The sequence below is a fragment of the Styela clava genome, chromosome 14 (assembly GCF_964204865.1).
Source record: "Styela clava chromosome 14, kaStyClav1.hap1.2, whole genome shotgun sequence".
Lineage (NCBI taxonomy): Eukaryota > Metazoa > Chordata > Ascidiacea > Stolidobranchia > Styelidae > Styela > Styela clava.
This window is the reverse complement of record NC_135263.1, coordinates 5,286,396-5,400,330: the sequence shown is the minus strand read 5'-3', so window position 1 is coordinate 5,400,330 and position 113,935 is coordinate 5,286,396. Positions and strand designations below refer to the sequence as shown.

At 33.5% G+C, this 113,935-nt stretch overlaps 3 protein-coding genes across 9 annotated transcripts; 2 read left to right on the top strand and 1 right to left on the bottom strand.

Annotated features, from left to right (window-relative positions):
- Positions 1-15,061: 15,061 nt before the first annotated feature.
- LOC120340428 (BAR/IMD domain-containing adapter protein 2-like) lies at positions 15,062-41,738 on the bottom strand. Of its 7 annotated transcripts, XR_013480286.1 has the most exons (19): positions 41,469-41,736; positions 39,274-39,349; positions 38,055-38,141; positions 36,260-36,321; positions 34,765-34,881; positions 34,245-34,337; positions 29,982-30,134; positions 29,134-29,295; positions 28,530-28,596; positions 28,244-28,313; positions 25,745-25,811; positions 24,659-24,732; positions 24,009-24,077; positions 22,623-22,683; positions 21,399-21,436; positions 20,338-20,382; positions 18,942-19,013; positions 18,506-18,567; positions 15,062-17,973 (listed from the first exon to the last, which is right to left on the bottom strand). XR_013480286.1 is itself a non-coding variant. In XM_078119760.1 (18 exons), the coding sequence occupies exons 1-17, from the start codon at positions 41,517-41,519 to the stop codon at positions 18,956-18,958; spliced, it is 1,350 nt and encodes a 449-aa protein (XP_077975886.1). In that variant the 5' UTR covers positions 41,520-41,735; the 3' UTR covers positions 15,062-17,973; positions 18,942-18,955. The 7 variants fall into 7 exon arrangements, 5 of the variants coding, with proteins under 5 accessions (XP_077975886.1, XP_077975885.1, XP_077975888.1 ...); XR_013480287.1 differs by lacking the exon at positions 20,338-20,382 and having other exon boundaries at positions 41,469-41,735; XM_078119760.1 differs by lacking the exon at positions 18,506-18,567 and having other exon boundaries at positions 41,469-41,735.
- Positions 41,739-50,199: 8,461 nt separating this feature from the next.
- LOC120326069 (E3 ubiquitin-protein ligase rnf213-alpha-like) lies at positions 50,200-101,362 on the top strand. Its single transcript, XM_078119945.1, has 55 exons — positions 50,200-50,415; positions 50,635-50,775; positions 59,047-59,215; positions 59,464-59,581; positions 59,954-60,038; positions 60,421-60,517; positions 60,832-60,946; positions 61,538-61,656; positions 62,339-62,450; positions 63,049-63,136; positions 63,238-63,378; positions 63,550-63,658; positions 64,893-64,983; positions 65,138-65,193; positions 66,182-66,228; positions 66,677-66,773; positions 67,403-67,542; positions 67,754-67,962; positions 68,224-68,468; positions 69,569-69,787; positions 70,074-70,242; positions 70,590-70,713; positions 71,131-71,306; positions 71,651-71,768; positions 72,649-72,800; positions 72,948-73,119; positions 73,899-73,991; positions 74,260-74,402; positions 74,659-74,800; positions 75,331-75,548; positions 75,872-76,052; positions 76,220-76,412; positions 76,769-76,915; positions 77,541-77,785; positions 78,026-78,229; positions 80,206-80,375; positions 80,458-80,761; positions 80,858-81,024; positions 81,165-81,300; positions 81,626-81,819; positions 82,005-82,133; positions 82,407-89,629; positions 89,937-90,096; positions 90,179-90,336; positions 90,399-90,532; positions 91,598-91,688; positions 91,945-92,068; positions 92,835-92,992; positions 93,503-93,674; positions 93,890-93,934; positions 94,412-94,489; positions 96,881-96,997; positions 97,265-97,454; positions 97,850-97,979; positions 99,016-101,362. The coding sequence occupies exons 1-55, from the start codon at positions 50,286-50,288 to the stop codon at positions 99,170-99,172; spliced, it is 15,042 nt and encodes a 5,013-aa protein (XP_077976071.1). The 5' UTR covers positions 50,200-50,285; the 3' UTR covers positions 99,173-101,362.
- Positions 101,363-106,986: 5,624 nt separating this feature from the next.
- On the top strand, positions 106,987-108,753 carry LOC144411681 (uncharacterized). Its single transcript, XM_078120071.1, has 2 exons — positions 106,987-107,765; positions 107,833-108,753. The coding sequence occupies exons 1-2, from the start codon at positions 107,042-107,044 to the stop codon at positions 107,892-107,894; spliced, it is 786 nt and encodes a 261-aa protein (XP_077976197.1). The 5' UTR covers positions 106,987-107,041; the 3' UTR covers positions 107,895-108,753.
- Positions 108,754-113,935: the final 5,182 nt, after the last annotated feature.

Below are 113,935 nucleotides of genomic sequence, written 5' to 3'. Positions count from 1 at the left end.
GGCTAGTCCCCGAACTCGTAATAGAACTAAAATGAGGGGGAATTGGAATCAAATTTAAGACTAACCCTAACCTGGTACACATACTACGTTCCGGTGTCCGCCATCTTGGTTCACATACTTCGAGAGTACCCTTTATCGGCGAATCGGCTCTTGGGTGAAGATTTTTATTATTTTCGCTATAATATTGACATGGAAATTCGAAGTTAATCTTCGCTTCTTTAACATGTATTTATAATTAAAATTTGACAACTATTTATGATGAATATTCGGCGCTCCAGAAGTATGTGTACTAAAATAAAAACAGCCCCTGAACTCGTAATAGAACTAAAATAATGAAAATTGGAATAAAATTATGGCCTAACCCTAACCTGGAACACATACTACGGGAGTACCGAATATTCATTATTCATTTAATATTAGAGTGACTACTCAGTATTTTTTGTATTAGTTGCTGTCGAATTTCAGGTTAACTCTTTCCAACATTACAACACAAACCACAAAAAAAAATTGTCTAATATTTCAGACCATATATGTCTCCTCTTAACACAGTTTTGGTGTCAATAAGTGAATTTTATAGATGCTAAAATTAAAGAAGGCGCAACCAAACAAATAAGGACGATGGGCAGTAAATTCTGTTGCGACAATTACATATCAGTTAATCGCATAAAAAGTATTGTCGCATTAACTCAACCTAGGTGAGCAAGAATAGCTCATTGACTGATTAATAACTGGTATTCAGTGTTGGGATTCAAAATTTGAAGAACGGGTTCGTTTTGCGTCGAAATCATCAATAACAGGTTCCCCCATTTCAGAAAATATACGCATGTCACTACGTAACATTGTTACGTCACATTATACCGTTTCCATAAATCTAATACATAACTTTTGGTTGCTCCTGAAATATGCAAACCAAAATGGCGAACACCGGAACGTAGTATGTGTACCAGGTTAGCTCATAATTAGGTACAAATACTACGGGAGTCACCGAACACGTAATAGAACTAAAATAAGGCAAATTGGAATAAAATTATGGACTAACCCTAACTTGGTACACATACTACGTTCCTGTGCCCGCCATCTTTGTACGCATACTTTCGGAGGACCAACTTTTGTATATAACGCTAGTTGTCAACTACCATTCGCACGAATTCCCCGAATCCCGTCACGACTGGCATTAAAATCTTATTAATTGGGTTTGTATTTGTGAAAGACAAAGCAATTAATATATAATACGATACTCATATCGTGTTGCTGCTGTAAAAACCAGCTGTCCGTATATGGCAGCCCAATAACATCGTCAGAGGGGGATATCCAAATGGCGATTGTGGCCATACATATGTCCCTATTCCTATTTCCTATCACTCTCGCAATAAATATACCTTGGAAGTTTTCGAAATAATCAAGTCTTCCTAGAAATATCCAATTAGATACTCCTAAGTTGTAAATTAATATAATGGTGTCTTGCTTCTTCTCAAATGAGAATATTAGTTTTCTTGAACTGCGAATATATTCTACCTGATTTAACAGAGAACAAGTATAGATTTATTCTTACGCATTTTGAGCACGAACTTGTCCCTCATCTGCATGTTTTCTACGGAATAGGGTAAAATACTGAAAAATATGATTCAAATTACATATATTTTTACCATTGTAATGATTTTAGTCAAGAAATTTTCATTGAGATCGAAATTGGGCAATAATAATTACATTAGGATATTTAGAAAATCACCGATATTTCGGACACAAAGCATTCTGCCGTACTACATTGATGACATTCTTCTACGTTTTCAGGTGTGATCTCATAATATGAAATATCTTACTGTTAAGGTCCAGAGTTACATCGCTTTACTTTTTCTTGTTAAACTTAGCTGAATAGATTATTTCAGCTTTTGAGACTAACTCAACTGCTTCCATAAATGCCTAGTGATTTATATTTGCGAATCCGTTTTATCACAGATAAAACCCACTTGCCAATCTGTGTTTTATAACTCAGTCTGGTTTGCAATTCTACCTCGTTATCGACACGAATGCTGTCATCTCACGAATATACATTGACGCGGGCTGCCAGTTAAGAGAGCAAACAATGACTTTACGAATCTGCCGTATGGCGAACCGATGCTATACTAAGTATATGGAATATCCAGGAGCGTTGCGTTTTATACCTCGCCAACAAGTAAATATTAACTCTCTCGTAATATTAACCCTCGCATCATTCGCTGTTCGATTGAGTTATATCCTGTTTTGTCTGAGGAAGTTGGACTATGATCTAACGAAATCTTGCTAATATGTATACTTGGTATTTCGTGGAAAAAGATCAGACTAATCTCATTTATCTTCATAATACTATCTCGTCCAAGCATCATTATGACAAAGGATACATATGGATCCGAAGTATGAAGTAAACAAAGAAAAATGACTTGCAGCCTTGCAGGTAATACTCTTGTAACATCTCATATCTAGGGCTGGGAATGATTAACCGGTTAATAGATTATCCGATTTTGGATGGTTACCGGTTACAATCTATATGCGGGTGCTAAAACCCATGGGTAGGGAGGGTTAGTATGAGTTCAAATATCCGTAAAACACATTTCCATAGGTTCAATGGACCTTTCCCCGACCTTTAACCCCCAGAAATTTCTTTCTATACTTTACCATTACAAAATTTTCGGGGCTATTTTAAGAGTGCTTTTGCATGTTGGCGTCTGTAAAATGGGGTATATGTTTCAAACCATCATTGTGATTTATTGCATACAACAATCTGTTTTTTAAAGGTACCGGTAAAGAATTTCAGGCTAGTCTATCACAGCTATTTCTACACTAATTTTTCTTATTGCAATTAAATTAAAACTCCTAGGAAGACAGAGTGATCATTGAATTATCTGATTTATATTTAAGTTTCCAAAACACAACTGAAAACTAACGAATAGAGTTCAAAAACGCGAAAACGAAGTAATGTTTACAACCACGCTTGAAAATCTGTCTGGGTGAAAAAAGTGTCTGAGCGGATGCGAAAAGGGGGCATTGTTACGTCACTTTTTGCATTTTGCTGATTGGCCAATGTCACGAATTAAACAAGGAAGTCGATGCTCGGGGAAAGGTCCATAGTATGCAGGTGCAATTGTCGTGGGTTCAAATGTAATGAAACCATAAATTCAGAATCAGTTTTCGGTCGAAATATATTGTTCACGATTTTATTGCTAAATCGTATATTCAATGTCATCCAACAAGTGCGCAGTTGATGTCGTTTTTTAGGATATCTCCAAGTAGAATTTGCACACTGAAATTTTGTCACATAAATGACATTTAATAACCAGATCGGGTTTTACTGAAATACTCCCGTATGTCCGAACCGCGCTGCATATCTCTTGCAGCAGAGTGATCATGAAACTAGTCTCGTTTAGTGCTATCAAGCGAAATGACTTTGTAACCACTGACACGTAACAAGCTAAAATTGTAAATAATTACGTGAAACGTCACGCCTGGTTAGCCGGTTAATTTGACCCGGTTAACGGTTAAAATGTTTTCCCTAAAATTCCCAGCTCTACTCATATCACATCTCGCATTCGGTTGCGCTGCATAACGTTAGGTTTGTTTTATAATTGCAGTATAAAAGTTAAGTATATGACACATGTCATGGTTGAGGGTTAAACAACGTTATTATCAGCGTCAACTCTTGCTCAACTTTTGTTATACCCCACTACCATGCTCGTCCTTGCTTTCCAAAATCTACAACAAAAACTAATTGAGTTCTTAGTTAATTCCCTTCAAAACATTGGGAATTATTCTTTTTAATGTTTGATGACCAGTACGGTAAGTAGGTAAAGCTCACCTTTAACACAGGGTTGTCTCGAAATTAAAAGATCACTATTTTTGAAAACTGCAGGATTAAATATTGGCAGGATTAAACAAACGGTTGGCATTTTCAGACATACCGGTAAGTGCTCGTAGCTACATTGAACATGTAAATACAAAACTAAGAAATGAACGCGGTATAATGATTCGTCTGAACTTCTGGCGCGATAACCCTTTGGTGTTATGCTGGGGGTGTTAGTTAGAGGTCAAAGATCATGTTGAAAACCTTCTCTCTCGTTCATTTCAAGTTCAATTCTTCTTTTCCAATATATTAAAGATAACGAAGTTTACACGTAGTTTACACACACTGCTTCTGAGTCCTATTTTGATTTACATGATTTCTAAAAATATTCAACGCCAACATCGTTCGTCGTTGGAGTTTACCACTGTCTGACCCTATATTGTCAATATTGATTCATGTTTATCTCGGTTTTCCCTGTCTTGTATATATTATGAATCGAAACCCCTGCAAGATAGTCATGCTGATATAAAACCTCAAAAACTAACTTCAAATAGCTTTCAATCGAATTTTGTAATCCGGTTCTTAAAACTCTCTGAATCTTGTTTTCAATTATTAACCCATTATAATCATAAATTATGATGGCATGATGCAAACATTAACGGCATCGATCAGTAGAGGTTACGAGAGACACTCCCGATTTTTACATGATGCCTTTGATTTTGGTCAGACGAAAGATTACAGAAATACATTTGAGTTAGTGCGCAGCAGGACTCTTGAATTGCATGTCAACGACATCTTTTGATTTTTGGTAAGAAATCTACAACAACAAAAAATGAAATATTTTAAGGCAGCCCAAGTAGTTCGAGTTATAAATTTTATGCAAAAAGTCAAACTGTTTGTAGCAATCGTAAATTGACCAATTTTTGACATTCCCATTACATAATACTAAATTTGAACCCTACATTATATTTCTGTCCTTCATATTATATTTGAGTGCCAAATGGTGCAATGATTATGCCAGCATGCAAAAAGCCATATTTTGCAAAAATTTCTGTTTATATTTGAATAGAGTTTTTCTGGCAATACTTAAAGTCCCGGTACATCAAAATGGGAGATCTTGTAGTATGTGCACCAAGATGTCGCACAACCTGAACATAGTATGTGTATCAGGTCAAGGTTGTGCGCCATTTTGGTGCACATACGCCTCAAAATGTATAATAGATCCATGCGTTCATAAATCACCTGTTCAGAGCGATTCAGTGAAATGGCGCGAAAAATATTCAACTGACATTGCACAACGTGAGGATTTACTTTTCCAAGGCAGAATACATATAATCTCTATTAATTATCAGAGAAAAATCGTTTCAGATTATCTCCAGAGCAAACACTTGTTAATAAATTGCCCTATAGTTTCGAACAAACACTGTCGCGACAACTTATCCAGCAGCTCATATCTAAACTACTTCTTCCAAAGAATAAGTTAATACTCATCACCTAACAAACTGCAGTGTGTAATATGCAATAAGTACTGTACATAGCTTCCTCATTGTGTTACCCGCCTACGTATTTGCGATCACACTTTTTCAAGCTTGACCAAGTTTGGGATTCATATAACAAGATATATATAGATATAATGCAAAAATAAAATGTTTATCACGATTCTTGTATGGGCGATCAATATTATATTCGTACTATTCCAAATTTGAATTGTGTATTGAACAATGAACGGAAATTACTAAATTAGCATCACCTGGAACTGGTTTTGTTTATAATCTTTATGTACAATCAGCTATGGTCGAGTCTGAATATTTTGCATGTGTGAGCGCGACTAAAAGTTGACTCATTATTGGTAAATATCAAACTACTTTGTTATACAAATCGTAGAAATTATCGTTGTATCGCACAATTCAGGCGCTCCGGAAGTGTGTGTACGAATATGGAGGTAACTAATTTTGTTCGCTTACTTTACATTAAGTTAGGTACAGTCTCCGAACTCGTAAAAGAACTAAAAAAAGATAAATCGGAATAAAATTATGGCTCTAACCTGGTACACACACTACGGTAGTAATCGCAATTTGGTGTTGGATGTAATGCCTCATTTCGTTATACAATTCGTCCGTGCGCAGAACTTCGCTCTCAAAATGCAAAAACAATTCTAACATACACATTGGACCTAACAGTCATTGCGATTGGCCGTTGCTGCACAGGGAAATGTTCCGTATTCAAATTCCAATGTCCAACTACAGAATATATAAATTAAGTATACTCTGCTGAACCAGAAAAATCGGCTTCTTCAATAAACATAGTATCGTCAGTTGATCTTGACGAGAGTAACTGTTCGGAACAACAAATACAGATATTGTATTGCTAAAGAGAAAGTACATTGGTTATTGTTACTAGCTACCGTCGGATTTTAGTTTTCTTGGTAATAATCTGGATCGATTCATAACAATTTATGCAATTGATATTCAGTCCATACAATGCATGGATTAGATTAATAGTTTGATAGACGTAGAACACCATTATCCAAGTTTTGTTTCTCTTAAAGACATGATGATTGATAGGAAATGGACACTAATTTTGCTCAAGTTGAATCTCACTTCATGTCGTTATGTAGTCTACTGGTTCTGTACTTTTATTCTTTTGTGGCCCATTTCCAGCATGAAATGAAATAATATGGCCCACAAAACGTTTCAAAAGAGTTCTAAGTATCATAAAAAATGTTTTTATGACTAAAATATTCTTAGTGAATATGTATCAGCCTGTCGAGTCGAACTTTTTAACCTTGGTTCGCCTTCAGCCATTCATTTTTCTTTGGACGCACTGTGTATACCCCAGGCCAACTTCGAAAATTACCATCTTGAGAAAAACTGATATAGTCCACCTACCTTGTTTTTAAACCACTGATGCAATTTCATATATTTACCCAAGTTTTTTTATAATAACTACATTTTTTTAGAAATAAATTTTTCGTGGAAAGTATTTATTTCCCGTCGGGAATTTTAATCTTTATTAAAATACAAAAATATTTCACAGATTAATCTTACTTTGTCTATTAGTTTCGCCAACCTAAATCTTTGACGTCACAAAGACGCATGTGTTTTGATGAGTCAATAACATATGGATAACTATTTATGGCTAATAATTTTGTATGTTCGCGTTTGAAATCCTCAGTCAAGAAAGCTTACACCTTGCCGAAGACAAAATCAGCGTTTCTTTCCACATTTTTATTTGCAATCCCTGTTTCGAACATACCCTTTACATAATTTTAGAAGATTGTAATGAATCGGCCGGTTAGCAAGTTCATAGATACACGTTCTAACTATACTTTCTTATAGGTGAAGGAACATCCATAAATTTATTGAATTCCAGAGAAATGAACCGAGGTCAAGATGACTGAAGATGCGATTTCGTTAGGTTGTCAGTCCGATTAGAGCACGGGAAGACTTATTGAAGACTGAATATCTCGATTTCCTCACTAAAATAGCAGCTCAAAAGATTACATTGAAATAACCTGAGCATGCCTGAGAGTACTCGAAATGGGCGCTACAGAAGTGTGTGTACCAATATGGAGGTAACTAATGCTGTTCGCCTATTTTACATCAAGTTGTGTATAGGGCAGGGATATTCACTTGGCTAACACAGACAGTTTCCGAACTAATAATAGAACTAAAATAAGGCAAATTGGAATAAAATTATGGTCTAACTCTAACCTGGTACACACACTAGGGGAGTTACCCTCGAAATGCATCTAATCCTAGCTGCAGTAACATAATTATACTATTTAATAGATTAATTTAGAACGGCAGTGAAAAGTAAGCATTTCTTCGCTGAACAGATTCTGAATCTGTATTTCAACCGCGCATGCCCTTTCCTTTGTCGTTACTTTGGATTTTGGCGTTACGTTTCCTGATGTATTCGTTAACTGTTGCGTCCGTCAATTTCCAAAGTGACAGGTCGTCTATTTCCCAAATACAGTGCGCATTATGTGCCATCCATAAAGAAGCATCCAAAGAAGAAAAAATATTTCGCAATGTTGATATTTTTTCAGATATGTCAAGTATATTTATGCGATATAAATTTAGCGACATACAAAATGCCAATGCACAGAACGATAATGGTGACATTAAAGCTAATCTCATTAAATATTCATGTGCTTTGAAGAAAGAAACAACTCACTTGCATTTCGATGTAATTAATAAAGCTATCATATAATATACGGCTACGCAAAGGCGATAATAAATGGAGGGTTTTATGTTTCTATAAACCAGTTTCCGGTTCGTCAGAGGGCTGTCCATAGCAGGGGCGTATAGCCAGGAATTTTCAAAGAGGTGGATCTGATATTTATAATTGCCAAGTTAGATCGTAACAGCTAGCGGGCCCAGGCTGGTTTCCAGGAGTCACGAGGGTTTGAAAAAAGTTTCAAGTCACGAAAAATTGCTAGTGTGATACAGAAAAATGTCATTTTTTCACATTTAAAATGTGAGGTTCTGACCCTTTTAACATTCTCATTGTTACTCCTTTGATCCGTAGTTCCTATTTGCCGACCCTCGCTATAGATGATGCAAAAGATTTGCGCCAATTTTCGTCTAATAAAGAAAAATACGTGCTCCTGAAGTATGCGCACCAAGATGGCGCACAACCTGAACTCAGGGTGTGTATCAGGTTAGGACTTAGGTTGTGCGCCATCTTGGTGCGCATACTTCAGGAGGTCCGAAAAATATAGTCTTAACAATAACCTGTAAATTCTTCCTGACATGGACGTTCAAAAAACTAGGGCGAAATATTACTTTAATGTCTGGCCCACATTTGTGAATATGAGTCTCTTTAACAATTCGAGGGCTTCAAGTAGAAGGGCCATTCTTTAAAAAGCTCTATTGAGAAAATGAGTGAAAAGTCTTTGAAAACAGCTGTCACTTTTAATTATAATACCTTGGATGAATATTGATTTAAAATATTATCTTAAAAAGCACCTTTATCTTTGTAGTATATATTTTGGAATAAAAATTTGGCAAAATTTTAGCTTTCGTTCTTTTGTCTTGAAACTATCGAATTACTACTACTTTGGTATTATGAAATAAATAGGACACTGACAAAACAAAAACAAGACGGAAAAATATTCAAAATCATGTCTGTGGCTAAATATGCATGATGTATGCTTGATTAAATACATAAAAAAAAAAATTTAATTTCCGATTAGTCTAAATACAGATGCACACAATTCTCGTAGCCATCTCAAGGGAAACGTCGCACGCGCATAATTAAAATTTGGGTTTATAAAAACTTCCTTGTCGGCATATTGAAGGAAGTAGGCCATAATGTTACTAGTAAAAACATGACAAAATATTTATTTTGAATAGCGCCAAAAGGGCACATTCTGGGTTATTCCTGGAGTATATATACCAGGGCACTTACGGATTAGGGTTAGGCCATAATTTTATTCCGATTTTTCTTAAGCTTTCCGATTGAACTTGAAAACTTATTTCTATTACGAAATCGGGGACTGTCTGTGTTAGCCAAGTGAATATAACACCTGGCCATAGGTTACATTATCTTTACACAACTTGATGTGAGGTAGGCGAACAAAATAAGTAACCTCCATATTGGTACACACACTTCTGGAGCGCCGATTCTGGTTCATAATTACAAATCGATAGTTTTTCCCGTCATCGACTATCCTCCTGAATTAAACTAGTATTCCAAATAAATATTCAAGCTATGTCTACTTTCACTGGATATGTAGTTTGTCCGGCGTTTCAGAAGTATGTGTACCAATATGGAGGTAACTAATTTTGTTCGGCTACTTTACATCAAGTTGTGTAAAGGGACTGACACCTTCACTTTCAGACAGTCCCGAACTCGTAATAGAACTAAAATACAGTAAGGAAAATCGGAATAAAATTATGGCCTAACCTTAACCTGGTACACACACTACAGGAAGTACCGAACGTTTGTTCACGTCAACTCGTTAATACTATTCTGTTGTTGAATTCGTGGATGTCTTTTCCACCATACGACTTAGAAATGTAAGCAATTCTATAGGACTAAGTAATCACTTCGTCTGGTCCTTCGCTTTAAAATATTTCATAATATAAGTCAAAATTGACGAATGCGTCAACTATTCTATTCAATAAAATTCCTGTTATTTCACTTTAACGGATTATTGAAGATTTAACAATGCATTCTATGAGTAACATGCACTCTTGCTATCAGATATATCGCTGACAAGCAATTCGACATTTGTTGCCGGTTTAGCCTTTGCACTCTGAAACCACCTGACGTCATCATGATGGAACGACATTCCCTTCCGGCGAAATGCTCCATCGTTGGTCCTGGTTTGTCCTGGCTGATACACATGGCTTATTGGGTGATTGCAACCTGTGCGACCGTAGTGAGTCACGCACGCGAGGCTCGCGCTAATTCTGGATGTTAATTATTAAATTTAATCATTATAAATTATAATCATTCATTTTATTTTTTCAGTTTTTTTAATCATTTAGTTTTATACTATATTTACGAAGCTTGTGAACAAAGTTACTTTAATCGTGATTTTGTCCTTAGTTAAAAGGTGGTAAAATGTATACACAAATTAATTTTATATTAAACAATTGTAATGTTAATGTCCTCATCTTTATCGAGAATGGATCCAGGAATAGTTGATGCCAACTCCTAGGGTAGTTATCTCGAATTTTTAATGTTATATTTTCTACGCAACGATGACCACGCAGATGTAACGCTTGGATGGTTGATGATATTAAATTGACATAATCTAATCATCAGAGCGTGATGGTAAAATTATTTTACTATTTACAAAATTTCACAAAATATTGTTGCTCTGTGGAGCGTATTTATAATTAATGCCTATTCTTAGATTGCGGGAGTTTTTATTACATTTCATGGCGCTCCAGAAGTGTGTGTACCAATATGGTGGTTACTAATTTTGTTCGCCTACTTTACATCAAGTTGTGTAAAGGGACTGTAACCTATGAGCAGAAGGTATATTCACTTGGCTAACACAGACAGTCCCCGAACTCGAAATAGAACTAAAATAAAGAAAATCGGAATAAAATTATGGCCTAACCCTAACCTGGTACACACACAACGGGAGTACCCATTTCAAGGCCGAGGATAGTTTATCAAGTTCATCAGTATGTCTACTTTAAGTTGATATGGCTTTACGGAAATCCTGTATTCAAATTTCGACAACCACACTTTAATTTACATTTTAATTAAGAAAGAAAGTATTATAATATGATTAGAAATTCATCCAATTCAATTGTATAAACTATAAAGTATCACACGAAATGTCAGTACATTACCAAGTCGCAGAAATTTAAAGCCAATCCAATTATGGCCAATATCTTAATTTACCTTATTTTACAGACCATAAGGTGCGCTTTAAATAAATTGCTTAGATGGAGTTTTATTCATACATTATGCGCATCGGACTAAAAGACGCAGCGGTTTTTGAAGCAAAACCGTACTAGTTTTGAATGTAGGCAGGGTTGTCCATCTTTTATGTCCGAAGAACCACAGGTAGTTAACGAATGATCGCGCGGGCTACTCGACAGGGTAGATTTTATTTTAATGAAAACTTCACATTTATATATACTCAATATCACAAATACAATTGCACTTTAAATAAACGAGATTATCATAGTTTTCCACTTCTTCTTATGGATTGACAGTTTACTATTTTTAGTTGCTTGAAATGATTTGGTAGTTTCGAAAAATGAAAAAACAAACAAATCCCTCACACCAAAATTATAAGAACAATGAAAATATGAAGATATAGTAAAGTCAAAAGTTTTTACCACATTCAGATATTTCAATGTGAAGTATGCCACTGCCTTTATCCAACAAGTTTATCAATATTCGGTGCGAGGGATGATGTAGCGATGGGAAGCGAATTTTTCATATTACTGTCGGAAATTAGTGATCTCACGCGGGATTCGACATGATTCATCCGTACATAAACATGCTCGTACAAGTAAGAGCTGTTAAATATTGAGGTCATGAGAACTGCCTTTTCCAGCTTCACAGAAAAAAAGACAGGAAAACAGATTAAAATATATGGCACACGATAAAAATAAATTTAAATATCTCTTAAAATTCAAATATGTCTTTCATGTGACATTTGACCTCATGTCATATATTTGAGCAATGCTTACTGCAGGGTCGGCAACCTACGGAAGCTTTACTGAATTATAGTAACAAAAATAACTAGCTGTTTTGAGGATTATATTCTATACGTAACAAAATTTATTTTGAGACACGTGTAGACTAAATTATATTATAACCTAACAAGTATATATATAATTCAGAATTACTCGCTTAATGAGCCTATAATTTAATTGTAATTAGACAAATGGCAACAAAACGCAGAAAAGTTGATGCTAAGTGCAAATGATTCAACGGCGCAGAAAAAAATATTCAGATGGTCAGTCTTTGCGCACTGCTTAACAACTTCTGATCTGTGAAAAATTTGATTCATCGGCCATCCGTTCGGTTTTTATTTTTCTAAAAATATATGCGGCCCGCCGATGACGTTTCATTTTGGCCCGCGAGCGACAAAAGGTTGCCGACCCCTTTACGGTTATTAAAATGAGGGCAATGGTTTAAGATAAGCATCAAATTGTATTATAGGTTTCATTTTAATTATATCTATAGCCATGTATTTTGATTTACGTAATATACAAACAAGGTGCAAGCAGGGTTCAAACAATATTACCCTTCGAATACGTCATTTAGGTCATTAGCATCAGATTCTCTGATTCCATTACCAAATAAGCAATGAGTAACTAAGGATGGATTATTTGAATTCAATTTATATCACTCATATTTATATAACGTTCTACGAGTACTGCGAAATGCAGGCAAAACGCTACCTACATACTTACGAATTAATCAAATACAAAACGTTTACTCAGCTAACTGGGATTAACGTCACTGCTTTTATGGTAAATAGTATTTTTAGAACACTCGTAGACTATTTCCGGATCAGGGTGTGCTGGGGAGAGTTTGCATAAGGCTTTAGTGCGCAAAAAAGCGTTAATTATTTGCTAGAATAGCAATGAAAAGAAATTGCCCGTTTAAAGCGAATCATGTCATGGGATCGTTCGCTTTATTAATGACTCCCCTCGTCGAGCCTACGTTGAATAATAACTGTGAAGCCTTGAAGTCAATAAATCTAATTTACTTTGAACTTTATGCAACAAACAAGTCAAGCTGAAAATATGAAATTGCACCTAGGATAGTATTTTCATATTAACCCGGTGGAGAGTAAAGTCGATAGGACAGTTTAATTATATGGCGTACCCCCGCTTCTTGTCCGAGAACCAGTCCAAGTCGAGTTATTTGTTTCAGATGCATAGACTTGATGGTACAGGAGGACCGATCATTGGTTACGTGAACCATCCTATGATAGCTGGAGTACAGTAATCAATCCTCCCGCATATAATTTCCCCTGACGTGATTGGAATATGCGAATCCACACAGGATGATCAGAGGTGCGATGGGAAGCGTATTTCTAACGCTTAGCAATAACAAAGCTTTCAGTGGAAACTAAAAATCACTTCGTAGTTCGTTCACGATCGTGGGTTTGTACCATTCAAATCAAAGTCAATCCGATAGCTCCCGGACGCCCTCTTACCGTCATTACAACATTTCGATTTCTGCAGGTGCGGCTACCACAGTGACACTCTCATACCAGAAGCACGAAATATGTACGAAAGTCAATGGACCTTTTTTGGAATTGATATGCAATTATTTTGCTTGTATTAGCCAAGCAAAACAGTTCACTCGATATATGGGAACACTACACTTACAGGAATTTCTTAAGTATGGGAAAAGAGCTACTGAGCTTTGTTAACTCTGGTAACAGAAAAATCGTAGATGATATCAATTAATTTTATTGAAACAATAGCTACCTGTATGCTGTATCATTCTTATCCCATGCTGGATAGGACGGGTCTATTGAAAAGCATATAGACGCCTTTGTTCGGACTCTTAGGACGGAAAATAATGGCTAGTTAATGGAAATTTCCGCTGCTCCTTGTCCTATTAATCCGTGTGAAAATAGTCAGTTTATCGTTTCAGCTGAAATCGACCAGCGGTCACGCGTACCATCAAGTAATAAGAATCATGTCGCTAACGGTTAGCAGAATGCCGAGCAATTAACAAAGTGAACATACTAAGCTAAGAGCTCCCACACCAATTATCGTACCCTGGCTACTCTGATTATAAATCAGAGAAAAAAATCAGTGAAAAACAGATGGACATTCTTTTCCCAAACCGCATCTCCAATTAAAATGCTGGTCGACATGGAGAACTTTTAAAACTAGTGAGAATCGCTAATCACATATGCACGAAGCTGTTGCCCATCTTTTATGTATATACTTAAAATTCATTCCACATCCTGTTCAATATTGTATAAATCTTCACCTGATATCACTGGGATATGATTTTTATATTTATCGTGGGAAAGGGATAAACGACCTAATCATATGGCGAGCCACGACCCTCCGCCCACTTACCAGATCATGCCGGGCATGTGAATAGATGACCTTTTATTTGTTTTAGATCCACGGACTTGATGGTGGACGAAGCCACAACCGACCAACGGTTACGTGAAACCCCCACTGCAGCCAGAAGTCATCTTGCATATGCTCACCGCCAGAGGTGCGATAATAAGCGTATTTTCTATGTTTAGCACACCGGATCTCTAACCAGTGGGCCATGTCCAACAGCAACACTTTCAGGTGGGCCACAAACCTATTAAAAATGGCTGGAGTTATTAGTAATTCAGTTTCATCTGCGTCACTGAAGTTAAATTTTGATTGTAGTACCAATGAATGATGATACTTTTTTAATACAGAGGGGTAATTTTCATTCTAATCATTAAAGTGAAAGTGCCTATTTTTGCGTAAATAGTTTTGCTTTTCTTGTTGTTTATCTCTTGCATGAACAAGTCAATGAGCCACAGAATTTTTCCTCAACGAAAATGTGCCACGAGAGAGAGTTAAGAACAACTGGCTTAGCACGACGCGCCACGTCGTCGAACGTTATATTTTCATAGCAAAATATTTTGTAAGGATAATCTGGCAATATTAAATTCTTAGAACAAGAATTATGCTCCTGTAAGTATGAACACTTATGCTCCTGCAGTGATAGCCCCTATCTACTGTTAAGCGAAGTCGCGCCATATTCTGCAAAGCTTCTAACCTTAAAATCGATAATATTACTACGTTGAGGAGAATAATACCATTTTTGATTAGAATTTAAAGTATTTACAAATGAAGAAAACAATTGCAATCAAATATTATAGACTTAAAGCAAATAATAAAACCAGCAAACCAGTATAAATCCGTCAGGATTGAGGGATTTCATAATTACTCTTGGCGAGGGGAGTAACGGATGCTATAGTGATAGCAAATCATACAGGGTGACCTATAAACCAGTCCCAGGTCATTTGGAACATAATTTTTCCAATGCCTCCTGGATTGCCGAAACTTTTGGGAACAATCACACACAAACAGAAGTTCAAATGATGAATAAATTTTTCTTATCAGTATCATAAATTTTTCTCAAAAGTAGCAATTCGGTTTTTTGAGTAAATTTATTCTTCAGTTTTTTTTAGCTACCCTGTTGCCAAGTTACAATTTTCACCCAACAACCATGAATAAACAATTCTCAGGTATTGATATAAAAGTCAGAGTGTTGTAACCATCAACCACAAATATAAACATAACCAAAAAAACATTGTCAGACCTTGTAAATAAATGTACGTAGAATCCATTGATAATATACATTATCCAACTGAAACTCTATCATTCCTTCATGTTACATCGTTAATAAGTCCATACATTTGTTTTGAAGACTTAAAAGATAGATAAGTACAACTGAGATGCAGACACAATGCAAGTGTTTAGATAAATCACATAATATCTAAACCAGAATTCACAAAACTGTTTTTCCCATTAGATTGTTTGAATACAGAAACTACAAAAAACGTATCGTTTAAAGTAAGCTAAAACAAAATAGGATTAAAATCGAAGTAGTTGAATTGTCAAAAAAAAGCAGAATTGCTACAATATTTACAATAACACAAAAAAATATTTTTCATAGTAAAAATAAAGTAAGATTTTTATGAATGGAAATTCTTAACTGTTGACATATTGGACAAGTTTTGAAGTTAAAATCAATGGTTTTCAAACCAGCACCCATAGTCAGAACAAACTACGGTTTAATGATATCAAAAAAAGCTCTGAAAGAGCAATAGGAATACACTTGAACCAGCTCTGCAACTATTCAAATAGAGCTATATGGATAGAGAGAGATAGATAGCTATATAGTCTATTCTTATAGTTTATTTCAAAAGATTTTATTGTGCAATGAAGTTGTGAAAAATATCTGCCTAATTGCACCACTTGAATAGGATCCAGCACAAATCTTTATTACGAAAAAAGGAAATAAGAGCTGGTCACAGATTAAAAAAATGAATCACCACCAATCAGAAAACACAGTTAAAACTAAGTCATGTTCATTCAGATAGTACGTTATTCCGGAACATTCTCAAGTACGATAGAGATAGAAAAAAAAAAAAAACGATAAAAGATATTCGGCACATAATTTTAATTTGGGAAAATATGTATTAATCAAATACATCATCCGTAGATTTCATAACGGATTGCTAACCTAGAATATTCAGGTAAATACTTGATACCCAAATCTAATGCTCTTAGCCTTCACAAGAAGTGATTAACAGTAATACGTCAGGAAATTTGCTCAATGGTGATATCATGTACCTTATACCGAATCTAACAGAATATATACATATATAAATACAGTGAATTAATTGGTAAATTAATGCTTTATGGAGGCATATTTTGTACATATATGAGACATAGCCTGGCCATCATTAGTACTAATATTTTTTTAAAACAATAAAAATGAAACATAAATAAAAGTGAATAAGCATGTAGGTGTAGCGCATGTGAATATTTCAAACTTGGTTTAAAAAACAAGCTTTCTTAAATCAACTTTCAAGCCCACAAAAGGTTGAGAACTGCTATAACTCAACGCAACTGAATTTATTAATATTGTGCAAGAGAGATGTCACAACTTCCAAATACTCTGTTTTACTGAGTGATGTCACAATTTATGTAACTGCCTTAATAAAACCAACCATCATATTTTGTTGGGAGGCTTCCACCATCATTTGTACTACTATATTCCACAATTCAAAAAAATAATATATAAATAAAAGTCAATAAGCATGTGGTGCATGTCAACATTTCAAACTTAGTTTAACATTTCATTATGATGAATTTAAAATGATCAATACTTGCAACTACACAGATGTGTCTATTAATGTCGATCAGTAGAATGTGACTTTCAGATACAACGTTTTACAACTTGTTTTACTACTGATAAATGTACAAGTTATTTGATTTGACCTGTAGCAACATCCTGTCTTATTCAAACAAATATTTTCAATATATTTACAAATTTTGCGGAGAAAATCTGAACTGACAAATTGCATTTAATGTTTAAAGAAGCTTCTGTACATAGAAGTGATGTAGTTGCGGTTTTTTGTTTCTTTATGACGTCACCAAGGCACAACTTAACAAGCGGGATGGAAGTTCGAGCCATATAAACCAAATCATGTATGAGTACATTGGTCTGGTGTTGTATTTGATATTATTTCTGCGCAGAGAAAAATGATAGCAATGACCTTGTTCAGAAGTGTGTGTACCGATATGAGGGTAACTAATTTCGTTCGCCCACTCTACATCAAGTTGTGTAAAGGGACTGAAACTTCACTTGGCTAATATAGACAGTCACTGAATTTGTGATTGAACTAAAATAAGTAAAATCGGAATAAACTTATGGCCTAACCCTAACCTGGTACACAAGCTACGGGAGTACCGAAAATATAGTATCATACAAAGACATAAACATAAGCAATTGTGGCGGTAGATGATAAAGTTTTGTATCGTTGATATTGGGATAATAAATATTGAAAGGCACAATAATTCGGATGCAACAAATAATACATGTTTAGACATGTTAGTCTTCATCTGAAAGTTGAAAAATCATTCGCATTTTCATCCTGATCATTCTCTGTTTTTCGAAGTTGTACATTCGCAAAAGGATTCCTAAATTGAAAATTTTCAAAAACAGTTTTAAAAAAAAGAAACGTGACAAACAAACGTTTAAAATCTTTTTTTGAAGATTAAAATCCAGTCAAATATTGTTATTAGGTGCATCAAATCATAACATTTTTCCAATGACAATATTTGACAGGTAGCAACCAATCATGCAAAATGAAATTTAAGCTCTAGAGTGAATGCCTACTAATACGGACTGAGAAACTACATCTACAAATAGCATTCTATATTACACAATTATGTTTCCATCTACTTGTCTACAATCTAAAAAATATACAACCAATCACAACCTACTTCAAACAAATAAAAGCCAAAATATTTAAAATCTGAACACCGCAAAAATGTGCACATCAAGCAATATTCAGAAAAAGGAATAAAACAAGGTGTCCATAAAGTATTATTAAATTCTCCTTGCAATTTTGAAAATTTTTAATTGACACCATTTACTACGCAACCAAAAATCACACCACTACAGAACAAAGTATAAAAACAACCATTCAACCAAATTCTATCATCTCACAGAAGAACTTCAGAAATTCATATTTTCAGAATTTGAGAGGCAGATACATTAGAAAGCACCACCTGAACAAGAATTGAAAACATGGACAATGAAGCGTGCAGCAGATTCCGGCTGAGAGAGTGACCTCTAAATTTTAAGTGGAGTTGGAAATGAGAATTGATTAACATACCTCCATAAAATAAAGATACGATATTAAAATATAACCAAATCTGAGAGACATTTAAAGTCCTTAGTGAGAAGTTAAAGAAAAGAATATTCCTTCGAGAGGATACTTCTTTGAAAATGCATGAATATGACAACAATATCAAAAGATATATATAACTTAGATGAAAGATCTCACTACATGAGCAGACGTTTGACAACAAGCATTCTATCACCTCCTCACAGAGTCACCACTACTTAAGTATCAAGAGTTACTTTATTAAAATGTACCAACATGCAATATAACAGTTAGTATGAGTATCCAGTGTTGTTGTTGTATCCTCTTTGCCTGCCTGCTGGTGGACGACTGAGAGATAGAAACGAAGAATTAATTATTCTGAAAACTTCAAACAACCAGGAATCAAACTACTCAATTTGTAACCAACAAACAATTCAGAATTATCACCCCACGGTGGGTTATGAAAAGGGTGATTTGACTGCTTTTATTTAACGCTTCCCAACGAGGCCCTACACAGAGAACCACTGATATCTAACACGCTAGTATTTTTGAAAAATCCTGTATATTTCCCGTACAGCATTGCCCACCTGATTGATTCGCCCTGGGTGAGGGGGGGGGGGGGGGGGGTTGGTTACCCAAGATGTGTAATCTGCAGTGTAGTTATGTCTAGCGCTTTAACCCCCCAGGTCTCCTATTGCAAATGATCAGTTTGGTTTGTTGGTATTCAAGCTGTGTTGCTGGACTCTATTTGCCTTGAGAATTTCAATTGTTGCTGTGGCAATTAGTCCTTAAACTGAAGGAAGTCATTAGATTAAAATTTGGATCATTTGAATAATTAATCGACAAAAATGATTAAACATCCATGAAGATGCACCAAGAATTAGTTTTCAAATTATTGAGAATTACGAAATGAAATTTTACAAACAAAATTATTCACACTGCACAGTAAATTATAAAAAACTGGATTACGGAATATGTTCAATTAGTCCCTGATTTCTATATTTGTATAGAATTAATACTTGTGATTATAATTACATTCACTTCAAACCTTAATGAATAACTCAAAACTAAGTATCAAAAAACATCGGCTATTATAAATGTAAAGATTAATTTATTTAAAAACATGAATTAGCCATATTAGTGGATTTTATAAATTTTGAAATTTGATTATTTCTTGATTAACATGCAAGGTTATTGTACTAAATTAGGCACCTACTACCCAATGAAAAATGTTACGATTAAAATGAACACCGAAACACAGTCAAAAGCGTATTTTAGAATAAGTGTCATTTTGACAGCAAGCCAACTTTTTTGTCACCCTTTTTGCACACCAAACCAAAGTTTCAAATCAAAAACGTTTTCAAGTAAAGCGTAACTTGATGAAAAAAAAAATATGATTTTAAAACTAAATTAACCAGAGAATATTAATATAATGACCATTTGAAAATATAATCCAATAAATAGCCTTAAGAGAGTTTAAATGGACAAAGTCACAATCACTGTTTCAACAAGTGATGAGCGAGTTCTTTTAGGCCATTATGAAATTTTTTTTTTAGAAATTAAAATTGAGAGAGAAATTTCTAGAATATCCGTCATTCCAATACAGATATTCCCACCAAATTCAAAGCTACCAATCACCACCCTACGCCGCAATACTACATGAATAATTCACCCGGATAGCATTTGATCCTTCATCTGTCGATAGGAGTCCGGAGCACTTTTATTTAAAAAATGAAAAATTTAGTTTTGAATAATATTCATGCATAATTATAAGCGTACTGCAACAAGGAAAGAACAGCTTTTGATTTTCATAATTTTCAAAATGAATTAACTTCTCATTTGTTTTCCGTCGTTTAAATATTTTCAAATCAAAAGGACTGAGGTAACAGCGCAAGGGTAAATTTTTTCCAATGGAGAATCTATTTTCTTTCAATTAGCAGTTTATATGAGGAACATTCTTTATTTTCTGCTGTAATTCGAATTTGAAAGTATAGAACTTTAAATTTTGAAGCATAGGGATGGAATATATAAAAAAAATTTAATATAGTTTTAAAATGTATAAAAGATTTCAAAGTTCCGGAAAGCTACAGACCCCGTTAAAATATCTAACTAATCTAGCTGTTAAGTTGAAACCCAAACAGCCATATTTGAAATAAACTGATATCACAAGCGAAGAAACCAACCAATCACTATTATTCCCTCTGTTGCAGTACCCTAGTATTTTATAACTTCATTTCATCATTTTAATTTTAATGACGTAACTCAATTTTATGAATTGGAAAATCTTCATTTTTAAGATGACATGAAAAATCATATGTTCAAAAATAATTTATTAATAACATTAATTATAATTAACATTATATGGAAGTACATACAATTAATAGACATTTACATAGTAGTTGGGAATTATAAAAAAAAAAAATTTTTTATTCGAAGTTGTGAGTTGTCAGTAAAATACTGATTGCAAAAGTTACTTGAATTGGTTTTAAAACATCGGGAATTTGTGGAGCTAAATAAAGTTCCATGCCAAATTTTATGACAAAGCATATAACATTACTTCCTTGACTTTTATTTTTTCAAAATTTTTTATCAATAATAAACATTGACCAAATATAATCTCTACATACCGAGATAAATATTTGAACACTTAAATTAAATAATGAAATTGGTAATTGACAAATGGAGTATCTCAAATTTCCATTTTTCTTGAAATATGATTGATATTAATCTTACCCATGATCTTGAGGAGGGGCAGGCCATCCATTTCCATTCTAAAAAATAAATTTAAAATATTTCGGATATTTCAGATGATTATCTATTTTAAGTTTATCTATCAAGCTTTTCGAATAATTAAAGAAATCTAAACGAGTACACCAAATTTGATCTGAACTGAACATATTACATCGTCTTTTAATATCAGTAAAAATGCAAACTAAAATGCAAGTGTGAGCTTTGATATCAAATCAAAATCATGTTGTCGAATGTCAATCATGTTCTCTAACTCGAGCCCACTCAAGCACCCCCATTTTAGATTATTGTCAAGTCTCACACTCACACCCCATCTCAAAATTAACTAGCTAACAATAAACTGCAAATAACAGATAGTAAGGAGAAGTATGTTGTATTCAAAAGACATGTTGAAAATACTTGGACGGAACATAAATATACAAAATAAGGCAGGCAAGATCAAATCTAAAAAAATATTTTTATTTTCAATTAGCTTCAAGCCCCCTCCCCCACCCCTTTTGTGGAATGCCCCACTGAGTGAGAACCACTGGTCTATTAAATTTGTGTCCTTGCATGAATTGTGACCCAAGCCACACAGGAATGAAAAGAGAAAAATGTCACATATTCTTCCCAAGTCATTTCACTAGACTAGGGGTTCTCAATGTGGGGTTCGCGAACCTCCAGGGGTTCACGAGAAGATTTCCAGGGGTCCTGGGACGGCAGTCGAGTTTTTGTGTGTTGCTGTTTTTGAATATCCATTATTAGTACCAGGGGAAAATGCGTGTCGATTGAACTAGATGCCAATTGAAACATAGATTTTCCCTGATGTTGCGTTTTTATGATTGTGATGCAACAATGTGAAATTCAAGGCTTTGCGTACAAACTGTGAAATATCAAAAGACAGCGAGCTGCGGGCATAGGAGAAAGTGATTATGCCTACTAAAACTTGGGAGAGATTTCAAGAATTCATTAGTTAGGCAAGGGCAATAATATCAACACTAAGAATTAATTTAGTTACATCTGGTCAATAAATTGTTGTTTCAACAAATCGTTATCAATAACAATATATCACAACTTTGTTCGGCGTCTAATTACCGAAGGTTCGGGTTGATTGTTTCGTGACTCGGGGGGGTACTTGACAGAAAAAGAGGTTGAGAACCCCTGTTCTAGACAAACAGGATCAGGTATCAAAAGTTTTTTTTAACATTGTATGAGAATTTGAGTGCTAACCTGTTGAACTGAAGGCTCATTATAATCAGCTGGTGGAAGAGGCATGTGTCCGACAACTGGCCTGTAAAAGAATTAGGACGTACATTGAATATCGTTATCACAATACTCAATATATATTATTGTATTAAACAAATTGTTTAAATCAGATAATTTCATTGAAGCAAACAAGTTAGAAGACAGGATTTACTATTTAAAAGTAATATGCAGAAATGCTGAACTCATACCAGGCGCAAAAGTTAACTGCATCAATTGAAATATTGCAAAAGTTTTTCTACTATTAATTAAACACCGTCACTAACTTAGGGCATAAATTCCTACAAATCGAAGTAGTTGAACATACCAGGGTCTGGGAAATGTAATGTAATTTAAAAATTTAAAAAACAAATAGAACAAGTGTATCAAGTATGATATGAGATAATTGTTCCGTTGGGAACTGTTTAAAACCAGGGTCTGGGAAATGTGATGTAATTTAAAAATTTAAAACCTCAAATAGAACAAGCGTATCAAGTATGATAAGAGATAATTGTTCCGTTTGGAACTGTATAAATCCTACATTTCATTAACACCCTAACAAAACATTAACACAATGGGATATTATTAAAAATATTCAATTCATGAACCAGAGAATGTAGCACAAATAGAACCCACACTTTATCACACTTGGCCAATATCTGGACAAATAAAAACTGGGTTAATTAAACCAGATTCTGTTTCAGTCTACTATTGGCCAAACCTGGTAGACTCTATAATTGGGAATCAATACTCATAAGAGACAATGTACCACTAAGTAAGCAAATATTCTATAAAAAGGAGAAAAGAGATTAAATTACAAAACAAATAATCCAGACTACCTGGGGAAAGCTATATAAAGCAGAGCACAGAAATAGATAGGTACAGTTGTGGTGAGACAGCGTTGAAAGAAAGTGCTGTGTGCATTTTTGGATAAAAAGCTGTATCAAATTTGATTAAGTAATAGCAAGGCTGAAAACATTTACACTAGTAATGATTAAAATATGATTGAATTCCATAAAAGTTTGGAATTTAGTCGGTCGATTGAATGTCTGCTAATATATGGATAAATATGAATTCATATTTAAAATTTGACAAATTTAATATTTTTATTTGTGCTAATCTTCTAAACTTGGATTTTGAATTTTAATATATTTTGAGGAGATAAATCAGTCCTATAACAAGACAATGTTCAAAATCTATAAAGCAATGACATGAGCGATGAAATTGGTCTACAATACAATTTCATTGAACCATTTTATTTCGGAATCTGCACCATTTGCCAACACTGTCCATTATGTACACATTTATGTCCATGTTATACATAGACCCTGGAATGTATTTTGCAAAAGGTTTGAATCTAAATATTGTACTCACTCCTGAGGTTTCTCCAATGCACTGGGTTGTTCTTTCAACCTTGTGTAGGAGAAAGGAAACCATCCACGTCTGTAGGAAAAAAAGTAAGAAAGTTGCTGAACCGTGGCTCAAATTTATGGCTAGGACAGTAGTATGGTGGTCAGGACTCACATTGGGTTATGTCAATTTTCAGAAAAAAAAAAATTTTTTTTCGAATTTTATTATTTAAAAACAAAAACAAAAAATTCTTTTGAAGTCCGGGATTTTTCTGATATTTCAGTGGCTATTTTTGGTAATTCATGTCTTAATATGATATATAGGAGCATTTCTCTCAACTTTGAATGTGTGATCTACAAAGATATGTCTTTTACTTGGTTTTTCATGGGCAATCTCCTGGTTAAGCCTAAAATGTCCCATCCTACCACACCCAGTAATAACATACGGTTGATTAGTTTTTCAATGAAAAATTGTTTTTCAAAATAATTTCCTCAAAGTAAAGTCACACAAACCCACTTATCCCCGAGAAAAGTTGTGGAATTTCATAAGCTACTGAAAGTTTATACATAATGAAACAATCCAAATACTGAATGTATGCGATGCACCAAAATTTTTTCAATCATCGTAGAATGAGTTGTATGATATAAAACAATACAAGACGAGGTAATACTTACTGTTTAGTTCTATCATTTTCCCCATAATGCCATCCGTCTCTGGGCATCGGTATCATCAATATAATTTCATCACCCTGTCAAAGAATATGGGAATAAGGTCTATGCACTTAATATGACTACCGGTACATCCCGGTAGATCTGAAGAGAGGTATGCTTACAATAATACATCTTGATAAAATAGGAAATCACAACCAGATATCCGTTCAAGTTGGGTATGTAAATGGCGAACAATATTCTTCCACATTCAATACCTTGGTGGTCGGGGAAGACATGGCCGGCCGTATCTTACCATGGTCGGTATGAAAAAATAAAATATTCTACATAACAAATTACGGTACTTTATATGTAAGCAAACTGACAGAATAAAGGATAGGCTAATAAAATTTTATCAATAAAATATAAGTTCATTGTTGGCAAGATTTAATTATATTACAACAAGTGCATAGGAATCTTACAATAAGAGTCGTGGTGCACTGCAACAGAATCATATATAATATTCGAATGTGAAGCAACTTTCGATAGAAACAAAATATACCATGAATGAGATTCGAACAAAGCATTCAAAATCTGAGCTACAGACATATTTATTTCAAAAAGTGAGAGATTCCGGTTAAAAATGATAAATGAGTGATTCCATAATGTTTTATTTGAGAATTCAATTATATTATCATATTATTTGTAGTCATAACAAGGTACAATGAAACTAATAATTTCATTTAGAATAACAAAAGGTTATTCAGTGGCTACTATATTTGGAGGGACGGTTGTGCTCAATCTGTATTCAAAATATCAATATTGAAAAATTGACTTTCAGTGCTGTACACACTGTAACAAAACAATTAATATCAGGTTTTGACATTAAATTTAATTGATAACAATAAGATATATCTATACATAATAGCTGAACAAAATGATAAAATACTAAAATATTCCTAAAAGATTAAAAATGGCAAATTTCTATGCTCCGATTTGAAAACTGAATATAAATTTGTTTGAAAAAACACTAGTGAGAATTGACAAAGCGCAGCACTTGTGTCCGTCCTGTATTAATAATATTATATAATAAATCCAATATATTAATCTCACCTTTTCAAAACCTAGTTGGGTGGGATTTCCAGGAACTGAATGACTGAAAACAGCAACAACTCTTTTCCTGAAGATAAAAAGAAGACAGTGATAATATTGAAGTATAGCTCATAGTGAGTTGATAGAAAAATATAGCTTAAAATCAAGACGAAAATTAGTTCCGGTGATGACAGTAAAAGATTTGATAGTAAAATCACTAAAGTAAACACTATTTATTAATATATTTCACAAACTGGCATAGGCCACTGAAATTAATCTCAATTAAATTATCCATAAATTTAATTAGCTTGAAGCAATTTCGTAAGATATGACTTGTCAGCGTGATTAGACGACAAATATTTAAAACCAAGCAGGACATTTTGAGAAGTTCGGTCATATACTATAATATATATATAAAATAATTGTGATATTAGTGTGTAAATAGATTGTTGTGATCTACTATGAAAGGAGTGAAATTTTTCTGGCCACTCAATTTATGACATATAAATTAAAGAGGAAGAAATATCATACTACAAAGTGTTAAAAAATGAATGCAAAATTTAATCTTTAAAAGTTGTGTTACTTTTTTAACACTCTACATTGAAGCGATGGCAACACAAAGTTATATAATAACTAGGTGCCTAATATGGATATACAGCATAATAAAAACACCCAAGTACATAATTCTTTATTGCTATCGAAAAACTTGTCAAACTTGACATTCAAGAAGACGATACCAAATTAAAACTTAACCCTAGGAAACCACAATACTATTCCAGGAGTTATATATGGATAAACCATTCCACACAAATACCACAAAACGTTTGAACTCAGCAGGAGATAATTAACACCACGAAATGAAAAATTTAACTTGTGGTAAGATGATATGTACCGATAAGTATTATATTCTTTAATAAGTGATTTATTAATAGTTAATAGTTCGTGAACTTGCCGTTTCATGTAAGATTAATTGCCTAACTTAATGACATAATCAATTTAAGATTTTTACTTATCACGAAACATGAGATATATTGATTGTGAAACGTTTATACCAAGCAATACAAATGGTAGACAAAAAATTGCTCGCAAAAATTCTGATTTCAAGCATTAGATAAAATTGTTATACAGTCAAAATATCAATAATGGATGCCAGTTTTATTTCAATTCCCTTAATTAATAAATCAACTGGTTTTCAAAAGTATGTAGGGTAGTTTTCATGCATATTGAGGGAGATATTAGAGTTTCAAATTAGGCAGGAGGAATTTAAGGTTCCACACTCCCACCTATGTTAAACTCAAGAGTCTACTATCATAATCATGATTGATCATCTGTCCCTATTTCTATGTCATCATTGTGCACTCGGTCAAAGCATGATTTTAAATGTTCCAAATTTGATCAAGTTTTAACAAGGTTCAACATTCAATATAAATGATTGTATACTTTTTAAAGATTGAAAGATTGAAATGCAGAAATGCTTGAACATTGTTTTGCCTAAATACTTGAATTCTATAGTTGACAAGAGTTCGTTAGGTATTCCATAAGTATATTGACCAACATATCTCAAATGCTTGAAAGGCGACTTTACAACGAAACGAAAAAAATAACATATAGCTCAACCATGAAATGAAGAATCTAGTATATCAAATATATATACTATATCATTGTGAATACATAGAAATTGAATCTGGTGCTGCAGGAATAACTCCGATGAAGGTTGTTTTGTTTGATTTTTCATTTTCCAATCTCAGTAGTGTTATAACGACTATTTTGCCTGTACTAAGTGTAACCAATTTTGAATGCATCTGAGCAAACCATTATTTTTATCCGTAACCCTAGCAACGATTCATTTTCATAATTTAATGCATTAATTAATTACTACTTAAAATCTGGCATCTATAAAACTCTTGAACCCTCATTATAATAAGTTCAAGCACAATTTAGCGCCCTTAGGGCTTTAATAATGTGTGGCTCTTACCTGCACCGAACATCATAATTTAATTTGAAATCCCACGTAATAGCCTTGTAATTTACCACAATAAAGATGTCGCGGCAAGATAAAGTTACCGAGCGTAACTTGATATCGTTTTTACGTCATTAAATGGAGCGATAATATTAGTTCAGCATTGAAGCATTGGTTTTGACTAGAACAAATCAAAACAACTCCGACAAAAGTGCATTTTTTTCAGAATTGACAGCATAGGTGCTTGGGTAATGAATAAAACCATTAGGTTAAGTAAATTTTCATATGAAAAAAACAAATTGTTGACAAGGATAAAGTATTTTGGAAAAAAATTTAATATATATGAGAATACGAATTTTTTATAAAATTTAACCATTAGATTTGCATTACTATTATCTAAAATGATTGATTTTGTTTTTGAGCTTCCCGCTCCCATATTTGGTGTTTAACCAGCTATTGTTATATTTTTCTATCAATCAAACAACAAAAACTAATCATTTGACTGCAAAAAGACAGGCACACCACAAGAACAAAAAGTAAATTCAAAAATTCATCTTTACCTGTTTTCCCTTGGAATTACATTATGACCGGTAGAGTTGACGGGTTGTGGCAAAGGTGCATTGTAACCATCTGTGTAAGATGCAAAATAAAACAAATAGTCCTGCCATGTACAATAAATCAGAAATATACAAAGTTAGCTAAAATTAAAATTAAATTAAAAACTAAATGAATAGAATTATTTGGAAAAACGTGCCTGCACCCCAAGAGTCTCTCAATAGCAGGCTCAAAAAAACGAATGCAATTCAAAAACGAACAAAAATTTATTAATCAGCAAAATTTCTTTACCTTGCAAATGACTGTTCATTGTTGGATTCATTCTTCCCGGCATTACATTTCCATATCCACCATTATACTAGAAAAAAAAAACCTCAACGCTCAAATATATGAAAATGAAACTAATTAAACCTAATAAAAGTGTTCCTATATGTCACACTAAAATGTTCCCATAAATTAAAATAAAACAGCTAAATTTGAGTGAAATTCAGGGTTACCACAAGATTATGAAAGTTAAAATAAGCAATAGCTTTCTAGCAGCATCAACCATCTTTAAATACCGAAAATTCAAGATCGATTAGGCCTTGATTGCAGAAAAAGGCAGTTTTTTTTTCCAAAAACTAACTAAGCAAAACGAAAGTTAAAACAAAATGATTTTGATTAGTTTTATATTTTTGAGTTTCCAGGAATTAAATAAAGGTTATTTCAGTCCCACTATTAAACTTTATTTGCTGAAAATGATAATTTTTTGAATGAAACTATTTCTCAATTATTTCCAAATGATAATAAATTTGGTTCGAAAAAAATTCAATTGACAAACAGTTGAATTCACAAAGTACATTCTATTCGAACTATTTCCATTTCATAACAAAAATGCAAGTGCTGATTCTCTCACCTGAGCAGCGGGCTCACTCGGTGGTTCAGGAATAGAATAAATAGAATTATTATCGTCAGATTTAATGTTGCCTAGCAACAAATCTGCTTGATCTGGAAGAATTTTAGCATCCGCGCATGACTCCACCCACTTTGGTAATAGACTTGTTAACGACTCCAAGGCCTTAAAATAAAAATATATATAAGGATAATGGAGTTGAAACATTTATATAGAATGATCGAAAAGACAAGAATAAATGGAAAATAAAAATTGAGAAGAATAAGCAATAAATTTGCCCAAGGTGAACAGAGTGTCAAAAAGTCTTATTCCGCAAAGTTAATCTAGAGATGATCAAGTGTAAAAGCATCACACACAACAATCATGTCATCAAACTATTTAGATATCAATGTTTTAGTTTGAAAAAAGAATACAAAATAATGTGCAATATGTTTAAAAGTCACATATTTTCAAAACCAACAGAGATTGGTGAATACGGTATATAGCTATAGAAATAAATGAACCAGACAAAATTATGCCCTTACAAATATTTACATAACCACAAGCTTAGCCCAAATTTCCTATTTTCACAAATTTGCCTTGTCGAATAATGAAGCACACAACCAGGTCGATAACAAAAAATTGTTAATCTGCATTTTCACCTTTCCCTGATCAGACAATAACGATGAGATAAAATTAATACCGCGGTTTTCATTATTATGGTCTTTCCTGAAGAATCATTTCAGGAGAATTTTTAGACAAGCAATTTATATACTAATTTGCTCAATTATTATAGTACAGTACACAATCTGTTGAGTAAATTATCAACTGATTAGTGACTACAAGAGTTTTTCAAGCTAGCCACCACCTACTTTTCGATGATACATGATTTTCTTTTTAGTAAGTTCACAATTTTGTTCAACGAAGAAACAATATCTTCTTCTTTCTTCGATAAAAGCATTCTTCAAATGATCATGTTGGAATTGTTCAAACGACCTCTGTTTATGTGCAACCGTTTCTGCCAACTGAAAAAATATATTTGGTCAAAAAGGGCACATTGGAAAAAATTACCTGTACCAGTATAGTAGAGCGAAAAGAATTGAGCTTGTCTATAATTGATTCAGAGATGTCCAAAAAGAATCTAATATTCGAATCTATTCCAAGGTAAATATATTTATACAATATTTGGCGCTTCAGCTGTGTGTATCAATATGGAGGTAATTAATTTTGTTTGCCTACTTTACATCAAGTTGTGTAAAGGGAATAAAACCTATGGGCAGGGGGTATATTCACTTGGTTAACCCAGACAGTTCCCAAACTCGTGATAGAACTAAAATAAGGAAAATCTGAATAAAATTATTCCCTCACCTGGTACATGCATACACTACAGGAGTACCCAATATTTTATTTGAAGGAGCGATGAAAAAATATTTGTATTTGCCCTAAAATTTGTTTTGTCCTCTATGGAGGTGGCAATTTACAGGGTGATTTTTACCATATAACCCTAAAGCACTACTCGAAAGTTATTAAACTAAGATAAGTTTATAACATTGCACGGCAAAGTTATTCACTTATAGAATCATGTCTAATTTTACCAATAAAAACAAACTATAAAACAGAATTAAAAATAGAACTCATAGATCTCAGACACCAACAGATAATTTGAGACCTAACTCATCAATAATGCAGAGTAAAATACTATAAGAACATGGTGAAATTCTATTCAAGATTTTCCGGTGCCTATTAAATTGAATAAATTATAAATTGTTAATTTCTTTCTAGACAAAATTTTTTTTTATACTTTATACTTTTATACTCAAGTCAAACTATTTTTTGAGGGCCGGTATCTTTCCCGTCTGGTAATGCCTAACCAAGTTATTCCACCTTGGAAGAGATCATGGGCATGAGATCTGAAATATGCGATGCCAACGCAATTATACAGTGTTCTATGAACTTCTATCCACAGTGTTTACATTTTGAAATCGGCGCTCCAGAAGTATGTGTACCAATATGGAGGTAACTAATTTTGTTCGCCTACTTTACATTAAGTTGTATAAAGGGACTGAACCTATGGGCAGGGAGTATATTCACTTGGCTAACACAGACAGTACTTGAACTTGTGATAGAATTAAAATAAGAAAAATCGGAATGGAATTATTGCCTAACCCTAACCTGGTACACACACTACAGGAGTATGCAATATTGTTTAAAAAGAAATTATCCACAAAATACCAATCCCATTTGTCTGTTTACATTATTATAAAAAACTGATATTCACAAAATTTTATTCAAAAGCATTTGATTTCGAATTAATGAGCCAATTCACATTCTCATCAATTATTTAGATAGAAATTACCTTGGCAAAATCTTCCATTATCTGTCAGACATTAGACAAGTAAAGAGATTTTAAAATGAGCTTAAATGAAAGGCGCTAATCGATGGTACTTGTTTATCAGAAAAACGCTGTCTAAACTTCAAGTTACAACCAGATATTTCTATAACGATAATTTATTATTCATGTGGAGTGAAAAATCTATAAGATGTTGAAATCAGAAGCCGAAGCATGGCCTTGGTTGTCGTTTTGTTTATCATTTAATAACTGAGATGGATACCTGGCCTATATCTCCTTTACAAGTATGAGAAAACACAATTTTACAATGACAATTATCGCATGAGCAATCCGATTTACAAAATTCAGAATACTGTATGAAAACTAATATTGATAACATATTGTACGCATTGCTAGATAACTCAGCAGAGTTTCATATATTCAGGTCTTATTTATCTTTGATACTTAGAAATTCAAAAAAACGATTTTTAAATTAACCAAAAAAAATTTCGTTCAAATGGAATAACAATCTACATTTTTTGAAAATTTGTATTTTAGAGATTTACATATTAAACCTATTACAATAATCGTATACATAGAAGTTTAAAAAAATTAACATCCTGGATTTAAATTATTATCCGACCCCGTAATCCAGTATAAAATCTGTCAAGAGGGTATAACCAGTTTTGACTTGAACATTAAAGTACTCTCGAAATGTTGAGAGCCCTTGTCACTGAATCATGATATGATATATTTATGGATATCACAGATCTGAATGACAGGCTCTGGAGTATATATAAATAAAATTAAAATATTTGGGAGTATTTCAGTAAAGAATAACAATAACACAAATGCCATTGTTTTTAATGTGATGCTTCCATAACATCAATTGGTATTCACTAACACACAAATCCGTAAATACTTTTAGTAAAAAAAAAGAAAAAAATACAGCTTTATTGAATCTGTTTCATTATTTCTGAAAAAAAAAAAAAATGATAAAAGATGAATCCATGATTAGAAAACCTTTCTTGTGTAATAAAACCATAACCTATGTACTCAAAAAGAGAGATTTATGAACAATTTAAGGAAAAATCTAGAAAGAATCTAAGCAATAGCAAGTCTAGGTTAGGTGCTTGCTGATTTATGCTTAAATTTAAAATATGTATATTCACTTCACAATACTTTTAAATACAATAAAACTAAAATGCTTTGCAAATAAAGATTCTATGGCGCAAATAAGTGATCTATTTATCCATAATAAACAGCACATGCGTAATGTAACTGTCACAGATATCCACCAAGCCTGTCATAAACGAACAGTGTTTAAAATAAACTTTGTTGAAATGATTTGCCTGCATATTTGTGTTAAATGGGTGTGGTGGTGAATACACAAAGGTGCAGTAGAATGCTCATCGTAAATATTAATATCTGGACATCAAATGTGACCGGTATGTAATATAATTTAGTATTAAGCAAAGGGTGTCCATAAAAATCGTTACAAGTATTGAGCATTGTTATTATGGCAATATATATTATTCATATTACCATATCCATCATATTTTTATTTTAAAATAGAACTTATTTAACATTGAGGAGTTGAGTGAATTCGATTTTTACAAACACTAGGAGATTGGCATCTGAGTGCTAATGAGGTGCGTTGCAAGCCAATGATCAATCATATACATACACCATGGAATTTGATTGGATTTCATATTATGTGCACTTCATAGGTATACCGTATAAATCAGTAATTTGGATGCTAAATTTTTGAAACACCAAATGTAACAATACTCAAATCTTTTATTAAAATTTGCTTATGTCGGTCAAAAAATATCTTTGATTGGATGAATCAAATATTTGAATCCAAGTTTTATATATTTTTTTTGTATTCAGTATTTTGAATCCCTCATTCTAGTAATAATTAGAACAGTTACACTTGGAAGTTTGCATATCCTGGTTTTTTCAAATTTACACCAATTAAATTTAAGTCATCTTTTGTGTTATCTTTGTTGAACCGGCCTGATTAGGAATATATCCAATATTCCATGTAAAAAAAAAAATTTCAGGATGTATTTGAAATAGTAGATTTTGTCCAACCCTAGGTACAATTATGGGCGGTCCAGAAGTATGTGTACCAATATGAAGGTAACTAATTATGTTCGCATACTTTACATCAAGTTGTGTAAAGGGACTGAAGCCTATGAACAGGGGGTATATTCACTTGGTTCAGTTAAACTTTAAAACACAATATCTACAGCAAGATAGGAAGACAAAACACCCATAAATCTATAAGAACAGATTATTCCAAAGTCAAACTAAGTAAACTCTTTAACACTTAACCGACTATTGAATTCGTTCAATTGTTTGGTAACAATGGTTGAACAAAAGATAGAAAACAGAGAACCTTGAACAAACACTACAGAAAGACTTTATTGCGATGTAAAATAGGGCAGTTTACAAGTTTTCGACTCAACGAGTAAAAATCAGTTCTGAATAGTTTGCATAATCGCAAGACTGTTTTTAATAGACAATGTCTCGCAACCTTGTCCATAACAAAGACATAAGATTTTTAAATTATATCATGATTGACTATATCGAGTAAATTACAAAAACAAAAATAATTCAAAAGCCTGATATAGACAATAAAACATCAATTAGAATCATAATACATTTGCTATAGAAGACTCCCTCATAAAGAACCTTTCTATGAGGCAATAATTTGAGGAATTAGAAAAGAAGGCAGCATTTGAAAATGAGAATATTGTATTGTGTAACTTTTCAATTTACAGAAATTTTGGCACAATACCTCTTTCTCTTTTTCGTCATATTTGTAAGATTTTTTTCCGTTAAAACTTTTTTGCTTCATTTTCCTGTGGGTTTGTGTTATCCTTTGAAGATCCTAGAAAATATTATCAGAAATATACTAAAATCGCCATTTTTCATCGTAAAATAGCAATCTCCGGTTAGGGTTATTTAAAAATATTATTGTTCAGAAATTAAGAATTCAGATAATACAAAATTACAGCAACAAAATAAGAGCACCAATTTGGGCGCTCCAGAAAAGTGTGTACCAATATGGAGGTAGCTAAATTTGTTGGCCTACTTTACATCGAGTTGTGTGAAGGGACTGAAACCTATGGGCAGGGTGTAAATTCAATTGGCTAACACAGACAATCTGCGAACTCGTAATAGAACTAAATTAAGAAAATCGGAAGAAAATTATGGCCTAACCCTAACCTGGTACACACCCTACAGGAGTACCCCAATTGATTTGACAAGATCTTTCTACAAACTATGGCGGCTTTGATCCCAGTAATATAACGTACCTCTGTCCTTAACCTATAGTCGTTAAGATATTTCTTCTGTAGGTTTTGCATATACTTCATGTCATTTTCCAACTTGTTTTCCAATGGATATATAACTTCCGAACCCAAAAATTTCACCTAGAAGAAATAAAAACAATATTTTATTAGAATAGAATATTGGAGAAATATTGGAAATATTAGAACAAGCCCTCAGATGTGTGGCCAGATAGGGGGGGTCTGAAATTAACAAGCGGGTCTGGCTGGAGGACTGAAAAAGTCTTGATGGTCTAAAAAGTGTTCAAGCTATGACAAATTCCTTTGTATGAATGTATGATACAGTAAAATGTTTGTTTATTTTAATTTTGAAAAAAAAATTCAATTTTGAAAATTTAATTTTGAAAAAAAAAAATTTAAAATTAATTTTGACCATAAAACCCTGTAGGCTTTGTTCAGAGCGAAAGGCATATTATGTCGTAATAAAAACTTTCCATGCTCCGATTATGAAAACCATTGTTCAATCATTCTATCAATGATACTGGATGACCTTGTCAAGGTCAAGTTCAACCAACAGCTGTTAAACCTGATTAGGTATGTGTCCTCAGGCATTTATCAATTATAAACTAAAAGTATGACTGAACTAAAAATAAACAACCAATAATTTTTTTTAATAAGGCCACGTGTCTGGTATTTGTCAAAATATGGCACAAAACCATAACTAAAAGAAAAATTTTCAGAGATTATATATTCCCAAACACATTTAGAATTGAAATATTTGATAGGATATTCCAAATCAAAATAATGTGATGAATGAGCCTTCCAAGGACAATCGAATCCAGATTATTTAGATTATAGTGAAGTGCGGATATGAATTAATATTAGGATTTTTAGATTACCTGTTTGCCATACCTGTTCTGTACTTTAATTAGGTTGGAATCAACAGAAGTTAATCCAGGAAAAACCAGAATACAGAGTTATACTAAACTTGAAACCTCATAGACTAGCCTATTATATACAAACACAATTTTATTAAAAAATACCCCGATACATGTACACGTAAGATATTGCCACGAAACCAATTTTGCTTAATCAGATAAGGGGTTGATTTACACCTCAAGTTCATGGATTATAGTAGATTAATGCGTTGTATGAATATTTTATGGTCTCTAAAATGCTTCAAAATCAAGATTAAAAGAACTCAACGGTCGATAAAAAATTTCTGGCATGTTTCTGGCAAGTTACTGGCATGTAACATATTTTTTCAAAAAATTTACTCAAAGCGGGGTGATTTATACTCTCTCTGAGGCAATGAGACAGAAGTTGACGGAATGTTACAGATATACCAAGAGATACTCAGACTAATAAAATTATATAGGGGCACAGACACTCGCGTAACGACGTTTGGCACATTAAATTAAATCAAGCCAAGACCACAAAGGATTTTAAATTGACATAAAATTATCCAGCAACAGTAATCTAGTTTATTAGGTAGGTTAGGTATTAGATAACGCTAACTTACCGTTTCATCAAAATTAAGTTGCGTTTGCCTCAGAGTATCAGAAATTTGTCTTGTACTTTCACCTGTATTGAAAAAATTAAATGATATTATTCTGTACTTATATACTTCCATAGAAGGCAATTAAATTCCTGATTGTGAGGACAAGTATACAAGTAAAAATCTCAATCCTATACTCTTTGAGACTTCTTATATAAATCCTATGAATATAGAATATGTGTCATCACTACAAAACTAATCAGCATGTCCAAAAATTCGAATCAATTTATTAAATTCTAGGATTTGATATTTGGGAAAGATAATCAAAAATTTTGGTCATTCCTGTATAATTGGCCAATTTTTGAGAAATCGCTCTTCAAAAATTGTCAAAAAAGTATATAGAATGCAAAACATAATATAGGAATATCAGATGAAGATAAAATTTATTGCAATAACGATTTCCCAGATATAGAGATTAAAACAGACAAGGGAACAAAGTCAACAAAGTATCTAAAAGTACAAAATATAATAAGAATATCGGATGAAGATGGAATTTGTTGCAATAAAGATTAAAACATACATGGGATCTAAAATACTAACATAATTTAATCAAATACACCTAATTCATTTATCAAACCCCCATTTTGACTATACACACATCAAGTGATAATACGTAATACCATCATTTACAGAAATCACTTTTAATTAGTATTGGTGTGAAATCTTTCAGTTTTAAAATTTACCCTTTTGGTAGTTTCAATTTTCTAATCTCATATACAAATACCAATGACCCAATGATAAATATTGAAAACTGACAATAACCATGAGAGATAATATTTATTTATTGATAATAAAGTGAAAGTGCCCATCTATAATGCATTCGTTTTTTCTTTCCCAAAATAAATGAGATCATGTGTGATTTTCTGTTGATGATTTGCCAGAACTGTGGAATGTAGGATGTTTTCAATACATTTATGTTAATCATTTACAGAAGTTGCCTAACATAAGGTAAACATTACAAGGTCTTTATGATGCATCAGACAACATGTACCATACTCAATTTCTGCAGATGCACCAATTTTCAAACCTTGTGTTCCAATGAACCAGTCTATCATAAGTATGGTCAATTTCAACTTCCAAACTTGGTGCACCAATTTTCAAACTTGGCGTTCCAAAGAATCAATTTTAATTCACATTATACCACCAAACTATCATAAATATGATCAATTTCAGCTTCCGAAAATAATTTACTATTTCATGTAGGCTACATTCTGAAATATATTTAAAATGAGGAATAATGATTACATTCTAAAATAGGCCAAATTTGAAAATGAAGAATGTTTGAGATGAATATAGTTTTGATTAATATTCATTTTTTCTCAATGTAGTTGCCTGTCAAATGCTCATTATAATAAAGTTTCAAATAAAAATATTCAAAATTATTCCTAGAATTAAGAATTAACATTTTTGACAACATCAAATTTAACCAATTTCAAAAGTATCCGAAAATTTAATATTTTACAATCAGAAGTTGATCAGATAGTGTAGCTGGCACGTTAAAAAATTTAAAAGGGTTATTTTTGAGCAAGAATTCAAAAAAGTTTCAGCTTAAAAAATGCAAAATTTAGATAAAATTGTCAAAAGAAAATCTATATTTTTGAATTTCATTTTTAAAAACAGAATTTTTTTACATCACTGAATTTAACCGATAACTGTTCAATTTTTACCTGCAGTGTATCAAAACATAGATTAGTGTCGATCGCAAGTTCAGGATTATAAATGAGTGAAAATCTAATTCAATACAAGAAAATATGCTTACATAGATCTTTAGAACTTTCATTGTCAGAGGCCACTGAACCCAACTTTGCCATTGTATCAAAGTATTGCCTTGATGCAATGGATACATCTAAAGCATGAAACATGTAAAAATTAAAAATGAGTTCCTTGGAACAAAAATGAGCAAAATAGGAGTTACATGAAAAATATCTAATGCAATGCAGTGCAACGAAGAATTTGAAAAAAAAAAAATACTAGATAAGTATTTTATCGCAATGCGACTTTACTGATCTGAAAATGTATCGAATATTTTGGCTCATTTTTCTTTCTTTCCATTTTTAGGAGAATTGCTCAAGGCGAGGTCACTCCCCCTCACTCATGAATGAATGAGACGCATCTCTGAGCAACCAACCACTGAATCACCATAAGCTACTGAAACCAAGTAGAAATAACCTATTGCACTTGGTACTTCTTATGTCATTATGGACATCATCTTTTGGTCTGGGTTTAAAGCTGTACCAGTTTTAGGTTCTATTTTAGATAGTGCCGAATGTCTATTCTTAGGTTTGGATAATAGAACAAAACTATTATTAAAATGCGATTTTCTCAAATTGTTAAAATATGACATGTTAATTTTGTTCAACTGAGGCGATATAGTGTTAATAATTGAATATCATTGTGTAATTGAAACTAAACTACATTGTTCATTAGCCATATACAATTAGATCTAAGAATTAGCCGTCCGGTTTGACAATAATTAGGTTGCCCTACAGTTTACAGGTGCCTATCAACCACTTCAAGTACTTGACATCTGGTAAACACTGATGGTAAATAGATAAGTCTGTAAAATCTGACATCATACAGCTTACATCACAAAATGACGAGACTCACTATTAGACTTTTGGAAATATGTAATACAATTTTACAGAAATTTTAATTAGGGATTGCATTTTCAAATTTATTATTTCGCTAATTTGCCAACCTGGATATACTTTTTAAAACATGATAGCATTGTCCAAATATAGGGACATAATAGGTAAAAATGTCATATAAAAGTTTTCTATATGAATTGAAATATAGAAATAAAAGCAAAATTTTAGTATAAATATTAGGCCATGTACGCCACAGACAAAATTTAAAAATGAAAATAATAGCCAATAATTCGAGCAATCTCAAATACAAGAACAACGGTTTATTACAATGGTCCCTATGTACACTGGTGTCTAAAAATGTATGAATAAATAAATTGTATATATACGTACTTGATAATGCTTTTTCATATTGTCTTCCAGCTAATAGAAAATTCTTTAAGGTTGGATTGTATTGCTCGGAGATTGTCTAAAAACAGAACAAAATAAAAATATTCAAGTCAACACCTTGCTTCAGATACTGAAATTGGCATAAAAGGCAGAAGCCAGAAGTCGATCTTATTTTATCTTTCCTCAACTGAAATAGTAAAATAATTACTGAGCTGAATTTTAGAAAGCAATCTATTATGATTTTGTTGTCTAGCTAGCCCATTTATAAGGGTTTGAACCGAAACATACAATAAATAAAATGAATTGCATCAAAAAGAATACTTTTTGCTATATTCCTCTGACATCCTTACAACAGAGTCAAAGAACAGTTAACATAAGGTCCATTGGCAATAGCACATTTCAACTAAGAGTTAGTTTGAGTATTTTCAACTACTATAAGTTACTACAAACACATAATAAAGAAAGCCGAAAATTATTTCAAATTGTGTCAACTAATTTTGTTTGAATCCCAGTTTATTCAGATAGACCTTTTGGTAGCGACAGCCAATGGTTGAAGCGTTCGACTCATGTTGCGATCACAGATTAAAAATTTCAGGTTCAAATACCTCGTCACCAAAAGGATAATGCACTGGGTAGGCAATGATAGTCTTTCCAAAATATAGTAGCTTGCAGCCTAGCAATAGATGCTTGTACAAGGCCTTGTTCGGATTGAAAGTGTATAAAACGTTGTATGACTTAAAGACAAATGAACGATTTCAAATCGACGATGTGGCGCATCGTGCTAAGCGCTAGGAATAGGTTCATGTGACCGATGGTCGGTCGGTCACGCCTTCTTCCACCACCAAGTCCATGCTTCCGATAACAAATAACTGGCTAAGTTATACCCGACATGGACTTGTCACCGGACAAAAGGTCGTGGTGCCATATTATGATTAAACCGTCTTATCGGCTTTTTTCTCCCCCAGAATAAATATGAAAATCCTATCCAAACTCAAAAGAATATTTGACAACACCATAAATATTTATTGTTCTACAGCAATTGGCTATGTAAAACTATCTAATCTATAATGCATTATTTAACGGATCTTCATGGGAATCAAAATCGAATAGATGAATTATGTATAACAGGAAGAATAACTAGAAAAACAATATTACTAGTGTTTGTTTCCGTTTTATGTTTCTATATTTTTTTTAGTAGTTTCCGAAATATGGTGTAATATATAAACTTTCAAGAAAGAGAAAAAAAAAAAATTTTCATTTTGAAATTATAGAATTATTTAAAGCAATAATTCTGCATATGGATGCAAGCTATCTACTTTTAACAATGTTGTGTAAGCCTAACTGGTAATGCCAATAATCAAAATATTATAAATACCAATTGAATTTTTCATTTCACTCATGATAAATCTCACACTGTTCAATTTTGATATTCCAAAGATAATATAATATATATTTTATAGAAGATAAAGATTCTTGATCAAGATATAGTCTAATAAGCAATATTTTTTTCAAATTTTAAAATTGAGTAATATTTTAGCTAATGCAAAAATTAATCATATAATAAAATTATAGACTGACATCACATTTAGGGTCTCGTGTAGTTTCGTACCTAACGTACTTCTAGTGGGCGTAGCATAACATTTTTTTGATATGTCAATCCTAACCCCCATCTGACTACGCCAACCAAAAATTACGTCACTACGACATCACAATCACGTCATAGAGCTTGCCAAATATACGTACGATCGCCCGAAATGGCATCGGCGCCGACGATGAAGAACTGACTGACGTTATCGATCTCTCTCCTATTGGAATCGTTGCGACGAGAAAAATAACTGTTCGATTTCGGGTGCTCGTTTGCGCGTCTTGGATGGCAGTTCATATAGGTTGAAGGGTTCTATTACGTCACTGTGACGTCGTAATGATGTAATTTTTGAATGGTGTAGTCAGGTGGGGGTTAGGATTGATACGTGAAAAAATTGTCATGTTACGCCCACTAGAAGTATGTTAGGTACGAAACTACATGAGACCCCACATTTACAGGTAAAGGAATTTTTTAACACACATAGGAATCTGAATGTCCCATTATATGGGTGGGAAAGTAAAATTCTAGCTTGTTTTATTGTATATCTTACAATGTCTTAATATACATATATATGTATTTCCAGATTTCATACAAAAATAAAATAAAAAAACACCTTATGGATATTCTCAGTCTTTTTGTGGATTTCTTCAGGTGAAAAGGACATTTTGCTTCCTTGAAGATTTTATCATAATAAGAGAAATATATTTTCCTGTATTCCAGTATTCCGTTTGGTCACCTTTCTCCTGAATACTTAACGTAATTCAATGCGAAATTCCGGTTTGAGTCTTCAGGTCTTGGACCAATATTTGAATATATTGTAACACTGGACAGTTTCATTCATTCAATGTACACGAAAAGTCAATTCAACTTGACTAATACTGTAATATAATACAATATACGTACTTTACGACTGAAACGAAAAATATTTGTGGAAAAATCGGAAAAACAAATGCTGAAATGGCCTAGATCGATTTGACTCAACGCTTGAACGCGACCGAGCGCACACGGCAAGCAGCCAGAGACGACTGAAAAATATATCAACAATTCATTTTGACCCCTGCACCTATGCGGAATGAAAAATCATAGTTAACTGAATACTGTATAGTTCGATTTCCTTTTTTTGTTTTCGTTCAGTCATGTTACACTGTTCTCTAGACACGCTTGAGTGGGACTGCACGGTATTCCCTCAGCGCGATTTTGTGCTGCGTGTAGTCCTCAGCTGTAACCATTGAATAATGGATACGGTACCTGTACCTATCACACGAAGCAGTTTTCGAATAAAGCTTGTTATCAATTAGAAACGAAATACGGTATCTGCATGGTTGACATGCAATGAATGGAAGTTTGATGGGGGCACATATGGTACAGATATGAGCTAAATACGGTATAGTTCGTGTGCACAAAAAGCAAATTCTAGAGTTATCGCATTTCTGCATTTTGGCAGACATAATGATCTACTGACAGACTGAAGCAGTGGTTCTCAAACTTTTTTAGTCCCAGAGCCGCATTTCAAACCTCAAAGTTATGAAGAGCCGCACACAAACAACGCAAGGTAAAATAACAACAAACCTTAAGCGCGTATTTAAAATACTTAGTCATCGTAACAACAACACACGTAACAACTAAGGCTGGGCAAAATATTTGTATCATAAAATTTTTGAATGACATTTTTATATGTATTCGAATATCCGGTACCACGTGACCGGCGCCGCTCTGCTTGGACACCGAACTCGCGCGTCTCCAACTCAATCGTGAATTGTGCGAGCTTTGTAAACAGCGCTCGCTATCAGAAAAAAAGACAAATTTGAAAAGTCGTTTTATTGCGTTATGGTGCTATATGTTTATCTTTGCATCTAACGTAACGTTTCAATTCCATATTTTGCAAAAAAACGTAACGACCGTTATGTAAATTTAGAAACGTCAAACCAGATTAGGTATTTAAAATAAATTTCCCAGGTTTTAAACTCCGCATGCTTGGTGACATGTCATTAGCCATTTCTTGCATTACCGAACATAAAGTTGATTAAAATCAAATGTTAAAATGATTTTAGGTCGTTAGAAAACTCTAGTTATATAAATAGCATGGATTTAAAAATGACCAAAAGTTTTTCCAAATATTGGTATGAGCTACTTATATGAAATACATTCATTACGTTGTAACCAGATACGAAATGCCACGTCCTACTCCCTTTAAAGCACTTTGTATTAGCTCTTTAGTGATTCCTTCCGTCCTTAGCCAAGTAATGTTCCGAATATGTAAACATTTTACTCCGTCATGCATGGCCGTTAAGCCAAAAGTTAGAACGTAATATCAATCGAGAATTTTGTTGTAACAATGCACACTGATTCGGTCATGACTTGTTGCGTCTATTATCATTGAAAATGATTACAATTGTTAAATTTTGAAGCATTTGGGCAGTAATAATTAAGCATCAAGGCATGGCATAATCAAAATCATTAGGTGAAGTGCTGTTTTGCAAATTCCTTAAAGAATATTGAGCGTTACTCAGTAAGTATTATAGATATAATAACCATCGCGGTGTTGTTTTGTTGAAAAAATTTTTTTTAAAACTTGAAGGAATTAGGTATAATTAGCGTCTGACCCTCTATTAGGCACAAAGGCCTAGAAATGCCTTTATTGCCAATTTATTTAATTGCTATTTTAAATCAACATTCAGGATTCACACAATCGTAAGTTCACTAGGTTTATCTATCTAATGCTAAAATAATACGAACAGCATAGAAAAGCATGAGAAACTCAATTATCAATTTAATAAATATCAAATTATTCGATTCGAAAAAAAAATTCGATTTTGTCCACCCTAGACTAATAGCCATTTAATTTGGCTTTGATTTCTAATGAGTTTGTCAAAGCGGGTCGTAATCGTGGAGGATGCAATGTGCAGTAGCTGCTTAAGATGATCGCCAAATATTTCGGGACTATTTTTGATTACTGGAACAAAATTAAAATGCTCTAGAAATGAATAAAATCATTGAGTTATTTGATTTATACATAATATTCAGAAATGCGACAAAAACTGAAAATCCCCGAAAACAAGCCAATAATGATTACAGTCATGTTTAAAATCTTTCCAAGTGAAAAGTGTCGGAGTGGCCGCGAAAATGCTTACAGTTGCGTCACTATTGCATCTTGTATAGATTAGTCAACGCTAAGCAAATAAACACGGGGGAATCCATTCGACTGACTAATACACTTCCACATTTTAATTTCAAGTCAATGATTAGTTTTCAATTGAAAATTTTCTTTGAAAAAGAATTAATTTTCAAGGCATTACCAAGAGCCGCAGGAAAGGTTGTTGAGAGCCGCATGCGGCTCTCAAACCGTAGTTTGAGAATCACTGGACTGAAGGCCTACCAGTGCGTAAAACTATTTTAGGATACTGTATCTAGATTGGAGAAATAAGGTATCATAATTTATAACACAGTAGGATAGCCTAGTTTCAGAGTTTAACATTCAACAATTTCAAGTACACCACACAATCTAATCTATCATCTATTTCTATCATGCGATGTTACGAATATATATTATGACCAATTGGCGCTCAGACCTGAAACAAATTCAAATAAAACTCATTTCCACCAGATATTTATTTACAAAATAGATTTCAACAGACACGAGCTGGGATATTTAAAAAGCAGTTATGAAGTTGTTTTTGAGGTCCCTGCGCAATCCTGCAGAAAATGAGGATGATTTACCATGCATGCACAACAAAAGCTTCTTTGCAAATGTGTATGACCGTAAATATAGGAATGACAACATCCGAACCGACAAGTTAACACCATATGATATCACTTGTTGGACACGTCAGTTCACATACGCTTTTCTCTTCGAATACTGGACCAAATGCTTTGAAATTTTCAGTGGGTAACTTTAACTTATTTGAAAAATTTCTGTGAACTTCAAGAAATTCGTTTTTTATGTGTCAGAATAAAAAAAAGACACCTTGTGACGTGTCCATATATTTGAGCTTAGCTCTCTTGTTCTATATCTTCTGACAATTTTTCATCACACTGATTTTCAATGTAAATTACAAAGTTTTTGAAATATTGACTATAGAACATCTGTCACCACTGTAATAAACTGAATTTTATTGGGATTTTTACTTGCCTCTTTAGAAAATTTAATGCAGATATGTTAAGTGAAGAACAGATATTCTGGAGATAGACACACAAGCAAAAATAAATCCGATTCTTTGTTCACGAGTGGTATTAACGACCCTTGAAAAGCAGACATCTCCTGGATGACCGCAGAATCTAATTTTTTTTCTTTCAATTCAACATAGCACCTCCGAGGTATTCCAAGATGTCATTTTCAGATCTTGTTATTTCACTGGTATTTATTTTAGGCATCTCTTTATTCTTTGTTATAACTTGTCGTTTAATAAATTTGCAGCTTCTGAGTCTGTCAAAACATGGGGCTTCAAAAAGATTTTGCCTTGCAACAGTACTTTAGTATCTGACCGATAATTAGCTCTTGATATTTATTTATTGATTGTGGACTATAACCTTTGAAGGAACACAGGTATTTTTCCACCTGCATAAAACCATGATCTCATACTCTAAAAACAATAAGATCATCGATATTCCTACGAAGTCTATGTCATTCCAATCTATTTTACTTTATATTTACAATACAGTTGACCTTAGTTACTTCGTCGATGCTATAAACCGGAAATATTAATAATCTTCCTCAACCAACATTTCTCCTATCAAAAGCGAAACGAACTAGTGCCTGATTGGTCGAAAATAACTTTCTTTCCGAAAAAGTAATAAATAAAGATAGAGGATTTATCCACAAAACGGAGAAATCCCAAACGGCTTTAAATATTATATCTTAACCCGCAACTATCCCATCCAGGGTACCGTTTATACTTTATGTCGTATCTTGTACTTCTACACTTTGATTGTTAAGTTATCGTATGTTTATTTAAGCGGAGCAATAAAGCTTGAAAGATTGTGAAAAGGTTGTTTAACTGGTATATCAAATTAACAGGATTCCAAATTGAACACGTGTAACTTCTGATTAATATATTGCTTATATATATCAGAATTTACGTTACAGAAGCAATAAACTTGGACTATTAAAAAATGTGGCGAATAAAATAACTGATGAAAACCTGTTGAAAACAAAAAAATTTCATTGAAAAAAGGTGGCTATTGTTATGTCCTGCCAAGGCAAGGAGACTACTGTTTAAAGTAACGAAGTATATTACACAATATATACAAAAGAAACGGCAAACAGTATAAGATCAAATACCAAGCAGCCAGCAAGCTTAACAGAAAACACTAGAATGAGTAATAGACCGGGAAATCCCCTGACGTCACAATATGCTATATACAAGACTATGCGCATGAATATCTACTAGCTATGAATCATGAAACCGCCTGAAAATATCCAAAATTTCTAAACTGAACAGCTAAAATGATGCAAAGTTAATTTGCAATCAAAAATCTGGCTCTGTGGTTGACAAGAATTTATTCTATGAAAACTTTAGTGTGAGCCTACCAGCATAATAGTTTACTTTGATCCAGTTCATTTTCACTTTAAAAACTTCTGACCTAGGGTAGAAAAGATTCCCACGGTTATTAATTATTGTCAACTTATACCGTGTTTCCCCGAAAATAATTTATTTATACCTTATTTCAATTTTCTTCCGAAAAATAAAAACAGGGCTTATTTTCGGGGGAAGTCCTATATTTTCATTTATCAAAAACAAAATTACAAAGAAGAGAATTGCGAGATTTTCAAATCCATGAAAAACGATATCCATTTACAGTTTACAACACGACCCAAAACTCTCTTAATGCAGTGCTACATGGGTGTCTCAAAAATGTCATGTCCCATTTGTCCTTAAGTGTCTCACTTGTCCCACATGTCCGATTTTGTACCGGGACAGATGGGACATGTAGGAAACCTGGGACAAGTGAGACACGTGGGACAAATGGGACACGACATTTTTGAGACGCCGGTGCCATATTAATATTTTCTTGGTATGTAAACTTAGGAATACTTCTTTCTGCTCTTCTGTGAATTTTCTTCGTGTGTGGCTTCCCACGATAATCGTCAACTATGATAATAGACTATTTTCGCCACTTGATATTTGATTATATTCCTATTTTTATTCCCCACATATCCGTTTTGTTTATCTTTCAAACAGTGGTTCCCGACCCTAATTCTTTTGTGGCCCATTTTCAGCGTCAAAAGGAATATTAGGCCCAGAAAATCTTCAATAAAAATTTCGAGTATCATACAAAATGTTGATGACCAAATCTAATCCGTGTGTCTTTAAAACCTTGGTTGAGAGCGTTTTTCTCCTCTCATTTTCAAATTTGTAATTGATGACGTTTCCTTGGGACCTGCTGTACCTGCATTTCATAAATCTTTCCTGAGTAATGTCTGGCATACACACACTGTTACATATTTTGAAAGCACGAAGGCGGTCCGTGAAACATTAACACCCCCACTACATTCAACGCACATTTTTATAACAAAATTTTATCAAAGCAAGGTTATGCGCCCCCACTCAAAGCAACGGAAACTGATGGGCTACGACAAAAGTGTCAAAATCTAGCAAGACTATAAACGAGAATATCGGTTGGAAACCGAAGACTTATCGATCGATAGTTAGGGGATCCCCCAAAACAGAAACTGCAGTCCCGATTCATCCGCTCTTGTAACTTGTGCACTGCGCATCGCACACACACACTCGGCGGGTTTCAAAATTCTCTCGCTTTACAAAAATCTAGATCACTATATCAATAATTGATTGATAACTCGCTAATTATACGACATAATTCGCCCAAAATCAATAGGATTCTGGTCCGAGATAAGATGAATGCACATGCAGATTCAATCCCGCTTTCGTGAGATATCGCGTGCATCTAACAGACACACACACACACAGACATACATACAAATACCTATCAATATACTTATCGATCTTAAGATCGATAAGTAATAATTATAGCGTGTCAGTATAGTGGGTTTGGCGTTACTTGTTTTGCGGGGTGTCAGTTACTCTGATTACCTTATCTTACCTTTTTTTAAAACTGTATTTTTTCAGATGCAACAAAGTAGAGGACGCTGTGCAAATGATGATTGAAAAAGTTGTTGATGAAACCAACAGAATAGTTTGGCAGGAAGACGACAGTGACGTATCATCAGTGACGTATTTTTCTGAATCATGTGACTGTACATTTGGCAATTGTTCACAAAACGTGCAGACATTCATTTGTGACAAACTAATACATTTGATAATGTAAACGTTTATTTATTACTATTTACTTATAACGTCTTTATTTTCAACATTTTTGTATTTATCAGTATTTGAGAACCGAAATCTTCAGTTTTTGTCCACGGCTACGTTCATTTAATTCAAAGTTTCTCTAGATTTGAGAGGAATATTTAAGAGTAAAATTGGACGTCAAATTTCCACAAGTTCAAAAAACTAAAAACTAACATTAACTTTCACCGGTTTTTTGGGTATACAGTGTGACAAAACTGAACAGCATATCAAAATTTCAAATATTATTGCTTTGATTTTGGCAAATCGTAATTTAGGTCAAATTTTCGACCGATTTTTAAAACTAGGAAAATCTGAAAAAAGTTCAATTACGGGGAATTCGAAAATCAAAACACTGCACCAAATCCATTGCCAACAAAAAACCCAGCCTCATTTTCGCAAATGATGAGGTTCGTCTTATTTTCATCCCAGAGTCGATTTCATCATAGATTGCCATCGCTAATAACTTTTACTTTTTCCCCCTTGTCATCAGTGACGTTCAACAGGACTAGTTTTGGCATCATGGTAATTCTGGTGGCTATATGCGTATGCCATGGGTAGGCTTACCATACGTCCCCCTTTAGGCGGGACAGTCCCGCTTTTCAGCGTTTTGTCCCGCCGTCCCGATAAGTCATCCAAAAGTCCCGCTTTTCCAGCATAATACACAAACATGTTCTTGGTACTGTTGTAGCCTACTTACTGAAGGTGAATGCGTTCGATTCCTATTGATGGCAGACGTATCGCATGTAAAACCAATACTAATTAGTCTATTCGAATTATTTGTACAAGTATCGTTAACGTCAATTCCTTCCTATTTTTCCAACTGAATCCGATATTTGGACAGAGAATATGCGCTTGAAATTTCGATAACAATATGGTCAATAAAGACAGCCGAGACAGCTTTAAATGTAGGCCTATGTAGTAAAATGTGAAGTTATAAAATCACAGCTAAGGGGTCGTTGCCTTTCGTAGCGTCCCGATTTGCAGTCACAAAAATATGGTAACCCTAGCCATGGGCAATGTATGCTTGAAACCATTATGGATACCTTTCCGTTCTTGCACATTCGTTTATTTGAATGTGCCCAATTATCTTTAGTAAATAAACATTATGTACATATCGTAATGGTTTCTTGTTGTTTAATTCTGACACTGAATGGGAGAGGACAAGTGCGTCAAGGTAAGCGTGACTAACACCTTTGCTGTTATGTGGCTTATTGCACTGTATGGCTTCCTCAACCCATAGCGTGATAACGTGTGAGAATATCGACGGGGAGAATATCGCGTATAAGGTGCGTTCTCAAATGAACTCATGGCCATTTTTATTTTATTGCTTGTGTTATCATTGACGTCAAACGAAATACGACACTGTTGTTATGATCTCTTATTCAATTAGCGGCGGTGTAACTCTATACGCCAATACAATGAGGAACTAAACGAGGTGATCTTTGTTCAAATACTCCAGCTTCTTTTTATTTGCCAGCGTTGTCTCGAATTTCCGAATATACATTTTTTAAACACACCCACTCCGACATTCCGTTCCTACGATCGTCTCAGCTATTTGTATTTATTCTATGCAAAACAATGAACGGCGGCGTGTCTCTACACGACATACGCCAATGTGAAGCGGAACTGAAAAGTTACCACAAACCACATATACCCACTTTGCTCCTTTTCACGATCGTAGACCGTCGCCTGGCGACTGTGAACTCAGTTATTTGTATTTATTCTACGCAGTAGTGCGTTTACATCTCAAGTGTTAGTAAGGTAGTAAACTATTTAGTTACTAGGTATAGACAATAATGGCACCGAGCCACCGACATAAGTTAGGTTCGGAAAACATTTGCGTGTCGTTTATATTTCTGGGCTATATCTTTTTTTGAATGTTGTCTTAGAAAAATAGATTTCTCAACTTCTTGTCTTTTCGTAGAAATGCCGTCTTTGATGGCCGAACAGGCAGTACATTATTGAAGCAACATTTATCCATGAAATTAAATTTTGGATTGATATGCAATATCCTCATTTAATCTTGATAATAGGTCAATAATAAGTTCTATTGTTGTTGTAAACTTTATTTGCTAAAAGAAACATTGTTTTGGAAAGAATTCGCGTGGCATTAGATAGAAGCCATGAGTAAAGTTGTCACAAATGCAGCACTTGAAAATGTCAAGATGACAGTAATGTTGTGCTTGGACAAAAACGAAAAATGGATTGCAAGACTCGCATCAATATTTGAATCATGTAATATCATTCCGCCAGGTAAGAAGTCTACCTTATTAAAGCAAAGAAAATACTTTCTGAAATGAGTTCGTCACTGTTTTGTAGAATATACCTATACAATTATACGCAATCTATTCTATAACGGTTTTATAAAAATCATTGTTTTATGAGAAATCTCATAATGTTTTGGTCAAAAAAATGCCCAACTTTCACTTGCATTGGTGCAAATAGCATATCAATTAAAATGTTTTATTCAAGGCTCCAAAAAAAGGATTGACAAACTATTGAAAAAAGGAGGCAACAACGACGCAGCAATTGAAGAAATGTTTTTAATAATTCGGGAAGGCAATGTGTCAAGTTATCAGTTTCAAACGGCATCTGAAGGCATGATAGACAGAGGTATTATTAAAAATATTATTACAGCGACAAGATAAAATGAAAATATGTAGGTCTAAACAAGCTCATCAAAATTGACAACATATTTAAGTAAAATTTTTAAAGCGGAACTTTGCGCGGCATAAACTATTAGCTTAGAGCAAGGGTCGGCAACCTACGGCCCGTGGAGTAAAATAATCCGGTCTGTGACGCTTCGCTGAATTATAGTATCAAAACGGCTGTTTTGAAGAATATATTCTTTATGTAACAGAATTTGTTGTGAGACACGTGTAGACTAAATTATAATATAACAAGTATATAATTCACAATTACTCGTTTCACTCGATTAATAATTCAAATATAATTAGACAAATGGCAACAAAACGCAGAAAAGTTGCTGCTAAGTGCAAAGGTTTCAATGGCGCAGAATATATTCAAATGGAATTTTTTGTGATGCGATGCAATGAGGATATAAATCTATTTTCTATTTGATAATCACTGCTTGATTTTTATAAAAAGTATCTTCTTGAAAAACTCTATCCAAATTTTACAAACCATGCGGAAAAATTCACGTCGATGTTTGGAAGTACATATCGTCACGCTAATAACCGAATTGCGTAAGTCATTTTTGGCGATTTTGAGTTTTTTATAAAATTGGTATTTATGTAATGCTGCGCACCTGTCTGTTAACTCAGATTTTATTTTAGGAATTCCGAAACCCATGAAAATGGAGATTTAGTATGACATGCACATTTGTGCAATTGTTTCGTCATAATGAATTATCATTGTTACCACAGGACTATTGTGACGTCACAAAGGCCAAATACCCTCTGCGAAGTAATTTTGAGTTTTTGCATCTCGGATTCTAGCTTAGCGCGTATTAATTTGAATTTATACTACAGTATAGGAAGACGTGCACTTGTGATATTCACTGCCCGAGACCAATTCAACTTGGTTGGCTTTTATATTGGGTGCATGGCTGTTTTTTTCTTTATATTTAATCTTAGTCTTATTTCGGTGGGTGTGCAGAACGTGTTATATTGATGAAATATATATTTTTAAACTTAAAAATAATGTAATTGAAACTGATTAGCTATTTTGGGGATTAGACATTGTAGATCCTGAAAATTACATTCGATTTTGGAATGTTTAGTTTTCAGGACTGGTGCATATAGTAAAGTTGCAAAATTGCGTATTTCCCCAAGTCATAGACACATTTCTGCCTAAGTCACAGTGCGCCATTATGACGTCACTTAAACGCGTCATACAAATTACCTTAAATCCGGCTACGATCAAAAAATTGAACCATGGCAAATTATTGACTCTCAATGGCATAACAATATCATTAGGAAGTTTTTTACGTTTTTCTCAAAACTGCTAAAAATGACTTACGCAATTCGGTTATTAGCGTGACGATATGCGTGCGAATAGTTATTTTCGAAATTGAACATTACAAAGAACAAGCAGAGAACTTGTATTAATGATTTCCATTCAGAAAATGTTTTAATCTTGGCTTCATTCAGTGTCCCATTTAGCAAATATTTCCCATTTAGTGATATCGAAAAGTACCAAGGGTGATGCAACAAAAAGTATCACATTAAATACCATTTGTAAATTTCTTTCTTTAAAAGTAAGACGACTGAGTTGAGTTCACGAGTTGTCGCAGTCTTCGCGCGCTGCTTAAAATTTCAGCTTTTGATCTGAGTGAAAAGATACTATTTCATCGGCCATCTGTTCGGTTTTTAACTTTCTAAATATATGTACCTCTGGCTAGCTTTTGTTGACTAGCAGAAATCTATCAACGCCTATTATGGTCAATTTTGGGTCAACATTTTTGTTGCCTGCAAATGTTTGAAAAACAAAAACTACATGATCATTGAGTGGGATCAACAAAGTATGGTTACTAAAATATAAGGAAACTCGTGAACAAAGCACCTTGAATGCAGTAGATACCCGCTGGCCGCTGGTAATTCAAATTTATCGGGACATAGCCTTCGTTAGAAGTCGGCTTTAACAATAATGTCAAACTTATTTTTCGGACTATTATGAATCAGTAGAAGACAGTCATATTCATGAAAAACCCCAGAACAACCTTACCGGTTTCTTTGAAAAATTAGAAACACTCCGTAGATAAAAAAAAAAATTGCTGCGTGTTTAGGTCGATGTAAAATGTATTTCCCAACTATGTAATATTCAGATTGGTTCGATGATAATGTAAGATTTAGAATGCCCGGGCTAATGTATTTCCGCGTTCAGTCATAGTTTATCACTTCATATTTTGTATTATATTTCCACTGCTGCTGTGTGACCGTACTATATATGTAGACTATTAGTTCTGTTTTCTTTCTTATCTATTGTTTTCGCGTGTGTCGGTGAGAGGTGCGTCCTGCATTTTACTTTAACCCTTTCCATGCGATTTTTATTTTTTATTAAATAATCGTATTTGCTACGCCGACTTTATGCATTTGTACCCCCACAACTAATCGATCGACTAACGAAAAAGTAATGATCCTCTGCTGCCCACTGACGGCTTGTTGGAAAGCTTATTTAAAGAGCTTGCAATTGGCGATTAAAAAAAATTTTTTTTTTAAAAGGGGTGGTCTGAGTCACAAACCGGATAGAAAAAAGGCATTTTTTTTTCTTGGGTGTTGAAACTTCAAACCGTGATAAAAAATAGAAATATTTGCTAAATCCTTTACTGTTACCGCTTCTTGGTTGGCAAACAATGCATAATATTGCTGTAGCAATTTCGTTATCTAACTCAAAATACTTTGGTAGATGGAAGGGATAATTTGTCTTCTATCACTACCCAAAAAACACCGAAATTTGCATAAATTTCAAAAACACTCCATCGTTCCTCCGCAAATAAAACTCCCATGGTAAACGAAAGCGAGATTTATCGTCGCTTATGTTAATCTCGAAGAAGACTTTTTATCAATAAACTAAAACCCGGAAAAACTAGACCAACAGTTTGCGACCGATTGCTAAATAAAACAGTGGAGTACATCAACGTACCCGCCGCAATCTAGCGAGTTTTGTCGTGGGTACGTATACGTGCCCACCGCACGGAAAGGGTTAAGTTCTGCCTATTTTACGGATTCCCCTGTAGGGTTCGTTGAGATCGCGTTCCGCGCGTTCCGAGATTGCGCTTCTTTCCAGCTGTCCGCGTCACTCGACCAATCGACTTAGGTGTCACTATACCCCTCTTATTTTAGGTTGTTTGGAGTTACACCGCCGTTTAGAGAAATCCAAATAAACAAGGTAATGTAGACTCGATGACGGAGCAATCCGTCCTTCACAAACCTGTCATTTCGATACCATACTTATTACAGACACTTTAATGTTGGATGTTTTTTTCATTGAAGTGACAAATAAAACAACTCTGACTCTGAATTGCTCACTAATTTAACGAATTCATTGAATTTGTTCAAGTTGAGCCGTAACAATTGAAGACTCTTTTGATCTTGTTTGTAGCAACTGAGAAATGTTTCCCCGACCCAGATATGTTAACCAGATATGCATATACAGTCAATGCCATACGTATATACCGCCAAATCATACATATTATTTATAGTCATTTGATACATATACTGCCAACTCGTATCCATATAGAGTCAACCAAATATGCATATACAATCAACTCATATGAATATGCAGTCAATGGCATCTGTGTATGCGTCGGTATTTATGCATTGAAGTTATAATATAGCTAAATCACCCACCAACCCGGAACAGATTTCTCTTCAACGGTCGCAGCAGTGCACTCGTAGTAGTTGGTCTAGATCAGTGATTCTTAAACTTTTTGATTCTTTAGCTTTTGTGGTGGGCAGTTTGCTTTGTTTCGAGATGTCGCTGTAAGATAGTTGGTTTCATAGCGTCATTGTTCAAATCGTTTAGGCATAAAACGCATCGGAGTACAACTTCGCCATTCACTGTCGTATGTATAAAGCCATGCTCCAATAATGGTAATCATACATTCTCCCTTCATTATATAATCATCAGCGACGAGATGCTAAAGATAGAATAAAAGAGTGAATCCGCAATCCAAAATTTCTTGATTGAAAAGCGGCATTATAAAACACTTGAAATAAAACGGAAAACACAATCAGTATTGTTTTGGTGTGGACCGCGACAGAATAAAAACGCTTTCTTAGACATTGAAAATATCATAAATTCCTTGTGCCTGCGGCACATCTTTTGTTTTCTAAAACTAACGACTTGAAATAAATTGTACTCCGTGGGGTTTTATCGCAGACTTTTCTAACGGTGATATCCTAAAAATAATAGAGTGACAGCATTGCGATGGAGCGTAGTAAGAGTTGTATTGGTCTCATTTGAAAGAATACGAATCGAAACTGTATGTAATCGGGCAATTCGCCACACATTTTTACGGCCGCGGATTGCCGTGCTATTTTGGAAAAGTGATGCTTTTATTTTATCGACGCTATCGCATATTAAATTGATCACATTTAAATAAATAAAGCAACCCATTTTAAATATGCCCGTACGGTTATGAATTGAATATTTTATTCAACAGAAAAATCATTACATATCCGTTGAAAAAGTCGACTATCTTTTAACGAGTGGCGTAATCTAATAGGTTCTCAAAGTTCTCCGTACGGAGCCCCAAGGCTCCGCAAGAGAAACCCAGGGGCTTCGCGAGCTATTCGATTACTTTTCAAAATACTGACTTGGCTAATTTTGTAACTGTTCTAATAAGAAGCAATAACAGCTTTGATAAAATCCGACAACAATATAGCCTTGAAATATGGCAAAGAGGTGGTATTAAAAAAATGACATTATTTAAAAACTGAAGCGCAGCCAGAATTTTTAAGAGAAGGGGGGGGGGGGGGGTGTAATCGGAAATTTCCGCGCAACATTCTTCGCGGTTAAAAAAAAACGAGATTTCTGTTGCGTAAAATATTCAATTCATGGCCGATGCAAGCATTTAAAGTGTCTTGTCGTAATAATTATGTAATTGTTCTCATCGTTACTCACGTTTGATTCGAGATTACTATTAGGATTACTAAAATAAAAGAAAACTAGTCTAAAATAACATAAAATCCGTGATAAACTGCCAACTATAAATAAGGTCGTATTTTTGCGATCTTGGGATTTATCAAACTTGTTCTTTCGCACTCGAGACTATTCTTAAGCAAGATATCGCTGTTTAAAAAATCATAGGGTCTGGGGACAAAATACGATTGATTGAAATTTATTTTATTGCATGCGGCTCCGCCAGTAGTTTCAGAATGAAAAAAAGGCACATCGCGCGCACAATTGACTGTGTTTCGATTTCGCAGTTACCGATACTACGGTGACATGAGTCTGCTGAAACCAAAATTATAGTGTGATCTTCAATTTTAAGTTTTAATATTTTAGAATGCCGTTTTTCAATCAGGAAATTTGAGCTGCGGATTTACTCTTTATTATTATTATTTTTAGCATTTCGTCGCCAATGACTATAATATGGTAACATGTTTTTCACATTGAACTCATAATTCCCCACGAGAACGAAAAAGCAATTATCGTCGTCATTGTGGAACAATACATATATATGCCGAAGTAAATTTTTGATTTAGAGAGAATAAACACAGGCGTAAAGATGTTAAAAAACATGCCATGCTGACGAAAGCAATTGACAATTGTAACAAAATGCAATCGCGCACGTTATTAGCGGCTTTTAAGTCTTCCGAAAATGTCAAAAAAGAAAAGATTCGACCCCTAATTTATTAATATATTTGTCAAGGGTCAAATTTACAGCTTTAGTATATATAACTTATCTTTGAAATTTAGATTTATTTATTACTTGTATTAACCCTATTAAAAAGGTTTAGCATTTAAATTATGTAAAGTACGGTACTCCTAACTTACTCAGGAATATTAATCGGAAAGTAACAGTTTTACCATTTCTTATGGGGCTCCGTGAATAATTGCCAATCTTTTCAACGGCTCGCAACACCAAAAGTTTGAGAACCCCTGATCTAGACGACTGCCTCTGGAGCCGTACCACGGGGATTTCGATTCGATGAATATGTATTTATGTAAAACCAATATACTGGATATGTATTTTCATTGTACTAAATTAAATTTACTTTCTGGGATTTTATACCAGATCTTTCTGAAGGCGATAACGAATATATATCCAAACTGTATATAATCGGGCAGTTTATCTCACATTATCATGTCCGCGGATTGCCGTGGTATTTTAGATCAGAAATGAGTTTATTTTGTCGAAAGTCGACGCAACCGCCAGTTACCTTGAATGCAAATAAATCGAAATAGAGAGACATTTTGAATTCTCGTGGTTGTCATAGAATATAGATTGAATATTGCGAGACAGAAAAATTTATTGTACCATGAAAAAGGTGGCTTTTTTAACGACCGCGGCGACCTCCGACTTTGTAAAATCTGTCTGAGCGACGGCAATGTTGACTTATTTTTGACTTCCATTGTAATGGCAATAAACAAAGAAATCGATGCTCAGGGAAATACTCACAACGTTGTCACGCATGCGGATCATATTTCGCCACGTGCAGTTTATTGTGACATTGAAAAAAAAGGGTCGTCAAATGCCAAATTACCCAGTCAAATTTACCAGCATTGGTTGCATGAAGAGGTTGGCTGGACTACTTCATACTCCAAATTAGAGCCAATTATTGCCAAATTATCAATATAATCAAAATTAAAGTGACGAGGCGAAATTTTGCCTTGGCCGTAATATACTTTGTCCCTCATTACCACCATGGCAAAATGAATGGCCCCTTTAAAAATCAAAATTACTTTCACAATCAACATATATATATAATGGGCGAAAAGTTGTTGAACACGACACTCCAAAATAATGTTTTCTTGCGAACACCTCATGTATCGGCCTCCTGGCTTGAAAAACATGAAATGTATCACACACATTCTTGCTTCAAAATAATCGGCGGCACAGGTTGCTGAAGTTTTCATTGTTTTGCATTCGAAAGCTATTGCCCAAAGTTATATCGTGTATGTCCATTTTATTTTGTTCTTCAATTGTTTTTGGTGGACGTGCGCGTACTTGTACGTCTTTTAATTTTGTCCTTAAGGTATGCCCGTCCTCCAGATCCTCTCTGCATTTTGTTTGTCTGTTTGTTGTTATTTTGTTTTATGTCAGAGTGACCAAAATATAATTGATCGAATTGATTGATAATTTTGATAAGACATGAGGTTGGTCATTCGCACATTTATTTCAACTCTCTCGATTTATGCCAATGATTGTGTTATTTTATTCATCTTTTCTTTAAGCAAGTACTTTGCTGTTGAGTCCTACTCACTGTTAATTGTTTGCTAGGTCCTCGATAGAGCCAAGATCGCAAGTCTATCATTAACTATGCTTTACTTACAGTTGGCGTGCTGTATTTTATGTGTTATTGCAATTATATTTGCTTAATCAAAGAATCTCGGCTTGGCGGTGTGGCGAATTGCGCTAAGCGTTACAAATACGATCGCCAACGCACCTCTGATCGCCCTGCGTGGGTTCGCAGGTTCGAATCCCATGCGGGGTTAATTATGTGCGAGAGGATTGCTGGGTTCCTAGCCACCGTGGTTCACGTATCCACTGAACAAGTACCTCGCTAACTAATCCCATACCCGGCATGGACTGGTAACTGGACGAGAGGCCGTGGTTCGCCATATGTTCAAGCCGTCTTATCGGCTCACATTAACGAATTCTGTTTATACCTCTCTTAGAAAAGCTCTTACCGACCGCGGGCGAGTATTCCCAATTTGGATTTAATCAACAAATAAATTTAAATCCACAACAAGGAATGAAATAAAAAATATGAAAAGACAAGAAAAATTCGTAAAATAAATGACATTTGCGCGCTACGTTTTACAGAATTACTTTATGTGAGTTTTCAACGTTGAGCTTGCTTATAACCAAATAACTATATATATATATATATATATATATACAGGCCAGAGGGTGTCCATAAAGTTCCTTTACAATTTCAGTTCTTTTATGAAGTCAGTTTTCAATATATCTTAACCAGGTTTGGTGGTTTATAATCAGTAATTGTTTAAGTATTTTTACTTCATTTAATACATCTGTGAGGGGCAAAACAATATATGATATCGATATATGCCCTATGCAATTTAAAAAAAATTTGAGACTTTATGGATACCCTTTATAACCAGTATACCCAATACTTAAACCTAATAATGCTAATGTCCCTATTGTCTGATCTAATGGTTTGTCACAAGTATACACACCAGACTTGTAAGCTCTTTCAAGGGCCCCTTTATATGGCCAATTTTTGTTTTTAGAATTTACTGAGGTTCCTATTTTTGGGAAGTTGCTATTTCAACTTTCATCGTGTTCCATGGAATATACTGGTATTATAAGATGTCTGATGTTAAAGCACAACGAATTACAAGACAATCGATATGAAGTTGTTGAGTTTGCTGAAAATCGATGGCCACAGATCGCAGATTGGTAAAGTCTATATTGAATTAAAACAACATTCGAATACTATTTACAAGGTATCAATCACCCATCGCTTGCGCAAAATTTTATTTCCTAAATATGTAAAAAAAGGTCCGATTCCATTGACATGATCAAATGGAGAACAACTGCATACTATGACCATTGTACCACGTAAAAAACTTTAGCATCTTTTTGCACATCCCCATTTTACCTGGGTATTTGAACCAATGATAGTTTTCAATTCGAATAACTTACAGGAGAAAAGATGGGGAGCCATCCCCAGACTGGCAACTCAAACTAGTTTTGGGACTTTTAAAATCGAATGAAAACGTGATTAATGAAGTCAATCAGTGGATAAGGAATGTTATTGAAAAGGTAACAAAACTGTGGTTTTTGAAAGCTGTGATAATCCTTTTATTGATGACATTTCATCAAGTGGGTTGTATTTGTGATGTTTTTATATTCATTTGACAATTTAGCGAGTAGAATGTCAAATGTCATGTCATATCAGCAAATCTCATTGACCTGGGAATCTTAAATCAATCTTTTCTACAGTTGTCAGAAGAATGAAAGTGTTTTGTTTTTAAAAAATTGTTCACTTGTAAAAAATGAAATTTCAGAAATTGAGGATAAGTAATTTAAAAGAATTGAAGGAATAATTCCCTTCAAAATTTATTTCCACAAATAGAAGGATCAACTCTATTAACAGCATTTAAATATCTCAACAGTAATTTAATAATTTCTCAGGGCCGTGAACAGAATGCTTCAGAAAAAAAGGAAGATCCCTCGAGTGTTTCACTGAATACTAAATCAAAAAAAGTTATTGGAGATGGTTAGTTCCAAGTGTAAAAATTTTTCTATAAAAATATACTATTGTATTGATTTTTTTTAAGTTGATTTTATTGATATAACATGATGAAGCAAAAATGTGTGATTTCTTTACTGCAACTAAATACCATGCTTTATTTTTCTTGGGGTTTAAGAAGTTCTATTGAGCCATGGACACAAATAATTAAAATGAAGAATAAGTAAATATAAATTAGTGATTCCAAACTTGCATGTAACAAAAGCATCTAAGGGTGCACTGTTGCAGTTTCAAGGGTAAAATTTCTGCAACCGCTGGTCTTATATTTCGTTGAAATTCTGTGAGATATAGTGTGCTATTTTTGGGGGTTTTGTCCACAATACAGTTTGAAGATTTTTTTTTCAAAAAGAATACAAGAAATGGTTGAACCAATCTCGTCTTATTCTGAAGAATTCCTATGACCTCCTAAAAGATAATGTGCAACAGCACTGGCCAAATGAACCTGAGTATGTATCTTGATTATTGTAGAATAAAAATTTTCATAATGTAAAAAAAGTAACTCAAATATGAGAGATACACATTTAATATATAAGAAATTGGGTTGGTGCAAAATTGATATTGAATTTTCTACTATTTGTAATGCCTGATGCACTTGAAATTTTGAAGTAATGAACATAAAAAAAGTTGATCTCCACCGCTATGTTCTAATAGTGGATTTTATGTACGACACTTAAGCAAATATTTATGATTGAGTGTAATTTGGGTATTTTGATTCAATTATAGTGCATAGAAGTTATTTCAACCTCACTTTTTTATCCAGACTTTTGAAACAATCCAAATGGCCAAACCAATTAATTATGAAATGTCTTCTTGGGGGAGATGCTGATAGAGTGGAATCATTCATTAACAATTGCCAGGAAAAACTGGACAAAAAGGTATTTATTGCATTTGAAACAGATTTCTTATGTTAGGAAGAAATTTATGACGACTGTGAGAAAGTTTCATTTCATTTTTTAATTGAGACGTAGTTTTGTACATTACTAGCAAACTTTGTACTTTTAAAAGACATTGTTGACAGCTAAAATACCATGCAGATTGATTCTCATTTTGTAAAAACTTTTCAAAAATAATATATTGGATTGGACTGATCATATTTATACTGAGAGAGAGAGAGGAAAGTCAATAAGATGACTTAATCATATGGTATACCACAGCCTGTTACCAGTCCATGCCCATAGAATTATTTAGCTAGTTATCTTTTTCAGCTTCTTGGGTCTGATGGTTGCCTACGGCGGCAAGGATTCAAGCATCCTATTGCACATAATATCACCATAGTTAATCTATACGAGGTAGTCAGAGATGTGATGGTAATCATATTCCTAATGCTTAGCATGATGTTCTATACCATCATACCATTCTATCGGTAACATTGATATATTACTCTTAATTTGTTTATTTTATGTCAGCAACAATATATGTGAAATATATATACTTATTTTAATGTAAATTTACAAAATGCACAACAGAATCTTGATCAAATTCTGGAATCAAGTCAAGAGTGGTTAAACACGAATGATGATATCTTTGAAAACCAGAAAGATGCAGTGATGTCAGCTATTGATGAAATATGGCCAGGCAAACTCAAGTGAAAAATATTATATTTTTTCTCTCACTTTAATGTGTAACATCTTTTACTAATTCTATCAAAATTTTATGCCAAACAACATAATTGTGCACAGAAATATTTTTAATAAAATGTTTGCATTTTTACATTGGGCTCAAGTGTGACTGTTGGTTCATATTTCAATCAAATGTTATTGATTTTGATATACAATATATTTAATTTAGCTTATCTGTCCATCCTTCTGAACAGTTGTTAATTATATTTAATAATATGAAGTTTTGGATGAAGTAAGTTCAGGAATCAATCAAAATTTACTCTCTGTTCTCTATTTGGTTCTTCACATGTGTAAAAAAATTTTTTATGATATTTATGTCAAAACTGACGACTTTTATCAAGAGGGGAAAGAAGTTCTTTTATTAATGAAGTTGATATCAATAAATTTTGATATCGTCGAATTTCGTGACTTCAAACCATTACAATTATTGAAAATTTAGAAAATTTTAATGCAGAAGAGAATTTATGTTTTAGCAATATAATTTATAAAGCCCTGCTAGAAGCCATAGTATTCCCAAACCTGATTTGATTGGAATTTATCTCAATAGTTGACATTCAACTCATATACATATAACTTTTAATACACAATCTAGAAAGAGTTTCAAATTTTACTTCAAAACCTCTTAATGTTGTTTTGACTATTTTTCAGACCATTCAAAGATGATATTTCTTATCCGCTCAATGTGATCACTTTTTGCATGGAAGGCAAAGATGAGGTCAAAGTCATTGAATTTATCAACAAATTAAAATTTCTTTCCGAGGTAGATTTCTAATTACAATAAATGAATAAAACATAATGCTTAACATTAAAATGCTCTGCCAGTCAATTTGAAAAGCTGTTTGAACTTTTGTGCAAATTTGTGCCAATTTTATAGATTCTCTATTCGTGAAAGCAACATACTTGATTAAAATTGTAACAAATAACTTACTTCCTTGCTCAAATTAATGGAGACATAGTCTAGTGTGAAGCACCAATAAAGTAAATTTATGTTGCACTAGACTTCACTCAACTTCAAAATTACATTGACTACCAGAAATCGACTCAATCCAGATATAAATGCTGTTGTATGTGCAAAGCTCCAAACTACATAATAATAACCAACGATTATGAGACTTACGAAAGAGATGCATCAGCAAGTTTTCATTGATGCAGACAATAATTAAATATCTACGACCCAAAGTCTTTTTACACATGATGAAAACATAATGTTTTATTCATTGACTAAGAAAAGGTGGTCATCCCTGTCCCATCACCTAATATTTTTAAACGTACCCTCTTTTAGTTATTGTGGGTTATTAATAGAACAGAAGTTACTGGAATTTTATGGAATTGGTTGAAATTTTTTTTATTTTTTATAGAAGCATACCACTATTGAAAAGCGAGGCTCTACAGAAGACAAACAAGATTCTGACATTGAAATTTCCACCGATGAACCTGTTGATGAAGGTTGGATTTATGGTTTCATTTCCAATAAATAATATTAAAAAAAATAATTTCACACACCTTGTTTTATCAATTTTGATGTTATATACTTATTATATTTATAGAACAAAAAGGAGATAATCAAATAAATGAAGAAGTAAGCAAAGCAACATCTGAGGAAATACCACTACTAAAAACTGAACACACAGATGATTCCCCAAGCAGTAGTTCAGCTTTTGCAGATAAAGAAAATGTTGCGGATGAAGGTAAAGAAATTTTTTAGCATTTCCGTTCAAAAACTTATTCATATTTGATATTATGCATATTTGTTAAGACTAAGCCAGGATTATCACCAAGCTTAGGCTTATCATGATACCAAGAATCATTATTTAATAAAGATGTACCGAAACTGACTATGAACAACGCAAATTTTTCAGATGACCAACGACAACAATACTTGCAGTGGATACAAAAAAAAGTGCCAAAGTTTGGCGGAATAAAGCAGAAAGTGGAAAATATCATGAAGTTATTCAGAGTTGACATTGGGTGGGCAGCATAAAAATTAAAAACGATATGGCTAACTGAACTAAGATTTAGGATTGAAAAAATATGTCATTTGTAGTTTAAACATATTCAGACTCATTTCTTGTAAAAGTAACGGCATTCGATTCTTCTGTAAAGTATTGTCATAAAGTCTAGTACAGTGGTTCCCAACCTTTTTTGAGTCACGACCCCCTTTGAATATTCAAGCTAAAATGAGTACAGGATGCAAAAAGAGAAGAAGTGTATCCCAATATTTTTGCCTCGGTTTACTAGCTGGCAACAGAAAAAACAATAATGAAAATGCATGACTTGTAGTTTCATTGTTTTACTCTTTCGTAGAAAGATTGCCTTTTGTAGTCCATAAACTTACAGATCATCAATTGGATTGATATCATGCTTGTCAGCAAACATTCATTCTTATAACAAAAGCCTTTGCAGTTGAGCAATTCACTTGCAATAAATCAGTGATATATACACAGTGCTCCTATAGTTGCGCAAGTCATATTTAATAATTTAGCAATACACACAATTTTAAAAAATGAAGAACAAATTTATGTGAATCTTGAAGCTGTCACCACTACAAAAATTTTCCATCGCGACTGCAAAGTTTATCGCCAAATCAAAATCCAATGCATAAATGGTAAAATTTAACACCAGACAAGATGTAATGGTGGTATGAGTGTTCGGCTCTAGAATAGTGGACTCCAGTTCAAAACTAGGAATGGTCAAAGCCAGGCCTTGATACTGGTATCTAATGTTTCTTGCCTTTAATTTTTCTGTTTTATACAAATTTATTCCTCCCCATTGATTATGATGAATTTCGACATGAAATTATTTTGTTCTGCGACCACCTGAAAAATGCTTTGCGAGTTGCGGCCCACAAAGGAGACCTCCAGGTTGGCAACCGCTGGTCTAGTACCTAATAAGTCAATTTGAAATATTGTTGCTTATAACATATTCTTGTGTTGAAATATATTTAAACCCATTTCGTATTTACAGAACTTATTTTTAGTTCCTTTGATTTGTGTTTTTAAGTATGCAAGTACAGGGGGACAAGTTTGAAGATCCCTAACCTAAGTTGACATGATCACTTGCAAAAAGCAGTAATATAGCTTCATTTTTATGACTTATAGATACGGGTACCATTAGACAGTAGAAAGTTGAATTTCAATTAATATTATGCAAACATACAGACATATTCAAAAGTCAAAAATGTTTTATAACTTTTGGCTTTCAGCTTCAACAACAGTAATTGGTGTGACATACTCAATGACAAAGTAAAATATTTCTCAGATGAAGATCTTGAGGACCTTGTTGGAAAACTGAAAGTAAGATTTTATTATCAGAATTTGATTATTTTTGTTTTATGCACATTATGTAATAAATTATCTAAATCATTGTGTTTCGTTAAATATTTGAATTAATAACAACAGTGTTACACTTTTCATATATTCATTTATACCATAATTTTTGTTTGTTCAGGGTTTGCAGAAAGAAGCTGAAGAACGTAATTCTAGAAAACTTGTTGATATGTCTAGGTAAGCAATTTGAGGAACATTTGTACATATATCTAATGTCAAAATAGTAATCGTCTTTGTTCCAAAGTTAACTCAATTAAGTGTGATGCCGCTAGGAAGCACTAATTTTTATTGCACCACTTTGCATGGAGGTCACAAATTAGAATCATGTAAAAACACTATGTTAATTTTTCCTCCCTTAATTTTTCATTGTCACTGGGTGATTCTCATAAACTTTTATTGAGTATGGCACTTCACCAACATGTATGTAAACAGAACTGTAGATTACTTTCATAATTTGATTGAACTGGTAACTTGTGAGATGGTAAATCACAGCTTTCATAGCAGTTACTGGAGCAGGCCATTTTAGAGACTAGCACTGTGTGCTAATTGTAGAATCTATTTGTTATGAGATTGAGCTTTCTCACTTGTTGACTTGCTTTTTTATTCTGAGATAAATTTGAAATATTACCTATCCTACCATAATATCAGAATTTCATGATGTATAACTCTTTTAAAATTTATTGAAACTGCTGCCTCTTTCTGTTCATATATTGTGTTAGAGAAAATATTAAGATATTTTAAAATGATCACCATTTATAAAGATTAGAGTGTCTGTCCCGACTTACCCAAACCTGATAACCCAGGTTTTAATTAAAGAACTTTTTATAAAAATCAGTTCAGTATGATATAAAGTAATACTCTTTGCTGACTTTTAAATCCAACCACGCGGTCAAAAATTTGTGTACGAACAGTAATTTTATAGTTGTGAAGGCAGCATTAGGCATAGATTAATCTCATTATATAATGCCTTGCTCATCAACATAGGCGTGATTGTTTCTTTTGGCGCTCACGAAGTATGTGCACCAAGATGGCGCAAAACCTGAACCCTAACCTGGTACACATATTTAGTTCAGGATGTGCGCCATCTTGGTGCACATACTTCTAGAGTTCCATTTTTTAGAATTGTATTACTAGTATATCTGACATGCTTCCCATATTTCCACAGCTCAGAAGCTCCATCTTCTTCTGTTGACAATCCGTATCCACAAACAGGTTTGTGGCATGAATCGAAATATATTTAATACTTTATATATTTATATCAAAAATTCGCTTGGGATTTTGAAGTTGAAGTTGAATAATTACATTTATACATAGGATAATGATAAAAACTTTTAAATAGGCAAAGATTTTGATCATGATTGCTTGAGTGTTATTAATTTGCTGTATAGTTTCAGTATAAAAGAGAATAAAAACATAAATATTAATGAGCTAATGATTAGTAACTCAAGTCCTATGTAATTCAAGGGTCCTGCTGCTCACCAACACAAATCTATTTCTGTAACCAAAGTCTGGGGAGTTTGTCCAACAGAACTTTAACTGATATTTAACTCTGAAAATCTGTTTTATCTTTTTTTCTATCAATTTGTTATCAATCTTGTTGAAAATTGAAAAGATAAATAAAGAGAGAATAATCTACTAAAATGGTGAAATTATTTTTCAGATTATATTCTGGTTGAATTTCGTGCTCTTACTCAAGAAAAATCATTAAAAATCAAAACAAACCATCACAATATGACTACAATGCAAAAATCTCAAAAGTTAGTCATATTTCCATTGCTATATAAAATCTAGATAGCGTTTTTTATATTGATCTTGTGGAAAGAGAAGTCAATAACATGGATCAATTAGATTGCAAACTCTTGTTCCTTAGTCTCAAATGTTCCAAATCAGTTGTGCAATGGCAAAAGTTTTTCTAAATGCACAACTCACTGTCAATAGTTTACCAATTAAATGTTCCATATGTATAAATGATGATTTAGAAAACAGTAACCAACTAAAAAGTGTGTCCTCAAGCCTGTGACATTGAAAAGTTCAGTAATCTTCTATAATATAATCCCACACATAACTATCTAAGATCGGACAAAACATATCAATGGTTTTGATAGTACGTTTTCAAATTCCTCTTAATAATTGATTACTCAAAAAAATTTTATATAAAGCACAATAATAAAATTATTTACAGTATTTAACATTTTATTCAGTCACATGATATCTACGGTAGCCAAATATATTTTTTTTATTAAATATGTAAGCCGAGTACAGTCTTCGTTTATTATCTGTGAACTAAATCAATTTCTATGATTAGTTCAGTCATTTTGAGAGTACTTTATAACAGATATTCATTGAAAAACCTATGAATATACATATAATAAGAATTTGTTTTAAGGTGTAAGTATTTTTCTTGCAAACTGAAGTTTCCAAAGAATTTTGGAGAAATACAATACAAATATTATAAAGATAAACATGCAGAAATTTTGTTGAACTCGGATTCACCTTCTATATTGAGGCATCATGATCTTTCCAAAGGTTTGTAATATGTTGCCTTATTTTGCATAGAATAAAAGACTAGCTATTTCATAGTTTTTTGTTTGTTGATGTAAAAAGTGTATTTTATAAACAAAATTTTAGTCTGTCCCACAAATAAATAATAAATTCAGAATAAACCTATTTTTGGTGAGTGAAAAAATAAATAATATTGTATATATGTTGAATAATTAATTGTTCATTGTTTTCGCAGAAGCCAAAAATTGTGATATCATTTTGTATGATTCTGTTACCTTGAAAAATGCCAAAAACTTTGGAAAATTGATTGAGTTATTGCCGCCAGACTTTTTTATTGATTCCAACATTGGTGATTTATTGAGCGGTGTTTATAATTGGACAAATACAATGCTGACTGGGTGGAAAATATTAAATGATGGAAAATTGATAGATCTCCGACCCAAGGTATGTTCAATAGCTAATCAACTTCGAGGAACATGATCAATCAATGTTGATCATGATTAATAAATTAAGTTTATTTTGGTATTAGAGCTTGATACCTCTGATGTCCCTCTGCTGTTTGTGTAAGATGGTAATTGTTCACAGTTTTAACTCAAAATATTCTGAACAAAATTTTCCAGCCTCCAAAGTATTTGAAATAGACTTAAAAATAATGGCAGTTAACATTTACACTTACTTTGGAATTATAGTGCTCATTCATTTTAGATTATTGAAGTAGAAGATGCTCTCACTGAGTGGACAAAAAAACTACTGAAACGTCGCATTGAAAACTCAATGAATAAGATTTTTGTTGGTTATGCTATCGCGAATGCCTTTTTCAAGGGCAATGTTGTGATCAGCAAAGAAGATTTACTAGAAAACCTATTTCAACTCATGAACACGGAAAAACTCACACCAAATGAATACGATACACTTTTTGTGTTATTGACGATAAATCTTGAGAAGTATTGGTAAAATTATACTTTATTGGTTTATATTTAAAATATTGAAACTAAACCACTATTCTCAATCTGATTTATAAGCAGACAATTTCAGCTGTGTCATTGTATTTCTTTTTTTGGTAATTTATATGGCGGAAAAGTCCACCAATTAAGTTAGTAAGAATAAGATCCCCATAGCCATTTCAGTGGACTTCTTTCTTATTCTGAATCTCAGTAAAAATATATATTTGGCAGCCATACCCCCAATTTTGTAACAGATTTACAGGATGTGTGCTTATAATGGATTTGTGTGTTTCTATCTTAAATAAAACATGGTGACCAGGTATCTTGATAAGAGTGAAACTTTGCTGTATAGAAATGATTTGAGACAAAAATTGATCAATGGCGATAGTGCCAACTTCCTTCCACACAGTAGCATAAATGAAAAAAACTACCAAGGGTTACAATAATTAAAAATGCCAGAACTTTCACGAACTTTGCTTTCTGATTTTTTTATGCTGTGTTAGACCCCATCTAGGTGTCGCTGCTCGATAACCAGTACTGGTTTTCAGCGTCTCCATCCACTCTGTAAATACGATCCTTATCTTATTTTGCTTGTATATGTATGTTGCGTATTTTGCAGTATTAGTGGAAAAATAAATCACTGATTACTGCACTCAAAACTATCAACCTTCGTAGCATTGGCTATACAGAATATGGATTTGTGCTGTTAGAGTATTTCATAACAATTCTATCAATTAAGTTGATGGTAAGGGTTTCATGGAATGAAAAAAGAAAGAAAGTGCTTGTGTCCAAATATTGAGAGAACTAGGGCCGTGTTTCTATTTAATTGGATTATTGTGCAATTATGATAACTCAAATGCAAACATCTACTACAACTGACTAATATACACACTAAATTCACAACTTATACTGGATTGAATTTAACAAAACAAAATTTAAAAACAACAAAAATGATTTTAACATACATTCTAACTAAGAATCATAGTCAATTTGGAGTACCGTAGTTTTGAATGGGGAAAAAACTATACATGGCTGGGTTGTGGAAATGTGTGAAATTTACATAAAGCAAAAACTATTGTGAATTTTGAATTTTTTTTTTCAACCAGGGATGATGGGAAATGTTTTGAATCCTCTATGGAAAAATTATTTTGCAACCCCAAGTTGATTCCAACATTTCTCCTTGCACTTCCATTTTATTGGACAATCCAAGCTGACATTGAGGGCCGCGCTATTTTTCAAAACACTGGAAGCGTCTTGCCCTTTGGGAATAATTCAATTTGGAGGAATAAAGAAAATACCTGGAAATCTGACAAAAATATGTGCAAGTAAGAGCAAGCAATGTTATTAGCAATGTTATTACTGATGAACTTCTGTTTTTTTTAATTAAACATTTTTTAAACAAAGCGTAAATGATGTAATCAATGGAACATCTCACCCACAATTTCTTTAAAAATATCGCCACAGGCATTTGATTTTCTTGATACTCAATATTAGGAATGAAGATACTACGATTGCTGAGGACATTAAAATAGTGAAAGGGTTTTTTAAATATTAAATATTTTTATTTAGTATAAATATTAATTTATTGAATAATTTTACGTTCATAACAAGGGCTCTCAAAAAGTTGAAACCCTCCATCAACCTCATTGCCAAGCTTTATCCTCAAATATGTAATGCTTATATGATATTCTTGGATGAAATGTCATGGTCAGCCTATTTTGAAGAATGTAATACACTCATGCATCAGAGAGACTCTATCGATTGGCCTGATATAATTTATGTAAGTAAACTGTAATTGAATTCGTTCATAATTTTTTTTTCCAATATACCAGATCTCTTTTGTGTAAATATGGAGACCAGACTTGATTGCCGAGAAATGCTTAACATTTTGAATGACTTTGAAACAACATTTTATACTAGATAGCATCACCTGACATCTCTTTAGGTTCCACTATTGCAAAAAAACTATATTTGGTATTTTATTTTTACATTACGGAAGAGAAATAAAATATGTAAGCAATGTCTGAATATTGACGAAGAATTAAAAGTTTTGAGTATATCTTTATGGGAGTTAATTTGCCTTAATTTGTGTGTCAGCAATAAAACATAATCTATATGTTTTGCAAGAACCTTCAATATTGTGATAGAAACAACAGAAAAGTGTACAACAGATATTTGGAAAATGAGTTTGAATCCTACAATGGCAATCTTTCATTTTTATTAAACTGGCAATACGCAGTTGATATTATAGGTGAGTATTGTTTTAAAATTATACAGGAAAGAACTTACTTGATATTACACACCGGTACTTGATATTTTGAGCATGTTTATGAAATATTAAACTTGCAAAATGTCACAGAAAATTTGGAGAATGTTATAAATAATTTCAATCCTTATTCTAATTTTGACTGATAGTAATATTATCTATACCTGTTTCTGTTCTTTATTTTAGTTTAATATTGTTCACAATGATCCGTCCATACTACATGCATTTTGAAGTTATAGTTTAGATTTCCTTTTCATTTTTATATTCATTAGAAGCAGAAATAATATTGATGTTCAAAACTGCTTCTGTTGTCAAAGTTGGCATAAGTTAAATTGAAAACCTGAATTGCAGGAAACTTTGTTTTATATAATTTCTTGTTATGTTTTTGAATTTTTTTTCAAGGTTGCCATAAATGGCTCAGTGAAAAAAACCGAAAACTTATTGATGATGGTGAAGAGGCATTCCGAGATCTTGTTGAAAAATTGAGCTCGGGCCAAATAATTTCTCTTGAATTTAGATTGTTAGAGGAAAACGCTCGGAGAAGCAAAGAGTTATATCAGTGTTTCATGGTTAATAGTGTAAGTTATTCCATTTTTAGTGTTTTGATGTGTATTTCAATTGAAGCATTTCCATGTACATATTCATTATACAAGCATAGACAGTGAGCAAGAGGGGAGGAGGGGAGAATGTTGAGATTGGTGATCTGCAATAAAAAAAAACATTACCAAGCCCACAGATTAGAAACCATGTTGGCAATGCTGCAACTCATTTTTTTTTTGCGAGGTTGCAATCAGCTCAATATGCATTGCTGATCTCCATTCATATATACTATATTTATACTGAATTTTATATAATTGTATGGTCAATTTTAACAACTTGGCTATCTATTCCATAAATCTCATCTCATACACTGTGATTTCAGGGAAATCCTGTCGATTTTGATGGGTTGATTGGAACCTGGCATAGTGCCTACAAATCATATGTAAACAGTCTATATTACATTGGAATGTACATACAAGATTGTGAAAAACTATGTGATGGTGAGAAATGTTTTGATTCCGGTATTTAATATTTTTGGGTGATGCATTTTATTGAATAAACACAGAAATGCCATACATCAAAGTATTAACACATAATATAATCTTCAGTAAATATAGACATTCATTATTAACATACCAAAAATAAGATAGTGATTCATGCTTTGAGCATTACAGAAACACTCTATGTTAATCTTATTTCTTCCAATGAATAACAGATAAGGATTTTATACTTACCGTACGTAATTCATGATTACAATCAATTTTTTTTTGCCCATTGCCAAAATGTCTAATGATGCTTCAATTGGTAGGATGCAATTAGGACTTCTGGTTCTTGCAACATATGCTCTGACAATGCTCCGTCAATTGTTTGTATCTGAAGTTTAACCTAAAGTTTATTGGAAATCCACCATAGTTTAAATATAATAAAATGAAGCTGACTTAGATTTTCAATGCTGAAATATTGTTGATAAATATCAAATATATATATATATAGGATAGGATAGGATTTACATATTTATCCCGGGGGAGAGGAAAGCCGATAAGACGGCTCATCCATATGGCGAACCACGGCCTCTCGTCCGGTTACCATTCCAAGTCGGGTATGGGATTAGTTATATTGTTTGTTTTCGGAAGCATGGACTTGGTGGTGGAGGAAGTCGTAACTGACCAGCGGTTACGTGAACCACCCAACGACGGCGAGGAGTCCAGCAATCCTCTCGCACATAACCATCCCTGCATGGGATTCGAACCTGCGAACCCAAGCAGAGTAATTAGAGGTGCGGTGGCGAACGTATTCCTAACGCTTAGCCCGTTGAGCCACACCGCCGCGCCGATATACATCAAATATATATATAATATATATTTTTAATTCATAATCCAGAAGAAATTGATGTTGAATTAGAAGACTTGAAAGAATTGCTTTCTGAAGAAACAGATGAGTCAATGACTTTGAATGGGATGGCAGAGAAATGGAAGTTGAGGACTTGTATGCATGGATATCTGGATGATATTGAACGAACAGGAAAAATTAAAGTATTAAAATAGTCAAAGTGACCTTTTATTGAAATTTAAATAAAAATCTATCTATACAGTAAGTGATGAATAAATAAAGTACTGAAGCACTTTTATAACTTACGGTAATCTAGTTTGCTTTCATATTAATAGGGCTTATTTTGACAGAATTGCACCTGGTTTTCCTGTATATGGGAATTAATAGCAAATGAGAAAATAAATCATTGGAAGAGTCAATATCGAGGTGAAACAATAAAAATATCTTGGAAAAAAATCGCAGAAGATATTTTGAGACCCACAGAAGATAGATTGAGTTTGGTTGCAAAACGAATTGATGAAGGTACCAAAATTATTTATTTGTCAGAAAACACGAAGTTTGAAGCTGGTAAAGCCAGGTATAACTGATATCGGTCATAACTGATTGTCGTTTAAGATTCAGATCTTGTAATAGGTGCTTTACTGTACTTTCTAGTAACAAAACGTGCTAATAAAATAAAAGCTCATTAAGACTTTTTTTGTCAACAATGGCCCGGCTTCTGAAACTTCAGATGCCAAGTTTGTCAACCCTAGGGTTGGCTACCTGCTAGATCTTCTAGTTTGTTCCTTGCTTTCTATGGCTATGACTTTACAGTTAGATACAGTTCTGTTTATCTCAATACAGTGGTTCTCAACCTTTTTTGGCCCACTTTCATTGAATAAAGATTCTGGGGCCTACTAACTTTCTCACGCAGAGGAAAAACTACAAGAAAAACAAGACTCTTTTTGTGAAAATAAATACCTTCACTTTAATAATTATAATGAAAAGAAGCAGCATCGTTCATTGCTACTACAATAAAAACTTGACTATAATGACACAAATGAAACTAAACTTTTCAATATCTATAGTATGTTTAATAGGCTTGTGGCCCATTTAAAAATGTCTCTATGGCCCATCAGTGGAAATAATTATTTATCATAGAAATAATTATTTTTACATTGTTATGTGGTAAGTACAGAAAATTTAAATTTTTATCATGTCATTAATTATTTATTTTTGCAAAGTGTGAATATATTATACTGTATTGGGTTGAACTGTCTGTGACTCTTGATTATTGTATAAAATTGATCTATTCAATTTAGGCACAATAATTCTGAAAGAAATACCATACCTTCTGGGAGACATATCAGAATACTCTCTTGCAAAGGATTTAGAAATTCTCAGTAGAGTTGAGAGTAAGTTGAAATATAGTATTGGTAATTTTAGAAAATTTCTATCACTCAGTGTTAATATTCTGTAAAAAAAAGTTTAATGTTGGTATTATATATAGTGAGGTGACATTACAAATTCAGATTTAAATAAATAAGATAATAAATATTCGTGTCTGTGTCTGTCCTAGACAAATGTTAGAAATAAAATTGTGAACTATTGTTATTTATTGAACATATTACCACATTTTGTAACCAGGGTTACATTAATTTAATGATTTACTTTATTTGCCAGAGATAAATGACATATATGAAGCTGAAAGACAATTGAAAGAGTATTTGAGCCTCTTGAAATCTTTGTCAGCTATTCATCTTTTGAATCAAATAGAGAAAGAATTGAAACTGGAAGGCAATTTTTCTTCACTTTCGGAAATAAATGTGAGTTTTGTCTTTTCGTAATTATGTCAATAACCTCGCCTTGAATGCGCTAAATTATGTGAATTGAATGTCCATACACTGAGTACTCCACTCATTCAAATAGTTAATTTAGACTGTTTTAAGTAGATAAAACTTTTTAGTGCAAGTGAAACATTCTTCTTTGTTTTTGTTAAGTACACAAAAATGTTTCAAATTTACCTTGATTTCAACAATAGTCATTAAACTTTGTAACAACAACTAGAATGTATTTTTATAGAAAAGTTTGCTTGAAGTTGACTTGAGGAATATGGAAAAGCTGCCAGACATTTGCAAGGGATTTTCTCATGATGATTCTGTAGTTATGGAGGCTTTCTTGTCTCAAAAGGAACTGATAAAATGGATGTTGGAAAAATTTAAAAGTATGATCAATTATAGTATTGTAGTTGTATTTTTAACATACAGCATATAAATAGCTATTCTCACTTTATAACTTCACAAGTATTATCCCGCTGACTTGCTCCTTCTTGACTGACAAAGCTTTTATATAATGATAGGAAGTTATTTTCAAAATCATCCTGGGTACAGATAACATGAATTCAAAATATAAACCATTGCCCTTTTTCCAGTCAACATCGCAGGCCGAGTCTGACGTGACCTCATGACATGAAGTTAAACTAATCTGGGCAAGTTTCCATTTGAGATCAGTTTTTATCACTCTTTCACATTTTTTAAAAAAAAGCAATTGTTGTCATATAATGAAGTGCAAAAAATACCAATACCAAAATAATGTTATGTCATACCCATTTTTCTTTTTTGCGAGTCAGTGGCCATCTTCAAAATCAATTCTGTTTAGTGTTTTGATTAGGAAATTCAAATTTGGAATTGAACTTGACTCTAGTTTTTAATCAACCCAAGACCCAACCCAAATGTTTTTATATTGTATTTAAAGAATCGCAGGATATCAGAACCTTTCGGGATTTGGCTAGGACAAAAGTTGGAGATGAGCAGATTGAGCTGGACAAAATATCTATCATACATTCTGCATTTCAAGCATTTTCGCCCCTTCTGCTTGACTTAAATAAAATAAATGAAGCCAATATCTTGAAATCAACTTATTTGCAAGTATACTCAGCATATGAAAATGACAACTCTATTTTGGATAACTGGGTATTTTTTCTTCTCTTTGTAATTCTATATATATGCATGTGATACTAGCTACAACTGTTTTGTCAGGTACATAGATGTTATTTAAGAATTTGTCATAAAATTGAATATAAACTCCATGGTGAACCTTCTTTTTCCAGATGTATTTTGAAAACTTTTTTTGAAATATTTTAATACCTCACTGACACAAATTTGTTGTGATGTATTACTATTACCGTAACTTTTTAATTATAAGTACAATTCGTCTCTGATAATAGTTTTTCTTGTTATATTAAAATGTTTCATAAATATCTAGAAAATAAATTTATTTTTCTTCAAATTCACAGAGGTATGCCGGAATACATTTGTCATGGATATCTGAAATTTATGCCATTATTGGATCATCTGGGAAGCATGCAATGGAGGTTGTACAGGAAATCAATGACAATGGGATGTATATATTACAAATTGAAAAAGAAAGAGCTATGAATTTAAACAGCTGTATAGTCATAAAAATGGATAATAAAGGTATGACATTTCAGAAGTTTACATTTTAAAAGTTAAGAGTATGATACTTTTATGAAAATGTTTGACAAAGAGTCAATGTAAACAAGCAAAAAAGAAGTTTAACCAGGTTTTCTATGCGAATTTGTTATATACTTAGATTCAGTTTAACCATCTCAATTTCTATACAGAAAAAAGTTATGCTGAATTGCGAGATTTGCAATCTCGTTTGACATTGATTTCTGGAGAGAAAGAAGATGTAGAGCAAGTTACAATATTTGTGAATTTACTGACAGCTGTGGAATCCTTGGCACTTTCATGCATACAATTATCAGAATTAGGATGCCTTCTTTTTGCCAGTTTCAGAGTTACAATTGCTAAAAGGTGAAATATTTATTTTAGTTTTTTCAAGTAATTTAAATAGATGTGAAAAAGTTCAAGGTAAATAAATATATACATATGCCAAATATAAAGACAGCAATGCATTATTCATTAATAACTATTTTCTTTTATTAAGCTGTTGGAATCTTTCCACCCATCTGTTAAATATTTTTTTACCAGAAGAAAAGTGAGACCAGTCTGTGCCATGAACTATCGTGCTTCTTCACCTAACTTAGTACCTATACCAAACTGTTTCTTTATACAACATTTCCTGCATCTCTGAGATTCTCTTTTTAATAGATTTACTGAAGACTAATAATAGTAATGATTTTGATGTAATTTTGTTTTTTATTATTTAGAAAAGTTGATGAAGAAAATACAGAACATATTGAGTCAACTTTCACCATAACAATTTCTTTAAATAGTGATACCAATCCGATAACCGGAGTGGGTTCCTTGGGCACTATAGATGATATCATTGTTTCAATGCGTGAAATCTTAGAAAAGTATGTTCATTTTACTAGTCAATATTTTAATATCTTTATGATTTCTATTAAAGAATATTAACAAAATATTGTTTATAAATTACTGATTTCTTCAAACAGTTTCATTAGATATTCTTTTTACATTTAGCAGACAATAAATCTCGATCATACCCTGCCCAAACATAATTTGTAATTTAATTGATGGTAATTGGTAAACAGTCTTTGGTTTTCCTGGTTTTTCATGTTGAAATAATATGATATGGATTTTAGTTATTTCATATGTGTACCTAGTAGGGCTGGGAATTTTAGGAAAACACCTTTATTTGTTAACAGGGTAAAATTAACCGGTTAACCGCAGCGTGGCGTTTGATGTAATAAGTAACAATTTTAGATTGTTAGGTCACGATGGTTACAAACCAATTTCGTGTGATATTATCTCGGTATCATCAGAATATAATTGCTCTGCTGCAAGAGATATGCAGCGTGCTTCGACATATGGAAGTATATTGGTAAACCGATTAACCGGTTAACCATTCCCAGCCCTAGTACCTACATTTAAAAAAGTTTGGGGAAGCACTGCTGGGTTAGACCAAATATTCATATGCTTGATTATGATCTGTTAGTTCATTTTTGCAATATCATTTAGATGGAAAGATCATCTTGAAAAAACACTTCTACAATATTACTTCCTAAATGAATTCAGCATCACCCAGTTGACACATTTGTGTGAAGCTCTTGGACAGAAAACATTAATCAATATTTCCGATAAAACAAAAATGCTTCTTGCCCAAATATCTCAAGATACAACTAAAACGAACATTAAAGGAGCTTTAGAAAAAGCGACTGAGGTGGCAGGTGAGGAAGAGGAGGGAGATAAAACAAAAAGGACAGGTGAGGATTTATTGTTGAATTTGATATTCATATAATTATTTTAAATTTGGATTGCTTTCTCAGAGCAAAGTCGTTTCTATCTGATACATAAAATATAACTAGTGGTACATCTATTAAACCATGTCTTAGTGTACGTTAAAACAAAAAGTGCATAAACTGCATTAACATTTTTGTGAGTCATAAAAGCAAAGTTTAATATATTTATATATTGAAAATTTCACATTCATCTTTTTTTTTCAGATTCACAGAATTTTGACGAAATTGACAGCATGAGACATGCTGTACGAGACCTTTGTCTCAAAAGAAATATTCCTGAAAAATTAGCTCGAGCTGCTGTGGCTGCTAATGGAAATGATGTTAATACGTGTGTGAGATGGACTATACTCAACAAAACTAAACATGACATTGTTGAAAAGTTTTATCAAGAATTTCAACAAAAACTTGGTAATGAATTTTAACCAAATATTCTTTATCTTTGTATTGATTTTAATTATATTCAATTCAATGGTTAAATTTTGAAACACAAAATTACTTTTTTGCTCATGTAAACTGAAACTAGGAAACACTAGATTGAAGGGATTGGATATTTGAATTATCGATGTATCACTTAATGTCAAAATGCTTGAAAAATGCTCTAATTGTTTACAGCAGTGGTTCCCAAACTGTGGGTCGCGACCCCTGGAGTCGCCAAACTTTTGTTAAACATGCGCAAACAAGTCACTAGGATTCGAAAGTTGGAAAGTGAAATTTGGGCTGATTGGGTATTAGAAAATCCCTATTTAAAGCTTTTTTGATGATGTTACATCCAATAGTTGACCTTATTCCCAATCTGTTCGTGAGTCCCTGCAGGCTAAACCAGTGATCTCAACCGCTGGTCCGCGAACCGGATTTTTTGCCATATTGCGAGAAATTGTGTTTTTTCCTTATTTTGCTGCCAATGTAATTGATCGGTTATCATATATAGCAGGGGGCACCAAACTACGGCCTGCGGGCCAGATACAGCCGTGGTGCTCATTTATCTGGCCCGCAATAACACGAAAAAATGGCGAATTCTTTCCAAGGGATGTTTCTCCGAGAATCGACTTCCTTGTTGATTTCGTAACATTGGCCAATCAGCAAGATGCAAAAAGTGATGTATCAATAGACCCTTTTGCATCCGCTCAGACACTTTTGTCACTCGAACAGATTTTCAAGCGTGGTTTCACACAATACTTCGTTTTCGCGATTTTGAATGCTATTCGCTAGTTTTTGGTAGTGATTCCGAAATTTAAGTATGGATCAAATAAGTCAATCATCATCATTTTGCCTGCCTATGAGTTGCAGTTTAATTGCAGTAATCAAAAATTGTCTAGAAATAGCTGTGATAAAATGAGCTAAAATTCTGTACCGGTACGCAACGTTTTCTGCGAAGCATGCACTCGTGGCGCGTGCTCTCGGCTGTTGCTCTGTGCGTTTCTTGTGATAAATGAACGCCAAACATGCATTTTTCGCTAATTGTTCTGTAATCTCTAGCGTACTGCTCTAATTTCACAGGTTACACTAACTTTTATACTGCTTGCATGCGGATGTAGAAATTTAGAATTTATATTGTTGAATAAATTAAATGAATTTCCTAACTTTTGGGAATTTATTGTATTGCATTGACAAAAATATTTGTCTGGCCCGTTTCAACACAGTTTGAGTCATACCTGGCCCACGGGAAAAAAAAGTTTGGTGACCCCTGATATATAGTATATACAAGGTAACGATGCTTTATTCGGCGGTTGACACTAAATTGGGTGTTTTACATGTATGGATTGCCCGGCGACGTCTAGACCTAGTAATCACGCTTTTCAGATTTCTATCCGTTGCGAAAACGCTTTGTTAATTTGCACTCGTGTCTAAAATCTACACGTACTTGTTTTGTCCACATAGCCTCCGCTTAAAAAGGAACAATGTTACATTTTCGTATTGAAATATTATCATATTTAAACATCTAAATAAACTTTTTAAAACACAAACCAATATTTAACGTGTTGTATTTCACTGGGATAAAATGGCTGGGAATCACTGTGCTAATCAGTAACGTACAACAATATTGCACCAACATTCACCAAACTTAGTCTATAGACAGGCACAAAATTGCTGTACTTTTCTGGTTGTGGGGTCGCGAGTATCTGAAGTCTCTAAATTTACGAAAATTGGGGCCGCGAAAAAAAAACCACTGGTTTACAGTATAGCAGTATTTACGATTATCAAGAAAGAATTTATAGATTTGAATCAAGAATTCTGTTTCTACAAGTAAAGTGACTTGATTAACTTTTGTTAGCATAATTCATAACAGACTATATGTGTACTTATATGTGTAGTTGTATATGTGTATATGTGATTCAAGTATATTTTATATATTTTTTTATTTGAGTCAACTAATTTTTTCACAGAATGGGCCTACTCAGAAAAAAAGTTGGAGCCCAATTATGAAGTTTTATCTGATCGAGACTCTAAAACTTTAGAACAAGTTTTAAAAAGGTTGCAATCGGTGAAAAAAACTGAAGATGGTCTTAGCATATCTATTTACACATTGTATGAAGCGTTCATTGCACAAACTACGGTACATGAACTTTATATCAGATATATTGTAACATTTTCAATAATTCTAATATAGTTAAATAATAAACTGCTTTTTGTTTCAGTTTTTATCACTAGAAGGCTTGCTGAGTTTGAAACATCTTGGGAAATTTTTGTACCTGTTAGCAAAAACCCAGAGTCCAGACAGAATTCCAAATCGAAAACTGATGGCTCCATGTTTGCAAGGAAAAGTAAATGTGATTATACGCGATGAACATGAAATTCTTCTTACAATAATTTCGCTATATGCAGCGCAACAGAAGGAATGTCTACCCACGACTTCTGAAATAATGATGTGTCATGAAAAAACTTCTATTGCTGAGTTGACAAGATTCTTTAAGAGGGTGTTGTGCAAGTGTGATATCAATGGTATACTTATATTCTCATTTATTAATAAGTTTTATTTAGGAAAAAAATTTGCGTCGTTGTGTCATTATATGATGAGAGTTTAATTTATGTTCACAGGTTCACCAATTTTCTGTCTTGCTGCAACTCACAAGCTCCCACATAATGTTTCAGAAATGGCGGGAAATATATTTCATGAATTACTGAAAAGTGATAAGACAAAGGAATATCAGCTTGTAATCATTTCTTGTGACCGCAGACATTATCTCTCTAACTGTTTTGAGCAGGTAACACAAAGTCAAAAAGCATAGCCAGTTGTGAATTGCTCTTTGCTGTACTTTAAATATGGTAGTTGATGTGTCATAATAATTTGATGTAATCTTATGAAATTTATTAACACTGAATGATGAATTTTTGTTTTGTCCAGGATCACACTCCAGCATTTTCTCGTTTAACTGACCAAAAAATTTCTGATTACTTGCGTGACAAATTGAAATCTGATATTCCGTGTGAAGCCAGTTCTGAGATTGTAAAAGTTGTTCTGTCCGACCGCTCTGGACTTGGTTAGTACACATTAAATTTATAACATTTTATTTGTTGTACTGATCCTTGACGGTTGGGGTATGTCGTGTTTCATTTTATTTGATTAAATATTTATTATTATTATGTCGTATAATTCCTAATTAGTGGAAAAATGTTTTATGATTTTGATGATTTCAATCCAAATCATGATGCATAGATATTAAGTAATGGGAATTAAAAAATTATTATTTGAAATATTAAAAGATAATAGTAAGATAAGATAACACTTTTATTTTTTATAACTTTGTACAAATAAAGCAGCTGTCTTATATACAAATAACTAATATTTTTTAAATTGTGGCATAGGCAAATCATTGCATATACATGACTTGCAAGAAAGTATGACACAAGAGATGGAAAGAAGGGGACAAAAATTGAATGTTACTACCGTTCGGTACCTGGAAAAGCTTCTTGATGTTGAATCTTTCACTGCGAGATTCATTGATGGAAAGTCTGCAAATGACGAATTCCATTTTATACATCTTGATTTAACACCAGCTGTAAGTTGATTTCAATTAATGACTGTTTGTTGAGTTGGAATAAGAGCCATTTCATATATATATACATATTATAATGTAATTATTTTTTCCTTATTACCTAAATTTTCCCCAATGCAACTACACTAATGTGATTCGGCATACTTTCCTTTCAGGCCAATAAATTTTATAAATGAATCTACATCTAGGTTAAAGATGGCCTTCTACAATTTGTATTCAATCTCTTTATATTGGGGTGCATTGAAGATAGCAAGGGAAATATCTGGAGAACAAACAAAAGTCATTTTTACGCTGTTGAAGTTACGGACTTTAACAAGGTATTCAAATTAATGGGTGCAGAATGTATAATCTGAACTATTCAAATTTGCAATGCTTATCAAAGTTTTTTATATTCAATTTCTGACATTGTGTGACATAACACTCTAATGCCCAAACTACACAGATTATCAAAGATACTATATCTTACAATCAACACTTGTCTGTTAGATATTTACAACTTATTTTTACAGTACTACTACTATGTTGTAGTCTACGTTTGAGTCTACTTTTTCAGAGTTTTTATTTATATACATCAAGTTCTGTTTTACCAGGAATTAGCTTCAATCAACCAGTTTTGGAGAATTTTGCCTAACGTGAGATGCTTATCTCCATGTGATATCCAAAGAGGTGCAAATAATGGAATAATGATGAATCAAGCTAAGCTGGAATCTGAAACTTTTCAGCGACCTGCTCAGTATCTTCTCAAATATGACAATAATCCTGACTCATTGGATAATTTTAGATTCGATCCTGCAAGCCTAAAAGTTGATGAACGCACATGCCTTAACATATTGTTGAAGCATTGCTCAATTGAGAATCCATCCTGGGCGCAAGTACATCACTTTGCTGCATTTTTAGACCTCCAGTTCAGAAATTGTGAAAATTCTATTTTTTGTATGAAAGATGTATCAGATTTAGAGGGTCTCAAACTCTTTGCAGTAAAGTTTATGATACTTATGTCCCAAGATTTTTCAACTCCGTCACTTATTATGGCTGACACAAGTGAAAAAGATGCAGAAATTTTCCAGCAACATAAGTTACGTCGAAAGTGGGAAGAACAGTCCCATCCTTTTGTTTTCTTTAATGATGACAAAGCATCTATGACATTTATTGATGTGAATATCAACAATAATGGGGATCTTGTGGATCAGAAAGGTAATGTTTTGGAAAAAGCTATAATTCCTTACAAATATATCGAGTTAATTGAAAAGTTGAAAAAACAAGGTGTTCTGTTGAATGATCAATTTGAAAATCTTACAAGAAAAGAAAAACTTAAAGAAATATGCAAGGTGATGGGTGTACCTGTCACAGACTGCTCAATATCAAATAAATTACTGAAATTTGTCAAAACGATCCGTTCTGATGGAAAAGCAAAAATAGGTCCAGGTTATGTTGAAGTTGTATCGCAGCAACATTTGCCACTATTATATCATTTAAAAAGAAACATACTTATGGGAAGTAAGTTTGAAGAAATTGAAAATGTATTGGAAATAATCGCAGAAAAGTCCGGGATTGAATTTAGAAAAACTGAAGTGCCTGATCCAGATCCAACTTATGAGTTAACAACAAATAATGTTCTCAAGATGTTGGCCATTTACATGAGATTTCTTTGCAATATTCCTGTAATTATCATGGGAGAAACTGGATGTGGAAAAACAAGGATGATAAAGTTCATGAGTGAACTCAAACGTGGAACATCGCAAGTTCAGAATCTCATGACACTTCGTGTACATGGTGGAACAAGTGTTTCAGATGTCCATAAACACATTGAAAGGGCCGAAAGAAGAGCTGAAGATAATTTTAAAAATCATAAATTGAAATCTATACTATTTTTTGATGAAGCAAACACAACTGAAGCTATCTATGCAATAAAAGAAGCTTTGTGTGACAATAAAATAAATAATAGTTCTGGTAAACTTCTCCAGATTGTTGCAGCCTGTAATCCTTACAAAAAATTAACTGACGATTCAATCAAAAAGTTAAACCAAGCAGGCTTAGGATATAATCTACAAAAGGCTCAGGAACACCTTGGCTCTACTCCTATGCGATATCTTGTTTATCGCGTTGTTCCTATCCCTCCAAGCATGCAACCATTTATTTGGGATTTTGGACAACTTCAGGGTGAAGAAGAAAAAAAGTATATTAACCAATTAGTACTGAAGCTTAACAAAGATCTCTCAGAAGCATTACAAGATAACTTCTTGACTAAAATGACAGAAGTACTATATCTTACTCAAGGATACATGCGGAAGCAAATGGATGAATGCAAGTATGTGAGCCTAAGAGATGTGGAGAGATGTATGACTGCTTACAAATGGTTTTACACAAATATGAGTTGGCTGATGCCTGAAATTCAAAGTTCAAGAGAGGAAGAACATAAAGTCACATTGGTACTTCTACAAGTTATCGGTTTCTGTTATCATGTTTCTCTGGAAGATAGAACAAATTTCAGAAAAGAACTTTCCAGGATATTTAATCACCTCTTTGTATCTAGAAATTTGACTGAAGAAAAAATATTATCCGAGTTCACTGCTTGCCAATCAATTATTGTGGATGGAATGAAAGTTGGAAAAAACATTTCAAAAAATTCTGCATTAAAGGAAAATGTATTTGTCATGGCATTGTGTGCAGAAATGAAAATTCCTCTGTTTTTGATCGGGAAGCCAGGAAGCTCAAAGTCTCTGGCAAAGACAATTATTTCTGACAACATGCATGGCGCAAACTCTGAATCCAGCATTTGTAAAAAATTTAAAGAAGTTGAAATTTCTTCATTTCAATGCAGTGCTCTCACCAGAGCAGATGAAATAGAAGGTATTTTTTCCCAATGCAATCGCGTTCAATCAGGCCACAGAAACTATGACAAATATGTTGCTGTAGTGGTACTTGATGAGATTGGTTTGGCTGAAGATTCTTCTCATATGCCCCTCAAAGTTCTACATTCTTTGCTTGAAACAGGAACTGTTGTAGATGACTCATTGGAGACTAAAAATAATCCCTCAAAAAGGATTGGATTTGTTGGAATCTCGAATTGGTCACTTGATCCAGCAAAAATGAATCGTGGAATTTTTGTGTGCAGGTGGAAACCTGACAAAGACGAGCTCATGAAAACAACAGAGGGAATATTTGATGACTGCCCAACAAATGTTAAAAAAAACATTCAACCTGTTATAAAAGCTCTGATTGATGGATATTTAAAAGTGTATGAAACAGATACCAGAGAATATTTCGGTCTTAGGGACTTGTATAGTCTGATGAAGATGGTAAAACACCTTGGAATAAATTGTTCAGAGAATCGTCAAAATCTCAAAATGAATGATGTCATGAATGCTGTCTTCAGAAATTTTAGTGGTGGCCAAAGATCTTGCATATCATATTTTGAAAGTGAACTAAAAAAGGGAAATATATTTTCTGACTCCAGTTTTGCCGAGCCGAGCATCTACGAAATGCTGAAAGAAAATTTGAAAACTGAAAATCGATATTTGCTATTGTTGACTGAACAACACCCAGCTTGTGATCTTTTAAAAGTCGCCATTCCAGAGAATGGCCATGAAAATAGACTACAAGTGATTTTTGGATCTGCATTTCCTGGTGACAAGAATTATACAGCTCTTTGTAGAAATGTAAACAAGATCAAAGCATGTATGGAGACCGCGTGTACTGTTGTGATAGTAAACTTGGATGAAATTCACGAATCACTATACGATGCCTTGAACCAACATTATGTGACTTTATCAAATTACAAGTATGTCGATCTTGGTTTTGGTTCTTCAAAGCATCGAGTGCAATGCAGGGTTCATGATGATTTTCGAATGATTTTTTTGGAAGAAAAAGATCATGTTTACAATCATTATCCAATACCACTTGTTAATCGACTTGAAAAACATCATTTCACCTCAGAAAGATTGCTGTCTGAAGAACAGCGCAAGAAGGCAACATTCTTAGAGGAATGGGCTAGAAAGTTTTGTGTGTCTCATAACTCTGAAAAATTTTTCTTATCTGACACTTTTATTGGATATAATTCGGACACTGAAAGCTCTATTGTTCTTGTATCTGATGCTATTAAAAAAAACAGTGCAAATACCTCGTCTCACGAAACAATTTCGCAGGATCCTCTTGAACCCTACAAACACAGAATGCTTTTATCTGCGACTATTGATGGTATTTTTAGGCTTTACAGAACAAGCATCGCAAAAGAAGCAGAAGATATCAAAGAAAATCACTTGGAAAACCAGCAGCATGATACGCTTCTTCAGTTTCTTTATACTCAATGTCAATATGAAACAAGTATCTCACTCTTTGAAGTGACCACTTTTTCTGACCTTTTGCTGGAAAAAGACAGAAAGATTTTGGAAAAGTTTTTGCCTATAGTTGAAAACAGCATTATGGTTTTATCAATCCACCAATTTGATACAATTTTACAGTATTCTAACCGACTTGATGACTTTTTTAAGAACCGAAGATTTCAAAATTCAGACGATGGAAATACCCGCATATTGCTAATTCAATGTGTATCAGCCCACAATAATCGTGAGCTCATCGCCTGCGCTCATCATTGCCTCATGAATAAATTAAGGGATTATCAAATAGAACAAAGCAGTGTTCAGCGGTTGATAATCGCCTTCTTGTTATCAACAACTCGAAAATGCATTTCGAACAGATCAGATGGACATCCATTTTCTTTACAGCATACAACAACAGGAAAAATTGTATATGTTGATGAAATGAGGCCATCTACAAGATATTTTGGTCATGTGAATGAGTACTTCAATAAATCCCTTCCTTCCATCTTTCAAGAAGCACTGAATAAGCTACCTGACTCTGATTCTTTTGCTGAAGATGATCAAACCTCTTTTGACATTTTGATATTGTTGAAAGCAAGTCTATGTGAAGCAATTTGCAAAGTAGAATCTCAAGCAATCTCCAGGAATGAGGAATTAATCAAAATTTTATTGAAGCTTTTCGAAAGAAAGCAGTTTTTCATCTTGTTGTGGCAAAAAATGGTGTCCACTCTTGAAGAGCGAGAGGAGGAACTGAAATCTATTTATGATGATGAACTGGAAAGGTCATGGATGGTTGATCAAGCTTGTTCGACTAAAAATTTGCTGGAGGGAGGTAGTTTTCGTAAAACAATATGGATTTTCATGAAAAGCATAGTGTCAAAATTACTTGCTTGCATCACTAGCATTGCTGATGTGAATTCAAATTTTGATATGTTATTGCAAGATAGTTCAGAAGAATGGCAAACTGATCTGTGGATGAATATTTTCAGTGGTATCTCTATTTCTTGGAAAGACGTCAAACATAAAGAAAAGTTCAATAAAGCCAGCGACTTGCATTTTGGTAAAGGCAGGCTTCATATCCCATTCAGCTACTTATTGCTGAAAGAACTTGAGCACAGATTCAATATATTTGATGAACCTCGATTTGTTGCCTCTCTTGGTGATTGGCGTCATATGACTCATCTCCAAACAGCATATGAATCATTTGGAGATGAGTTTTTGTCATTATTCATTCAAGACATCATCACAATGGTGTATGTCCCTGGAAGTAAGTTGGAAGAAGAAACATTTGCAGTAAAACATATTGTTGAAATTTTAGCAAATAAATTTTCACATAACAAAACAAAACCACTTGAAAATAGTATATTTATGATATTGTACATAAGGTCCTTTCTACAGCATTATTCTACAATTTTCAAGATATGGCCTGAACTTATAGCCAATTCAAAACAATGGGTTGAACAGGAGCACTCAATTGAAACAGTTTTGCAATGTGCATTCAAAGATGTTTGTGCAGTGTTGTATGGAAAATCGAAAGAAATAAGCAGAGTTGATTTATGCGTAACATGGGTAAATAAAGTTTATTTTGCAAAAAAAATATTCAGCTCATTTCTTGATGAAAGTGAATTCAAAAGTAGTCTATGGAGAGGGGTGTCCTTATTGTATTTATTTTTGACACAGTTAATGCCAAACAACCCAACAACAGATATGGATTATAAATATCTTGAAGTGATATCGAAAGAAGCTGAAGTTTTGGCACCAGTTATTCTTGATATTGGAAACGTCGAGGGTGTGACTCTTATGTGCAGTGTCTTGAGTAATTGCTATGAGGATGTAAGGCTAAAAATACTTCTTTCATGGGGTGATATTCAGTGCCCGATCTGCAGTGGAAGAATCCATGATCCATTTAAGCTTGACTGTGATGACAACCACTATATTTGTGGAAATTGTTTCAAAACAAGTGAGTCTACAACTTGTATACGATGTCCGCAGAATGTCTCGCGAACCGGAGAAGAGACTTCCCTCTTTGAACTTATTTTAACAGAAGAACAAGACCAAGAAGTGGAGGAATTTAAATTAAAATGCACAAGTTTTTTTCTCAACTATGTGATGAACTATATGGTATTTGATGATAAATCAGTTCTGACAGAAGTTTCAGATTTGTTGTTCAATGAGATATTACTGCCACAGCAAGGAAATTTAGTGAAAACTGCATTAGATTTCAATGTGATGATGAAGAGTCTCATTTTGAAGCTATTAATAAAAATAAATGAAGAAGATGTTGTGAGAAAAGTTGACAAATACTTATCATCTTGTTCACTTGAAAATAAAAAGTTCCTAATCCTGTATATTTTAAAATATTTTGAAGACATAAAAACGGACCAGCCTACTATCGAAGTGATGGAAAGATGTATCTCAGAAATTAAAACTATGGAAATCATCAATATGCAAATGCTGGAAAAAGTGGCAATGCTTCGAGTTGGTTTGAATAGCATGGCCCTTCAATTGCAAAATGTGAGAATGGGTAAAATGGAAGAAAGAGATGCTAGTGAAATATTAACATTTTTGAGTAGTATAGGCATGAGGAGTTTCAAAGAATATTTCACAAAAGTTGGCTGCTCAATTTTCGGTTCTAAATGGTTGAAGGAGCAGCTAAATAAACAATATTCCTCACTAATATTTCCAAGTGACTTTCTGCATTCCCTAGATGTAACCGACTACTGGAAATTTTTGGGTGATAAATATTGTCCACCAAGTGTCCACAACTTAAAAGGAATATTTTTGAAGCTCAAGGATTTCGAACGTCTTGATGATATTGCTCCGATTTTGTCATGTATGATGCTGACATTGCGTGACAATCAGATGAAGCGTATGGTTAATGAACAGCTCAGAAGTTTACCGCGGGATTTGAATATTCTTAAGAATCAATTGATGGTTGTACTCAAAATATTTCATTCTCCATCTTACCAAGATAATGTATCATTGTTCCAATTGATGGTCTTGGTGGTAATTGCAGTTTCCAAGCAAAAGTACTTGTTGGATTCTTTTATGAAGTTAATCCAAGATTCAGATTCAGTTAAAAATCTCTATCTGCCATCAATGCCAGAATCGATGTTTTTTTCTCTTCCCGATGAACTAAAAACCATTAAATTAAATGTTTATGGAAATGAGGTACATGGTTTGCACACATGTCCTAATGGTCATATCTATAATATTGGAGAATGTACTAATCCTACAGAAGAAAGCAAGTGTCTTGATTGTGGTGAAACTATTGGAGGTGTGTATGAAACACTTAGTGCACGAAATGAAAGGTATACTGTGCCAACAACAAAGTCCCAGGCTGGTTACATATTAGACACTCTCGACGAAACAAAAATGAATCAAATGGATAATCCAGAGGATAGAATGACAAAACAGGGAGTTGCATTTACCAGATTTGTACTTCACTCATGCATGCTCATAAGTGTTTGGGATCAAAAGAAAGTTGTTCGAAAGTATGTAACATTCTTTAAATGTATCATTTCTCTATATCATTGGAAATTATGAAAATACTTAACCATATGACGTATTTTTTTGGCTAATAAGCTAATTTTCTGAACCCAAGTCCCGATTTTTTGGGTCAGCTCGACTTCTTTGTTTTTTGGGAATTGGCTTTGTATTAGCTCTAGAACACTAGAAGAAGGGACAGTACCGTGCCTTTGTTGTCAGATTTCATGAATTAATTTTTTAATGCAGCACAGCACGATGATTAATATTTATATTTAGAGCACAACATTTACATTCATTCATATAATATTACAGGTTGAGCAGAAGAAGAAATTGGACTTATGAATCATTTGTCTCTTATCTTTTTCACCAAATGCAATCAAATATTGATGATTTTGCTCAAGCTATCAGTAAAAATACTGATGATGCAGAACTAGTCATGCACAAGATATTAGAATTCACCATCAATTCTAAGGTTTGGATAAAACAAAACCGTAAAAAAATATATTTGCTTATGTTTATCTAACAACTAGCATTGCTTCATATTTAATAAACAGGTTCAAAAAACTAAAACTCATAATTGGTTGAGTATTGAATCAAGAAAAGCATGGGAGAACGAATTTCGAAATACATTTTTACTAAAAGTGCTTGGTGAAGCGGACCACACGATCAGAGAATCATGGAGTGTTATTAAAGATAATAGCCCAATTCAAAGGTAATATTTCTATTTTTTTATTAGTAGAAGCTTGAGTAATTTATTTATTTTGATTTTTTCAGACTTGTACGAGATTTGCCAGTATCAAGCGCAGAGAGAATTGCATGCCAGGAACCAATTCTTTGGCATTTGTTGCAGAATCCAAGTGCGGCTCATCTGCAGCAACTCATAATGGATAATGCGGGTGAACATTGCAGTAAGTAATATTTTTTTGAATAATATATTACAAGTAAATAGTCGGTACATTCATTTTTTTCAAGTTTTATATGATATCATAACCATATTGTAATATTTCCTTTTTTATATTTGGAAAATAACATTAGATAATATTTGAAGAATTTGATCTATTTTTTGGATTCTAGTGCTTTTGTTATAAATTTATAAAGTCATGTCTTCTCTTCATGATGGCGTAAGCAATTTACTCCATACAAAATACTACAATACATACATTACTACATTTCTAGATCATGCAAAGCAAATTGCAATTTAACAAAGCTGAAATATATATACCGTTTTTCCCGGCTTATTATGTCGCTTTTCTAGATCCAATTTTTGGTGTAATATTACAGCGGGTTGTATTATTGGGCCGCTATGCTTATTTCATTTTTTGGGGAGTGGGCTTATTTTTTGCACAAGTCTTCTCAAATGTGATTTGTGTTAACTTTACATCTGGGTAGATATATCCATGCCAAAGGGTTTGTCAATCAGTTATTTGATTGACTTTACTGCCAGCCCGTTATTTGTCTTATTCTCTTCAAAAATTTGGCTTGTTCAATGAAGCACTCCCTATTTATGCCCGATATCGGTACTTCAATGACCCTTTGGATTTGCGGATTCAGGGAGAATGAACCCAGACTGGAATACACAGCTGTTAACTAACCCATGGATGTATAGTGCAGTGTTTATCACACACAGGTTATTTCAATGTTTTAGTTGGGTTGTTCAAAATGATTACTGTTACCTTTTTAAGGCTAAAGTCTTATTTGAGGAAAACACCCTTTTTTCGTGCTAAAATGGACATCACCTGATTTGGCAGAGTAGACCTATAAGCCAGAAAATATGGTGGTTACAATACAATACAATATTTTGCCAGACCATCAAAAGTCGAATGCACCAAATGCCAAATTTTTGAATGAAAATGCTAAATTATTTCTAAAATCTGAAACTTTTCACACCATGTATAAATGACTTTCAATCTAATCAAATATTTATTTTGTTTTGAATATCCTATGTAGTATCATTTGTTTCTCTATTTGCACAGAGGTTTTGAAGCTCATATTGGATACTCCACAACTTGATGCATTGCACCTTCTGAAGCCAGTACTCGATTTGCAAAGGACTCTAATTGACAAGTACGGTAATTTACCTGTTTGCAATAAATGGTGTATAACCCCTAATTCAGTTAACTCAAAGTAATTTTTTTTTAACTGGAATAGAATGATGTTATCGAACTCTTCAAAACAACTGTCACAATGAGTGCTCTGGGATGTTCATTGACAACATCATTTAGTTTTCATACTTTAATGATAAACTTTTCAATTGTATACCAGTTATTTGGATTGTGTGTCATATTTCAAAATCTATCACTACAAAAACACTTTTTTGTAGATATCAGTATAACATTGACATGAATGGTGCCGATTCAATAACTTTGCATCAATTTTTCGAAAGTATGAATAACAACTCATTGATTCGATTTCATATTGAAAGTTACTTCAGAGCATGGAAATTGGTAAGTTTTGATCTGGATTATTTTTGCTTTCAATGCCTAAGTTCATTGACTCCTAATACCCATGGGTTGTCGGTTCACTGAGATTGAACATAATGTCCAATCCAATAGTTTTATTCGTGTCCAAATATCAAAATATGCTTTAACATTTCAAAACATTTTTCATTGTATGGGATGTAAGTCCTAGCATCCTCAAAATAACACTTTGTTTTAAGCAAGGTTGTCATATTGGATTGACGTCACTTGGTGGTGGTGTTTTTTATGAATCTTAATTGGCTTCTGAACCTTATTTGTAATTTGGTCTTATATGCAAATGATGTATTCATTGATGAGATAACAAAGACATTAAATTTAAAAGCCATGTCTTTGGATCTACTGAATATGGATGCTTCTTGAGTTTACAGCTGTCAAATTTCTCTAAACTGAAAGTTGAATTCCCATTAAGTGTGGTTATGTTTTGAATATTGTTATTCCAATTCAAATGTCGAAAGCTTTTATCAATCAATCAATTTCAATCAATTTTATTTGGTTTTATTGATTTTAAATTTATTGTCATTGTCGTATATTGCTCCGCGGGGCAGATCATAAGCAGAAATGAAAAATTTTTCCAGCAATTGTCGCTGAAAGACCTTTATAATACCTGATTTGATCTTGGCTTGATATTATCATTTGGAGGGTCACATTCAGGTACCTAATGGAAAAACGATCGTATCCTGACTATATGTAAATATGAGATTTTTATGAACTATCGTATTCACTTTTAATGCAGGTTGATACTTCAACATTGTTAACATGGAATTCTCCGATATCAGTAGCCATTCCTGCAAAAAGAGGAAATGGAAAATTTGCAAAATTATTATGTAGACGACTTCTAGACATTCACAATGATTTTCTTACTAAATGCAACCAAGCAGTATCAGAGCTGAGGTATTCATTGCTACTAGTATTCATAGATGGATTCAAAAATGAATAGTTTCTAGAAGGGTGCTTGCTTCTTAGTGTCAAATATCTCTAATAAAATGCATAAGTAGCATAAGTATTAAAGTGTTCAAGCATATAACAAGGATTTCAATTCGATAAATAATAGAAGAAACAATATAAAGCTAAATTAACTATCGCAAGCAACATTTTTGGTACTCCCATAACGTGTGTACCAGGTTAGGGCTAGGCCATAACTTTATTCCTATTTCCCGTTTTTTAATTTTATTACGAGTTCGGGGACTGTCTGTGTTAGCCAAGTGATGTACCCCCTGCCCATAGGTTTCAGTCACTTACACAACTTGATATAAAGTAGACAAACGAATTTAGTTACATCCATATAGGTACACACACTCCTGGTGTGCCACATTTTCTATATTCAATATTATTTCAGTAATATTTAGTCACAGGTTTAAACTTTTTTATCATTCATTGGTTAGTGTTAATAAAATTTTACAGTTGTGAGGAAATCTCTGTCTCAGACGTGAAAGATTCTCACATGATTCAAGTCAACAGAGAAAACAATTTGAATGAATTAATCAGTATGCATGTTAAATACGACATAGAATATGATGCAGGTGGTGGAGCTATACATGTTATAAAATACAACATCAACGCATTGGAACGATTGGTCAGTATACTTTATCACTCGATAGATATTTGAGAAATAAACTGTCTTGATATAGTGGATATACCAATTAAAATATATTGTGAGTAGCATTTTCTGAGATGCTTATTTGAAGTTAGTTGCCATATCAAGTCTATACATAAAAACATGATATTTTTCTATGACTAATGTGAAGCTTCAAATAAACACCTGATAACCTCAAATTTATCTGAATTTAGATGCAGGAAAAACATGTAAAGCACAAGAAAAGAATAGCAGTCGAGGTAAAAGACACATTAATATGGTATAATGATAACTGTTATATGGTCGTACAGTGTTCCCTAATTGAAGAAGAATTTATTGCCCAACAAAATAAGAAAAATTAAGCAGAATTTTTTATCACGGTAATTCACATGGCAATGCCAAGTCAGAAGATTATGTATTTTCGTCGTATTTTGATTTATTCTGTTTGTATTTTTCTGAAAAAAAACTGAAATCTCTGCTCTGTTTTTCTTCATATGATAAAATTAGCCAATGTTTTTAATTTGAAAATTCTTGTAATGTTTTGTGAAGTATTCGGGCTGATCATTTCACATCAAATTTTATGTTTTAATTTTAATATTTCTTTTTTTCTAAAACCAGTTTGTTCAAAGCGACTTTTTTATTGCCATTTGATCTTGTTTTCTCATGTGCGAACCATTTAATACCCTAGCTCTATTCCAGTAAATCCAAATCTTAAAGTACTTGTTTCATTTTTTCAGACAATACCTTGCATTCAGTACCCACAGGATGTTGGTATTTCAGAAGATATGTCTGAATTGAGGACCAGAATAAAACAAGTAAAAACAATTTCTATTCTAACTTGTCAAACTCTTGTTGCGGCATTTTCCAATTGTTGTATAACTTGGGTAGTAATCAACTCGGAAATATTAGTTATCTGAAGCAACTTATGGTGGAGATATGACATAAGGCAGCAAAGTTCTTGCTTTATTACGTCTGGATCAACAAATTTAGTTATTGCTTAGGTCAGGGTTGCCAACCCGTGGCCCACCAAAGGTTTCCGAGTGGCCCTCGCGGTATTATCCAAATCATGATATCTTTGATAAATCTGAGTCACTACTGTAACCTCTAATAAAAAATTATTCCTCGTTGTTTAAACTCGCTATCGAAAGCGTTTTTAAGTTTCTTTGCTAATTTGCGAATCGCTAAAATTAGCTACATAAATCAGAAATAGCCTCACGAGCACCCTTTGTTTTGCACGCATTTTTCATCGGGCAACCTAAAGTTTCTCGATATTTCTCTCGCCCCCATTTTGCGATTAAAAGGTATCTCTCCTAATGCCGAAGCCATGTAAATAGCCATTTCATACATGATCATAACTGACAAATTATTATTGCCAATGACGTTTTGCACACAAGCACACCAGGCCAAAAAGGCAATTTAGTATTGACAAAAAACGCTAATTCTATGAATAGAATCGATTTGGACATGTTGAGTCAGTAATCATAGCAATGGTACAGATTACTCACAGTTGAAGCAAGCATTGTGGGGTTTTTATGGTGACAATCCTTAATATTATCCAATTATTAACAAGGCAAACAACTGCACTCTTGCATTTGGGTAGCTGTTGTACAGTAAAAATAAGTTTATCAAATAATAATGCCATCAAACTAGCTACAATTATGATTTTCTCGGGCAACAGTTTTATTTACATTAATGGTTGTTTATCATTTTTCTTAAAATTACACAAAGAACCTCAATAATTAGACTAATGATAATAGGATTAAAATAGCACCTACAGGCTATGCATAAAAGATGTACTGAGGTATCGGCCTCGGTATCGGCGAAGTGAAGACCGATATATTCAGCTTTTCAATATGATCCAGAATGTTAAATTAGAATACTGATGTTATTTATTTTTTTACTGGAATTTTTTTTTTTCTTGGATAGATCGTGAACTATAAGCCATGCACGCCACCAACCCCGCCAGGAGAAACGGGAATAAGATTATGACCTGTTTCTAGCTATCTATCAGCCAACTAATTTTGTTATTTTCAATACCAAATCTTTATATATATTTACATTTATAATATTACCTGGTAATTATGAATAAATATATCAATCGTATTAGTGGATTTTCCAATGTGAAATACAAAATATGTCGTTATATTGGACACAAAATCCTGCGCACGTAACTCACTGTATCAGTTTGATAGCATAAATGAACCTTTATTTTACCACCCACAGTAATCAAACACAATGAGTTTTCTAATTGTGCACCGGGATTACTAGCACCAGTACATCATGGAGCTGAATCAATTAACGCATCTGGATCCCAAACATCAATTTCCTATTATTTGATATATCTCTTTTTTGATGTGAAATGATGTGCACTGTGAATAATGCTAAAAGATATTGTTGTAACCCATCTGCCCTACACACTTGAGGTAATAATTACAAAGTATTGGAATATCGGCTATTTTTGAATATCGACGTATCGGTATCGGCGATTTTAGTTGGTATCGGATCGGCAACAAAAGTGGTATCGTTACATCTCTACTACCTATGCCCTATTAAAACTGAATCTATTAGACTTGAGTAAATAAGGTATTGAGAGTCTCTGCAATTTTCAACTATTAACACCATATCAAGGGCCCGTGCAATCATTCGTAAACTACATGTGAGCATGGCTTAGATAGATCAGTGTTCAATGCGAGTTAAATATTTTTTTTAGCGCGCCCCATTGCTTGAGTAACACTGCACTAGGCAAAATGCTCCACTGACATTTTTCATATTGATTGGAATTTTTTCCACATAAACAGGAGAATTAGTTATATCTCTCTGCTAGATTAGATTCTACCCAAAATCTTTCCTCAGAACATGCCTCTTATTGATGGAATTTCTTCCACATTGGCAGGAACAATAGGTAGAAATGATTTTATTTGCGATCTCATCACAGAACCTAGTATTCTTCTAATATTTATGATCAAATGAGTAATTGCATAGTTATTTTTCATAACAAAATACACCAAGAAACTTTTGCAACTGATTGAATTTTTTGGCATAAAAAATGCTTGTTACCTTCAATTCATATGAATCATGGCCTAATTTTTTTTTTATCAAATTTAAAGCAGATAGGAAATTTGTTGGGATTTTTTAGTATTGTTTCAATATATTGATTGAAGTTTATTACAATTTTATGCAATGTTTATTAATCCAATACTTTTCAGAAATTACTTTCAACGAATGATGAAACAAACATTGATTCAAATGTATCTGGTTCAACTCCAGCTCATCTGTGTGATGGAGTACGTACATTGTCACACGCAATAAGTTTTTTGTCCAAGGTTTGTGAGGTTATTTGTGACAGAAACAACTCAGACATAGCAGTGATATTTAAGCTGTCTAAGCCAAGATGAGCTTTTTAAAAATTCTTAAATAGAGTTGGCCTTTTGCCAGCTCATTATCGAGACAAAGTTGTTCACACATTCTCTGCAGCCACCTTAAGTTTCATGAAAAATGAGCTAGTAGGATATTCTCATATCTATTTTTTAACATTCCCCAATTTTGATGCTCTTTCTCTCTATGTCATTCTTTTTTTTGATTGGTTTTAGACATCATCCAAAGCAGAAAACAGCTTGAGGGACTACATGACGAACACTTTGCTTGTGGATAGTGAGAGCGTTTCCGTTATTCCAAAGTCTATTCGGATCGAGCAAACATTAGCTTTATATCAACGTCTCACTTGGCACAAGTATGTGATGTTTGCTCAGAGAGGACTGAATCCCTATGTTGTCGAAGAAGGTAAAGTATCAATCAATTATTTCAATAAACTGATGAAAACAAAACGCAAGTAAATAAATTTACTGTGTTGACGGATTCTGACATTCATTTCCATATTGCAAGCAAGAATCAATGCATGAAAAGATTTAAAAGCGAATAAAGACTTTAAAATAAAAAGGTAGACAATGAAATAACATACATTAGATTCATAGCAATCGATGAAGGGTTGTGAAAGACCATGTCTGCCACACTTGTTGTCTGAATTTTTGAAGAAACAAAAAATTGAATATAAAACTGAACAAAGTTGAGAAACACAAAATGTGACAAGAGTAATAAACAGTGCATAAGCATCCTAAACTTACACAAAGGTATTATTGCTAATTTGGCAGATAAAATAAAATAGGTCTGTTTTCTAGGGCAACAAAAGATTCCAGATAATCTTGTACGTCGTCTTGAAAGGTATTTCTCTGAAATTAAAGCTGAACAACTACAGCAGAGACTCAATGAGATACTCATAAGAAATCCAGACTTTCATTTAAATTGGAGGTATGAACAGTATAATGTGATTAATATGAGTATCAATTAGAGGAGGTGGGCATGCAAACCGGCCGACAGTGGCGGTACTTAGCAACGGTAGTTATTGGGTGAAGTTTGGGTTGTTGAATCTAACTTTACCCATCTCAGTCTTTTTTTTTGTACTTCAGCCTTTCTAACAAGACAAACTAAGTCTGTCTATATTTAGCTATAGTGTACTATGAAATATTTATAACGTTGACGAGTGGATATGCATTTTTGATATTGATGCATTTTCACGGCGTCCTCCGCCATCAAGTTCATGCTTCCGAAAACAAATAACTAACTAATCCCATACCCAACATGGAATGGTAATCGGACGAGAGGCCAAGGTTTGAAATATGATTAAGCTGTCTTATCGACTTTCCTCACTCCTGTGATAAATATGTATCTTATCATATCCTGACACGGAGCAGTTTGCTTGATACAATGTGTCAATCTCAAATCTACATCTTGTAAGAGAGAGTTGACCCTTTATATGAGATATAGTGGCATATAAGTTCTGACCAGTGTTCCCTCTAAGGTGTGCGCGTGTGCGCGCGCACACAGCTTTCAGAGGCTGCGCACACGCATAGATTTACTGCTCACAGACGTATTTTGATGTAATGTAGCAATGTTCTCGGTTGGCAGGTTGAGAAAGTTTGTTGTTGGCCCACCCATTACCCAGTTAGAACGCCATAATTTCTTCATTGGTTTTTGCACAAATATTAGTCATTTCCAAAAAAGTGCGCACACACCAAAATTTCTGCACACACATGCTACAAAAATTAAAGGGAACATTGGTTCTGACTAAATGATTTTGATTGGTCAGGTAGTGCATTTCATCCCTTTTATCGGTGATATGACTTTGAATCATAGATTAAAGAAACATGCTACTTCTGATCATGGTTAATTTTATATTCTTTGGCTCCATTCTTTTACCAAATTTTTTTATTTTTTAAATTTATTTTCTCTTTGATTTAATTATATCAACAACATAACATGAAAATTATTATTTTTTCCTGTACAGCCTCGTTGAGATATTCCCTGACTTTGACTTCTTAGATGAAGACATTCAGAAGAACTCTCGTTGGTACGAAAAAATGCCTGAAGAAATTTGCTATTGTCACATAATAGATTTGTTCAAGCGCACTTGTCTGATACCTAACGTAATCACGAAGATGTAAAATAATTGTATACTGATTATCATTTTAAAGTTTCTTGTAGCATAGATTGTTGTAATTATGATTGAATGAGTATTTGAGCAAAAAATCTGCATATTATTATTCTTATTTTAATCCCTAGTAGTATCATGAGTGTGTGATGTTTCTATTTGCGAGTTGATCTGAATTATTCATAAAAATAGGGTTTCATATGTACATTTCTTTATCAATTGATTGGCAACTATGAAATAACTAAATTGTGCTTTTATGCTCTGATTCGTATTATTGTGTGTTAATAGTAAATGTATGTGGAAGAGGATTTTATAAGCCCAATGCCTTAATACAATTTCTAAGCTTTGCGTGATATTATTCATTTTAGTCCACAAAGATCCAGTAGGCTAATTGTGCATATACCCATTGTCGTGACTCACGACTGGTGAGTATTTATTATGAATAATGCAGTATATTTCTACGAACCTTTAGATTGAGGGACGTTTAGATTGAAATGTGGAAAGGAATTGTTTGATTAAGTTAAAAATAATTTTAGAAAAAATTTGTTATCATAAGTTTCACGTAAACGAACTTTTTGATATACTCACGGTGACTTGGAAAGTGTAGGTTTATGACAATCTATGTCATTATTTTTAAAACTGGGCTTGGTGTTTGGTGCAATGGGGAAAGCGCCATGGGTAGGTTAGGTCCCAGCTTACCCAGACTCAGGTTTTAGCATTCTTTTTTGAAGTCCGAAACCCGTTTTTTATTAACAAAACCTGGATTTCGATAAACTATAAGCAATACCACTTCCTGTCTTCCATATTCCCACTTACCATTTATATTAACCCCAACCATTCAAAGGTTCGTTTACGAAAGTTGTGAAAGCAACGTTCGGCACCAAGAACCATATAGATCAGACATGTGCAAAATATGGCCCTCGGGCCAAATTCGGCCCGTTGAGCAATTCAATCTGGTCACAATCTGATGGTGCTACAACCAAACTAACATCAAATTTGGGGGTTTAGCTAAAAATAGCTCAACGAATTTGTTGACATTGCGGTTACATTTAGTTTTGGCAGGGGAGGGGTAATGTTTTCCACCTTTGCTTTGTAATACTGTTAATATTGTTCATAAAATGTAACTTTTCACGTCACACTTACATGGCACGCCAGTCTAAGTGGGCAAAATTTTTGGCCCCTGGTTTAAAACCGTGCCCACTCCTGATATAGAAAAGTTGGGAATGGTTTAAACAGGAAGAACATGCTTTATTAGTGCTTTGTATTTACGTGTTCATTCACTATCTCAAAACCATTTTAAATATATTCCCAGCAATAGAGCCAAAACTCAACCATTAGAAGTATAAATGCATTTTCGTAATTTATAAGAAAACGTGCAGACGATCACCCGAAATCAAGCAAGCTAAGTCCTATACAAAGTCAAAATCCCTCTCGTTTCCTCGTCGTAACGAATTTTGTCTTTTTGGGGAGGATTTTTCTTTGTAGTTGCTGTAGTATTACTATCTTTTTATGCACACATAATAAACCACATAAAACTGTAAAAAAGCGGGAGTATGTTTATTTGCCTCAAAAGTGTAACAGTATATGCATAATAATTGAACAATAAAACAGAGACGGGATACATGTTCAATACCTTACTGGCCTAAGACACAGATGTGCGACATGTACCCCTAACAATACTAACAGTAGTTTGGGACTGCTGCGTTTTACTAGGACAACAGATATGAAATTGACTATACAAATAAAACTCTTAAGTAAAATGCACAAGACAAAGAGGTACGGCACAACGGCGATATGTACAATAGTTAGTTTATGGCACGTCGGGAATAGGTTTGGAAATACGGAATATGCGAGTTCGTTCGTTATCGTCAGTACAGATGCCATTATGGGCGATCAGCCGATCATAGCTTACTTTGACTAGCTCTATGATGTGATTGTAACGTTGAAGCGAAGTAGTTGTTGGATGACGTACTCAGATGGGGGTTAGAATTACCGTATGCAAAAATGGTCATGTCACGCCCACTAGAAGTAGTTGTGGTAGGCCTACTATAATATACTAGACTCGAAAAAGTTTTCCGGATGTAAAACCGTAGCAGTCGAATAGAAAACGGGTGAAATACAGTGCTTTCTCACAGGATGGACCGAGAGTGATCAAAAACAAAATGGAAACATATTTGATAATTATAAGCTCAAATAACGCTTAACTAAAGACTCTAAACACCCGATTAATGAAACACAAATTTGGAACAATATCTGCCTCCATGCGGCCCAGGTCCAAAGGGTGCGCTCTGAGAAATTAGCGCGCAAAAATGGTCAGGCTTTAACGACCAAGTCACTGTTGCCATTTCACTAGCATATGCTAAAAGGGGTGTCTCAAAAATGTTGTATCCCACTTGTCCCACGGGACCCGAGTGCTCCACGTGTCCCACTTATCCCACGTGTCGCAGTTATTCCATTACTTGTTCCACGTGTCCAACTTATCCCACGTGTCAGACTTGTCCCTCGTGTCACACTTGTCCCACGTGTCCAGCTTATCCAACTTGTCCGGTACTGATATGATATCAACACGCCGATTTTGAGATCATGATATTCCGAAAATATTATATTTTTCTTTTTGATTACTTGATCAATTGCTTTGAATTTTTCAATGGTTAATGATGGAATTTTTCTCCAGAAGGCTATTACTTTTATTTTTTTGCTATGACGTCATCATTATGTGGCGCTATGTGTCCATATATTTGAGCATAGCGCTCTTGTTCCTAATCGCAATCTCACGCGATCTCACTAATGCAATTACCCGGTAACTCTCGATGCATTGCTATTCGCAAGTCAAATACACTTAAGTACAAATATCACAGGTTCAAATTTTTGTGTTTACGCATTTCGATGGGGTATGAGGCACTGTTTGCCACCCAAAATAAGTTTTCCAGTACCAGGTATAGTCACTTTGGTATACTATATACATAGTATATATATATAGAGAGAGAGAGAGAGGACTTGCACGGGTCACGTGACTTTGTTTACTGGACGGCAAAAAAAAACAAAAACGTCCATTTGGCTCCTGTCAGTTGCAAATCGAATTATACGTTTCCGTTTTGTTTGGCTGTTGAAAACGGTTATTTCGTATTGTTCCGTTGGCTGTACGTATAGTATTGACAACGAGATGGATCTTCAGTTATATTCCACTGCTTTCGAAAGATCCGGAACGTCGCGCAATGTGGATATCATCTATTGGCAGAACTGCTTGAAACAGTGGAATATAACTGAAGTTCCATTTCGTTGTCTATACCAGTGATTCCCAAAGTGGGCGATATCGCCCCCCAGTGGGCGAAAACGATACAGAGGGGGCGATTTCGCGAAACCTGTTTTATGTTCGGCGTATCGTGCACTTAATTCTGTACTCTGTGTGCATTCGCAGGCTCGAATCACGTGGGCGATTACCACACGCGAAAGGATTTCTGGACTCGTCTTCGCAGTACGGTACGGTAGTTTGCGCATCCCAGTGGTCGGCAAAATACGACCGGAGTAAAATAATCTGGCCCGGGACGATTCACTGAATGGTCCTTCCCCCGACCTTTGACCGCGGAAAATTCTTCCCATACTTTACCATTTTAAAATTTTCGGTGCTTATTTTAAGAGTGGTTTCGCGAGTTGTTGCCTGTAAAATGGGGTATTTGTTTCAAACTATCATTCCAATACACACCATTCAACAATCTGTTTTTTAAAAGTACGGATAAAGAATTTTAGCCTAGTCTATCACAGCTATTTCTACACTAATTTTTGATTACTGTATTTAAACTGAAACTCATAGAAAGACAAAGTAATCATTGACTTATTTGATTTTTATTTAAATTCCTGAACAACAACTAAAAACTAACGAAAATAATACAAAAACGCGAAAATGAGGTAATGTTCACGACCACGCCTAAAAATCTGTTGAGTGAGTGTGTCTGAGCGGATGCGAAAGGGGGCATTGTTACGTTTTTTGCATTTTGCTGATTGGCCAATGTCACGAAGTAAACAGGGAAGTCTATGCCGGAGGAAACATCCAAACGGCAGTTTTAACGATGAATTATTTTTATTTATAATCTACGCTCAAGGAATAAATTACATTTTTTTACGTAACAGAATTTATCGTGAGACACGTTTGGACTAAATTTCCTTATATCCTAAAAATTCTATTGAACAGCTACTCGTTTAACGAGCCTACAATTTAAATATAATTAAACAAATGGAAACACGAAGAAAAGTTGATGCCGAGGGCAGGGGTTCAATAGCGCAGTCAATATTCGAATATATTGCAATGCAATAAGAAAATCAAATTCATATTCTATTCGAGAGATTCATCACTGCTTAATTTTTGTAAGAATGTATCTTCTTAAAGAAAATCCTTATCAAAATTTCACAAATCATGCGACAATATTCACTTCGATGTTTGGAAGTACATATTTGGGCGAACAATTATTTTTGAAAATGAACATTACAAAGCATAAGCAAAGAACTGGGATTAATGGTGCCCATTTAGAAAAAGTTCCAATCTTGGCGTCGTGAAGCTATCCAGCGTGATGCAACAACAAGACAATGTCACATCAAATGTTATTGTAATATTTTTTTAATAAGACGACTGAGTTGAGTTCACGAATTGTCGCAGTTTTTGCGGGCTATTCCGTTTTTAACTTTCAAAAAATATATGCGACCCGCAAAAGACTAGCAACCCTGAATTTTGTCCCGCGAGCGACATAAAATTTGCCGACCCCTGGGCCGTAGCCGATAGTCAATCACGGCTTCTTTCACATCCGAGTCCATGAATCCAAAAACAAATGGCTTATTAATTATGGACTGGAGGCCGTGGTAGGATACGGAATCGGGGATAAATTTTACCGAAGTATTTTGGTGCAGGTCATCAGGCTGTAGGAATGAATGAGATGTACGGAAATCATTATTATAAGTTTGGGAAAATTAACTTTGTTTTCGTTATTTTAATGTGAAATGAGGTGAATTTAGGAAGTGAAATGCTATAAGGCAAGAGTACACGCAAGAGAGCGGTTTTTGAGACGGTAGAACCCTGGATTCTTTCATTTCCGACTTATTATAGGGTGAAAACGGGGTTTTAAGCCGTGCTACTATTGCTATCAAAACAACGAAATCGCCTTTCCACCAGTAAACGAAGTAATTTTAGATATAATAAAAAACTCGCTGAAGAACACCAAGCTCATCTATCTCATTAAATAAAAAACACTATAAACTATGATTTGTCTTCTTATTTGGTCTGTAATATATTCGTTTCTGACTTTACATTTTTTTGTATTGTCGGTGGGCGATGAAGTCGTATAAACTCATGTAGGAGGGGCGATGGTCAAAAAAGTTTGGGAACCACTGGTCTATACTACACGTACAGCCAACGGAACAATACGAAATAACCATTTTCAACAGCCAAACAAAACGGAAACGTATAATCCGACTTGCAACTGACAGGAGCCAAATGGACGTTTTTTTTGCGTCCAGTAAACAAAGTCACGTGACCCGTGCAAGTCCTCTATATATATATATACCATATACGTGATTTGATTCATAGCGCTAGCATGTGGAGGTTTTAGACTAATATACACCCCGCTAGGGTACGCAATAGAGCAATTGCATTCGGTGCTTTGAGCGCATATGTTGCTACCCAAAGCGTATATATAAATGTTAAATGATACCAACAAATGCACAAAGGTAATTTATCATATTAAACAATATTGCAAAAAATTATGTATTAATCAATAAGTAATTGTCTAATAATGTTTATCCTTTTCGTTTTTTTAAACAATATTGCAGTATCATACAATACAAATAAATAATAGAAATGTGAAATAGTAACAATTATTCACATGCATTTAATAACACAGTTATTATATATTTTAAATGCCAAGAATTACCCATTTTTTTCTATGTTTGTGTAATTTCCCTTTTTTCATAGCCAATATTCTTTCATTCTCTTTGATAATGTCAAGAAATTTTAAAAAATTATTGAACTTTGGCCTTCTTTTACCAATTTTACATTTATAGAGATAAAATCGACCAGCAAGTAAAACACAATTACACATCATGTCAGTAAAAGTAAAAGAGAAGTTAATGCCACTTTTCACATATATCCACTGGTTCAATTGTTCCCAGAATATGGAAGAGTAATTACATTCAAAAAATAGGTGATTGACATTCTCAACTTCCACATTACAAAAGTCACACAGATTAGACGCTACTAAATTGAATCCATATAGAACATTATTCAAAACAATTGCCCTATGAAATAACTTGATGTGGAAAGATCTGAGTTTGGTTTCAATAGTAGAGAAATATACATTGGTATAGCATTCGTTCCATTTAAAGGTGGGATAGACATTCAGATCAATAATCCACTTTTCTCTAGCTTTTATTGGCGAAACGAATTGTTTGTCATTCAATAAAAAATAGATTTCTTTGTTGCAGTTCTTTTGCATAATATCAGTAATAAATAAATCTATATTCATGTTATGAAAAGTGACGCTATTGAGGTTATCCATCCATTCATCTGGGATACAACCAATCAGTTTATAATATTCTGTATACTCTGGTGCACTATATTCGATTCCATATTCTTGACACAATTCAAAATATGTAAATAAGTCGTTACCATTTACTAAATGGTTAAATATTTCAATTCCTTTGGAATACCAAGAATGAATGAAAAAGGGGTTTCTCCTATAAATAATCCTTTTGTTGTACCATAATGGTTGATCGAGACAACTTAACAAAGGTAACAATATACCACCTGAATAATCCAGTTCTATCTGTTTCCAAGGGTGATTTTTATCATTTGTTACCAAAATTTTAAGCCATTTGATTTTTTGTGCCATACAAAAATTGTGCACATCAATCATATTCATTCCTCCTTGTTGTACAAGTCCTACCATTGTCTTTCTTTTGACCCTCTCCCAATTTGAACCCCATATAAAATTGTAAATAAGGTGATTGACTGATTTCAAAAATGTCTGTGGTAAGTCCACAGGTAAAACACTGAAAAGATACACAAGTTGTGAGAGAATAAAACAGTTTACTATGCAAATTTTACCAATCAGAGTCAAGTTTCTCATTTTCAAAATTTTAAAAACGTTTTGGATTTTATCAAGAACCTGTGGAAAGTTTTTTTCAAACAGTAGCTTATTATTATAGGTAAGAACAATGCCCAAAAGTTTTATACTCTGACTTGTAGTAAGATTATAATTCCCAAAACGCAAGGTTTTAGGATTTGATTTGATTAGGATTGGATTTGAAGCTGCCAATTGACATCACTTGAGTTTTCGACATGTTTGCGTCACAACCAGATATTTTTCCAAATTTAGATAATATTTCATAAAGAGCATTCAAACTTTCTTGGGATCCATCTGTTATCACAGTGGCATCATCTGCTAGTATAGTCTATTTCAGATGAGATGTTTTATAAGTAATTCCTTTAATATTAGTGTCCCCCCTAATCATGGCAGCAAAAAAAGCGTATATATAATATAAGCGAGGCAACGCTCAGACAATGGACGCCATCTTGTGCCTATTGTTCTCGGTAATTTAACACGGCGCCTTATGAGAAGTTCCAACACAGTTATTGAAACATACCTATTATTTTCACTATTATTTTCATTTCAGGTAGAAAAATTTTGAAGGTCGCGTTTTGAAGTAGAATCTTCGCCGCACATGCTTATATCCTTTCATGTTGGCCAAATTACATTTATAGTACATTAAATTGTCTTTAAAGACAAGTATACCGGTTCCGAGTTGCTTCCGAAGTAAATTAGCCATTATTGCTGTTTTGATTAAGATTCACAGGTTCTTCGTACATAATAAGTAGCTTAGTTAAAATATTGTCATAATGGAAGGAAAAATTGACGAATTAAATAAGAAATTGGAATTGATGGAATCCAGAATTACCAAAAATCTAAAACTGGAATTAAGAGCAATTGTAGGAGACAGTATGAGAGATATTCTGGAAGAGTCAATCAGCGAACATGACAGAAAAATATCGACCCAAATCAACGAATCCGTCCTGAATAATACGCAACAAATGGCGGAAAAACTAGAAGCTATGTTCCAACAAAATGACGAATTAGTTGAAAAGCTGGAGTGTCTACACATGAAAAATTCAAAGCTTGACACCGATCTCAACACAGTGAAGGCAAGCCAAAATTTTATTAACGCAGAGTTCGAAATTCAAAAGGACTACCTAATGAAGCTTGATCAAATGGTTAAAGATCTATCTGAAAGCAACAAAAGCCTGTTGAGTTTATGCACTACCCTTCAAAAGCGTTTCGATACTGAGCTGGAAGACCTTGCTCAGTATATACGAAGAGAAAATCTGGAATTTCATGGAATTCCATTTAAGAATGATGAAAATACAGACAGGATTATAGTGGATCTGGGCAGACGATTAGGCATCACTGTTGAGAGACTTGACTTATCCATATCACATCGAATCCCAAGGAAAGATGGCTCTAACACTGGACCTATAATAGTTCGCTTCACCAACAGAAACATAAGGAATCAGTTCATTGCCAAAAAGTACGACACCACCAAAATTAAAGATTTCGGCATCGCAGGTATGACTTCGCTTTATATTAATGAAAATCTGACAAACTTTCGAAGTAATCTCCTTTATAATGCCAGACTCACCAAAAAATCCAAAATGTTCGAGAGACTCTGGACAACAAATGGCAACATTTATATGAGAAAGACCAAAGATAGTCCAAGAATCCCAATAAAAAAGCTGTCAGATTTAGATAAACTATCGTAATTGCATTTTGTTAAATTCATACCTAGTACAGTAGCTTGGCAAAATGGCTTCACAGCAATTTTGCTCAAATTGCGCCAATACCTTGCTGACTTACAACAATATTTTTTGTACAACTTGTTCAAAGTGTTTTTTTTCATTTAATTATTGTCCAAATAGAATAGACAGAAAACTAGAAACTCTTGACACGTCATATTTCAATTATATTAATGTCAAGCCATGTATGTCTCTTGAAACAGTTGATAGCGTTCTGAATAATTTGAAAACTCCTAACTCGTCAAATCACCAATTTACCTTGGCTCATTTTAATATTAGATCATTACAAAAGCATATCGATGAGTTATCTGACATTATAGTTGATTTAGATTCATTCCCTAGTGTAATAGCAATCTCAGAAACCAAACTAAAAAGCGATCCTGTGGTTAATATTAGTATTAGAGGTTACAATTTCTTACACACTCCGACCAAAACTAATGCTGGTGGGGTTGGATTATACTTTAAGTCAAATTTAAATCCGTCGCTGGTTAACAAATATATGTTAGGCATCACCTCTTGTGAAGACCTGTGGGTAGAAATACCCATTAGCTCGGGGAAATTCTCTTCAATCATTGTTGGAGTTGTATATAGACATCCAGGTTCCAATGAATCAGATTTTATGAATGCACTAAGCTTAACTTTGTATAATTTGGCCATAGATAAAAAAAAATTTGTAATACTAGGGGACATAAACATAAACTTATTTAGCTGTTCAAAATTCACAAAAGATTTTCTTGACATGCTGAGGTCCCATGCCACAATTCCACTGATTACACACTCAACGAGAATTACTAGTTCCAGTTCTACTTTGATAGATCATATATATTCAAATATCAGCGAAAAAAGTGTTTCTTCAGTTGTCTGGCAAAATTGTTTGACAGATCACTATCCAATTTTTAGTCAATTTCAGATTAAACATGCATTATCCCATAATCAACACAAACTAAAACGTGATATGAGAAATTTTAATTCCACTAACTTTGCTCAAGATGCTCAAGAATTGTTTGATTCTTATGACCTTTCTAATGTTGATAGTCAAAATTTCAATTTTCACTTTGAAGATTTTGTCTCAAAAGTATTAGGTCTATGCAATAAACATGCGCCAATTCGTAAATTAACTAGAAAAGAACGCCACCTAGAGAGAAAACCCTGGATAACCACTGGCATTTTGCGTTCTACCAAAGTGAGAGACAGATTGCACAAAACTCATTTTATTAATGGTGCAATAGAACAAAAACTTCACTATAAAAAGTATGCTAACAAATTATGCCATCTAAAAAATAAAGCCAAAGAGATACATTTTTCCAAATGCTTCGAAAAAAATATAAATGACCCTAAAAAGACTTGGAATATAATAAATTCATTGTTAAACCCTAATTCTAGCAGAAATGTACCCCAAAAGATAACCAATCAGCACTCTGGGGAGGTTATTCATGACAGTATCAAAATTTCTACAACATTTAATAATTACTTTTCTCAGATAGGGAGAAATCTAGCCGCAGTATTTCAAAGCGTAAGTGATCGCGAACACCTTAAATTTATGGGGGCCCCAATCGTATCATCCATGTTCATGGAAGATGCATCAGTGATGGAAATAAAAAATACGATAAATTCTTTAAAAACAGATAAAGCAGCTGGGTATGATAACATACCGGCATATCTCTTGAAACATCTTTGTGGGTCTATTAGTTCTTCACTGTGCAAACTCTTTAATTATTCCATGTCCCTTGGCATGTTTCCAGACCACCTCAAAATAGCTAGGGTTGTTCCTGTGTACAAGGCTGGAAAAAAAGTTGATGTTTCCAATTACCGTCCCATTTCTATTCTTTCGTGTCTCTCAATTGTTTTTGAAAAACTAATACTTGCTCGGCTAAAAAACTTTTTAGACAAACACTCAATAATAAATTGTGATCAGTTTGGTTTTCGAAACCACCATTCAACTAAACATGCAGTCTTAGACATTATTAGCAAATATTACGAAATCATTGATAAGGGATTGGTAGGATGTAGTGTATTTTTAGATTTGAAGAAAGCATTTGATACAGTCGATCACAGAATACTCATTAGCAAACTCAAACATTATGGAATTCGTGGTAGTGTAAATAAATTATTTTCTAGTTACCTGAACAGTCGTAGTCAATTTGTCGCTCTTTCAGGCAGTGAATCTGAACATGAATTTGTCTCTGTAGGAGTCCCACAAGGATCGGTGCTCGGTCCAACTTTGTTCTTAATATATATCAATGATGTCGTAAATTCTACCTCAGCATTTGTCAAACTCTTCGCTGACGATACCAGCACAACCTCGATTTCCTCCACTGTTGCCATTTTGTCCACCAAAGTTGAGCAAAATTTAGATAATATTTCTGAATGGATGAAAGCTAACAAATTAACAATTAATCCTGAGAAAACACAAGTACTATTAATTAATCATCCCTCTAATAAAAAGCAGAAGTCTTCCTCTAGCCTCCATTTCACTTTGAATGGTGCTAACCTGAAAGTTTGCGACTCTGTGAAATATCTTGGGGTATTTATTGATAACAGGCTAAATTGGGACACCCACATTAACCACTTGAAATTGAAATTGTCCAGGGCTGTAGGAATTATAACAAGGTTAAAAAGTTTAATTCCCAAAAAAATCCTTCGAACTGTTTATTTTTCCCTCTTCTATGCACACCTACAGTATGGAATTGTGGCTTGGGGCTCAGCTGATAGAAATAGACTCCATGCTCTGTCAGTCTTACAAAATAGAGCTGTCAGAGTTATGAGTAACACCCCACTGCATCATAGCATGAGTCCTATTTATAAGGGAATGAATCTTTTAAAACTTAAAGATGTGTATATTCACGAGGTTGCAAAACTAATGTACCAATTCAGAAATAACATGTTACCACAGGCTTTCGATGCATACTTTACTGACTGTGGAGATGTCCATTCTTATTACACGCGCTCAGCATCTAAAGGTGCTTTTTTTATTTCCAGGACAAATCTCAAATTTGCTCAAAAATCTATAAAAATTGCGGGTCCCAAAATTTGGAATGATATACCTGATATTTTTAAAACATATTCATATAAAAAATTCAAATCTGAGTTTATGAAATATATCATTTCTAAATATTAATCCTGACACCAGTGGTATTACCAATTTGACAGATAAGAATTGGAGGTCAAAAGTTCATTTCTATCTCGTTTTCTGTCAATTGTATTGTGGGTTTCTTTTCACTAATGATTATTAACGGAGGCAAATTTATGAACTGACAACCCGTGACACCCACTGTGTAACCCATACCACTGACTTACTAAGCATATCTACAAATCTCCTGATCTATAACTATGCAAGCTCAGACTAGTACATTTTACACTAAAAGTTCCCTGTTCTTTAGTTAATCTGTTCTGATCTATAACTATGCAAGCTCAGATTAGTGCATTTTTTTTCAGTTCCCAGATCTGAAAATATACAGATCATACATAATAAATGTTGAGTGTAAATAGTTATGAAATTTTTCTATTGTGTGTTATCATAATTCTATAGCCAAATCATGATCTAAAATGCCAGCACTTAAAATTGTATATTTTCTTGGGATATAATGTCTGGTATGCATGGGTGGAGTCCTCATCATTGTGCTCAGTGGTGCTACACTGTGAAACTTTGTTATAAAATTGAGATGATTGCCCTCATAAGATCACAAAACGAAATTGAATTTGAGGTTGAACAATAACTGAAGAATCTCATGCAATTATCCATGATTCTAATTTATGTAAATTTGTCCAGTGGAAATCATCTAGACCTATTAAAAGTATGTGTGGTTTTATGGTGGAATCTAAAATTGCTCTACTGACATTTAAAATATCACATTGTATGTATATTATATCATAAATCAATATCTGTTCAGTTCAGCAGATATCTGGATGAAATTTTGCTATTATATGTAACCTGTAATTAGGTTTTCTTTATGCCTTTTTGATGTGACTATGGTAGTTCTTCACATAAAATTGAATAGCAATTTACCCTTTATATGTTAATAGTACTTTATGAAAATAGGTACTGTATGTTGGCTCTTATTCTCCTGAATTTATTTTTAGTCCTGGCCTATAGAATTAAACAATTTATGCTGTAGGTTGAAGGCGTTTATTACCTTATGTTGATATAAATTGCTGAATCCTATTATCTGTGTTAAACCAAACTTGGATTAATATCTCAAATTATCATTATTGTATATGTCAATATGAATTGCTGCATTCTATTTTCTATCTTAAACCAAACTTGCATTTATATTATTAATCCAATCTATAGGAGTTATATCTCAAATCTTCTTTAATGTATATGTTGATATAAATTGCTGAATCCTATTTTCTCTGTGTTTAAACTTGCATTTATATTGTCTCAAATCAAGATTATTGTATATGTTGATATGATTTGCTGCATTCTATTTTCTATGTTAAACCAAACTTGCATTTATATTATTTAATCCGATTTAAAGGATTTAAATCCCAAATCATTATTATTGTATATGTTGATATGAATTGCTGCATCCAAGGTTCTGTGTTCAAACTTGCATCTATACGTCCTAAATCGTTATTATTGTATATACAGATGGAAAATGCTACATTGAGTCCATACCAAACTGGGACATTTGCCCCTATATGTGGGCAATATGGATTATAAAAATTGATAAGGGTCAGAACAATAATGAAAAATCTCTCACAATCATTCATATTCTGGAATATGATATTTGTATAGTAGAGATCATTTAGACTTTGTATTATTCCAAGTGTATATAATTAGAGATGTCACCTAACATTGTACTTCTGTCATTCAAATTGAAATTCATGATTACAAATTGTATGACTATTATATCATATTTTCTTATCTGATCGAACGGGCTCTAGGTATATTAATATATATATTATGTATAGTATATTGCAGCTTATACTCTTCTTTGAGCATACATGTCTTGAGTACTTCCTGTATATATTATACAACTCGTTCGGGCCTACTGTGGTTCTAGGCATCAATGAATAATTTCCTCCTGGTCTTATAATCCATCATTATAGCAGTGGAGTACTACCAACTCAATAGTACATCCTGTTAAAATGTGAAAACTTTTCGTATCTCTAGACTTGTTAAATCATAGTGTCCATTATAAATCAACTATTTACTCAATCATAAAATAATTATTATATTTCAATTATTTAACATTGAAATAAATCCTCTAACACAATTGGCAAACTTAAATGCCAGTTGTGTTTAGGTCGAATTGCTCTACATTTGAGACCCTTTGACTTGATATACTAATCTAGTACTATTCCCTAGAAATCATTCTCCTCCTTTTCATGTACAACTTGCCAATGATGCTTTTTATATTCATATTTTGTGATAATGAAATTACGATACTGCATTATATTTTGCTGTTACATCAACTCATACTATTATAATTATTTACATTTTTATTTATCTTTCACTTGTCTTTTTATATACTACTTTGACATCCCTCTGCAGACAAAATATTGTTGATTATTATGCTGAAATAATGCTTGTTAGGTCCTATTAACTATTTTTTTCCCCTCCTAATCTAGACAAATCAAAGCAGATCATGTTTGTTACATCTTCAATGCGTACCTATGCCATGAAATGAAGCATTTCTGCTAATTCATCACATATTGTGTATAAATTATTTAAATTCTTTCAGTAACCTTTGGAATCTCTTCAGATTTTGAAATCCTGCTCCACATAAATAAATAAAAATAAATAAAAAGGATTTACTCTAGCATTCCCCTCCCCAATTTTATTCTTCCATTTTGAGAATATAATTTTAAATTCTAGAATGTTCCTCCCCAATATTTTAGTCATCTGAAACTGTGGATCTTAAACATAATAGCTTGAAGGGGGGGAGTTGACTTTGATGACCGTCTGGTCGTATCACTCCCTCCTGTCTATACCAAACA

What these genes read in the sequence shown, in the direction of transcription:
- LOC120340428 (XM_078119759.1), bottom strand. Translation starts at nt 41,519, where the DNA reads ATGTCCTTTTCACCTGAAGAAATCCACAAAAAGACTGAGAATATCCAT. An exon ending in AGACTGAGAATATCCATAAG is followed by an intron (nt 39,350 to 41,468) that starts GTGTTTTTTTAT and finishes TTCTGTTTTTAG; the next exon opens with ACAATCTCCGAGCAATACAA. An exon ending in AACTTAATTTTGATGAAACG is followed by an intron (nt 34,882 to 36,259) that starts GTAAGTTAGCGT and finishes TATTTCTTCTAG; the next exon opens with GTGAAATTTTTGGGTTCGGA.
- LOC120326069 (XM_078119945.1), top strand. Translation starts at nt 50,286, where the DNA reads ATGAGTAAAGTTGTCACAAATGCAGCACTTGAAAATGTCAAGATGACA. An exon ending in AAACTTGTTGATATGTCTAG is followed by an intron (nt 65,194 to 66,181) that starts GTAAGCAATTTG and finishes ATATTTCCACAG; the next exon opens with CTCAGAAGCTCCATCTTCTT. An exon ending in AACGAACAGGAAAAATTAAA is followed by an intron (nt 72,801 to 72,947) that starts GTATTAAAATAG and finishes TTATTTTGACAG; the next exon opens with AATTGCACCTGGTTTTCCTG.
- LOC144411681 (XM_078120071.1), top strand. Translation starts at nt 107,042, where the DNA reads ATGGAAGGAAAAATTGACGAATTAAATAAGAAATTGGAATTGATGGAA. An exon ending in TAAAGATTTCGGCATCGCAG is followed by an intron (nt 107,766 to 107,832) that starts GTATGACTTCGC and finishes TTATAATGCCAG; the next exon opens with ACTCACCAAAAAATCCAAAA.